General features: G+C 41.2%; 4 protein-coding genes and 1 long non-coding RNA gene across 11 annotated transcripts; 2 read left to right on the forward strand and 3 right to left on the reverse strand.

Annotated features, from left to right (window-relative positions):
* Positions 1–3,461: 3,461 nt before the first annotated feature.
* Positions 3,462–36,282, reverse strand: fasn (fatty acid synthase). The gene is made up of 42 exons (XM_066704625.1): positions 36,125–36,282; positions 30,392–30,531; positions 29,227–29,379; positions 27,775–27,948; positions 27,227–27,427; positions 26,577–26,699; positions 25,211–25,326; positions 24,592–24,726; positions 23,831–24,296; positions 23,236–23,423; positions 22,822–23,011; positions 22,358–22,452; positions 21,989–22,123; positions 21,528–21,731; positions 21,167–21,282; positions 20,892–21,067; positions 20,546–20,737; positions 20,281–20,361; positions 19,942–20,127; positions 19,488–19,667; positions 19,017–19,220; positions 18,327–18,643; positions 17,553–17,939; positions 16,982–17,146; positions 16,618–16,733; positions 16,262–16,416; positions 15,860–16,063; positions 15,591–15,741; positions 15,213–15,391; positions 14,813–14,932; positions 14,570–14,692; positions 13,854–14,077; positions 13,449–13,647; positions 13,012–13,163; positions 12,664–12,755; positions 12,098–12,495; positions 9,811–9,999; positions 8,975–9,202; positions 8,296–8,507; positions 6,622–6,720; positions 6,076–6,327; positions 3,462–5,775 (listed from the first exon to the last, which is right to left on the reverse strand). The coding sequence occupies exons 2-42, from the start codon at positions 30,516–30,518 to the stop codon at positions 5,638–5,640; spliced, it is 7,542 nt and encodes a 2,513-aa protein (XP_066560722.1). The 5' UTR covers positions 30,519–30,531; positions 36,125–36,282; the 3' UTR covers positions 3,462–5,637.
* Positions 36,283–36,406: 124 nt separating this feature from the next.
* Positions 36,407–49,981, forward strand: LOC136749960 (uncharacterized). Its single transcript, XR_010816815.1, has 2 exons — positions 36,407–36,652; positions 48,465–49,981. It is a non-coding gene; the product is annotated as an uncharacterized LOC136749960 (long non-coding RNA).
* On the reverse strand, positions 43,112–74,719 carry ccdc57 (coiled-coil domain containing 57). 2 transcript variants are annotated; one of them, XM_066704626.1, is made up of 21 exons: positions 74,391–74,719; positions 73,474–73,516; positions 72,956–73,391; positions 72,154–72,262; positions 70,029–70,130; positions 68,040–68,197; positions 64,682–64,756; positions 64,016–64,216; positions 62,386–62,544; positions 62,088–62,250; positions 61,448–61,582; positions 55,015–55,222; positions 53,077–53,259; positions 52,716–52,816; positions 52,066–52,266; positions 51,921–51,977; positions 51,402–51,630; positions 50,210–50,340; positions 49,056–49,196; positions 48,574–48,829; positions 43,112–44,356 (listed from the first exon to the last, which is right to left on the reverse strand). In XM_066704626.1, exons 3-21 carry the CDS (start codon positions 73,351–73,353, stop codon positions 44,163–44,165), a joined length of 3,201 nt encoding a protein of 1,066 aa, XP_066560723.1. In that variant the 5' UTR covers positions 73,354–73,391; positions 73,474–73,516; positions 74,391–74,719; the 3' UTR covers positions 43,112–44,162. The 2 variants fall into 2 exon arrangements, with proteins under 2 accessions (XP_066560723.1, XP_066560724.1); XM_066704627.1 differs by lacking the exon at positions 73,474–73,516.
* A 6,413-nt stretch (positions 74,720–81,132) lies between these two features.
* Positions 81,133–100,526, forward strand: LOC136749961 (monocarboxylate transporter 4). Of its 3 annotated transcripts, none has more exons than XM_066704629.1 (5): positions 81,133–81,307; positions 92,004–92,247; positions 92,728–92,871; positions 93,280–94,059; positions 94,553–100,526. In XM_066704629.1, the coding sequence occupies exons 2-5, from the start codon at positions 92,025–92,027 to the stop codon at positions 95,074–95,076; spliced, it is 1,671 nt and encodes a 556-aa protein (XP_066560726.1). In that variant the 5' UTR covers positions 81,133–81,307; positions 92,004–92,024; the 3' UTR covers positions 95,077–100,526. The 3 variants fall into 3 exon arrangements, with proteins under 3 accessions (XP_066560726.1, XP_066560728.1, XP_066560727.1); XM_066704631.1 differs by lacking the exon at positions 81,133–81,307 and adding an exon at positions 82,380–82,468; XM_066704630.1 differs by lacking the exon at positions 81,133–81,307 and adding an exon at positions 89,739–89,835.
* A 7,508-nt stretch (positions 100,527–108,034) lies between these two features.
* LOC136749962 (casein kinase I) lies at positions 108,035–138,486 on the reverse strand. 4 transcript variants are annotated; one of them, XM_066704633.1, is made up of 11 exons: positions 137,984–138,486; positions 123,670–123,711; positions 121,484–121,594; positions 118,423–118,571; positions 117,873–118,101; positions 117,021–117,191; positions 116,777–116,925; positions 116,389–116,557; positions 115,526–115,665; positions 113,829–113,896; positions 108,035–110,712 (listed from the first exon to the last, which is right to left on the reverse strand). In XM_066704633.1, exons 1-10 carry the CDS (start codon positions 138,057–138,059, stop codon positions 113,864–113,866), a joined length of 1,269 nt encoding a protein of 422 aa, XP_066560730.1. In that variant the 5' UTR covers positions 138,060–138,486; the 3' UTR covers positions 108,035–110,712; positions 113,829–113,863. The 4 variants fall into 4 exon arrangements, with proteins under 4 accessions (XP_066560730.1, XP_066560732.1, XP_066560729.1 ...); XM_066704635.1 differs by lacking the exon at positions 123,670–123,711; XM_066704632.1 differs by lacking the exon at positions 113,829–113,896.
* Positions 138,487–144,179: the final 5,693 nt, after the last annotated feature.

Consider the following 144,179-nt stretch of genomic DNA (forward strand, 5'->3'; position numbering starts at 1 on the left):
TAAAAAAACATAATTAAATGTGTAAACACAATGTTGCAAACACAGTCAGAGGAAAAAAGTAATGAAAGGGAGGAAAATGGATTTGAAATCCTTGGGAGAAGAATTCTGTGTTTGAACAGGCTTACTTAGGTTGGGGATTAAATGATAAGAATGTCTGAGCTCTCTACAAAGAGAGATCTGCCAAATACCAAAACCAGAGAAAAATTAAATTGACATTTTCCCCTCTTTGGGGCTTATTGACAGCAATAAATTAATCCCTGAAGACCTAAAGACTTATCCAGAAGCAAGGGACATTTTTTCAGTACCAATAGTTTTAGTTTGCAGTAAGTGCACTAAATCACCAAACTGTGTGATCACTAGTAGGTTATTGAACATTTGGTGTTTATTAGTATAAGTACATATAAGTGTTACTTGAAATACCTATTTGTATCTATTTAGTCGAAGACCTCCAATTAAAACAAACCATTAAACAGAGCCCATCTAATCTGGTGTACAATCTAATAACCACCGATCTCCATCATTGCCCAGCTGCTTCAAAGCCCCACCCCCCCCATAAGGACACTGAATACAGACTTTGTTCAGTAACAATTGTAGGAGGTCCTCTCACCTGCATCATGTTCTGTTGTGCTTTCTGCTGCTCCTGCCTCACCCCTGAGTCTTTGTGAGTGTTTAGAAGTGGGGCATTCATGAGGAGTCTTCTTCTGTTCCCTTTCTTCACCTTCTCATTCTCTTTGTCAGAGTGGCTTTCAGGCTTGCTATTCTCCAAGGCCCTTGTCTTCTCGCTCCTGAGCTGCTTCTGTTTTTCCTGATACTCCTGGGACTTCTTAAGCAAGCTCTGAGGTCTCGTGTGATGAGACTTCTCTTCAATCCAAGGGTCACTTGGTTTATGCACCTGGATGTCATTTGCCAAGGTGCTGCAGGTTTCTGGAGACTGCATCAAGTCACTCTGGAGATTTTGGCACACTGTTATTTTTCTTGTGCACCTGAGCTGCTTCTGTTTTTCCTGATACTCCTGGGACTTCCTAAGCATGCTCTGAAGTGCATTCTCCATCCTGAAAATAACAAATAAATAAATTCATAACATAATCATTATTTTTGTCTTGGCAAATGCCCTTATCCAGAGCAACTTACAGGATACAAGAGCAAAACAAAAGTGCACAAATACAGTACAAAATTACAAGTTAAGCAGAATACAAATTACAGTTTAAAAATTACAGAAGTGCATAGGTAAGATATTCAGTTAATACAGAATAAGGAGTCATACATCCTAGTTCAAATACCTAACAAGTGCAGCATAGGGTAAATCACAAATAAACAACAGGAGTACTAATAATGTAAGAGTAAGTAGTATATACCGTTTCATTATAGGAGTGCTGAATATTACAACTCAAAATAAGTCATAATGAGAGGTTTATCATGTGGACACTGATGGTCAGTGTTATAGCTAAATACAAAACCAAAGCAATACCAACACATTGTATTGCTTTGGTTTTGTATTTAGCTATAATCAACACTAATTTTGATTATGCACATATTTATAACTTCATGTAAATGACTGGAAACAAAAGCAAAATAAGGACAAAACTACATTTCAAGTTAAAATGCATCTGCTGTTTCAATGCAAACTGTAAAGCACATCCTGCAATCTGGTAAATGCGTACTATAAATCCCTCAATACATTTTACAACAGGGAATTATGTTATAATTAATACTTTAAGGTTTTTACCTGCTTCCTGCTGTTGGCTTGATAGCTTTGAATTTGAATTAATTCGGCTTAACCAAATAAAAACATACAAATAGCATTTGATTTATATTACAACATAATAATATCAGTTGACAATAAGGTACAAATATAATGCAGTTTGACGATGTTTAATTAATAATTGTACAACACGATGGGTTTTATGGAATGGAAACAACATTAAAAATAAAATAAACATATAACGACAATACTTTTGAATCAAAAAGTTCATTTCATGTCTTACCTTGATTTTGATCATTTAAAGACAAAACTATAAATAAACTCAGTAACTCTTAGAAAGTTACATTCCAGTCACCTCAAGGCTTGAAGGACTGAAATTATCTGTAAAGAAAAAAGAGAGAACTCCTTGTCTATATTGCTAGTCTACTGATCAAATCAAATGCATTGCATAGCACTTAATGTCCGAACAGCAGTGAATAAATCGTCTCTCCGAGCATTCTGTACATACATTTACAGCTATGGTCACAAGGGAAATTATGTCATCAATGCGTGATTCCACAGTGACGTTAAAATCAGTTCAGAATGACCCAGGGCACATAAATCGAATTTGACCATTCATACTGAAGTCGCATGGCCAGATTTGAATCGGACCTAAACCGCCTCTGAATGTGTTTTGAAATGTGGCTTGAAATATCTGACTTCATGAAGGTGTATGCCTGTTCAGATGCATTTCAACAAATCATTCAGTTTTGGAAATAAGAACTACACCTCCCAGGTGTTTGCTCAAGGCACCTGCTCAGTATATACTTGTAATTATTATTATTATTAGTAGTAGTAGTAATAATCATATTATTATTATGTCATAATGATAATAAATGTTTACTACCTGTGTATCACACACACACACACATATATATATATATATATATATATATATAAACAGAAGACAATTACTCACATACTGAACAAAATATGCTAATCAAGGCAATAGGACTGGACAGATCTGATTGTGTTGTTGGCTCAGTCTGAAAGTTCTGCAGCAGGTTAAAATGATAAATGATACTATGGAACGAGGCTTTTTCCAGATTGGCCACTAAATCACCTCAACACTAGTATTGGTCAGATTCATGTGCAATTCTGGGTCAAAGTCCAATCACTGGCCCCTGAACAGGAAATCAGGCCTTACAGAGGTTTCAGGTTATAGGGAACTTGTGTAGTTTTGTGAAGTCACTCTAAAATGTTCAGAAAATAAGAATAAATATGTATGTTTCATGCACACATAATGCAAGTGCTTTTTCATGTCTGGAGTGCTATTTTGATCAATGTTCAAATGGTCTGCATTATATACTGGATTATACTGTATACTCTGTAAAACAGATTGTTTAATGGTTTAAATTAGTACATACATGTACAATTTTATCCGGGCCAATAAAATCATTAGTGGCCAGTACTTAAAAACCTAGACATGGGACCCTGTTTTCTCACTAGGTCAATTCTGACATGTGCCATTAATTCAAAACGTAATCCTAGTAATTAATGTACTGTTACATGTTCGAACATATTGAGTGGCAGAAAAGTATTTAATATTGAAATGAGAAACATATTCTCTATGGAATTGATGAAACAGGCAAGATTTTGCATAGATTCAGTGTATTAAACCTTAACATAGATCACATCAGGGGTGTGTTTCTCTATGGTTACTTTGCATTTTCTGTTTTAATAGAGGGCATTTGCACAATAAAGAAACTGGACACAAAGATTTAGTGAGATCTATTTACTTCAACTAGTACAATAAATACTTGAGAAATTACAATACAGAATTAAAAAAAATAATAAAAGAAAGAAGGAAGAAAGAAAAATATACTAGAGAGGAATGGTTGTCCCTTGTTCCTCCTCCTTTACACTGCAGACAATCACAGCTTTAAATTACAAATTATCTGATTCTTCACTGACTTCGGTGAAAGTCTCCAAAATCAGATCTGTCTGGTTCTTGTTGGTTCTGTCTCCTTGTGTGTGTGTATTTTAATTCTAGGCTTTTCAATCTCTGCTGGTCACTTCCAGAGAGCGCAGGTAGATAAGGCCTACTCTGAACTTGCCTTCTCAACCTCAGTGCGGCTAAGAGAGCCATCAGTCTACAATGACAATAAAATCAAGGTTCTATTTAATCAGTCTTTTGGACTCAGTTGACCAGTCAGTAAACAAAGATAAGGGTAATAATGTGGTACATTGAGCTGTGTAATTTTATGTATTACTTTCCCATTCTACTTATTCTACATTATATTTCTACACAAAGCATACCAATTCAAGCTCTGAAAAAATAACTTAGTACTGAACCTTTATGATTCTTGCATTTCAACACATCATTTGTTTTCTGTAATATCATTACATGAATGATAAAATATTTCCCTTAATACTGATAATGAAATTAAACTGATAAAAACATTGGTAAATAGTTGGAAAAAAACAACATACCGATTGGATATAGTATAGAAGTTACACTGAACAGGAGAAGAGTCAATAGCAGTTGTCTTGCTTTTGTTAAACCAAATGGTCTCCAGACATTTTAAACACATCAGTCAACATTATACAGGTTTGAAAAGAACACTGAACCCCTGTTAGCCTTCCTACAGATATGTCCACAACAAGACAAAATACAGTATTCTACGGCACCACGGAGGAGAACACACTGCCTCATCAAAATATACAGCTGGGGTAGTTTGGATATCATCCACTATCTCCAATCCCTGGACTTTCCCAAATGAAATTAAATGAATGACATCTATTACCTTGGCTCTTGGAATAAATGTTTTCATCATCAGGAAGCAGACACAGATTTGCTAAATTAGCAAAATATTGTGTGGATAGATTCTGTAACTAATGTTAACAGATTTCTAGTGGTGCAATTGTTTCAGAAGTCCCCCTGATTTTCAGCAGTGCTAGAGTACTGTACATGTCCTTGTGTGGGCACACCTTAAATCAACAGCCCCAATGGAGTTCTGTCTTATCTAACACCGAGACAAGTGTCTCTTTGGGAGGCAAGAGCGATCAACGCACAGTTCAGAGGGCGCCTACAGAGACCCACTGAGGGGACAGAGAGAGTATTCAAAAAGGAGAACAAAAACAACAGCGTTATAATACTGGTATTGTCTTCACATCATTATACTAGTTACATTACACAAGAAGCGCTGTACTGGTGTCTCTAGCTATATACAGGTAACCTATGGGTGTGGATGTTTTTGGTGTGACATTGCAAAGTGTACTTTGCACATGAAGTCTGCATCATCAGGGCTGGGCTGCAGTTTGCACATGAATAGCTTACACATGCAAATATCAACGCATTTCTCTTACTAGCTCATTGTTTTATTTAATATTGTTACCCCAAAATAATGATCTCTGAGAACTGAAAAATACCCCTTAGCAGACCTTTTAGGTAAAGTTAAGAAACAAATACAAAACAACCTTTGAATAGCTATAGACATAGCTAGTCACTATGGCTTTACTAGATGGCACCGGGTCAAGATAATGTCCCTCAATACGTTTTAAGCACATGAAAGCAAAGAACATGTATAGCGCCAAGCTTTTGCTGCAGTGCAAATTGAAAAAAAGACAATCCACATATATATACCTGGAAAGTGTAATAGAAACAATTAAAAAAAGAGTGTAAATTCAAAGGGCTAGCAAGTTTAACATAAAAATCTTTATTTTGGGTACACCAAAACCTACCCTGCAATCAAAACCAGTGCCCCATAGTAATGAGTGGGAATGACCCTCCTGCGACATGGAGGCGGTGTCTCTCACACTGCAATGTGGGCCCCTGCCAGGAGGTTCCAGGTCAGGGAAGAGCCCGGTGGTTATGAAGGAATGAAGGTATTGCCTAGAAGAGTTCTGGGGAGAGCTGGGGGTTAAGGGGGGCAGTGGTGTGGCATGACTGGGGCCTAGCCCTCCCTGGCGCTGACGCGGGGCTCTGCCAGCGAGCTGTGGATGATGCCAGAGATGGAGTCCACTCCCTCCCCTTCCAGGAATGTGCGGTGATCGCCCTCGATGATGTGGACAGACACCTTCCCATCACACACCTGTAGGAACAAAGGGACACGCCGGCTGTTGATGGCTTCTCGCTTGACCTGTGCACCAGACCGATCCCCTTCATACAGACCTGCAGCTTAGACTTCACAAGCTAATGTGCCTTTATCTGGTGCATGAACACATAGTGCATACACTGCATATGCAACACAAGTGGATATAAATTATACCAAGAAAATAATCAAATAAACATTATTTATTTTCCCCCTATCCAATTGATAGTGCCTGCAGTGGGTTCCCAACCCAACCCTAGCCCAACTTTTCCCATGTCCTGGTGCAGGGGTTGTCCTCACCTCGTGCAGCCTGTAGTCAGCCCCCAGGCCGTCCCCGTACTCGCTGCTGGTCTTGGCTCTCAGCAGGGTGACATTGCCATGATACTTGGCTGCCGGGATGTACTGGTCGGCCGCCTTCAGCTTGTAGTAGAAGGCAGAGGCAGCGAAGCGCAGGGAGTCCCGGCTCATGTTCTTGTGGCTGGCCGTGATGAGGTCCACCGCTGCGTTCACACGGGCCTGCAGGTCTGACAGGGGCAGCAGCGTCTCCAGCAGCTGGGGAGACACAGAGAGAGAGACGTCTACATCAGAGACATTCAATCCAGCGCCGCTTTCCCATATGCTTGAAGGCCCATTTCACAAATTTTTCAATGTTTTTATTACTGTAAAATTAAAAATACAAGATAACATTTAAAAGGACTGCATAGAAAGCGGTCATATAGAACATACACATAATGAGGGCCAAGAATTTATCTATTTGTGGCCCGTTATTATTATTATAATTTTTTAATAATACATTCCTACATTAATTACCCAACCCATCCGGTTGGGTTAACGGACGTCTCTTACCTTGTTGTACTCGGCTCCAGTGAACTGCTGAATGAAGGCGCAGAGGGCCTCCGTCTCAGCCTCCGACTCGTTGCCAGGGGTCAGCTTGGCACGGTAACTCTGCACAGCACACAGGAGGGAAGTGTGAACTCTCAGACAGAGATGGCATGCCATGGCAGTAGCCCCAATACAATACCCACTACTGTGGGGTAGTGGGAGTTACTTTAGTTAAACAGCACTAAAAATATATATATATACACTCACCTAAAGGATTATTAGGAACACCATACTAATACTGTGTTTGACCCCCTTTCGCCTTCAGAACTGCCTTAATTCTACGTGGCATTGATTCAACAAGGTGCTGAAAGCATTCTTTAGAAATGTTGGCCCATATTGATAGGATAGCATCTTGCAGTTGATGCAGATTTGTGGGATGCACATCCAGGGCACGAAGCTCCCGTTCCACCACATCCCAAAGATGCTCTATTGGGTTGAGATCTGGTGACTGTGGGGGCCAGTTTAGTACAGTGAACTCATTGTCATGTTCAAGAAACCAATTTGAAATGATTGGACCTTTGTGACATGGTGCATTATCCTGCTGGAAGTAGCCATCAGAGGATGGGTACATGGTGGTCATAAAGGGATGGACATGGTCAGAAACAATGCTCAGGTAGGCCGTGGCATTTAAACGATGCCCAATTGGCACTATGGGGCCTAAAGTGTGCCAAGAAAACATCCCCCACACCATTACACCACCACCACCAGCCTGCACAGTGGTAACAAGGCATGATGGATCCATGTTCTCATTCTGTTTACGCCAAATTCTGACTCTACCATCTGAATGTCTCAACAGAAATTGAGACTCATCAGACCAGGCAACATTTTTCCAGTCTTCAACTGTCCAATTTTGGTGAGCTTGTGCAAATTGTAGCCTCTTTTTCCTATTTGTAGTGGAGATGAGTGGTACCCGGTGGGGTCTTCTGCTGTTGTAGCCCATCCGCCTCAAGGTTGTACGTGTTGTGGCTTCACAAATGCTTTGCTGCATACCTCGGTTGTAACGAGTGGTTATTTCAGTCAAAGTTGCTCTTCTATCAGCTTGAATCAGTCGGCCCATTCTCCTCTGACCTCCAGCATCAACAAGGCATTTTCGCCCACAGGACTGCCGCATACTGGATGTTTTTCCCTTTTCACACCATTCTTTGTAAACCCTAGAAATGGTTGTGCGTGAAAATCCCAGTAACTGATCAGATTGTGAAATACTCAGACCGGCCCGTCTGGCACCAACAACCATGCCACGCTCAAAATTGCTTAAATCACCTTTCTTTCCCATTCAGACATTCAGTTTGGAGTTCAGGAGATTGTCTTGGCCAAGTCCATACCCCTAAATGCATTGAAGCAACTGCCATGTGATTGGTTGGTTAGATAATTGCATTAATGAGAAATTGAACAGGTGTTCCTAATAATCCTTTAGGTGAGTGTATAATCCCACTGTGTCATTCCAGCAGTTTACCTTTATGTTTACTGTTTACGTGTTTGACTGTTTTATTAACAGTGACATACAGCATTGGTTTGGGGAAAACTAGATTCAGACACAGTGGTTGTTTAATTCTACAAGCAGACACTGAGTGCTGGGCAGGGGGTTGATAGTGTGGGTAGCCAGGGATAGTCAGGCATACAGCCTGCGGTCCCACTCACCTGGGTGTAAGCTGCTACGTAGGAGTGGGAGCCATCGAACAGGAAGAGGTACTCCACTGGCCGCTGGGCCATCTGCAGCTGAGAGCACATCTCGAATGCCACACAGGCCCCGAACGAGTAGCCAGCAATACGGTACGGCCCCTCCGGCTGCACCTGCCGCACACAGTCCACATAGTAGGAGGCCAGGCTCTGGATACTGTCCAAGGGGGCGGCTTTAAGAATAGAAAGAGCAGTGGAACATCAACCACCAATTCCTTGGAGATTGTGTACTCCCCAGCAGACAAAATATATGCTAGCCCTGTAACTTCTTTCCTTTCCATGGAATTGGACCAAAAAAAAGCTATTTAAAACAACGGCACAAAGGGAAATATAATGGTTAGGCATGATTGGATGGGGAAGGTGCCGATGCTATTGTAAGGACAATAGGAATCATTTTAATTTCATCTGAGTATTAGCTAATGTTGTAAAATGACAAATGGATACAATGAGACACCAAAAACAATTTTGTAAGTGAGTACGCTAGTGTGTCGTCTCTCTAGCCAGCTCACAATATCAAAGTACATAGGTCATGCAAGAAAGCACATGTACAGGAAGATAATATGACTACTGAGTTTTTGAGATCTGTATTGAGCCCTAATTGTGCCTGTGTGTTGGTGCTGGGTGCTGGAGGGATGCCTACCTTTGGTGCACTGCAGGCCGTAACAGGGCACGCTGAGCTTGCCAGTGAGGGTGCGGAAGGCAGCGATGGAGCCCTCGATGGGGTGAACCAGGAAGAGCGGGCGCTCGGCGCTCTGCACCTCGTTGAGCCGTGTGACGGTGGGGCCGTCAGGGTTCACCAGCAGCAGGCTGAGGTCACTCTCCGTCAGCACCCCCACGCCAGCCTTCTTCAGAGGAGACGGCCGGGACTCTGCGTGAGACAGAGACGACACTCACTCACTGAGAGCCAGACATGCACCGCCAGACATTATCCCACTGCCAGGGCTCCTTCAGTTAAAGGAGCATCTGTGTGGTGCTTTATTACAGCTTTCCCTTACCCCAATATTAACTGCAACCGTTCCTATTCCTAGTCATTGCAACTACTCAAGAGAAAACTGCAGCAATTTAACATCAGGACTTATTAGTACTCCAGCAAAAACACGTTTCAGCGTTTCTTTTTGCTCTTTTATTGTATTTTACGTCCTGATTCCATGCACAGACACTAGCTGTGTAACTGATCATAGCATCTGGTCAAAACCTTGGGTAGGTAGAATTTTCTGCTCTTATTCTGAAAACATGTAGCCACTGTACAGTCCTTTGTTTAAGCAGGGGTACTAAAACAGCAGCCTATCAGTCATTCCAGTGCAGATGTTTGATTCAACCACCTTAATTCTGGTAATTTATTAACTAGCTGAAGAAATTAATAAGGTGCTTGCGTCAAACCTTGCAGAGGAATACATGGTGAGCATTTAGCTACAGTGCTGTTCTCTCTTCCTGGCATGTCTTGGCTTTGTTTGCTCTCTAGTGCATCTCCCTCACCCTCGCTGCTGCCCTGCTGGCTGGACAGTTCCCGCAGCTTGTTGATGGTCAGCTGACGGATCTCCCTCATCGCCATAACGATGTCGTAATCCCGCTCCAGGGTCTGCCGCACCTCCACGCCCATGAGAGAGTCTAGGCCCAGGTCGGCCAGAGAGGCGTCTGCGTTCAGGCTGCTCACGTCCCGTACGCCTAAGGGGAGAAGGACGGCGTTAGGACAAGCAGATGCGGGGAAGGCAGATTAACACTTGGCCATTCAAACTTGTGGCTCTAATGTAAGGAACATGGAGTTACATTTTCTATGTAGATTGTAGGCGTTACATGATATAGGTGAGGTATAAGCATTATTTGGCAGTGTTATGCGCAGCTCCCGTGCATTGAAGTTACACTGTATTCCTACAATGCGCACATCATTTGAAAGCTTATTCTCTTGGCTAGCAGCACATTTCATTCTCAGAGAAGAGGAGTTCAGATCCAATTATGTAAAATCATTGTGTATTAGTACACTGTAAACAGTTTCCCATCTTGACATCTCTCTCTACGGGTGTGTGTTGCTTCTACCAAAATGTGGATGGTCTTCTTTTGATCAGTAGACGGTCTGGTTCCAGAATGTCATAATTGTCAATATTTTCTGAGATTCTGTATTCCTACTCAGACCAAGTATGCCCCCACCCCCCCATTTCAGAGGAGGGGTGCGTAAAAAACAATTTTTTCACATCAGAGAATGCTTCGTTAGAAAGTAGAGTCTCAGCTTTCATGGCACTTGGCAAACATAACAGTGAAGAGTACACATGGGATTAAAGAGAAGCACATGGATTTGGTGCCCTTTTAAGAGTACCAGAGGGGTTTGTCAGCTTAAGGGGTTAAAATTTGTTAAACAAAAATTGTTCTATGCTTTAATTTCAGAGTACATTGAGACATTAAACTGTGTTCTAAAACTTTTGACCAGTGGTTTATTATTCTATGATCTATCTATGATTGGTTTAAAATGTAACTTACAACCTACTTTCTTACAATGTCCCCTACTTTCTGTGCCTTTATGCTAAGTAAGGTTATTTGAGTGTTTGATTCCTCCAGAAAGACTGAGATATAGTTGCTACTCTTTAATGGATGCCTCTCTCTCAGACAGGCTTTTTATCAAGCTGCCATTTTCAACTGATGATGGTTTCGTTCATGGCCAAGCTGTTTCATGGATAAGAAACCTCACACAGTCAAAACAGAGAAGAAGTTTAAAAAGTTTTTCAATGACTAGTTCATTGCTCTCAGTATTCCACTGACAAAATTGGCCTCCTCCAAAACTAAAGCGTTTGCAAAAGGATACCCTATATTGAATTGCACCTCGGCAAATCGGCTCCTATTCACTCCCTTTCAATACTTCCAGGGGCTCTTGGTTTCAAGAGATGAATTATGCAAGGCAATGACTGCAGCAGCTGCCAATTTCATTAAGTATGACAGATCTGAGGGGCCCAAATAACCGAGGGCTATTAACTGTGTATCAGAGTGCGCCCGCAGGAAATAGCCTTGTTAAATGAGGTCAGAGAGCAGCAAAACTGTAGCATCTTGGCATTTGCATTTAAATTGGACGAAGGCCTGTGGTCCCTTTAGTTTGTGCTGAATCAAATTAAGAGACCAGGGAGTGGTGTCCAGGTGCTTGGCTATCCAGGGGATGTTGCACTTCAAAGCTAATGAACAGTGGCACAATAAAGCAGCTGAAGGATATGTCCAACGTACTTTGACAGACACAATGCTTTCAGTTGAACATTTCAGAGTTTGCAGCTGGAAGCAACAAGTAAGCAGTGTCTTTACAAGAGTGACAGTATAATGGGAGATATTCTTGCCACCGAAAGGAAATATTGACAGGCCATCATAGACAATAACTCACTGCCTAAAAATGTAAATAAAAAAAAGTCAAAATAATTACAGAAGAAACAGACTATTTCTAATTACAGAAGGGACAATTATTTATTCCTTTCAACTTAACCTGACTTTTGAAGAAACCTCCTTTTCTTTTCTTTTTTTAAAAAAAGGTCCCATCACACTAATGCAAAGAAACTACCCTGGGTTCTTGAGTTGATATACCTCTGAGGTTTATGATAGCCAAGGGGGGCAAACCCTGTTCTTAAGAACACAAATTTACAAATGATCTATTTCTAAATTGTGATTCTGACTGAATAAGCTCAATACCTTAATTGTTTTCATTTATAACTGTCTATGACAAAGCAAAAACCAGAAGATAAGGCATCATGTTAGGACAAGAGATGTCCCCCCTTGGAAAAGTCGAGCTGTTTACCCAGAATATGTGCCACGGCTTCCACCAGGTCCCTCTGACCAGTGCCGTCGGTCTTAGTGGTCACGGCCCTCTCGGCCAGCACAAAGCTGGACATCACTGGGTGCGGCTGGTTCAGGAAGCGGTCCAGCACCTCCATGCAGGAGCTAATCCTCTGCGGCAGCGTCCCACCAATCACAGCGTCGTTGCCGCCCATGGTCTCCAGGACCACGCCCACGTCGCCAATGGCACCCCACTGCACCGCCAGCCCAGGCAGCCCGTCATGCCGCCGCTGCTCACAGATCCGCTCCATAGTGGAGTTGGCGAACCCGTAGTTGCTCTGCCCAGCGTTCCCGCGCCCGCAGCTCACAGATGAGAAGACCACGAAGTAGCTCAGCTCCGGGCACTGCTCCCGGGTCACCCTGGTGACATCAATCACAGCGTCAACCCTCTGCCAGACCTTTTCAGGTTTCCAAATCTGTGCAACGATCATGTCTGACCTTATTTTCCTTCTTTTACACAGCATTATAAAACCTCACTGCAGGTTATACTGAGCACACCTACAATAATAAGATCTGTGACAATAGTACCTGTCCAGATGGATGGTGCCATTGTATTTGGGTCTGTTGACATCCTGGAAGTGATCAGGAGTCAGGTTCTCCAGCATACCATCTTTCAGAACCTTTGAGAGAGAGGAAACACAAAACACAACAACATAAAAAATGTGCAGAGCCGGGAGAAGATCAATGCAAGACACAAAAAGACACGGATCCAAAATAACATCCTAACCATCATCAGATTAATGTAGACACCTGCCCCCCAGGGATATTCACCTGCAGTATATCACTAATTATACTGAAAAAACAGCAACAGTGTCTGGATCTTCACCACTGCCCTCATGATATATTTACATGCACTGAAAAGGGCTTGTCACTTACCATGGCCAGATTAAAGATGCCCCCAACAGGTCCCAGCCTGCTGGCCTCTGTGATGAGGCATTGGGTTCCCTCCAGAGTGCTGATGTCACTAGTGGATACCAGCACCTGGACGCCCATCCCCTGCCATTCCCGCACCCGCTTGGCTTGGTAACCTGAGAAACACAAACCAAGCGTTCTTCTTAAGGTGTTTCAGTCTTAATTTAATACAACCAACTGATGGGTTCTTGGTGCGACCTAAAGGTATTTCCATCAACATAACTCGATAACATCAAGGAAAGACATACATGTCTTACAGCAAGCCAGGAACGGAACTACTGTGTCTATAATGTAATCAGATGTGAATGGGTTTCATGCTCTGTTGATTTCATTCCCCAGTTGGGTTTAACTATTTGTACATGCCGTACAATATCTATGAATGATTCTGGCTGTTCTCTTACCATTGCGTATTCCAGATCGTGATGTCAGCACCAGTTTGCGGGCCCCTCGCTCAGTCAACCAATGAGCCAGTTCCAGGCCAAAGCCACCCAGCCCACCAGTGATGATGTATGAATGGGAGGCGGGGCAGGAAGTGCGAGGGATGGCTGGAAGGGAGAGGGGGGTGGAGTCTAAGCCCGGGCCTTTCTCCTCAGCGCGCACCTGACAATGACAACAAGAGAGTGAAATAAAAATCCTGAGAAAAACAAGAGGAATTTCGATCTTCAATCGATCTGAAACATATTTTCAGCTGCCTAACACAGCTGTAGATTCTTAGTCTGAAAATCTGTCTTCATTCAGTTTCAGAAAAAGTCTAATACCAAGAGCTGGCGTTATTTCCAGTTGAATGGGAGGGTGGGTGTGCTCACCTGCAGCAGGACCTTGCCGATGTGCTTGCCCTGGGCCATGTAGCGGAAGGCATCCTCCACCTGGCTCCTCTTGAAAATGGTTGTGCGCAGGGGCTGGACCACACCGCTCGCAATGCCCTCCTGTAGCAGCTGGGACACCTCCTCCCACTCGCGGTTCCCCTCCTCAAACAGTGCGTCCAGAAGGATGCCGTGGAACGCCACGTTCTTCAGGAACAAAGCCATCCCTGCGCAGGACACAGCACCAACGCACTTTTAACACGTGTTGATATTATCGCATTCCTTGCCAAGACCCTCTGGATTCAATTCTGGTCACTTTTGAACTGATGATTTTTCAGCTCCACAAGAGGGCAGTAGAAAATGGAACAAACCAGTGCTATTATGTTTTCTTAAAAAAACAAAAATAAGTAATAGAAGGGAATTATGTAAAAAGACACTGCAATATTGGTTGTTGAGGAGTGATTGCCTGTTGATTCTGATTAGAAATTAAAGTAGGCATCTGACTGGACTCCTAAATCAATCCAGTTGGTTAGACTGTAAAGTAGTGAATTTCTTTCTCATGGTAGATAAGTGAAGTCTAATTTATTCAACATGGACAATAGGCCAGTGTAGTGTATACTTATGGGATGGTAGCCAAGCTTGACAGATGGCCAATTTGAATTTAATTGGAGGCTTAGCTCGCCCCCCTGCTGCCTGGTCTCTGTGCTGGCAGCACTCACCCAGCGGCGTGTTGTTGGACAGGTCGTATTTGCCGATCTCCAGGAAGCGTCCGTGCCGGGCCAGACATCGCAGACTGGCCTGCAGCTTCTCCTCAGCTAGGGAATTCAGCACCATGTCCACCCCTTAGAGAGCAACACGGGTTAAGTAGGAAGTCACTATATATCATCCTTACTATCTGTATAGGAATTAAGGATACTGGGGATTAGTCCAGGTGTGTTGGGAAGCACCTTGCCCACACTCACCCTTGCCCTGTGTGTGCCGCAGGACATGCTGCTCGAAGGAGGTGTCTCTGGAGTTGGCGAAGGAGTCCACGCCCAGCTGGGGGAAACGCTCCTGCAGGTAGGCCCGCTTCTCAGCTGACCCTGAGAACCACACAGTACATGTCATTACTATGTAAAGCTCAGGCAAAACTAAAACACAGCAAATACTACACACCTGTATACTACTGCATTTTACTATTACTATTATTATTGATCCTACTTGATGGTTAGCCTGGCTTTTCTGATGGGAAAATTCTCACTTTCTTCAGAAAATGTTGACGCATGCAAGAAACTGAGAAGCAGCCAGTTCTCTCATCCTCTCATTGTCCTATGGAAGTGGGTAAGGCGAGAGATGTGTGCAGCCAGCAGCCCAGCGACTCACCCACAGTGGTGAAGACCCTGCAGCGGTGGCTCAGAGCAATGGCGATGGCAGCCTGGCCCACCCCCCCTGAGCCAGAGTGGATCAGCACGCTCTCTCCCTCCCGCAGGCGTCCGCGCACTACCAGAGCGTAGTAGGCTGTGGCGTAGACAACCGGCACTGAGGCCGCCTCCTCCAGAGACCTGCAGCACAACAGCACAGCGGCTTAAAACCTGCCAACAGTTCAGTTTCTCTCCGGATTTTACACAAACACACATAGCTATCTATGGGGAATTGGGATGATGGTCCCAATTCACTTAGGGATTATATCAGTCTTTTTCCCCATGTTGCTATTTTCTGTGTATCTATAATCGGATCAAACTGCTCACTCCGCTTACTCACCAGCTGGAGGGGACTTCCCAAATGAAGCGTTTGTCGGAGTCCACAAAGGTGGCCAGGCCCTTGGCCGGGAGAAGCCCCAGCACCCGTTGTCCACTCGGATCACGGCCCGAGAACTCCATTCCCAGCATGCACTGCTGCAGAGTAAAGTCTCCTGCAAAGAAGTGGAGGAACAACCAGAAGAGGTTAAAATAAACATATTGTACAGGTATGCTGCAAGGATAAGTTGACGAGATATTCTCTCCGTCCCTCTCTTAGGAAGTAGGGTCTACCTGGGATGGCGTCAGGTGGCAGCTTGCCAGTGGCCAGCATGATGTCACGGAAGTTGAGCGAGGCATAGTAGACGCGGCAGAGCTGCACGTTGGGGTTGGTGGACTTGAAGTGGCGCAGCGGTGAGACAATCCAGCGCAGAGAGGACAGGTCACCGCGTGTCTGCACATTCACATAGGCCTGCTCAGTCCACTCCTCATTCAGCTCTGGAGGGACACACACATAGACATCAGGGACCCTTTTCATTGGGCAAGACTGGACACACTGTGTGCCTAAACTAACATTTATGTCACATTTGCAGCAGGGGTGTAACTATAAAGCAGATCTGTAACAGTTAATCTTTTAAAGTATGCCAATATATTAAAATGAGTGAGAGCGAGAGCGGGCTGCAGGCAAGGGCCCACCTTGCTGGATGAGATGGTGTCTGAAGACACCCCACTGGCCGTCACGGTAGACGTTCATGGTCAGATCTTGCTGCAGTACAGACTGCATGTCCTTGTGGCTAGGGCAGAGGGAGGGGGTGGACAACGAGGGGTCCAGGTTCGAAATAAACGCGCATCTGGAGAGCAGAGAGAGATAGAGACTCGGCATCAGAAACAGAAGGAACGTTTTATCAAAATACAAGTCACAGTGTTTGAGGTACAGCATCTGAGCCAGGATCTGCACTGTGGCATTAGTTCACCAGAGACAGACAGAGAGAGAGAGAGAGAGAGAGAGAAAGAGAGAGAGAGAGAGAGGGAGAGTGTGTGTGTGCTCTCACCGAATGCGATTGCCCCCAGGCTCCTGTCTCAGGCAGTTCACCATACCGACTACCCCAGAGTTGCCAATGGTTGCAGTGAGCCACACAGGGCTGTCTGAAGGCTCAGCCAGGATGGACTGAGGAGGAAACACACAGACACCAGAGAGAAAGGAGAGAAGGACAAAAACACATGAGTGCGCTGTTTATAACAGGAGAGAAATTCTGATAGCAGAGGACAACAAAAGAGAATAAAAAGAGCAAGACACCCTCAACCTGTACTTGCCCATTTATTCAATTTCACGGAAATATATAACAACGTTCTAAAGTAACGTCTAAATGATTTCAATGGCTATTGTTTGTCCCCCCAGCATCGCCGCCGACTGACCTTGAGGGACTCCACCCATTTGTAGTCAGTCCCATCAACAGACAGGAAGATAGGTGACTTCGTGGGGGCCTGGCGACGACACAGGAATAGGGCGGAGCCGTAGAAGGACCTTTTCATGGTGACAACGCGAAGAGAGGCCCGGCTGAACACCTTCTCCCAATCCGCCTATGGGCAAATGGCAAAGTTCTGTTATTACAGAACTCCCACTGACGTTTGTGTTTTCACGGTGGTCTCGCGTTGTCTGGACCCGTGATTTCTTGTTCTTGGCTTGGCTTCCTGTACAGTATATGTTCTACTGCTTCCAAGCTTCTCCATGACATATTTTACTTAATACATAAATACCGACAAACTAATCTTTTGCTATCCATGACTATGCTTCAACTGTGCACAACCTTCCAATTACACATGCATAAAAGTATATTAAAGCATCATCAGGAAAGCTTCACTGGGGTCAGTAAGATTGAGAAGGGCTTTGTAAGTGAGGATTTGAAAAGCTACAAGAGCTCAGATATCATCACTATATCTTTTTGTGTGCGGTCGGTGCAGTGAGAGGTGTAGTGGGGTGCAGTACCTGTGATAGTAGACCCTGCTGGTGGTTCTGGGTGGTGAGGAAGGCGACAGTCTCCCCCAGCGTGTCTCCCTTCAGGAGGGTGTGCAGCAGTACGAACCCCCCCTCCTTCGCGGCCGAGGCCAGGTTACCAACCACCTCGCCAGGGCTGGCCAGGGGGCCCGTCGAGCAGTTGTACATCACCAGGTCCATTCCACTCATGTTCCCAGGGGCTGGGCTCTTGTGAGGGTCCCACTGGCCCGGCGAGACCCCCAGCTCCTGCATCGCAGCAAGATGGGGGGCCAGCAGCTCGGAGGAGAGGTCGGTGGCCGTGTAGCTCAGCTGCAGCATGGGCTGGATGTTCAGGAGACGGACAGCTCGGGAAAACATGTGTCCGTTGCTGGACAGAGCCTGCGGAGGGGAACCACACAGGGTGGAAAACAGAATGATGTAAAAGGAGATCCAAACAAGAGGAAGCGATTCGGCTCACTGTGCTTGGTCTGTCCTTAGTGGGCTTATTGATCCAGGGAATGCATCCGGCTGCATTTCAAAGAATCTGACTTACTAGAAATACATTAGGAGGTTATGTTTAAACCTACTGAACTTTATAACTTTTTTCCCTCACACATTTTTACTTAAATTATGTTTTGTGTCATCTGGGCCTAGCTTTCTTACCAAGGTTAAGGTTGATGTTTAGGTCAGTGCCTTTGTGGATTTAATACACAGGATACTAATGGATTTAAAAGATGGCACAGGAAGCTGTATGATATCCAGGATTTTCTAGAACGGGCTTCTCACCTCCAGAACTCGGATTCTGCCGGGGGGTGAGTTCTCCAGGGTGGTGTCTAGACAGTGGCGCAGTGCGGAGGCATCCAGCAGCCCGTTGATCAGGGGATCCTGCAGCAGACAGTCCTTCTCGCTCTGCACTGTCTGCTCCAGCTCCGAGCGCAGGTTCCCGTTCAGCTCTAGGCCGCACAGCACCGACAGCAGCCGCAGGAGACCCTTCTCAGTCTCGCTGTTGATCCCCTGACCCTCTTCCATGTCCCCAGCTAGCCCTGGGATGGACAGCTTCACCCCCTGCTGCACCAGCTTTTTCTGTAGCCTCTGGACCAGACCTACACCACAGGAGAGAACAGCATTAATACCGAGCTGGGAGAAGTACAGATGAAACAATCTGTCCGCTTCCAATATGGGAACTCTGTGGAAGAGCAAGGATGTCTCGTGGACACATAGAGTAGAGGGCAAATGCATTTCAACCTGGCTAAATTACCCACAATTCTAATTTCCAACCCATTTCTCTTCGGACGTCTGATTTTAATAGAGTGGTACATAATAGCTACCCCATTTAACCACAGTGGTGGCTAATATACTGTCACATACGTCTCGAGCGAGTATTACTGTCAGATGCTTTGATGTTATTTGTGAAGGGCATTATATAGTGTTGTGGGTCATAAATTGCAGATGTGCCGTGTCTCAGGCTCGGCTCACCTTTGCAGCGCCTCAGCTGGTCGTTCAGCTTCTCGCTGCCCCTCAGACACTCCGTCTCGATGTATGGCACGAAGCCAAACTGCTCGAGAGTGGGTGGGCTCTGTTGCTGCTGGCGCCGAGGCGCTACTGTAGCGTGAAGACCGCAGATCTGAACTCCGCCAGCCACGATGTTGTCAAGGTAACGGTTAACAGTGACATCCACAGCTGTGAACACGTACAATAAGGGAGAAAAATAGGTATAATGATGTTGTGCTGATTGCCAAGTCAAAGAGTACTGAAAAGACATAGACCATAGACCACCCAAGAATGATCATAACACTCCTCTACTGTGCGTTTGCTGCAGATACTACACTATGATTCTGTCTATGCTAGAAGGCTATCTTTCTTAAAAGCTTTCTGCAGCTCAACATTCATAGGTTGCATTATCAAACGGTTACAATTCAAAGTCCTCATTCTTTCCTGCATGTGTACCTTTCTTGTCCTGTTGGTAGTCTCTCACGTGTTCCTCGTGCAAGGTGGGATCCACGCACACTGAGCGGATACGTGTGGGCAGGCGCAGGCTGCGTCCAGACAGTCCCACCACGATCATCTGCAGCATGGTGTCCAGGAATGTCACCCAATTCCCAGTCCATTGCAGCTGGCCTCTGTCCCCTGTAGCACACAGACAGGAGTTTAGCAGTGCACAGCTTGCATGTCACGTTACATGAGGTGTATACTGATTCAAACGTTGAGCTGGGTATACTCTCCGAGAACACAAGTGAAGACCGTGACTTGCTCTCCCATGGGAATTCACTTGCATTGTGACATGAGGAAAGAAGACCGAAGGCACGCAGAGGTGAAATGGCCCACACTACCAATGACCCAAAACTGATGTGACATCCCCAGGAGCAGCAGAGGGTGCTGGGTCAGCCATGTGATGACTCACCAGCATTGTTGGACTCAAGTATGCCCTGGAAGGTCTTGCCATAGTCATATCCCCGCAGGCGCAGCTCTTTGTAGATGTCGCTGGCTGCAAGCCGCAGCTTGGGGTCACAGTCCCCACCCTCAGAGGGCAGGGCCATTTGAGAGCGGAAGGTGTTGAGGGCGTTCTCCTCTAGCACGCTCACTTTGCCTGGAGAGAGAGAGAGAGAGAGAGAGAGAGAGAGAGAGAGGGGGAGAGAGAGTTTTGTATTTTACCCATCAGCCATTGCACACAACTTGAGCATAGTTTTTAACAGCAGAAGTCTGGCACATGAACGACTAAATATAAAGTCTGCTGTCTTACCACTGACGGCCAGGTTGCCGTTCTCGGACACCTCAAACTTGTTAGAGGCCGGCATGAGACGGACTTCCAGCTGCACGGAGCCTGAGGAATACAAAACCACCACACTGTGAACAGGGCACACACCACCCCTCACAGTCAAGCAACACACTCTGCCTGAACACGTGTCTGTTGTCCCTCAGGGTGAGGCCGGTTACAGCCAGCATCAAAGTATGGGGCCCTTCTTCTCTCTCACTATGTTCGGTCAGGATTCTGGAGGTCCTCTCACCTGTCTTGGGCAGGATGGTGGCCCGGTGAATGGTGACGTCCTCAAAGACGACTGGAGTCTGCTCCATCACTGCGCCCAGGCTCCTCAGCAGGGTCCGCCAGGCCAGCACCAGATACCCAGTGGCTGGGTACAGCACACGCCCATCAATGCAGTGCCCAGTCATGTAGTAGTCCGGGGATTCAGGGTTCATGTCTAAGAAAGAGGAGAGTGGCACAGGTGGCATGAATGGACAGCTGTAAAAAAATCTCTGAGGGGAAGTTAATATGACTGAAGGATTAAGGGAGAGGGAGAGGCCAGCGAGGGCAGCATTGGCCTCATTAGTCTTCTCTCTCTCTCTGGTACTCACCGATGTTGTAGACTGTGGCCGAGGTGGAACCGCCAGAGCCAGAGGGGAAGTCTTCCACACTTGGGACATCCCAGGTTTGGGAGTGATCCCAGACAATGTGGGGGGAAATGAGGGGGGTCCCGGCAGGAACGGGGTACTCCACAGTGGGGTACAGCTTGTTACTGTCCACGTTGACCCTGAAGCAAACAGATACACACTCAGAGATGACCCTCAGAGTGTCAAGAGCTGGACACTACCATAAAGGAATAAATGGTGCGTCCCAGTCACACACCTACCCGTTCATGTAGACCTTGCCCATGTGGGACAGGAAGAACTCCAGGTTGTTGGGGTGGCCTCTCTTCATCAGAGGCATAATGGAGCAGGTGGGCTTCAGGCTGCGTTTCAGGATAGCCTGCAGGTGGAGCCAGAGAGAGCTGACAAAGGCAGACAGCAAGCACACTTCCTCTGGGCACCAAGGACACGACACCCTGGCGCACTCTTTATAAGCATCCAGCATTAAAGCAAGTGCTTAGTTCTGATGTAAACTTGTAGCTAGTGTAGATGCAACCTGTAACATGCCTCCTTTGAAATAAAGCCCTACCCAAATTAAGACATCCTTCCACATGCTGCATCGAGGAGTCAGGAGGAGGGGCTCACCTGCAGCAGGGCGTGAGGGGCAATCTCCACCACCACGGCATTGTCAGGCACCAGGTTCAGGCCCTCTTGGAACAGCACCGGGCTCACCAGGTTGTTGACGTGGTACTCAGCAGAGGAGTACTGCGCCAGGTGGCTGTCCCAGTCTTCCTGAGGGATGGAGGTACTGATCCAGCGGGGGGAGCGAGGCTTGGGCTCACGGATCACCTGGGGGGGAGGGGCTGGTTTAGCACAGCACCTGAGTCTAGGATCAGGCTTAACGTTTTTATAAGGCTCTGACACTTTCCCCATAGGGTGACCTCTGATGGCTTCAAAGAGTCAATAAGGACCACCTTCTAAAGCCCCTGGCCAGTAGGTGGCCCTGTGGTGAAGGGAGAAAACTCAACCCTAGTCCATCATAGGCTATCCCTGTAACCAATTTCAAGCTTGTTGCTTCCTGCCCTCCAGCCAATCCCAGCTCTCACCTTCTTGAGTGCAGCAAGCAGGGCAGGGGCGATGGCTGCCATGTAGTAGGAGTGGAAGGCCACCCCCGCGCTGCGCACCTCCTTGGCAAACACCCCGGACTCCTTCAGATGGGCCACGAACTGGCTCACAGCCTCCTGCTCAGACAAAGAGGTTCCATTACGGATAGCTCTTGACCACACTGAGGACACTTCTACCATTTTGGATTTATAGATAAATGTATTCCTGATGAAGATACACTCTGATGTATACAAGCCAGAAATTAATGAATTCCTTTTTTCTGCGATAAAGCAGTCTAGATGTACTACATATTTTAAGGGCAGGTTAAGGGTCAGTGTGATATTAAGAGTGACATACAGATGGGCGCTTACCTGTGGTCCAGAGATGGTGACTGTGTCCTCAGCATTGTGGCAGGCTGGCACCACCCCATGTGGGCACTGAGCCTTACACTCCTCCCATGTGAGTCCTGCAACACAGACACACATCAGACACACAGCACTGTCTCTCTTTCTCACACAAATTCCTCCAAAAATTGAGTGATCTTGAATATTGCCTTTAGTGAGTTCATTTTCACATCACAGTCTTGATTTATCTAACTACAGAGGTATAGGGTAGAGGATTTGTAGTTTCTCAATAACTCTGTTATGCTTTCATGTTTATTTTGTATAGAGCTCTGAGTGGATTTTGCACACTGGTGAATTGTTCTGACGGGCTGACATATTGACTCCTAATCAGGTTGTCAACAAGTTTGCTACACCTATCTCATAATATCTCACCCTTCTTCCAGAGACAGGGACAGGGACAATCAATGACAATTTAAGGGACAGAGCCTCACCGACAGCAGCCATGCCACCAGGGGGCAGGTTGGCCTCTTTGATGCTCTTCCCTCTCCAGTAGGCAGCCAAGATGGCCTCGCTGCGGCTGAGGGAGCCATCCGCGTACCCACACGCCAGCTCCCCCACCGAGTGACCCACAATGCCTTCTGGCTGCAGCCCTAGCTTCTGGAGCATGTCGATCTGAGCAATCTGGGGAGGGGCGGACACACAAGTTAGACAGTTAGACACTCGTAATTAGGAAAGGTTCACACAGTTTCTCTAACTCCATTCCACTAGCACTACACATTTTATTTATAAAAGACAAAAAAATTAGTGATTCATGAGTTAAATACAATACTAAATACAATGAGTAAATTCAAATTTTCATAACCACAACAACATCTAAGTCTACTTTGCCAACCCATCCCCCTGACCTGGATGGCTGCCAGCCCAACGAAGGCATGCACGGTGTCCTCAAAGGTGGTCTCATCGGCCTCCATGAGCAGCCGGGAGACACACAGCCCCGTGTCCTGTAGAGACACGTCTGAGCGCAGGATGGACTCCCTGAACTCCGGCAGCTGCATCAGACTGCGGCCCATCCCAGCCCACTGTGTACCCATACCTGCTCGCAACACACACACACACACAAGGACACACACATTGAACCATCAGCCACCATGTAAAGGACTCAGCTGCTACATTCCAGAAATGATACAATTCTCACATTTTCAGCTTTCTTTATAATCTTGAAAATCCTTTTCTTTTTTTTACTATTTGGTCATGAATGCATCACATTTCTTTCTGATATATGCTCACATAAAATGAATGCTTATTTTGTGTTGCAACCATCATAAGTCAAACTGGACACAGATGTACATAATACATATTTTATGATACAAAAAATGACATGAATTGCAGTGTGTAGCACATGACAAATGTATATATACATTCTGTGTATATTTGATGACATATTATGACACTGTATTTCAGCTCTCTGACAGTGATCTTTAGCCCAATCCATTTCCTTACCTGAGCAGACATACCACAGGGGCCTGGGTGTGGCCTGGGCTTGCTGGATCTCCACGATGTCAGCCTGGCTGCCAATCAGAGCATAGCCCCTGTAGGGCATGCTGGCCGTGGGCACCCCCGACACCTCATTGACCATGCTCAGGAAAGCGGGGTTGCTGCCATTGTCCTTGGCTGTCTGCAGGAGCGTGCTCACTGCCTCCTCTGTCCGTCCACAGGCCTGCACCAGCCGTGGCACTGCTGAGCTCTGGGGGGATGGGGGGATGGGGGGGCTCGTAGGGGGCTGCAAGATCACGTGCACGTTAGAGCCCCCGAAGCCGAAGGAGTTGATGCCCACAATGCCGCCCTTCGTGGGCAGCGGCTCGGAGACCACACGGACACGGCCGTCGGTGAGTGCGGGGATGTCGGGGTTGGGGTTGTTATAGTGGATGTTAGGGGCCCACATGCCATGCTCTAGGGAGAGGACGACCTGAGTACACAGAGACAGGGCACACTCGGGTTAGGAATATGGTAGATAATTTGCCAAGCATGGTTGTATAACAATATTTAGTTTTCCAGGTACAAATCTGGTCTACCAAACCTGGGACTACAGATACAAAACAATTAAAATAATAATTAGTGTACATCATTTTACATAGATATGATAAGAGAGAGATGTGAAAGTGTTTTTCTGTTTGTTTTTTTATTTGCAGAAGTACTCATGCCACTAACAATATATACAAAAATAATTTTAGACAACTTCTGACAAGCAGGCACCCTCTCACCTTGGCGAGAGCTGCCAGGCCTGAGGCGGGCTCGGGGTGGCCCATGTTGGATTTGGTGGACCCAATCAGCAGAGGCTCACGCTCTGATTGGCAGAAGACGCTGACGATCCCATTGACTTCCTGAGGGTCGCCCACCTGGAAGAGAGAAGGCAATGATGAGCAGCGCCAACAGCTAGGCCAGATGGTTCCGAGTAGAAAGTTTCTGTTTATTGTGTGTGTGACCAGTTCTGTGGCTGTGTGTGTCTTATATGTGCATGTGTTCATTACATGAATGTTTCTGTGTCTGGAACAGTATGGGGTAGCTGCTTCGGCTGACTGGTTACACCAAACTGCCCTGTAGTCGAGTGAGTGTGGTGTGTGTGCGATGCCCTGCGGTGAACATCATTACACCCTGTGTCCACAATGTTCCAGCTCACTGGGACCCTGTACTGGATAAAGTGGTTTTGAAAATAGATGGAGGACTCTCCCTGTAGGCTGTTCTTGTTGCATATGTCATCAGAGTCCTTTCAGAATGTACACCAGCTCTGTGTGTGTGTGTGTGTATGTGTATGAGAGAGAGAGAGAGAGAGAGAGAGAGAGAGAGAGAGAGGGAGAAGAGCTCTTGACCACCGTATCTCACCTTGGTGCCAGTGCCGTGTGCCTCTACATATTCCACGAGGTCGGGGGCAATGTGTGCCTCCTGGTAGAGTGAGCGCACCAGCCGCTGCTGCATCTCTCCCGAGGGGAACGTCACTCCTGGCAGGAGAAACAAACAAGAGCCCCCTTTGTGAACCTCCAGTCGCCACTGCCATGCAGACTGTCTCTCAGAGATATACACAAAGGGTTTAACTCCCATGCAATGCAAATGAAGCTCGCCATTCCGGGACCAAATCTTTCCCGCAATTGGTGCCACTGTATGAACTCTGTCACTTCCGAGAGACTGGCACCAAAAGGTCCCACGAACATCAAAAAGCCCCTAAGTGTCTTCCCACAAATCTGACCCCAGGAAGTGTGTATACACTCTGCTGCTATGTAACGAGTTTCGATTTCTGCATGATAGGCAAAATATTCTGTACATACTGTAAAATTATGGCTTCCATACTTCCCCATTTTTTTTTTATAACTTTAAACTGGGTAAATATTTAACTTTCAGACATGTATATATGCAGAGCTCCAGGTGTGACAAATGTCTGGAGATAATTAAAAGCCTATTTGGAGATGAGAGGACAGTTTAGTGCGGTGACTGAAAGCACAGCCTGGGGGCTCAGAAAAGGTCAGCTAATGAGATGTCAGCCTGCTTTCTCTAAGCCTTGTGACAAACTGCAGGTAATTAAGATCAAGAACATGAAGTTTAACGATGCTTGGAACTGTGCCATTGTAGTGTTGTATGACAACCAGATAGAGCTCTATGATAAATGGTATTACAGTAAGGGCTACGGTGAAATATTAACCAGGAACATGGAGAGACAGTGTCATTGAAATAGAGATGGGGAAAAAACAACTGTAAGTGCTCTTCTAAATGATCATATATTATATCAAAATAGCTTTGCACTTTCATGGCTGCTACTGTGTCTCATTGCAGTGCATACAAGAATATAGTAAAGATATGTACGGGGCTGTACGTATTTGCAGATGTCAGTGCTAAACAAACCGCACTGTTGAGGAAATGGGTGCGTGATAGTGTGTCCTTACACTCTCTTCAGCTTCCTAATCCTTCAATGGTATCTCAGAGCACAGCCCTGGAGGACCTGTGGAACTTCAGTCACATTCCCATGAACACATGGCTCTCTGTAGGCCAACAGTGTTGATAAAAATAGCCAGGGACCAGGCGAAGTGTGACAAGGGTAACTGGAGGAAAGGTTCTTTGGAAACCTCCACTCTACCTAATCACACTCTGCTAATGCTTCCCCCCAGCCCGAGTGTAATTTCCACTATGGTTGTTTTTCCCCACCAGGGACAAGTCAGCTGATCTGGGCTTAGAGCGAGAGGGTTTTCCAGTACCGTACCTTGCTCTTTGTAGCCGTCTGTGTTGTTGCCGGCGTTGAGGACCGTGGCGTACACTCGCCTGGCCATGGATCTCTTGGTCAGCAGGATGGCCACAGCGGCCTCTGAGCGACAATAGCCATCGCCTGAGGAACACAGAGCACAACATCACTAACCTGTCACGGCAGCACTGGCCTCCTGCAACCGAGAAACTTGTCACACAGTGTATTTGAAGTATTGGGCCTCGTAAACCTCTCTTAAATCTGAAACGTTTCTTCACTGTGCAATATTCATAGTTTATTCCTCAATTCTTGACTTAGTCCCTCAATTTGGCAATGTTTAATCACTTAAGTACTTTAAAGGATTCTTAAGAAATAAGTCAAGTGTAAAGAGGTCTTCAGACTTGGGTCGGGACACAGATGTGATGAATCATTATCTTGTATGGATACTAATGTGTACAAGAGTGGCCCTGCTCATACAGTTATGATATTCACAGAAGCATTTCACACAGTGGGACAGAATGAAGGTCCATTTGCCTTAGACCAGTCATCAAATTAAGCCCACACTGAAGCCCTTAATTGTCTATCCCTCCACATTTCAAATAGATGAACAAGACTGAAATATATACAGGACCGAAGAGCAGTCCAAGCTGGTCAGTGCCACTGTGCTGTACCTGAGGCATCGAAGGACTTGCAGCTGCCCCCGGGACTGAGCATGCCCAGTTTCATGAACTGAACTGAAGTGTTTGGTTTGAGTAGCAGGTTGACTCCTCCCACCAGGGCGGAGTCGCAGTGGCCGTGGCGAATGGCATGGAAGGCGTTCTCCAGGGCGAGGAGGCTGGAGGAGCAGGCCGTGTCGATGGCAGTGCTGGGGCCTGCAGACACAGACACATACACAGACACTGAGCAATTCAGCACACACACGACACTGTCTACACTTTGCCCGGCTGCTTCCTGAGCTTGGGATCATTCTAATTAATGGTTCTAGAGACATTGCAACACTGTAGTTAAGTACAACATAGATATATATTTAAACCCGCAAATGGATGTATGGTGCTGTATCCTGCCTTTTGTGAGTTACATTGCTCTACATAAGGCGTCTTTAGTGCCCAATAATGTTTTCCATTTTCTGGCAGGTCTGTGATGCAGTTGTGCCTTTGAATGTATGGCATAGGAACTGAAGAACACCGGAAATGTGGTCTTGCCCCTCTCTCAGCTCTACCTTTGAAGTCGAAGAAGTAGGAGAGGCGGTTGGCAAACATGGCGCGCTGGCAGCCGGTCATGCTGTAGCCCAGCAGCTCCTCAGGGTCCCGGCTAAAGGCCTCTGCCGCCTCTGAACCACTGACGCCAATGTACACCCCTGTGTTAGAGCCACGTATGGACACCGGGTTTATACCTGAAAGCAAGAGGGGGAGAGAGAGACACACTACCATCAGGACACATCGTCACCCTGTGAATCGCTTACTATGCTTACAGTATCTGTGTGTAGTAAAACAAAACTACAGTTATCTCGCATCGAAGTAATGCACCCTTTTACTGACATCATTTATTTACATGTTTAACATATCTTCTTTAAACTCTGCAAATGAGATTTCGCCAGAAAAAAGCAATCTCAACAATTGACAGATCGGTTCAGACGGGATGGGTTTGTAAGGAAAATGGAGATATATTTTCTACACAGATTTTATGTATTACATGATGGTGAGGCATATAAGTGAGGAATAAGAAAATCTCTGAAAGCCTTGTTCATTTATGTTTTATGCTAGTACTAGCAGAAATGTCACAACAATAGAGTGTAAATGTCTGTGGCCTGATGACTGGACACTGGTTGGTCTAGTTTGGAAAGGTGATTTACAGGAAGAACTGAAATGGTGAATAGGGTGTACCCAAGATAATATTGTCATGTTAATCAGCCTCATAATGGACAGGGTATTAGAATGAAAGCACATGATCATTTGAGATGCAGACTCGCCCCAGTAAATCTGTTGTGTCCCCATATACAACTAGAGAAACATGTTAGTCTTGAAGACCTCCCTATCCTCTCTGACACTCCATTGTGGAGATGGTAAGCTCATCTGTTCTCACAGTAAGTTCAGGTTATTTAAAGATACTGTAATTGCTGTTGGCTCCTGTATATAATGCAATTGTCACTATACATGTCATATATGTATCCTGGAATCAAAAAATGTTAAGTACTGTTATGTTTATCTGTGATTATTTTGAAATGTAATGAGCTAACAGAAGACAAACACATTTTCCCTACAGGTTAAGGAGTTGTATTATAAATACACCAGGTGGGTCTTCTCATAAAAATAAATTGGGTTGACAAATACAGTGCCATCACAATAGTTTTGAAATAATGTCCCACATAAACAGTCCTGAAGCTCCCTCACAGCTCAGCTAACAGGCTGTTGTTATTTTTGCATATTGGGAGCACGTTCCCTGTTTTCCATGGTTTTGACCAGGCACTATACTGCAGGCTTATTGGTCAACTGCAGTATCGAATGACCAAAACCAATCAACAGGCTTTTTTAAAACAAGTTTTACAGCTTGGAAACCTAGAGATCAAAAGGTTCACATTTAGATTGAAAACAATATATGGAGCTGTGCATAGAGCAACTCCCACAGGGAGCGAGCAGGGCTGTGTGACACCCACAGTCAGATTCTCACTCACCTCCATCGACTATGGCTTCATATGAGATCTCAAGCATCAGGCGCAGCTGGGGGTCCATGGTGTGGGCCTGCTTGGGATGGACTCCGAAAAATGAGGCATCAAATTTATTGATCTCCTTCAGCTTCCCGTTCCTCCGCGGCAGACCGTACAGTCCTGGGGGAGATGAAAGGGACCCTTTGTTAGGGAGATGCTAACTATAGAGCTATAGAAGGAGGGTCCATTCTGTGGAGGGTTTCTTTAGAGCTGCAAGTTTATAGCTGCACTCTGAAGAACAGTAGGCCAGTCAAAAGTCAGGTGTTTTGGGGCAACTAGACAACCTGCCCTGTTTAGAAAGGAGTTTTTAACAACCAGATCCTTCATTAAAGACTCTCCTCGGTCTGTCTGGATAAGGATCAGATGAAAACAAATTCTGCAGTGGACAGATTGAAACTGCCGTACAGTGAATAGCACGACAGGCTGCTAAATGGGGAGGTCAAATGTACTTCTGAGGTACTAGAGATGCTTATCACAACAAAGACTGGTGTGGAATGACTCCAAAGCCCGCACTTCAACTTCTTTTTCAGACTGCTACTATGAACCATTGTGTGGAGTTTCTGGATCATTTAAATAGTTCATCCACGTTCCCTGCTGCAATTTAAGAGTCTACCAGGATATCCCTCAGCATAGAAATCCAGTCCAGTGAGCAGAAAGACATCACTGTCTTCCAGGGTTTTAGCACCTCGAACGTGAGAGTAATACTTAAAAGCTGCTTTGTGTGGAAACAAATTAAGTTTCTATTCAGATAGGAGAGCCGAGCATGGACTCGCTGCACAGAATATATCTCAGAGGCAGGGGACAGAACCCCCTAATAACAGCTACAATAAAGCAACCTTTCTGGACTCACAGAGATGCCATGTACACTGGTTGTTGTTTTAGTTACAGTATACAAAGACATAACCAAAGGAAATCTTCCAATTATTACATTGTCTGTGTATTCTTCACAAAGTGTTCAAAGAAGATAGTGGGGGAAAAAAACATGCACATAATGTAAATAAATAATTAAACTTAATATAATCAATAATCTTTTCAAACATCCTACTTATACAGCAGATCTCCAAACAGTAAAGCCCTTTCGACATTATGGGGAAGGGATTGACGAATCAGTCTGAAGCCCAGTAAATTTCACCTGGTTTCCACCTCCTGTCATCTTCTGTCACCATATCCACCCCATTGAAGAGGTTGTCCCAGAACTCCTGCAGGTTGTTTGACTCAGGCAGTCTCCCCGAGATCCCCGCTATCACAATGTCCTCCATCGTTCGAGCGTCTCTGTCAAGAGGAGGAAGGGAAGCAGGGTTAGACAGGGATGCAGGAATGCATCAGACACTTGAAGGACTGTCCATTGACTATTATACAACAGCAGAGGGGATATAATATAGGCTAGTTCTACCTACATTGTATCAAATTGTACATCGCATTTCAGTATTCTAAGTGAGAGACAGGGGTTTATACATGAGGTTTACTGGAAAAAGCAACACAACATGGGTCATCTAGCTCTAAAAGTGCTGTTTATGTTAGAGCATTTCTCAATTTTTATTCTCTCAGGTTAAAGCTCAAATTCAGTAGCAGGACTCTGCATTTTGATCTGACCAGTCAATGTGCCATCAGGCCAATGATAGCAGAACAAAGGCACTTTATTTATGTCAAACTGTTATTAATCATGAAGACAAAGGCATATCAATATTTTCAATAGTTCCACATAAACCAAAACCAAAAACAGCACCAAGTCATTTATGTACTAGGCCTATATGGTTTATTGTAATCAACAGTATTTAGATTGAAAGACTTCAAATCTACAGAATATATTGCATATGTCACAAGTCTTTTTGTTAGTCAAAATCACTTCAGGCACAATGTTGGTTTGAGATTTCACTTATTCAATTGGGGGGGGGGTTATACTTTATTAATCCGATTTGTGTGGTTCCTTCAAAACTCTGGATTAGGCTGAGCAGAGGCTGCGTGAGGGGCTGGGAGAACCATGGACAGGGACTGCGTTTTCACCTATCATAGATTTGCGTTTCAGCCTGCCAGACAGCTTGAGTGAACAATAAGAGCTCAGAGACTCTGGGATTCAACTGCCAACCGCCCTGAGCACAAGACTCCTCCTGTTCTGTCCTTCTTCCGGTCTGCAGCGCAGAAAGGACCCCCAAATAACTGAGGCTGTATTTCTAAAGTGCTGAGCTTCAACAGAGCAACTCAGGAGTGAACAACACTTCATTTCCCACACCAAGGCCATTAGCAACGCCGGTCTTTTAGGAACGCATGGCTAACTTTCTGGATGGCCCTGTTTGCAGCACAGCCTAGATGATTGCGTCATTCTTTGACCTCCCTGTCTGTCTGCCAGTCCGTTAGGTCAGTGTTTGTCAAGTGATTAACATGGGTTCCCTGCATGCTCGCTGCTTGATCTGCACTCTAATCAGCATTAGTGTACAGCCATAGTAGGTTCATCATGCTCACAAACTACGTGTCCCATCGGGCAGACCGTGCATGAGCGAACTGAAAGGGAGCCGGCTCAAAATTCACAATCACTTTCTATTTTTCTCTCCCCACAGAGAACAACGTGTGACAAAGTCAGTTTCACTATCTAGTTAGTTAGTTAGCTAGCTAGTTAATCCAAGCAATATATAGATATATCATTTTACAATCCCACAGAGTAAACTGGTGACCAAAAAGGGCTTCTTACACAACTCTGAGAGTGCAATCACCACCTGGCTGTTATTAAAAAAATGCAAACATGCCCAACCAGCGTGGCCGCCTTGAACAGTTTCTATGCTTTGGCTCACGTGTCCACACCTGCAGCAACCAGAGCAGAGTCTCATTTCGTGGGAGGGTTAGCAGTGCCACTGACAACCCTCAGAGATGAGTCACTATCCTGCCTTATGTTTCTGTAGCAACCAGGCAGTGAGCGGGAGGGCAGGGTAGCACCAGGCAGGTAGTCACATGCACAGGCCCACGTGCAGGACCAGATGGCGTGGGGGCAGACTGGAAGCCAATGCAACCAAACCGCATGGGCTTGGTTCAATACTAAAATGACATCAGCTCCAATGCCCCATACCAACTGTACTACCAGTGTCGTCACACCTTGGCCACCTACTATTGGTGAAAGAAAAGGCTAAACATTTGGCACATAAAGTTTATAAAGATATCTATCCATCGCTACATGCCTTTCAAACTAGTTGCCACACAGAATCCTTTTAAGTCCCTTCATCCACTTCATTGTTTGGGAAGAATTTGAACAGGGAAGTGTAAAAATATCAACCATATCGTTGATATATAGTGCCACAGGAACACAAAAGCAGACCATGGGAAGGAGGGGAAATGAATGCAGAATCAACTGTATTACATTTGTTTGCATGTGCCTGCCTCACTTTTACACACTTCAAACATGGTTGCCCTGAATTGTTGATATGTTTGGACTAAAAACTGCAACAAGTGCAGGGCGAGATTTACAAAGCATCTGAACAGATTTCAAGACAGTGGATTTAATCTACCTGACTGCCAGTCCTCCAGCCTCCTTCATCTACAAAAAAACATCTTTAAGCGATTTCAGAAAGCACAAAGCAGACAACACTAACACGCTTCGGCCTGGAATATTATCTTTAAAGATGACAGAGCACTTACAATGCCAGGAATCCTATATGGCAAACTAGCAACCTGTTCTGAAGATCCTGTTGCATTTGTCTGACATTTAACCCTACTCCCGGATTTCCAGTAGGCTGGGCACTCCATTAAGGACACACGACATGTCTCTGCAATACTGCTTGACTGAGGAGTCAGATCTATAGTGTATTGTGCCCTGCAAAACTGATTAAATTATATATATATATATATATATTTTAAAGAACGTGTTTAATTTGTCGACAGAGGTCATATGGACACTAGACCCAGGGCAGGGCAAATTCCACACAGCTCCTCCAAAACAACTCCCTCTAACATGCTCCCCACTGAGTTCTCATTTGTTTGCCTCTCTCTCTGTTTGCAACCCCCCCCCAAATACATAAAATAAAAAGCAACTGAAGGAAAAGCAAATGACAGAATAATTTTATTTTTACAACAGGGGAGGTGTCCCATTTCCTACAGTGAGGTGTACGGGACTGTCATCTGCCTGTATATGTACTTAAAATTGGGAGTAGAAGTGTGTGAGACCACAATTCCTTTAGAAACTTATAAATAAAAGTGCAGTTCTGCCTTATGATAATAGGCTGATAACTAAATGCACCAAGAAGTATTAATACACAGATACAGAGAAACACGAGAGGACAAAAGTGTTAAGCGTCTTGTTTTATTCCCAGTGGTGAAATAAGACTTTCATGTCCACGTCTTTAGGGATCTGACACGTGAGCTTAAATGAAAGTGAAGAAGAGGTATCTAATCCACATCGAAGCTGATGACAGCACATGGGCTGGGTGAAATAGACTGGTTCAAGTTGTTATACAGGGAGGACATAATGAATATCTTCAGCAATGTCTACCATAACTATAAGGAAAAGGCTCAGAAACAGGTCAGACCACCTTTAACGGACATGAAAAACCTTACTGCAGCACAGACCATGTCAGACAACAAAAATTGTTCTCTGATCTTAGTAACCATTATGGACAGAAACAAAATAAATATCAAATTAATCCACTGCAAAAGCTTTTTTACTTGTATTTAAAATGAAAAATATAATATATTTGCATGTATTTATTTTTGGTTAGTTGGCTAAAGGGTAATGGCTTTATTAATGTATTCATATGTTAGCATTCTCTTAAGTTACAAGGATGGCACTGTGGAAGTGATTAATTTGAGACTGTGGGGAATGACGCAGATTGTCATAAACTGTGAAACTCAGGTAAACAGAATTATCAGTGCCCAAACTGCACACATTGGCAAGTATATAACACAAAAACGGTTTGTCCTGTCAGGGACTGTACCCCATATTGTCATAGTATAACAGCGTGGACATTTTATTTTTAATTCAAATTCTTATGTTCATTGCTGTCTTACCACCTCTGTTAATGAACTGGGAAAGACACCAATAAATAGCAATTTCTCTATGACCTATTACACATACAGATGTTAAGCAGAACTTGCTTAGCAGCCACATGAAGACGAGTCCACTTTTACTATGGAAACAGCCTCTCTTACATATCAACCAGCATCTTTCCACATAACATAGTCATAGTCTTACATAGAATGATTACTAACAAACTAACTAAAATTCATTTCTTGTAATGAATGAGTAGTAAAACAAGTCTCAAACAGACAATATTTATGGTCAGTAGCACAGGTTAATGCCCTGTAATCTGGTTCTGTGTGTAAGTGAGGGCCTTGAATTATTCAAAATTAACATTTACTTTTCAAATCCAGGAAGAAACATGCCCTGAAATAATATTTGGCCATAACAGACTCAATCTATCGTATCTGGAGTAAACTGCATTGGGTTCGGGTCTGAAAAATGCTATACTGTAGGGTCCTTGTAAAGCTAGTATTAACTGCAGTATGGGCAACACCACTTAATGACGTACTGCGTTTACAGTATGTATCTATTTCTTTTCAGTTGCATACAAAATCGGTTCATTTGGGAATACAGATAGTAAATCTTTCACAAACAGATAAGTGCTGTACAGTAGAGCTGCGCACAGAAACCACACCTGCTGCTGATGCTGGGAGAGTCACACTGACTCCATTTTGTCAGCTCCATTCATCCGATAGCCGGTGCCTGTTTTGTTTTGTAGGTCCCAAAAAAAAGACAAATCAAAACAAAACAAACAAACAAACAAAAAATGATATGTCTCCTAAAAAATGGACGTCCTTGAGGAATGGAAAATAATACACGCGAGGGGCACTAGCGCAACGCATCGCTGCTGACTGCGTCCGCAGGACTGCACAAAAGCAGCACTTTATCGTGCCTCTGCTGAATGGTGGCTTCATCAGCCATTTTATCAATTATGGGACAAAACAAACTTATTTCTTAAAGATTTGATTTATTTGGCCGTTGATGTTATTTATTCAAATGTGATCATAATTCATTGTTGTGTGGTCTCTAAATGGCGTTTGTTAGTTTTCGTTGTTTTTTTATTTATTATTATTGTTCTAGCTCAAACAGCTCGTATCCTCTGGTAATATTAGATGCAAGGTTTCAAATACAGATATGTTTGAGCACTAACAGTAAAAGCCTGCATGTGGCGTTTCTGTGTCGCCTGGTGTCCGAGGCTCACACACGGATGCTACAGGGATGCTGCACCGACTCGGCCTCCTCCTGCGCCGCACTGACTGCGCACATTTCTGCCCCTCGACATTTTCATATAAAACGCTCTTCACCAAAGCACCATCCCAGCATCGTGTTCATTTTTATATGCGCTTCACTTGCTGACTAAAAGTGACGTTTCCTTCCTGACCGGATACTGAAGGACTGTGAATTGTATTCGAAGATGTTCGCAGCTCTCTAGTGACGCGCTGCTCGGTCTAAATGTGTTAAAAACGTCGTGTTCATTACCTACTCTCGACCCCCACTATTATTCACATCATAATGATTAGATGCATTTCTACCGGTGACAGCTACCCGCAGAGCAATGCATTGCATTTCTGTACATTGTATCGTGACAGAAGTACGCATGCATCCATTTTAAATTCTGTCTTACGCCCCTTTGCGATACCATTATCAGTCCCTTCCTAGATCTAATCACTTTCATTACACGTCATACACCATGTTTCCCCTTCTTCTTCTTCTTCTTCTTCTTCTTCTGGTGGCTTCTAACCTATCCATACAAAAAGAATAAAATACACCTACTAATTAAGAAGTAGTTAATGATCTGCTTCAGTGGCACCGTGCTAGTCTTTCCTGATATGAATGAATGGAGAATAAAAATAAAGCCCATACCTGGAATTAGGAAGCGGCCCGGTGTGTTCAGCACTCACACGATGCTCTGACTGGGTTAGCGCTGCGTCCGCTGTGTATTCCGCGCTGCTGGTCCCGTGTTGCTGCCGGCGCCGGCTCGTACAGTCCTCTCTCTCTCTCTTTCTCTCTCTCTCCCTCCCTCTCTCCTCTGTGAGTCTCTTCTCTACTTCATTTAAATGTCTGACAGGCTCCGTGGCCACGCCACATGGGCTGACGGCTTGCCTTTGCAATGCAGTCCAATGAGAGAGAAGGCAGGGCTCCCAGACACGGGCAGTGATGGGGTGATTTCTAAACACTCTTGCACATGAAAAAAAAAAAGAGGAAAAAAAACCCTCACAACTCAAGCGCAGGTTACTAGAGTTCAAAAGTAAAATGCAGCTTCCATTTTCCAAAGGTACCCGCAGGACCCGACGCCAAATTGGTTAATAAGGGACTGAGCAAGACGAGGTCAGCATGAGGAAGCTGAGGGTTTCGAAATGGACCCGGGATTAGGAGCCAGAGATTATCCGGGTTAGGATTTTGATTTGATTTGATTTGATTATAATTGCATCAAAAGTATGTCTTAATATTGCGTTATTATTCCAATTTCATTCTGAGGAAATGAAAGCCAAAAACGGATGTATTCATGTTTGTTCTCTTGAATGCCGGTGGAGGTAAATGTTATGGTTCACAGTTTCTTCTATAAGACTTACAAAATTATCTATATGTATTTTAATTCTTATCCTGAAGTTTAGGTTAGCTAAATAGGATAGGATCACGTGTGATATATTGAAATAGTGTGTGATAGGAGAGACTAGAGAAGTGTAAAATGGAAATACATGTGTGGGTTTCTTGGGCATTTGTTCTAGATTGTTGAGGCAAGGTAACTGGCAGAAATGATGTGACTGTTGCACCTGCTGTGACCCAGGGATACTTTTGTGTGTATTGGTAAATAAAGTAAATTGCTGCATTTTAAATATGCAAAAGCAAATGAGTGAATCTAGAATAAACGGTGTAATCATTTATATATTAGCAGGAACAACTGTTTGTTTATTAACTTAAAGGGGGGGGGGGGGATACTACTTTTCCCACTGATGCACATGCAGACATTTAGAGCAGGTTGTGAAAGCTGGAAGGTTCAATAATGTTAATGCTTTGACTCCTGGCATTGAGGAGGTCTTGTTAGGAGCACTGATGTTGCACCTGCTAAAGGGGACTAAGCTTTGGTTTTGCATAAAGCCGTAGAAGAAAGATGTTTGCTGGTCACCTTGTATAATGAGATCAGGGAAATTCTGTGCCTCCATTTCCTTGGCAGCACGTCAGGATGTTTGGCATGTTTGGTGCAGTCAACTAATGTGTTCAATGCACATCACACTTCTTACTTCCATGAGCACAGTTAGTAAAATATGTTACTTCTCACAGCCTGGAATGGCAAAGGCGGTTCCAAACACCTAAGCAACCTTGAACTAATGAACTGAAGGCTGTAAGAAGTAATGCAACGTAATTTACTGTGTGAGTAAAACAATAGTACATCTGACAGGTGCCCTGGTGCTGCTGTTCCTAGAAGCTCAGTGTGGGCTTCACTGATGGCTAGATAAACAGGCAGGCAAACAGAAAACCATGCTGGGGAATGACATTGTACTGCTGCTGTAAAATCAATAGCAAACTGCAGTATGTTTTTGGGTGGCTCTCAGAGGTTTTAAAACTGTTGCAGGAAACTCCAGCAGAGCCGAGAGGAGGAGTTTAGTGTGCAATGAAAAAAGCTGTCAGTATTGATCTGACTTTCGATAGGAGCAGCACTAGCCCTATTGAGGAGTGCGATGTGGAGTCTTACACCAATAGGTCACTTACATCAATGCAGAGTTGATAGTGAAGGTGCCCGGTAAGTTTTCAGTACAGTCTGTGTTTTTCACAGGCCATCGGTATGCTGTTGTGCAGCTTTAATTTAAATAGGCAGTTGCTAAAAGTGTTGTTTTTTCCCCATACTGAAGCACAGCCAACACTTATAATGGTGAAACCAGAAATAGAGCTGTTTCTGTGAAGTATGAATGATCTGTACAAGCAAGTGTAGAAGACGAAATAGACCAACAGTCCAGTGATGTGTAGACAAATGCATGCAAACAGGCCTGAAATGAAAAATAAAATAAAAATGCAAAAATAGAATGAATGCAGCACTGTGATTGAGAGTTCACATAACCAAACACAATTCATGCATTCTTCACTGAAGGGTTAATTTAGTTACATTCTTAACCAAATCCAAATACTACCTTAAATTATAAATGTGAGTGTAAGCAGGAAACAAAGCTTTAACTTCATCCCCACTGCCTCTCTGTATGCACTGCCTCCAACAGTAAAATATATTCTAATAAACCCTAGATTAGCCAATCAGAGGCCGGGGGTGTGTAGATTTATCCAATCACTGTGAACGCGAGGGTGCTGCTGTGAGATAGGGTGATGTGATGACAGTATAGTAGGAGGAGTGTGTTACCAGGGCAATGATGCTGGTGATGTAATCAGGAAGGGCAGAGAATGGAGATTCATTTCAGGCCATTTACCTCCAGAGAGAATGTTAAAACTGGGGTTACTAAAGTTCAAGTTCAAGCTGAAAAGGGACAGACACCAAGTAAAAGAAAAAGGGGATAGTTCTTATACATTGATATGGTGGATATTAGCAAGAGACTGTATAAACAAACATATTCCACTTACCATTTTATCTTTGTCCAAAATATCTTTCCTGCTTGTCTGAAAAACAATATGATTGGATAATCTAAAAAACAAAAACAAATACAAATATACAAAAATACCTCATTGGCACAGTAAGTTTCAGGACAATGCAAAATGAATGCAGACTAACTTCAAATGAACAGGAGCTGAGAACACTTCAGAATAAAAATGCATTGTATTTTGTAATAAGTAACCGAGATGACAATTTAAAATGGCATAATAATGCGCACTACACACTGTATATAACTAGGTATTACAATACAAGTTTTTATCAGTCTTGCAGTGTACCGATCGCAGGAGTCTCCTGTTTGAACCAAAGTAATAGCTCAGGGCACCAAAACTCCCCCAAATTGAAAAACTGCGTGATTCTCCACTGGATCGCAGAGTCGATAGTGCAACTGGGTTATTTGAGGCTGAATGTCATTAACTTTGCCATAGTGCTACAGGGGTCAGTGATCCTCTCTATTCACCAAACAGTAATTGCCAAGAGTCATTCAAGCCTCTCGCAGCTACACGAGCTATATTTCTCGCAAAGAAATGCTTAATACAGATGATTGTGTTTGGAGAAAGGCAACAGCTCTGAGCCACGATATTTACCTGTGAAAGTGAAAACAATAGATTTTAAGTTACTAAATGTACTTATTCCACAGGGTGTGGAAGACAAAAAATTAAATTAAATGCGCAATACATTTGTTTCATGACGTGTTTCTATTAATTCACCTATTTTTCCCTTCCTTCCCAAGTCACACATTCACATTTTGTGGGGTTATTTTTGTCCCCTTGCTTTCAATACTGGAATTCTGTTCATAAGCCTCTGTCACTTAATTTATCAATTTTAACAGAAGGCACTATTGTGTGCAATAACCCAATCTTACTCACCTACCCACTGGAATACTGTGGATCAGGGGTCCCCAATGTCTGGTGATGGAGGGCCAATTTCCAGAGGTTGCATGGGATGGTGGGCCGCAGTAGGAAATAAACCACCCGATGAAAATGAAATATGTCCCACATCATACCTTTTTATTTCCTATACATTTCTGTTAGGGAACATTTATTAACTTTAATTGTTGTTTTATTATTTTCCCCCAAATTACATGTCTGATTTGTAACAGAATTTTTTCAGAAAGTGTAAAAATAAAGTAAAGGTTCAGAAAAGGTGTGGTTGAAGGCTGGATTTGGGGGGCCGCACCAAACTTTGGGAACCCCTGCTGTAGATGGTAGTCTGGTTTTGAGAAGCCCTTATCTAGAGTGATACCTGGCAGCTGGAAACTAACCACAGAATTAATAAATGATCATCACTTAGACTTGGATCGTTGGTAAATAATTCAGTATGCCACCTAATTGAAAGCAATGTGGGCAAAAACTGCCTGCATGTTCTGCTGAAAACATCTCTAATATTTTAGCATCGTGTTACTCATTTGAATTTTTGTCCAACTGCTATGTGACGTAAACCCAGAATGTTGATTCAATCATTATAGGCATCAAAATCTAACTATACCCAGATGCAAGTCAGCGCAATCCTCTGCATCAGCATCACATAGTTTATTTTTAAGGCCTTTTTCAAGATTTTGAAGACCTCACCCTGGTAGGAAAAGCAGGGTGAACGTTAGTGTAAAACTCTGGCACATAGTCAGCAGTTATTTGCTTTGGTATCAAGCCAAGTCTATAACACTGAGCCTGTGAGGACTTCTCCGTGCTGCTACAGTCACTTGATTCTCTCTGCTCCAGCTTTTCAGAAACACATATGTCTATAAGAGAGATTTAATCTCAAACAAGTAGTACTGAATGATGTAATTCCAACCTGTGTATTTCAGCGTTGTAGTTCGTGGGAAGAGGGATGAAAAGGGCGGTATGAAGGGAAAGGGCAGGTGGTTTTATATGGTACTGTAGATACAAACAGTCCTCTTTAGCAAATGATTGATACAGGAGATTAACCTGTGTATTACTATACAGTATATTGCAGGTGAAAACAGAAGATCCATCTGCCATTTTCTATTCGAGATTTTTTTTTTCACAATCAAAATGTGTATTTTAGTTTTAACTCAGTAGTGTAACTTAACTGTACTTTATTGTACAGAGTTTCCTTGTTTGATCATTAAAACAATTAAATATATTTGTTTATATATATAAGAAATTGACAAAAACGTTTCTTTATACATGTGGTAGTGTATATATTTTTCCCAGAGCTCTCTCTCTATATATATATATATATATATATAGCTCTGGGAAAAATTAAGACCACTCCTAGTTCAGAAATCAATGTTAAGTGGTCTCTTAATTTTTTCCAGAGCTGTACATATATACACCGATCAGCCATAACATTATGACCACCTGCCTAATATTGTGTAGGTCCCATCGAGGCATGGAATCCACTGAAGGTGTGCTGTGGTATCTGGCACCAAGACGTTAGCATCAGATCCTTTAAATCCTGTAAGTTGCGAGGTGGGGCCTCCATGGTTCGGACTTGTTTGTCCAGCACATCCCACAGATGCTCGATTGGATTGAGATCTGGGGAATTTGGAGGCCAAGTCAACACCTTGAACTTGTGATTCATCAGACCAGGCCACCTTCTTCCATTGCTCCGTGGTCCAGTTCATGCTCACGTGCCCATTGTAGGCGCTTTCGGCAGTGGACGGGTCAGCATGGGCACCCTGACTGGTCTGCGGCTACGCAGCCCCATACGCAACAAACTGCCTTGGACCACTTTACCTTCCTTGGACCACTTTTGATAGGTACTGACCACTGCAGACTGGGAACACCCCACAAGAGCTGCAGTTTTGGAGATGCTCTGACCCAGTCGTGTAGCCATCACAATTTGGCCCTTGTCAAAGTCGCTCAGATCCTTACGCTTGCCCATTTTTCCTGCGTCTAACACATCAACTTTGAGGACAATAATGTTATGACTGATCGGTGTATGAGAGAGAGACAGAGAGAAAATATATACACACCCACACACACATATACACTCACCTAAAGGATTATTAGGAACACCAGTTCAATTTCTCATTAATGCAATTTTCTAATCAACCAATCACATGGCAGTTGCTTCAATGCATTTAGGGGTGTGGTCCTGGTCAAGACAATCTCCTGAACTCCAAACTGAATGTCTGAATGGGAAAGAAAGGTGATTTAAGCAATTTTGAGCGTGGCATGGTTGTTGGTGCCAGACGGGCCGGTCTGAGTATTTCACAATCTGCTCAGTTACTGGGATTTTCACGCACAACCATTTCTAGGGTTTACAAAGAATGGTGTGAAAAGGGAAAAACATCCAGCATGCGGCAGTCCTGTGGGCGAAAATGCCTTGTTGATGTTAGAGGTCAGAGGAGAATGGGCCGACTGATTCAAGCTGATAGAAGAGCAACTTTGACTGAAATAACCACTCGTTACAACCGAGGTATGCAGCAAAGCATTTGTGAAGCCACAACACGTACAACCTTGAGGCGGATGGGCTACAACAGCAGAAGACCCCACCGGGTACCACTCATCTCCACTACAAATAGGAAAAAGAGGCTACAATTTGGACAAGCTCACCAAAATTGGACAGTTGAAGACTGGAAAAATGTTGCCTGGTCTGATGAGTCTCGATTTCTGTTGAGACATTCAGATGGTAGAGTCAGAATTTGGCGTAAACAGAATGAGAACATGGATCCATCATGCCTTGTTACCACTGTGCAGGCTGGTGGTGGTGGTGTAATGGTGTGGGGGATGTTTTCTTGGCACACTTTAGGCCCCTTAGTGCCAATTGGGCATCGTTTAAATGCCACGGCCTACCTGAGCATTGTTTCTGACCATGTCCATCCCTTTATGACCACCATGTACCCATCCTCTGATGGCTACTTCCAGCAGGATAATGCACCATGTCACAAAGGTCGTATAATTTCAAATTGGTTTCTTGAACATGACAATGAGTTCACTGTACTAAACTGGCCCCCACAGTCACCAGATCTCAACCCAATAGAGCATCTTTGGGATGTGGTGGAACGGGAGCTTCGTGCCCTGGATGTGCATCCCACAAATCTGCATCAACTGCAAGATGCTATCCTATCAATATGGGCCAACATTTCTAAAGAATGCTTTCAGCACCTTGTTGAATCAATGCCACGTAGAATTAAGGCAGTTCTGAAGGCGAAAGGGGGTCAAACACAGTATTAGTATGGTGTTCCTAATAATCCTTTAGGTGAGTGTATATACACTGTATATATTTATCTGCAGCTTAAATTTCAAGAACTCTCAGATACCATCAAGAAAACTTGACTTAAAAAAAAGTTGTGTTTAACAGCTTTATTAAATCTAAGTAAACTGAAGCAGATCAACGGATACTCGAAGAAGTCAAAAGTTATGTCTACCTTGGACATCAAATCAGCACAGAAGGAGGAAAAATGGAAAAAATCACAAGAAGACTGAAAATGGGAAGGAGTGTATTTGGAAGAAACAGCACACTGTGAAAAGGAAATCTACACAATTGCATCAAGAGAAAAGTATTTGAGCAATGCATATTACCAGTGCACTCTTATGGTTGCGAAACCTGTTCATTAAATGCAAAAATTACAGAAACTGTAGACGACACAATGAAGCACTGAAAGATGTCTGCTTGGAATAACAAGAAGCGGTATAAAAATAAATGAATGGATCCAAGAACAAACCAAAAAAAATGACATAATTGAAAGAGTGAAAATGTTAAAATGGCAATAGGCCAGGCACATTGCAAGAAGAACAGATCAAAGATGAACAAAGGAAGCTATTGAATGGATACAAAGAGATGAATGAAGAGAGAAGATGACCACATAAAAGATGGGAAGAAGAAATCTTAAACTTTGCAGGCGTGACATGGAAAAATGAAACTATGGATAGAAACAAGAGGAAACATCTTTGTGATGCCTTCATCCAGCAATGAATCAATACAGGCTCACGATGATGGTGAGGATATACTTTTATTTTATTTTTAAAATATCTAATGGAAAATTGTAATGAATGATTAAGAAGTACAAAATTTAATGATACAATCACTGACTTATTTAAATTACTTTCCATTTCAAAATGGGAATGTGCTTTGAAGGCTTTTCCAAAATCTAATTCCTTATTAGGAAAACAAGACACTTGATTATATTTCTGAGACATGTAGATCAACATTTGATTGTGCAATGGTGGTTATTGAAAATTACTATAGTAACTTATTATCTGCCTTAATTGTTCCACAGCTTCTCAGATTCCTGTTTGATTAATGAAGTCTGTAAAAGTAATTTACAAATATATATACAAGAACAAAAGGAGTATAAATAAAGCGGTGTCAACTAGAACCCTAGAGTGTATTCTCTTATCAGTCTTTTATATTGTAGTTTCTTAGGGATAGTTTGGGATTCCTTCCTGAATATTTTTGCTTCTTGATGGGTTCAGCTGAGGGTTTCCCTGTCTTTTTCCTACCCTGCATGTCCACTCTGCCCCCCTGGACACTTAGTGAATGTCCCACACCAGGATAACTGGGACCTCGCTCCAGTATGACCCCCCCAGGACCTGTAAGACACAGAAACAAGGGCCAAAGGAATCAGTATTTTCCTCTAACTAGCTTATTTGGGAAAACAGAATAAGAAGGAATAAAAAATCTCAAAATGTTAATTAAAATTACAGGCAGTACACATACATTTAGATATTAACTGTACAATGCAGTGTTTTCAGTGTTCATATCATAAGATTGCACTGAAATCCCTGAGGATTTTAATCCCTGATTTTACATCAGCCCATGTTCTTTACTATTGAAAGAGACAGGCAGGGACACAGCGACCCTGGGTAACACAGTGTCCTGCTGTCTAATGCGTGACTCTCATTGGGCAACAACTAAACCACGCTGCTAGGACAGAGAAGCGAGATGTGCCAACACAATGCAAACATTGTTGGAATCATCCATGATAACCTCTAACCAGTTATTGACTACAGTGCGCTGCTTCTACCAGCCTCAGTCTGGATTCATCTCCACATTGCCACAGAACACAGAGTACTGAACTGTGTAAACAACACAGGTACATATTAAACACAAGCTTTTCCCATTTGTTACTTTCCAAAATAATTTGTAAACATTACCAATAAAGCTCAACACTTTTCCTAAATACAGAATGGTACATACAATTACAAACAAATTAGCTTTACTGGCATTCTATTTGCAATATCTTTAATATGCAGTGTACAAAGTCACACCTTTAAATCAAATGTAAATAAAAATAAAGCAATTGAAAAAATAATTATGAATACTCTTTACAATAAATATATATTGACAAAACCTTCTATCATGCAAGGACAAAAGTACTCACACAATGATGTGGTATATCCTAAAAACCAGGATACGGTTATACTATAGCAAGAAAATCTTGTCAAATTGCCAAATATTTCAAGATTCTGTGAATAAACCAGATTATATATTAAAAAATAGATATATTTCACCCATACCATATACAGCCTACGCTCCCTCAGGTACTTAAGCAATGTCAAAGATGAACAGGCTCCATGCCTCCCTGGGACGTGACCTCACAGGCCCAGGGCCTGTTGCAGTAAGGCCTGCTGACAATCCCAGAGACAGTGCCAACGCTCCAGTCAGCAATTAGCAATCAGGCCACTGTGTTTACCGGGCTGGCCTGTGTAAATAACGTGACATGGACCAGCCCAGGTGCAGGGCCCACTAACAGCACAGCAGCAGTGAGTCAGGACACAGGCTTTGTGATTGCTTACAATGTCCTGATAACGGCCTGCCACTGCAAAACTCCCTTGGATACAAACTGAATCAAATAGAAAAGGCCTTACTAAAAAAAAACTGTTCTGTGTGTTCTAGGGCCCAATATTATCGGCCAATAGTGGCCTTTTACAGAAATATCTATTGGCACATATTCCACTGACAATAAATAAATGCATGTTTATTTGGTTTTAAAGTCGTTATTATAATTATTTACCATTATTTTTGAATATAGTTATGGTGCTTTAGTTTTTGCTAGAAGCTGCCGACTTCCGGCGGAGCACACACACTACTGAGCGCCGTGGTGAAACACACACACCCCCACTGAGAAACACAGGGCTCATAAACCGATAAAGACGTGTTTTACTAAAACCCCTAATAACCAATAGAAAGTATTTTTGCATTTGCATTTTTGCATTTTAGTATCCATGGTTTAGATTATTGTTTACTTTCGTCATGACTGAAGATTGCCGTATATTATGGAATATATTACTGAAAAGTTAATTAAATTGCTTTTCATGATTCTAATAGCAAATAAAATATAAAAAAACAATAGATGTTCACTGAAGATGTTGACTGGATATCAGCAAACAAAAACTGTCTCCAAATGACAGGAAAGCTCAGATCACAGTAAAACATATTTAAAAAAAAAGTTCATATCATATCCTACATCGTGTTTTGGCAATGATTCGTATTGCAATACGTTTAACATACGTATTACATAACTTACACTTTATATTGCATTTTTAAATACATTTTTTAAAACAAATGCAGCTGTCCTGTGCTGTCTGCACTATAACCGCCCCTGTTGTATCGGCAGTATTGATACAACCTGATTGTGAACCTGGCGAATGTAAATGCAAATATAAGCTAGACCAGCACTTAACTTTTATTCTTTGCTCTAATGTATAGAACATGCACATTTTCCTATTTGTGTGTAAAATTGCTCATATACCTTGGTCTTTGTTCTAATGTATGCATATTTTCCCTTTATTCTAATTAATGTTTACAATGTTTGATTTGTGGTTGTTATTTATGATGAAAAGTAATGTTAAGTTTATTACATAAAATGTAAAAATCCTGCATTCAGTGCATATTTGACAATTTCTCTGGCAGGGAGAGATTTGAAGGGTACATGCTAGAAAATGACAGTTTTGCATGTTAAAAAATGAAATATCGGCAGATATATCGGTATTGGACCCAAAAAAACCTGTATCAGTCGACCTCTAGTGTGTTCATTGACTTTTACTAAAAGAAGAAAAAAAACAGAAAACAGAATTGCTAAGATTCCCAGAAAGAATATGTATAGGCTCTAGGGTACAGAATGAACACCGAACTTTCAGAAGAATGTTTCTTATTCATTGCACTTGTTCTCTTAAGAAACAAGAAAATAATCTAACAAAGCAGAATTGTTTGATATTAAAAGGAATCTAAATAGCTTAGAGCTTAATAGCATTTAGGAAGCATAGATGAAGCCCATTGCACACAGAATGTAATGCTGGAGAACACTTTTGAAAGGATTATGGACTCCCCATTGTTCGTGGTTGGTTCTCATGAACTGCGATGTGTCAGCATCTGACCTGCTGCTGTACTGTAATGTGCTGGTTCCCAGGTTGGCGGCATTTCATGTTTAATGTTAATTAATCCTCAGAGAACGACTGCACGATGCAACAAACATGTTAACAATCTCTCAAGGTTCAATTTCATAACAGGAAATCGATCACCATCTGACAATGGTGTTTTTAAACTCACAAATGGTTTAGGGAACAGGTTAAAATATATATATATATATATATGTACAAAGCAATGAGCCTTGTTCGTTTCAAACATTTTCAGGGGCAAGTTAGTGAAGAACAAGACAATAGTGCCAAAAGTGACAAACTTAGTGACAAAAACATGCCAGGCAGCACAAAAGGGGGCTTTAGATAGGAATTAAAAAAACTTTACAGATAGACAAAACTGAAGAACAGGTTGGTAAGGCAGTGTGCTTCAGAGAGATGAGGGAGGAATATTATCCCCAATGGGAAAATTACACATGAAATGTAAATGCTGACAGAGAAAGTATTGCAGAGCAAGGGGACAACCACTGAACACACAGTTGGGGGGGGGGAGGTGTGTCCAGGTGGTGAATTCTGAGAAAAAGAGAACAGTTTAATCACTCTGTATACATTTACCAGCATTGTCAATTGTGATAATCTGAAATAACCAATTCATAACAAATGTTAGAAAAGAGTGTTAGCCCTTATCCAGATTGGTCAGGTGTCAGCTAGTTGTGAAATTTCAGTGCTAGTCTGTCATCCAAGGAGAGAGCAGGACTGGCTGTGTGCCCTGGGCTCCAGCCAGTTCCCCAGATTAGGAAACCTCTGTCCTTGAGAACAGGCCAGGAGGTAGAGTGCAAGGTTGTTGTTTTTTTTTTTTTTTTTTTTTGGGGGGGGGGTTCCCTCTCATAGTACATTTTACAGTTATATATAATATGTCCTGATGGTATGATATTATCCACAATTCCAGTGGACCAGGACTTCCAGTAGGACACAATGTAAAGCATTTCTACAAAGAATAGCCCCCTTGTTACTTAAGTCTTGTGAATGGCACATGTGATGTTGCAATATTACTTTATGATCCTTTCACTTACATTCTGCAAATATGGTTTCATAAGAAGCATATTGACTTAGGCCTTTGATTTCAAAATATTTTGTATTCCTTTCAGACTTTATGCATTGGGGGTGGGGGGGGGGTATCTGTGAATCCAGGTGATTTTCTCCAGTTGACACCATAGTGGACATGGTTTCAATAAAAACAGAATACATGTATATCTATGTTCTGGCCCCACCTATGGCACTACAAATCTCCCCATTACTATAGCTCTCTGTTCAATCTGACTGTTTGCCATTTGTCTTCCAGCATTTCTGCAGACAGACATTTCAACACCCCTGCAGTCGTTGAATGTTGACTTTGGGACACAGAGAACACACAGGGTAATGTTTCAAGGTAGACAACCCCAGACACCCACCTTTCACATGGTCATCCTGAGGTGTGCAGACAGTTGAACTTGACCCTCCCTCCGACATCTGCAAGATGTCCTGCAGAGAGCTGTCTGTACCCTGAGAGGACATCAAGGGCTGTGACTGGCCAGAGCGTGGTCTTCCTTCAGGGCCCAATTGGCTGGGCTCAGCCTGAAGATGCCTCTGTGATTGGCTGAAATCTGGAGGTGTGTTCTCTTTCCTGTTTCGGGTATGAGGCTTAGGCGGTGAAGAAACATCTCTTTTCTATGGAGAGAGGACATATAAAGGAAAGTCACATTAGTCTGTAATCTTTATACACAGAAATCAGATTAATTATCTATGAAAAACATGCATACAGTCACTTGGAAACTTTTTCTTTTGAATGGTGTGAAATGGACACAGAAGTCATTTTCTCTGTAGATGAAGCAGCCTCAGTTTAGAAGCTGTCATCTTTACCGATTATTTACAGTCTACCCCAAAGCTCTCTCACCTCAATACGGTGACCAGTCTTTGCATGCAGGGCCCACGGATTGTCAGTCTGTCCTTTGTCCCCAGTCTCACTCTCTGAGAAATTTGGGCGTACAATTATAGGGGCCTTCTTATACTGCTCGCGCTGTGCATACTGCAGCTCCTGTTCAATAAGAGAGCCAGTAAGGATCAGTTTTGCAGTGAAATGGGTGATAATCAACAATTACATACAAAAGATCCACTCAGTGTCATTGTGCTGAGAAGTGTTAGGTACAGAATGGCAATAAAGCCCAACATGTTAAGAGATTTCTTGGTCAAACCTACAGAGAGCTAAAACTGTTCAAGTTTAGAGCAAGCATGTTTTTTCATTCCTAAATGATTGCTAGTATTGTAAGTGGCTCTCATGTACTTAATTAAGGGACACTTTAATTTTGATAGAAAGGTTATTCATACATGGTGCAGTTTCTGTAGCATGCTTTTATAGATCACTATAATGAGCTTAAATACCCATGAAAGCAATGGGTACATTTTACTTAAAAGAAGCATAAAAGTTCTTTATGAAAATGTGAGCAAAGGCAAATTTTCATGGACTACCCCTGGTGCCTGCAGAGAACCAATCCCATCTCTTTGGCTTTGGTGCCCACTAGTGGAAGAAACATGAATACATATCTCTTTCTATCTCACCTCTTAAATGCAACTGCAACTGTACAGGTATAGAACAATTTAGTTTTGCTTTGCTAATATTTAATTTCTATAACATTTGACATGAGTGTTAACAACATTTGCATGTGTGGTAACAAAATTATTAGGGGTGTGAATATTTGGGACACTTTTTAGGGGAATAAAATTATAATTCGAGAAAGTGTTATTTTGGCTGATTCCATTTAATCATTATTTATGTAGAATATATTCAATGTTTCAGAATTAAAATATAGCTCATTACTTGTATTATTTGTTTCATCCTGTCTTTTTTTGTTCATCTTTATCAGGGGTGTGAATAATTTTGGAGGGAACCGTATATATATATATAAAGGAAAATAAAATAAAATAAAAAGTCTTGATGACAATACATTCTACTAAGAATATATTATAAAATACTAACTGTTATCCAGGCCAGATCTGTTGAAGTGACCCTGTTACAATGAGAGAGCTCAATGTTCTCGCTGGTTGTATTACCTGTGTGGTGAGCTGGTACTGTAGCCGTTCTAGAGCCGAGAGGCGGTTCTGTGGGTCCTGGGTCTGAGACTCAGAGTCCAAAGAGCTGAGACCTTTGGGGGGCTCGTATACACTACCAGGGCGGTGCGGGTCTGCCAGGAAAGATGACAACATGAGGAAATGTACAAAATGTATAGCTGTAGCAGTTCATTAGCACTATATACAAGAACATGGTGATGGTAACATTGGGATATTCATTCAAGGCGTAGAACACTAAAATAAATCAGATGGACAAGTTTAAGACAAGGTTAAGCAATCTCTTACCAATTAGGTCCTCTCAGTTTCCTACAGGCTTCATAACTGAACATTTCAATTTGTGGATGTAATGTAACGAGGCTTCATTTTTAATCAAAGATGATGTAAGAGTTGGCGTACGGCTATGATTCACTTATCATTTCACTAAAACATGAGGTACCTGGCACACTTCAATAAAAATAAACAGATTTATTTTTCCACTTCAGTGAGAACACAACTCAAAACCGAGGATGACATTATCATCAGCTAAGTATTCGATTAGGATTTCTTTTCTATGCATCGTAATAGTTTCCTAATTATCATCCACTGGAAACCAGCAGGTGGTCGTTTCCAGGCAGGAGGACATTTCCAAATTAAAATAAATAAAACAAAATAGTTTCAGCTTCATCAGTAATGAGAACATAAGCAGATCCAGGATGTTGTTGCGGGGTGTCAGTGTGTGAAGCAGTGTGGGAATCTGGGAGTTAATCGGTTTATCTTGTTTCCGAGAGAGGGTGGTGGTTTTGTACTCCTTCACAAAAACCTCCTTGCAAATAAAACAGCGCCGCTGCTCCACTAATCCCACTGTACATCACAGATCAAGTCACTGGTGTGAAAGACCAACACACGGGAGTCAGGCAGGACTACCCCTGCTGCACCCACTTCCCGTTATCTCCTCAAAGGCCTTTTGATGAGGTTGTACATTTACAATATGTCTTTGGATGAGCACTGAGAAGCGTTAAAAAAAATCCTCACTGAGAAATGGTTCTTCAAAAATATTCACTTTTTCATTAAATTGATCACAAGCAATCAGCCTCTTTAAAACATCCATATTGAATGCATTAAGCACATTTCTCATCCACACCTATAGCAAGAACATTATTATATAAAACATAAGGAAGGGGGAGCGGGGATATACCTTTCAGACCAGTTTCAGCCAGCTGGGCCCGGAGCCGGTTGCCCATCTCAATCAGCTGCTGCTTGTCGCGGGTCAGCTGGGAGATGTAGCGGACAGCCTGCTTCAGTTTGGACCGCAAAGTGGGCACACTGACACTGTCTAACCTGGACAAGCCTCCCCCGGAAAGCTGTCCCAAAAGCTGCTGCTGTAATCGAAGATTCTCATCCTGTAGCTGCTTGACCATTAAGCTCTGTAGAGGCAAGCAGGAAACAAACTTTTAATGCAGTGGCCTAGACGTCAACATCAGCATACTCATAACCGACATTGACTATCACAGTACTCTTGGACAGGAGATGAGCACAGCACTTCGGGGAAAGTAGTCTTACTCCAGTCCCAGTTAGTTTTTAAGAACTATGAATTGATATTTTTTTATAAGACTAAGTCAAGGAATCGACGTATCTTTAAAAAATTGAAAGTTTTCTCTTTGTTTTTGACTGAACCGTTCATTAGACGAGCTGCTGAGAAACCGACAGTCTGTACCTGTTCAATGACGATAGGCTCCCTCTGGCTTGCTATGTCCAGCTTCAAAGCAGAGACCTAGATGGAAGACCACGTGTTTGTCGAGTGTGAAATCGCCCATTTTAAATCATAAAAAACAATCAACTGTCTGAAATGTGCCGCTCACCTGGTTGCCCAGGGCAACCGCCTCCAGGTTCTGAAGCAGGCTGCCCCTCTGGTACTCCTCCGCCTCCCGCCTCACGCCTGCCAACTCCATCTCCACAGCAGCCAATCTCTGCCGCAGCCCCGCCTCCTCTGCCCCACTGCGCTTCCTCTGATTGGCCAGCTCAAACCGTAGCTCATCGCTCTCCATCTGCTTCGAGTGGAGCTTAACAAATAAACCCCAGCATTAGCCACAGTCTCTGGGCGGCAATTTCAACTGTTAGCGTGTTCACCACAAAAACCCAACACTGTTATCATGGATGTTCTCTGTGCTACCGGGCTGTTTTATCTGCCATTTTTAATATTACCAGATTCATGTACAAAAACATCCATCATAAACTGGAGTTCAACATGTAATCTCAGCTCTGCCACTGGAGACAGGAATGCCAAACTTATCAAATGTACAGTTTTTAAAATCTACTAACGAAGATGCAACACATTTTGTGAAGATGCAAAATATTTTATAAAACAGTTTAATCTACATAAAGAAGCAAAAAAATATATATTAACATCTTTATTGTGCACAGTATTTATTTTAGATTAAAAAAAAAAAAAAAAAAGATGTTCCTTATAGGCACTATGGTCAGACAGAGCTAGGCGGCACTGGGGAGATACCTGCTGTGTGAGCTGAACCAGGGCAGACTCCAGATGGGCCACCCTCACCTCGTACTTCTTCAACGCTGCTGAACTGGACACCTTCTCAGCTCTGAGCCCACCTGCACACAGAGGGCAACCGTGACACAGCAACTCGGTTCAGATGGCACATTCCCCATGTTATACATTAGCGAAAGGATAATGCAACTATTCCACTGGCACAACATAATCTTCAAAAATATATACAGTGCAGTCACGAAATCTCAATGTTATCTGTGATCCTGCATTATTTACAGCATCCATATCTCTCTCCATTGTCTCTGTGTAGAAGATTGACAGCCCTAAGGCAAGGAGACAGGCAGGCAACTCCTGAATCCCTTACCTATGGTCTCATTGAGAGTGCGGATGTGGTTTTGTAGGTAGGTGTTGTCTGAAGACACTGGGAGTGCTGGGAGAGGGGCTGGGAGAGGGCTGGGAGCTCTCCGAGCCTCCTCCAGCTGCTCCTCCACACTCCTGCATTTCTTCTTCAGCTCCTTCACCTCCTCCTCCAGAGACCTGGTGTATTCTGAGGGATATAGAGCAGATCTGTATCACAGAAAGTGGGGGTAAATTAGGCCATACAAGGAATCAGAGCAATCTGAACAATAGCTGCATTAAATCACAGCAGCCTAATGAAAGTGTCTATAAGCATTAATTAATTGGGTTTCCAAGTTATTGTTGTACAGGATGATGGATAACGACCTGCAGCATCTCTTACAGAATGTCAACATTAAGTCTCAGTGCTATTTCTGTCATGTATAGGATGGAGACATCAAGGAGGCATGCGTTTTAACAGTTTAATATATATCATATACAATGATTTATATACACTCACCTAAAGGATTATTAGGAACACCTGTTCAATTTCTCATTAATGCAATTATCTAACCAACCAATCACATGGCAGTTGCTTCAATGCATTTAGGGGTGTGGTCCTGGTCAAGACAATCTCCTGAACTCCAAACTGAATGTCTGAATGGGAAAGAAAGGTGATTTAAGCAATTTTGAGCGTGGCATGGTTGTTGGTGCCAGACGGGCCGGTCTGAGTATTTCACAATCTGCTCAGTTACTGGGATTTTCACGCACAACCATTTCTAGGGTTTACAAAGAATGGTGTGAAAAGGGAAAAACATCCAGTATGCGGCAGTCCTGTGGGCGAAAATGCCTTGTTGATGCTAGAGGTCAGAGGAGAATGGGCCGACTGATTCAAGCTGATAGAAGAGCAACTTTGACTGAAATAACCACTCGTTACAACCGAGGTATGCAGCAAAGCATTTGTGAAGCCACAACACGTACAACCTTGAGGCGGATGGGCTACAACAGCAGAAGACCCCACCGGGTACCACTCATCTCCACTACAAATAGGAAAAAGAGGCTACAATTTGCACAAGCTCACCAAAATTAGACAGTTGAAGACTGGAAAAATGTTGCCTGGTCTGATGAGTCTCGATTTCTGTTGAGACATTCAGATGGTAGAGTCAGAATTTGGCATAAACAGAATGAGAACATGGATCCATCATGCCTTGTTACCACTGTGCAGGCTAGTGGTGGTGGTGTAATGGTGTGGGGGATGTTTTCTTGGCACACTTTAGGCCCCTTAGTGCCAATTGGGCATCGTTTAAATGCCACGGCCTACCTGAGCATTGTTTCTGACCATGTCCATCCCTTTATGACCACCGTGTACCCATCCTCTGATGGCTACTTCCAGCAGGATAATGCACTATGTCACAAAGGTCCAATCATTTCAAATTGGTTTCTTGAACATGACAATGAGTTCACTGTACTAAACTGGCCCCCACAGTCACCAGATCTCAACCCAATAGAGCATCTTTGGGATGTGGTGGAACGGGAGCTTCATGCCCTGGATGTGCATCCCACAAATCTCCATCAACTGCAAGATGCTATCCTATCAATATGGGCCAACATTTCTAAAGAATGCTTTCAGCACCTTGTTGAATCAATGCCACGTAGAATTAAGGCAGTTCTGAAGGCGAAAGGGGGTCAAACACAGTATTAGTATGGTGTTCCTAATAATCCTTTAGATGAGTGTATAAGTATTGCATCCATCTCTAAAAAGCAGATTACCTTTACTCTGAAAAGCAGAGAGTGAGCGCGAGAGCAACTGATTCAATCAATTTGAATGATAGCTCCAGATATGTATGACTGGAAATTGATTCAAAGCTCAGTACACATATGTTTGGCTACCGAGAAGATGGGTTTAAAATGTAAGCAAACAAATTCAAACCTCAGCACTGTTTGCAGAAACACTGAATCTCTGTACCTGGTGTGAAGTCAAGGCCACTGCCAGTCGTACTCCTGGTCTCAGCGCATGGCTCGGCAGTGCGGGGTGGCCTGGGGGCGGTGGCTTTCTGCTCAATGAGGGTATCCATGTCCTTCCTCATCTCGGCCATCACGGCACGCAGGCTGGTGTTCTGTTGCTGTAACCGGCGGATCTCGTCTGAAGGAAAGCTGCCACCCTCCCCTGTACCCTGCGCCAGATGAGAGAGAGACCACATCCCATGGGTCACACACAGGGGGCTGGCACCCACATTGTGTAGACAATTTTTGCAGGATCGGACCAGATCGTTTTAACACATTGCACAATGCCCCTGAGGATGGAATCACTCCCAACCAGAAACTATTTTACAGTTTTATTTTGATTCTACAGTATATGGTTAGAGAAGCCATACTATATTTAATCATTACTTACAGGAAAAAGTTGTTTTGTCAATCAAACATCTAGCTAACACTAGATGGCACTAACATCCCTCTAATATGACTAAAAACAGAAATGTTCCAAATAATCTTGATCCAAAATAATGGGAAAATGTAATATGTGAGCTACAAAAAATTAGGTGTGAATTAATAAGGAATATACAAATTACACTGAAATGTGCAATGATATTAAATAAAGAATATTGTTGTGCCTATGAAGTACTGTTGTTATAGCATTCCTTGTAGTTTGGAAGCATAGACTCAGATTGGAAGCATAGACTCTGGGAAAAGACAATTTTACATAATATTACACATGAGGAGGAGAAAATTCAGAAGCACAAAGGTTTTGTCCAACATAAAGTAACCTTCAATTGCTCTAAAAACCCTTGTTACCTTATCCTTACTTAATTACATTTTGTTCTGTATCTGACCTCCTTTTGAAATGACCTTTCATGCATTTGTCCTTCAGATGTCTTTTTTTTTTTTTTTTTTTTTTTTTTAAGAGGACCCCTGCAATTACAACAGACAACCACAAGATGGGGCTCACAAAGGGGCTGCAAACACTGTTTCAGTTAAGGTTAGAAATCATGATGTATTTGTTTCAAGCAGTAGGGGGAGTTTTAATGAATGTGTTATGTGAATTAATTTTAAAAAGCATGAACCAAAATGTAAACCTAATTTGTTCACTTAACTTCATTTGAATTCACAATTCTGCTCAATAACTGAAAATAATGCTCTCTAAACTACCTAAATTCCACCATAAGGGTATTCCTTGCTTCATCTGTATCTCTAAATAAGACTACTTAGCCTGGTCAAATTTGTATATTGCAGATTTCCCAACTGTTCTTAAATATCCAAATCTTCCATTAATACAGCAAAGGCATTATATTAGCCTATCACTTCAATGACATTCAGAATCATTATTCTGAATTGTGATACAGCATTGAAGTGTCAAAAGGAGAGACCTTATGCTCTCCAAACAACCTAACACAACTGTATTACATCACCATTGTTTAACTGTCTAATTGTGGGTGTGCCACGGAACTTTGGAAGGACACAAACAAGACAAAAATAAAATAAAGAATAATTCCTACAAGAATTTCACAAATATATACATCAAGACATACAGTAATTGTATTGTAAGTTTATAATGGTGTGGACAGGCAGAAACACTCCCTTAAATATGTGGGTTGAGAAGTACTGTGCTATGGCACATCAGTCACTAGGGAATTCTGTCAATTTATCAAATTTTATTGACCTTTTTAATGTTTTTTTTTTTCCATTAAAAATTCTACACTTGATAGGAAGATAATATATTTGTAGCAGTATTAATTACAAACATGTAATTGTGTCATTTTAAGCTACAGAAAAACATTTAAAAAATAATTAATGAAGTTAGGGGGAAAAAACTGCTCAGTTGCTTTCAAGAAGGAATGGGTTAACTTCCTCTGAATGAATCTCAGGTGCTGCAATATGTTCTAAGAAACACAAACACCTCACTAGTATTGAACTAGCTTGCCCATCTGGCTCAAATCCATGGTTTCTATTTCAAGTCTGTTTCTAAGCAATCATCCTAAGATGGTGGCAAGTCACCAAGGGCCCAGTCTTACTAAAAGAGCACCATGCAAGGTCAAAAGTGTTAGGATTTCAAAATGTCTGTTGGTTTTCCTGTGATGGAGCAAATAGATTTTACTACGGGTTAGAGCATTCTGTTGCACATGTCTCAATGTACTCTTACACACCCAGGCAAAAGAACATTTCACCATCACACAACGCAGACTCACAGTACCAGACACAAAACTGTACTCAGAAAACCTTAAGCTACACAGTCGGCAGATGTATTCTCTATTGAACTGAAAAAACAAACAAATGGTCTGATAATCCATTTGCAGTTTTAATGGCCTAATAATTACAATATTTACAGGGAAATCAGAGATGTACTTCTACAGCCTTGAGCAGGCTAAAACAGAGACAAAGAGCAGCGGATAACCTGTCCAAATAAGGTCACTGACATGATTAAGCTTTGAATTGACTGGAATTGAGGACCTTTCTTAAACAAAATCTTCGTTAATGTATAACTTAAATGAAGACCCCTCTCCATGGGTATATGGACACAGATGCATTTAAAAGCATTAGCTTTAACATCACACTGTTGACAACCCATTGGCACATGATACTGCTCTGAGCTTTAGCCTTTATTTGTTTAACTACTTAACCAACATCAGCCATCAAATGTACTGTAAGTGAACGCCATTACATGCAGTTACAAACTTTGGAATAATAAACATCACCATTTATATAGCTATTTACATTGTTTATATAAATTTTGTCTATGCAAAAATTGAAGGAATAAGTGACCTCTCTTGCTCTGTGCATTTGTTCTTGGCTCACAGACTCAACAGTCCTTCAAAGACAAAACACAGACAAAAGGTTGGACCAAATCAGGTGAACGCAAACATGAATGAGCAGAGTTTCCCTGGAGACCCATGCAGGCAACACATCTGTGTGTGAACATAGCTTTGGGAGAGGAAGAGAGGGAGAGAGATAGATGTGGAAGACTCCATCCAAAGCTTCTAAAGAGAATGGGTTTCTACCAGCTCAGCACTGTTCTTTACTCAAACTCTCTAAAGGAGAGTTTTAATAGTGAGAACAAATAGAAACCCCCACAGAAACAGTAACCATGAAATTGACTCATTAGTACACCTCTTCCTACCCCTGCCTGCTGCCTTCCACTTTAGCTGTCTGCCTATTCTTCCCACAGAAAGTCCTTCCTCTCCCCTTCTGTGCTGAGGGGATAGAGCAAACCCGACTGTCTTTATTGGGATGTAATCCAACTGAGAGGGCACAGGACCAAACCGCCTGCCGTTTAAAGGACATGTTCCAAAACAGTCTTTAATTAAACCTCTCGGAACGAAAAGGAAGGCTATTAACCAGACTAAAAGAAACAAACAGAAAGGACAACTGTGGGAAGCTCTATTCTTAACATATTTGATTTATTACACAAAATCTGACTTCCCACCAAGTAAAACCTGTTAAAAGGTTGAATTTACATATCAGAATGCTTACATAATAAGAAACGTTTTTGATGTGACTTTAAACTCTAAACTGCAGATAAACTTTTCTTTATCTTTAATGATTTACTTTCTAAAGCCAATTAATTCCTTCCAGTCTTACCAAATAACTAAGTGTCAGATTGATCATATGTCCTTCATAGTGGCTACTATCCACTTACTATCATTCAGGTTTTCAAATAATTCAAACACATACTTCTACTTATCCTTAGTTAAAGGTTCATACAGCAGCGATTAAAAAAGAATAAAAAAGACACTTATACAACTGTCCCATATACAATGAGTGAACCGACAAGGTTTTAGAGTGATGCCATTGTAAGGTTAACTGTAACTTGGCAACAGGTGCAAGAAGTGTAGAAATAGTAATATTGCCCAAACATGTGGAAAAATTGCAACATCAGCCCCATCATTCACAGGAAAAACTGAAATCACTTCATGTGCCTTGGAAAATATACCACTTCAAACTAAACTGGGGCTTGACTCAGACTGGCCCGATGTGTCCAGTTTATGCAAATACAAGCCATCATTGTCACAGGCTCCTTGGTTTAGACAAACTCTAAATTATGCTGCATTTCCAGTTACAGCTCCTCGAACAGGACACTATTATGGTCTGACTAAATGATTGCCAATGACTGCTGCTGCTTCAGAGGGTCAGCTCAAAGTTACATACAGTATACAGTGGGGGGAAAAAGTATTTGATCCCCTGCTGATTTTGTACGTTTGCCCATTGACAAAGAAATGATCAGTCTATAATTTTAATGGTAGGTGTATTTTAACAGTGAGAGACAGAATAACAGCAAAAAAATCCAGAAAAACAAAACCCTTGTTGGCAATCACAGAGGTCAGACGTTTCTTGTAGTTGGCCACCAGGTTTGCACACATCTCACGAGGGATTTTGTCCCACTCCTCTTTGCAGATCCTCTCCAAGTCATTAAGGTTTCGAGGCTGACGTTTGGCAACTCGAACCTTCAGCTTCCTCCACAGATTTTCTATGGGATTAAGGTCTGGAGACTGGCTAGGCCACTCCAGGACTTTAATGTGCTTCTTCTTGAGTCACTCCTTTGTTGCCTTGGCTGTGTGTTTTGGGTCATTGTCATGCTGGAATACCCATCCACGACCCATTTTCAATGCCTTGGCTGAGGGAAGGAGGTTCTCACCCAAGATTTGACGCTACATGGCCCCGTCCATCGTCCCTTTAATGCGGTGCAGTTGTCCTGTCCCCTTAGCAGAAAAACACCCCCAAAGCATAATGTTTCCACCTCCATGTTTGACGGTGGGGATGGTGTTCTTGGGGTCATTCCTCCTCCTCCAAACACGGCGAGTTGAGTTGATGCCAAAGAGCTCGATTTTGGTCTCATCTGACCACAACACTTTCACCCAGTTCTCCTCTGAATCATTCATATGTTCATTGGCAAACTTCAGACAGGCCTGTACATGTGCTTTCTTGAGCAGGGGGACCTTGCGGGCGCTGCAGGATTTCAGTCCTTCACGGCGTAGTGTGTTACCAATTGTTTTCTTGGCGACTATGGTCCCAGCTGCCTTGAGATCATTAACAAGATCCTCCCGTGTAGTTCTGGGCTGATTCCTCACCCTTCTCATGATCATTGAAACTCCACGAGGTGAGATCTTGCATGGAGCCCCAGACCGAGGGAGACTGACAGTTATTTTGTGTTTCTTCCATTTGCGAATAATCGCACCAACTGTTGTCACCTTCTCACCAAGCTGCTTGGCGATGGTCTTGTAGCCCATTCCAGCCTTGTGTAGGTCTACAATCTTGTCCCTGACATCCTTGGACAGCTCTTTGGTCTTGGCCATGGTGGAGAGTTTGGAATCTGATTGATTGATTGCTTCAGTGGACAGGTGTCTTTTATACAGGTAACGAGCTGAGATTAGGAGCAGTCCCTTTAAGAGAGTGCTCCTAATCTCAGCTCGTTACCTGTATAAAAGACACCTGGGAGCCAGAAATCTTGCTGATTGATAGGGGATCAAATACTTATTTCCCTCATTAACATGCAAATCAATTTATAACTTTTTTGAAATGCGTTTTTCTGGATTTTGTTTTTGTTATTCTGTCTCTCACTGTTAAAATACACCTACCATTAAAATTATAGACTGATCATTTCTTTGTCAGTGGGCAAACGTACAAAATCAGCAGGGGATCAAATACTTTTTTTCCCTCACTGTACATACCAAGCTGTCATTGATCACTGGTGTGGTATTTAAGAGCTTTAAATATCCAAGACAAATGGTTCTTTTAACATGCAGTGGAAGCTATGCACTGTAACACTTGCAAATAAGATAATGTATTGCACTTAACTATGCTGCTGTAACAGATTTCTTCTTACAAATCAGAATTCTCCTTAAAAAAGGGAAATGTTACATTTTTTTCAAATCTATTTTTTCCTGAGTCATGCTCTAAACCTAGCCCATTTTCAGAGAGGTGAGATCATTTCAGAATGAGGAAGAGCCCATGCGCTCAAATATGGTCTGTTTTTCAATCTATTTACAGAGAAAAGACTACCTATGTAGAATATCAGAGTTTAAATCATCATGTCAATGCTTTGCCTAAATAAATATATAAATGGTGGTATTCTTCACATATAATGCCCTGCCACAGTCAAATGTCCATCTTTAAACAGCAGAATTGTTCAGACTTCACACTTTTGCATCTATGGTTTATAAATCAGTCTCCTGCACAAATGTCTGTATCAGATGTAAAAAAATAAGCTGCTAGGTTTATGTCTACTACTTATTGTGTAGGATAGTGTGTCTCATATGCATTTCCTCAGTGTCGAAGCCTTTCCTTTCAAACAAAAATTTAAATCAAAACATGTCCTCTGTTGAACCTGATACAAGTGCATTTGTACTGTTATAGACAGTGTTCTGGATGTTACGGACTCTAGGTCAGCAGTTTAGTGAGTCACCCACCTGCATCTCTCTGACAGGAAAATCCCCTTTGTTGTGCAGCCCGGCCACCGCCTGGTCTCTCTCCGCTGTCACACTGCGCAGTAAAGCACTCATATCCTGCAGCTCGCGCTCCTTCTCTCGCAGTTCGGCTGCCACCTGGGATGGAAAAAACAGCCTTCGGGTATTCATCACCTATTGTTAGACAGTGCACCGCATGCGAGTCTGAATGCCTGTTCACCGTCCTCACTTGAAAAATAAGATGGCCGATCCAATGGAGATGTTCTAGTTTAACAGTGTGATAGAAACCTGTTCACATGTATGCGGGTAAAGACAAGATTATTTTGCTAGAAAACCGATCACTCCATGCTGTTTTATATATTGCTTTTCTGCAGAGCATAATCTGAGGTGGTAGGCCACAGCCTTTATGCACTACTGTCCCACCACACATCATCTATTATAGCTAGTATTTAAAAAAACCTGCGTCTGAATCAGGCTGAGCTGAATTTAGACAGGCCAGACTTGCTGAAGATAAAGCATTAGATTTAGCCATGACACCAGGACAAACACCTCCAGCTCTTTTGGGTGGGTGCCTGGTGGTCTACAGAACGCTTCAGGATTAAGTCTCGTTAGAGTGACAGAGTGTCATTTCTCAGGTGCTCACTTGGTCCCTGGCTCGTGTCAAGCCCTGAATGAGCTCCTCATGTTTCAGGTACTGCCCTCTCTCTGCGTCCTCACAGCGCCTCTGCCAGTCCAGCTCAGCCTGGACCCGTGCCTGCTCCAGGCCCTGTTCCCGCTGGACGGCACTCACCAGCTGCTGCTTGTACCTGGCAGGGAGAGACGGCCACAGCTCTTCACAGCTCTCACACATCGTTAACAGACAAATAGGAAGACGTCGGGATTTTTCGATGGCAGATGAGCTTGAAAACCTGCTGGGCGTGAAGAAAACCTGCATTCCTCACCTCTCCACATCCACCTTGTATCTCTGCAGCTCTGCCTTCAGCTTAGACTGCCTCTCCCCCAATGCCTGGAGCTCCATGTCCTTGGAAACGGTTTCCTTCGAGACCTGAGCAATGTAAGAGTCCCAGCCAGCTCGCGTTGTCTCCAGCTCGCTACGAAGCCTGACGAAACAAAAATGTTGTCAAATGTGGCTACAGAAGACTGAAGATTATATATTTCCTTCATTAGATGCAAACAAGACTTCCTGCTCACTTCCCCTGCTTCAGCAGAGGATTTAATGTGCACCTCCACCAGGTCCACTCATATCTCCACATTTAAAGAGCTACAGGGTGGCAGGGATTTCCATGGCTGTCAAGCAGGACAGAGTCCACACTTGATGTATTCTTTGCCAGGAATGGGTTGAAATCCCACAAACCACACATTACTCACATCGACACAAACAGACAGGGCATTGGAGGAGCAACTTCTTCAATGCTATTCACAGCTTTTCTCAATAATAATACAAAAATCAAATCAAATGAAAGTTATTGATCCCACTATGATGAAAGGATTTTATTTTCAGGAAACACCTCCCCAGTTTACAAGGCAGGTCAACAATGAATCAATGTTCTTTTATCAGGAATTCCAGAACTACAAAATGGCATGAGAGATCACAGACACCATATACACTACTACCTCCTTGGTCTGACTTCCCAAAACTAACAACCTCATTTGCCCTTGACTCCAGATGGAACTCAGTGCAAGCCACAAACAGTTCTCATTTGCAAGAATTAAGCCCTAACATTGACGGAAAGAAAAACATGAATTACTGAAATTGAATACAGCAGTCCAACATTCAGTAAAGTCCATTAGATAGATGGGTTGAGTCCAGCATTGTACATTTTAGATGAGTGGTATGGATTTGTTTTCAAAAATACATCTAGGTCAGCAGATTTTTTGCTACTCCTTAGCTCGGTGAGAGCCATGCCCTATTTTACTATAGATGGGCCTCTCTAAGGCACATGCAATTGATTTATTTGCTGTAATAAAGAAGTTCTTAAACATGTAAGCAAGGGATCGTCATTTTACAACATCCATTTCTCTCCAAGAGCTCTGAAGGCCTTATGCTAAATTGCTGAATATAAAGAACCAAAATTATTTCAATTGAGTTGACTTCTTCCGTGTTTGTTACCATGTTTATGGAATTCCTCAGTAAGGCATGATGTGGCCTTTTTTTGAAGCTACATACATACTGTTTCTGGTCAATACATTTCAACCTGCTCTTGTTTCAAAGCTGTTTGTACACCTACATTTACAAGAATCTCAACGCCACAAAAGACAGAAGAGATTATTAGTCCTAATAATCTGTTGAATGGCTATAAGTGTTTAATTGTTTTTTTTAAATACGTCTTTAACAAAAAAAAAAGATGAGATGTTAGATGAGAATGTCAAGCGATTGTTTTTTGTTTCTTCATGACAGATTTAGGCAATACTTCCTCTTTTGAATGGGCAACCCAAAAGGAAATGCATAACAGAGGGAAGTCAATGAGGGAAGAGTCCAGGGCCTGGAACAGTACACTTTAGATCGAAAATTTTCTAAGGCAGGAGCTCTGAGGAGCAAACCCACACAGGAAAGCAGGAAAACTCTCTTACTTCTCGAGCTGGTCTTCCTTCTCCCTCAGTGCGTCCACATGGTTCCACTCCAGCCTGCGTTTCTCCATGGTCAGCGTGTCCAGGCTGGTCTGCAGCTCCCTATTCTTGTTCTCTGCCTGACGGAGTTGCTCACCGTGGGCATCCCGTACTGCTGCCAGGGCAGCCTCCCTCTCTCGGGCACAGCGGTCCAGCTCCTCGTGCCTGCAGCACAGCCCGTACAGAGCTTACACCTCATCATAACCTGCTACTATCTATAACACTGCCAGTCTTTACAGTCTCTGGCTGATCCAAAAATGTCTGACCTCGCAGTGGTGGAACTACGAGTCATTGTACTCGTCAACTGAATTACATACGTACATCAAATTGTTATGTGTTACTACAAAATGTTAAATGTTTTACATTTAAAATGAAAACATTACACTGTTCTATTGCCCACCACAAATAAAACAATATTTCTTATCCAAACACAAACTACAAGCAAATGCCCATTAACACTAACCTTACAATGAAGTACTTTTTTGCAATTTGTTTATATTGAACTTTGCTTTGGAAATCTTTAAGACTAAATGCTCCTGACTGTTTTTGTACTTTTTTTATTTTTTCGGATTGTGTTAATCAGTAAAACAATCAAACCTTGGTGAGGCTGCTTAAAACTATGTAGCTTACTTTCTGTTGACTATTTCTTCTTCTTTTTTTCGGTTCATTTCCATTACACTTAGCTTATCTTCCAGGTCTTTAATTCTTTAAAAAAAAAAGGACAACATCAACATCAAACTAGAATGTTAAAGTTCCTGGAGAAACTTTGTCTGCATGTGAAAGTATGTTTGAGTATAATAATAAGCAGTATGTTGCACTGTACATGTAGTAGTGTAGTACATACAAGATACTACTGTATACTATAGTATAAAAGTGTAATATGATTTAAAACAGTGTATTATAGTATTTTTTGTACTGTAGTAATATTGATAATACATCACAAAGTAATTCAGTATACTATAGAATACAACACTGTACCATAGTATGTGTTGTAGAACTGTAGTATATTACAAGGTACTACAGTATTCAATAGTGTACTATAGTATGCCACAGTATACTACAGTATAACAGTGTACTATAGTATACTGTAGTATAATAGTGTTTTATGGTATAAAGTATAATACAGTATGAGTTATACTGCTTTAGTAATTACTATAATACATCACAAGGTAATACAGTATACTATAGTATAAGACACTACCATAGTATTTGTTGTAGAACTGTAGTACTGTACTTTTTGTTATACTATACTATAGTACATGACAAGGTACTATAGTTTACTATCAGTCATATGTTTAGGTTTAGATTTATTAATATTCACAATGAAAATATGATATTGTGAAATGTTATAGGGCGCTATATGAAGTTGTGTGATAATTATTATTATTATTGTTATTATTAATAATAATAACAACAATAATAATAATAATAATATGTTGGCCTTTGTCAGTATGACAAAAACATATTTAAAAATATGTAATACTATGCAGGTTAATATGATTGTAACCACACAGCTGAAGTATAATTTGGAATAGGAGCATCATTCATATTTTTGTAAAAGTATGCAGCTTAGTAATTGTATATGGCAGGTACGTTCATATTTTTAGTAATAGTATGTAAGTTAGTATAAGTAAATGTAAGTTGTTATTAGTATGAATAGTAGTAGTAGTAGTAGTATGAATGGAAGTAGTAGCAATAGTTGTTGTAAATAATATGAATCGCAAAGTGAGAAAAAGAGATTGAATGGAGGCCAGTTTAAATGTATTAACACGTAGTGTCAGTACTTATAGAGTGAAGACTGTCAGAAGAGACGTGCTTTATGTAGAACACGTTTAATGTGCTTTGAAATACCAAGACTATTACTGGCACTTCAAGGCAGTGCAGACTGGGAAGGGGGCGTGGTTTAATGAGGAAGTGAAAATGAGTTTGTTTGCGGCACATGTAGGGTAGGGTGTTTTCATTCATTATATATATATTGTTTTTTCGACTATCCTCTGCTGGATTGTGAAGGAAGGGCTCTCTAATATTATATTTGGCACTATTTTGTGGGGACTTTCTTTTAAACTATTATTGTTATATCGTTGTATTCATGACGTGCTTTAAACTTTAATAGTATAAATAAAGGATGGATATGCTCTGACAAACTGTATTATTACGATCTGCTTATATTGACTTATCATGAATTTAAAAGACCGGTATATACCAGTATACATTCAGAAGATTAAGCATTTAAAGTTATATTAAACACATACATGCAATGTTGAACTCTATTAAAACAAAGCGCAATGGGATAATAGGGATTAATAGCATGTTGACAAAGGCTGGTAGACTCGGCTGCACTTTTAAACAGCACCGCGCTCACATGTGCGCTAATAATCGGTACTGAAGTCCCGTATATACGAGTTTAATGTGCTGTTATTATTATTACTAACCTTAGTGGAATACGTATTAGTATATATAGCAGTTAACGAATGTAATTTAGTTTATAAGTAGTAGCAGTGGATAAATATTAGTATATACAACAGTATTTAACTGATATAATGTAGTTTATATGATATGATACAGTATTGTATGGGGATCGTATGGTAAAAGCTTCTTTAAAGCAGGTAAAATCATAGAGAACATGCTGTATTATAGGGAATGAACTGAGACGTCGTTTTTCTAACTGTCTTGTAGCGCAGTGTTGTGACAAGACTGAACAATAACATTACAAATAATTCGTATTAAAGCCCCGTATGCACACACTGAATGTAGTATAATTATTGTTAGTAGTAGCAGTGGTATAAGTATTATAATGATACAGTATTTAATATATAAATCAATAATACAGCTGTGACCGCAGTGCAAATCACAGCGCGCAAGCGCAGAGTACAGCAGAGACAGAGAGGAGGAACAGAACGATGGAAATCGTGACCGGTGATTGGCTACTGACTGGGCCGTAATTTGCATAAACAACGCTGATTGGCTGCCGACTGTTCAGGTGGTCTGTCTGTGCGCGAGAATCCGTTCCATCATTCAAGTCAATGGGATTTTTGTTTTTTAATCGATCAGATCTCAATAAATATCGATCCCAGCCGCACAAACATCATAATGAACCTCTGTGTGAAGTCTGGTGTCTGTACGTTAAGAATTGTAGGAGTTAGAACAGTCCGGACGAACGGAATAATAATAATAATAATAATAATAATAATAATAATATATTTTGTAAGAGAACAAGACTCTGCATGTTTTCACATGCAGACTAATTATAAACTTCCACTAATGTTCGATTACATCAGTATCAGATACAACATTCTTCACATGAATGATTCTGAACAATAAAACAAACCAGTCCAGACTGACATCATAGCTTAGTACAGATAAATGTAAAAATAGAAAATATGAGATCAAAATAATCTCCTTTTGTTAATTTATTTGTGGGTAACCTTTCACTAGGCCCATGTTATTTAAATAAGGCAAGATATGACATCTAAGCAGTGCCAAAAATGCCAAACTGGAATTACTATTCTGATCATCTAAACAGCTGTAGATGCAAATCTCTCTCTCTCTCTCTCTCTCTCTCTCTCTCTCTCTCTCTCTCTCTCTCTCTCAGCTCATAAGCCCAATGAGGCACAACATTCTTCCCACCATGATTTTGTTCCATGCAGCAACTCAAGGTAAAAGCAATTTCCTATGAACTGATCAGCACTAAATCTAATGTGCTGCTGCTTATACGTGCTGCATCCCCCCGCCGTTTGGCTTCTCCAAACACAAACCCTTTTGCGCACAGCGATGAGTCACTGACTTCATTTTAATGGCAGGCTAAGAATAAATATGATTGTCATCATGAGTAAACAGTACATGATGTCCATGTTGATCTGATTGTAATATAAAAATTACATCACAGCCAAAAGTCCTATTTCACAGCTGTTTGTGAGAAGCACAAAAGACTGCAAAACACAGCGAAATCATTTGTCCACAACTGTAGGAGTGGGGATTGAGAGCTTACCGAGCATCTTTGACAGCGGTGACATCTTTGATCTCCCACACTCTGCGCTTGATCTCCTTTTGGGCCTCCCGGGAGAGATCCTCCGAAGCCCTGAGTGCTTCCAGGGTCTCACTGTAGGCTTTATTGTGCACCTCCAGCTCCTTGGTCAGCAATTTGACCTTAGAGCATCAGAGGTGAATTGAAGAAAGAAAAGGGGTTCAGTGTGATGAGCAACATGTAGTTAGACACTCAGATGTAGTTAGAACACATAGCTAAAATCAGTTAGACTATGACAAAATGGTTCTGTCTTGGAAATGTCAAAATGGGTCTCTCTAAAAAAATATCTTAAAATATGTCCTTATCAACTGCCTGCAGAAAGAGAACTAGAAAGCCACTGTGTGAACTGACAGGAAACACACTATTTCCATGATCCATGCTAAAAGTGTATTCCTCAGTGGTACAGCAATACATATGTTAGATATATAAACAGTACTGTGCAAAAGTTTTAGGAAGGTGTGAAAAAATGCTATAAAGTAAGAATGCTTTTAGAAATAGACAAGTTAATAGATGATATTTATCAATTAACTAATGCAAAGTAAGTGAACAGAAGAAAAATCTACATCAAATCAAAACTTCTAGGTACACTTGCACAAAGTCTGGGATTTTGTAGGCATATAGTCAGGTGTATGATTAAACAATTATACCAAACAGGTGCTAATGATCATCAATTCAATTTGTAGGTTGAAACACAGTCATTAACTGAACCAGAAACAGCTGTGTAGGAGGAATTAAACTGGGTGAGGAACAGCCAAACTCAGCTAACAAGGTGAGGTTGCTGAAGACAGTTTACTGTCAAAAGTCATACACCATGGCAAGACTGAGCACAGCAACAAGACACAAGGTAGTTATACTGCATCAGCACTCTCTCTCCCAGGCAGAAATTTCAAGGCAGGCAGGGGTTTCCAGATGTGCTGTCCAAGCTCTTTTGAAGAAGCACAAAGAAACGGGCAACGTTGAGAACTGTAAAAGCAGTGGTCGGCCAAGGAAACTTAGTGCAGCGGATGAAAGACACATCATGCTTACTTCCCTTCGCAATCGGAAGATGTCCAGCAGTGCCATCAGCTCAGAATTGGCAGAAAACAGTGGGACCCTGGTACACCCATCTACTGTCCGGAGAAGTCTGGTCAGAAGTGGCCTTCATGGAAGACTTGCTGCCAAAAAGCCATACCCCAGACGTGGCAACAAGGCCAAGCGACTCAACTATGCATGAAAATGCAGGAACTGGGGTGCAGAAAAATGGCAGCAGGTGCTTCGGACTGACAAGTTAAAATTTGAAATATCTGGCTGTAGCAGAAGGCAGATTGTTTGCCGAAGGGCTGGAGAGCGGTACATGAATGAGTGTCTGCAGGTAAGTGAAGCATGGTGGAGGTTCCTTGCAAGTTTGGGGCTGCATTTCTGCAAATGGAGTTGGGGATTTGGTAAGAAGTAATGGTCTCCTCAATGCAGAGAAGTACAGGCAGATACTTATCCATCATGCAATGCCATCAGGGAGGCATCTGATTGGCCCCACATTTATTCTGTAGCATGACAACGACCCCAGACATACAGCGACAGTCATTAATAAATATCTTCAGCATAAAGAAGAACACAGAGTCCTGGAAGTGATGGTATGGCTCCCACAGAGCCCTGATCTCAACATCATCGAGTCTGTCTGGGATTACATGAAGAGAGAGAAGCAACTGAGGCTGCCTAAACCCACAGAAGAACTGTGGTTAGTTCTCCAAGATGTTTGGGCCAACCTACCTGCCGAGTTCCTTCAAAAACTGTTTGCAAGTGTACCTAGAAGAATTGATGCTGTTTTGAAGGCAAAGGGTGGTCACACCAAATATGGATTTTTGAAAACATTCTTACTTTACTCATTATATATATTTTTTTTTATTATTATTATTATTATTATTATTATTATTATTACATTTTTTTAAAGAGCCCTGATATATTTCAGGCACTCACCTTAAGTTCATGAGATAGCACAACGTTACTCATCTCATCCATCCGCAAATTGAATTCATGCTCCCGGCGCTTCATTTCACCATCAAACTCCACCATCAGCTCCTGACACCGAACAAAGACATCAGACACTCACAGCAACCTACCTCGGATTCATAAAGGCTGAATCCATTCTAACTCTGTTTTAAAACGGGAGAACACCAAATCACAGCACTTAGATGGCTAATGGTATCTGACCTGCATATGACCTGCAGTGAACACCAAACACCCGGCTTGCCTAGGCTGCCCTATATGCAAACAAGGCCTCAGCCAAGGAAAGCAGACTTGGAGAGTGAAATCTACCATGATTATTTTACACAGGTCATAAACAGCTTGTGTATGTGGCACGAGATTAAGTGAAGCACTGTTTGCCAGAAGATCATCAATATACTTTAACTCTCAAAAGCTGTAGCTCTGATACATGCATGATAATCTGTTTGAGGGAAGCATGCTGACATGCTCAATTTCAAAGATAATTTAAGGTGAAAAAAGCAATCGGCTATGATTTACTTAACGTGCCTGGTTGAGTGTATCCTGGAAACCAGTGTGTGATTAAATGTACCGTAAAGGATGGCATTCAAAGCAGGAAACTACCCTTACAAAGTAAATACAAAAAAACAACATCTTAAGTGATTCTGTAAATCACCTGTGTTCCCACACCCCCCCAGCTACATTTTTTCAATATTGTCATATTCTGTGAGAAAAACAAACATTATGACAGACATCTTTTCTATGGTGTATATCTGACAAAATCCCAGTGATTAAAGGGTTAAAGCGTAAAGTTCCCAATGCTGAGTGCTAAAGCAAAAGATCAGAGACCTCTATTCTGTGCAAATGCGATCATACACGAAATGGACAGAGCAAGGTTCCTATAGCATCTGGTGATCTCCATTGATGAGAGAGAACCCTTTATTATTCCAGAAGAGTAGTGATGTGTCACTACAAATCAACTGCAATGGAGAAAGGCTGCGGCCGCCTCCAGCTAGCGAATAGGTCTGCGGTAAGGATGCTATCGGTGGCAAATAATAGCACTATGAGAGGGACACAGAGCAAGCAAGAGAGAACTGCAAACATCTACCATTTAGGGAAAGTAGTTTTTCAAAAAAGGAGCTGTGTGTTGACTGAAATCTAACATAGTCCGAGTATGGTATACTGTATGTACAACAGACAAATAACGTCTTGCATTTGTCACAGCAGTGCAGTAATACTTCAACAAGACATTTGATGACAGGCAAGGACACAGGGTTAAGGTTCTTTATTATGCAGAACTAACAATAAATGTACTGTTAATGATGTTGAGAGCCACAACATTGTATGAAGTCTATGAAGTCATAGCCCCAGAATACTGCTACAGGACCACTCCTAGATAAATGACCCTTCTGCTTAAAATGCCATCCCCATGAAAACTACTTTAGGAATATCGATTTTGCTGGAAAGCACAGATCATATTCTGAATTGTTACTTTATTGTTAAAATAGTGCTTTCCATCTCTGTCATTCCCCCTGTGCCTTTCAGACAACATATACATTATTTAAAAAACATTTTCAAATATTACACAAGCTGACCTTTACACACCTCCCCAGATTAAATTTAGTAATGATATCGGATTTCTTAGTTCAGAGGGTGTTAGCACTTTCCTTTTTTTACTAAACAAACCTTTACAGAGGAGAGGGAATACAGGGGTGAAGCTTTCCCAGGATAGCACAGGTGACAGCACCGGGTTACAGGGCTGCAGCCAGCTGGACAGGAGTCAGGGACTGACAGGTTCTTAAATTATCACCACATCTTCTTTACAGGCAGTGAAGTGCTTTCATCCTGGGTATTCAGAAGCCAGAACCAGAATTCATGTTTTCAAGTAAAATTACCTTGTTGTGAAACCAAAATTAATATGTAAGTGGTCCTGGTGAATTACACCACAACCAATTTGACATTTTGAAAGCTCCGTAGATCCTAAATACGAATTAAAATCCCTCGAAGCAGAAACCAAGCCTAGTTAAATGATCTATGGACTGTCACTGTCATCAGTAGGTTACAGGACACTGCATTCGTTTAGTGAATGGGATTCCTAACTCTGATTCTTGGCAGGTACCTGTTTCTGCAGAGCCAGCTCGCCTTCCACCTCCTGAATCTTGCGCTCCAGCTCATGTTTCAGGCTCTCGTACTCATCCCGGTGCTTCTGAATGTCACGGTCCTTCAGACTGAAGCACAGATGGAAAGACATGAGAACAGTAGGGTCACTTCTCCCTTTGGCTTCTGCAGAACTATTTGAATCTAGAGTCCCAAAATGTATAGAATAACTAGCTATTCTGTGAGCCAGAAACTAAATGTTCTGCCTATTGTGTTTTTGTAATGGACTTAATTTAAAGGACTTCGCTAACATGTGGAAGCATATTAAAGTCTCCAATGTATTTTAAAGTGGGCATATCAGTCCTATTAATGTCCTCTCAAATGACAAATGAGGATAGAGGCTGAAGATTCATGAGGTCACTGAAATCACTGGCCCATCATAAGGACATCAGACAACACTACTAAACGATTCAATCTGAGGACAGAATTCAACTCAGATAAGCACTCCATCTGTGGCTTGGCTGAGATTATGTGTGTATGTGCCAGATCCACTCTGCTGACGTTTGCCTTCCCTAACCTGTGGATTACTGTATGGAAGGTATACAGGCTGTAACCTAGACCAGCCATTTCCAGGTGTTACACATACCATGACAGAAAAGTAGCAAAGGAAGTACCAAAACAGGGAAAATGCCCTGAATACTGACTGGTATTTGAAAACATCCAGAATACGTCAGCAGGGTGGAAACAATAAATCCATCTCTATGCAACATTAGTCCTCACAGAGTTGTAATTTTGTTTAATTGTGACATTGCAAGTCCATTCACCTCTGTACTTGCTCCAGCTGAAGCCGATGCTCCCTGATCCTCTGCTGGTACTGTCTCTGCAGCTCCTCTCGTTTGCGCGCTTCTGCAGACAGGGCTTCCTGCAGCTTGTTGATGCGGATGCGCAGCTCGCTGCTCTCTGCCTGCCTGGTGCTCTCCGCGGCCTGCAGACGGGCAGCCATGGCGTCACAGTGCTCCAGGTCACGGTCCCTCTCCTCCAGCACCCGCAGGTTAAACTTAAAGTCCTCCTTCAGCTGCTGGAATCTGTCCTTCTCGGCGGCCAGCTGGGTATTGGCATCCCGCAGCGCCCCCTCCAGCTGCTGAATACGCCTGGCCTGCAGCTCCTTCCACTCCCTCTCCTTGCAGGCCAACAGGGCATCCAGGTCCCCCTCCTCCAGCATGGCTGCAGTACACACAGGTCACACACTGGCTGCTCTACCTGGAATACACGGGGAGTTAGGGTTGAGCTCGTTTATGGTAATTCCACATTTTGATTTATTCATGTATTTTTCTAGACTTACTTTAATTTTCTGGGGCACAATCCTGCTGGGACTTTGCATCCCCCTACACAAGGATATTTAAAAATGAATGTTAAGGTGGATTAGCTAACAGAAAATACCTGGACATATTAGATTCTTTGCCGTATTTTGTGCTCAGGTGGCACTGTGCACACTGTACAGGGATGTGAGTCACTGGTCAAACAAATGTCCCGATCTGTGATTTCCCAAAAGATTAAGATGAGAGAGCTGTGAGTCTGCACACAAAGACCACCCCTTCCCCTCACTCTCTAGTCTGTGTTTTTACTGATAATCCTGTCTGTTACATATGAAAGCTTGCATCGCTAGATCTAACCCATACAGTATAAGCACCGTGCTCAATGTTATTGTAATCCTGCTGCTGTATTCACTAGAAGTTTTCAGCCTTACTGCAGTGAAAGGATTCTGCAAAGCATGCATGCCACGGTAACCTGTCACATGTCCTGTTCAGTATGGACTGCAGTTATCTTCACATTTTCTGTGTAATGTAAGCACTGAATAGTTTCTGTCCATACAAAAGACGGGTAATTGAAACAATGTGACAATTCAGATTGTTCTTGCAAACTTATGTATGTGTACAGTCTTATCGAAGTAGCAAATTAAGATGTGTCGTAATCTCTCTTTGACCCTCAGTTTGTCAAAGATGCACATTTACTTTTTAAAAGCAAAGGATAAAATATGTTTCAGCATACAGATTTTAAATTATATATATATTGATATTGAGAGTATGTGAAATAAAGGTGGGGTTACTGTTGGAGCAGTTTATAACACAATTAAATGCAGCGTACGTTTTTGTATTACTACGTCAATAACCTTTTACTGGCTACATATCCTGCCATGCTGCTGTACTGTAGACGTGGGCTTTATACAAAAGTAACATGCATATACAAATAAAAAAGTACCTTAATTAATAACTCGAAAAAGCTCAAATGGCAATAATTTCTTCTCCGGCACTTCCTGCTTTGCGCTGTTCAAACGGGCCGCCTCGGTGCGCGTCTGCGCGGTACCTATGGAGACTCGGCCGGGAGTCACAGTGAAAGCGGTCCGTGTGGACGTGTCTGTTCCGTAAAACCGCTTTATTCACGGATCTGAAGCATCCCGTTTTCTTCATCAGTATGAATATATTCAGCCTGATTGCCTAAACGTTACGTAATTGAAGGTGCGGAAAGTGTCGTAACACGATGATGTTGTAATATATGTGTGAACGCAATTTCCCTGAATGTTAACACTTTAAAATCAAAACGTACTAATGATATGTTGCTTGAGATTATGTGGAATAGCAATTGATACATGCATCTTAACATCATACATATTAAAAGTATATCTAAAATAACTAAGGCTTCTATTAATCAATGTAATAAAAACGTATGCGTCAGACAAGTGTGTGTGTTATAGTTTTTACGCCAGCAGCAGTATGCTAGCTATGCAGTCTGTTTCTGCTCTGGGTTTCTACACAGGTTTATAGATTTGCATTATTTATTACTGATCACTTGATAAACTAAAACCAAGGCCACAAGTATCAAACTGACCAAGGAGTTCATCGTGAGAAACAAGCTGTTGCTGATGAAATTCACTGCGTCTCCACAGGTAAATGACAATCCCAAACCCTGTTTGCACTTTGGTGACCTCTGCCACGTCAGCGTTGCTTTTTCTGAGATTTAATTTTAAAAATGTCCCTAAGGGGAATAAAAACCTAAACACACAGTTGTGTGTTTTTGAGCAATGAAAATCTCCAGCTTTGGTTTATAAGAGTGCACAGACACATATTGTAGGCTATGTATATTTATAATCCTTCAGGCTTTAAATAATGCATCTCTAACTGGATGTTAAATAATGCAGACGGGAAGCCATATTTGGGTATTGATAATCATGGAAAAATCAAACCGGGGAGACAAACTACCAGTGAAATGGATGAACGTCAAAATGAACCTTAAAATAATGTAGTATAGACAAGATTATATCAGACTTACACTCCTGCCTAAATGTGCATATTACAGTCTTGAAGGAATCGGCTGGAACTGGCTTTAAATATGATGTTATTCTAAACAGCTTTAGCATATTTATTTTTCAGGTCTCCGGTTCTGTTATTGGCCGAACAGCCATCTAGGATGTTTCTAAAAGGTAATACAAAACACACACAACACAATGTGCATAGCCTCTGTGCATGTGACAGAAGTCTCATTTACTCCCTATCCACTAGGGACAAAGACTGGGAATCTGCCAGCCTGCACGTAGCAGAGAGCACCTACCAGACAGTACAGGTATCAAATTACAAACTGACACCCAAACAATACAAGCTTGCACCCCAAAAGGGTTTCCAAATACATTGAGTTTTTTGTAAAAATATATAATTCATTTTCTGTTGATGAATGACATCACATTTGTATTTCTGTTGCAGAATGCTCGTGCTCAGCATTAGTGCTTTAGAAACACCTTAGTATAATCCAATAGTGCTAATGAAAGTACAGCAGGTGCAAGAGTTGAGTCGAGAAACACAGCCCTAACATTGAGGGTTAACTGGGCAATCTAACCCTATCTTTACCCACTGAATTCAGGTGAACTGATTCTGATTTTTCTTCCTATAGGATTTGAAGCTAGCAAGAGACCAAATAAGGCTGAGTATAAGCAAATGGAAAATGCCAGCCAAAATCAACCACCTAGAACAAGAGAAGAGAAACATCACTACTATGAGAATCCGATAAGGTTAGGTTTCAACAGTTGGCTAACCCAGGACCATTCAGTAAATGCCAACTGCCTTCTCTGGAATCTTGCGAACTCTGATTTTTTGGTTAGGGTTAGTAAAGAGTAGGCTAGCTTGGCTTGCTGTTGGTGTATATTAATGTTGCAAAACAGTTATTAGTAAAAACTTTACAGTTTATGGTAAAAACATACATAACAGATGCCTATAACCAAAAGCTAATTTGAGTGCCAAGTGTTTTAGATACTGTATTTATATAACATTATGTTGGGACATACACAAACAGTCTAGTCCTCTAAATAGGGAACTTGCTCTACTTCATAAATTGTGGCTGAAATTCCTATAGCGATACTGTTCAAGTATAACCTACAGTATAACCCCTCTGCAGTGCAGGGGTCAGGCATATCGTTGCTGAGATAGCAGTTCTGTACAGCTAGTAACATTTGTCAGTACCGCACTTGACATAGGGAATTTGTAGGGGCTGAGGGAATGACAGAGAAAAAAAAATGAAAAGGTCCTAATAATATGCTAAGCCCAAACTTTAAGGCCAGGCAAGAAAAGGTCAGGAAAGTAAAATTAGAAATGATTCCCCTGTGGGCGAAAATAACACACCCTGTTTGTGTGTGTGGAGATGGTCAGTACCTCCCCCACAAAAGGGCAACTGGTTCAATTGCTAAAACGTTTTCCACAACATCGTCTATGATATATGGCAAGACTTTTGCTTGCACCATTCAAACCTGATTCGCCATCTCCACGTAGGACCATAACTCAGCTCCCACTGTTGTAAAAATGTAATCTGAACTGAAAACATCTTGGTAAAAATGAAAAGTCTAGTTACAATACTATTTTTGATAAATGGTTGCCACTTAGTGATTGTTAGGTAGGGTTTACATCTGAACAGAGACGATACTCTGGTATTTATTTTCAGTGATTCTGGCACTTGAATTGTATGTAAAATAAAGAGACAAGTGAGCATGCACTCGTTGTGACCTTTAAAATAATCAGACATATGTTTTACATGAACAAAACAAAACTAAATCAAAATGAATAAATGAATGTTTTTTTTTAGTAAAGCACCAAGAACCATAAGAAGAGTTAAAATGCTCATGCAATTGGGAGATAGAGACAGATAGAGATAGAGACTTGTCATGGCATTTGAAAAGCAGCAGCCAAGACTTCTCTCATACTTTTCTCCTTAGAATTGTGAGGAATTTGACACGCCATTAAAGAAAAACAGCTCAATTTTATACACAGAATGTTTTGCAGCTTAAAATCCTTTAAAGCTCTTTGAATGACCAAACTCTAACAAACAACAACATCTTACAGCTGTATTCATATGAATTTAATATGTGTGATAATAAGCCTGGCTCAAAGAAAATTGGCTGTGAACCCTGATGAACATTCATATGACCGTTAGGAAGCAGATAAAGACAGCCTTAATCCACAAACTATGGAAGATAATGCCTAAAACAGTATTCAGGATTCACAGAGAACATTAAATATCTCTTAATTTTATACCATGCTTAACCGTAACAGTGAGTATACATTTTATAAAACACAATATATAATGATCATTCATACATAATATTTGAAAACATAATATAGTACAGTTTATTTCATTGACAATGCTGTTCAATGAGAACTGCAAGGGTGAATTGAGATTTGTAACAATTTGTAATATTACAAATAAGGGATAAACAATGCTGGGGTGTAGCAGTAATGAAAGTGTTTTGATAACAGTCCCCTCGACTACGTGACTCATGGACGCTGGTGTAACGTGACACATGTGAAACAGCAACAGGCCCTGTACCTGCTCAATGACACAGAGCCACAGCCCTGAGTGTCATGGCAACTGATACAAATCACCTGACACCCTCCAGTGCTGTGACTGATGAAAGACTGGTCCCAACATGGAAATTCTGCCACAGTCTTCCCAGTGTCACTGTTAGATAAGCCACAGACACTACAATGATGCAAACGTACATGTGTTTCTGCAATGGTTTCACTGCACTTTCACTAGGGTTGACCTCACTCAATGTGCTAAAACGGAAGGTGTCTTGTTCGTTCATAAGGAACTGGAAGGTGTAGTTCTAGCATGAATAATGTTTAGAAGTACCTTATAGGCACTCAATTCTGGTGATGAGAGTGGTGTCCTGCAACAGAGGAACATAGCAAACAGACAGCATGGTCACTACAGTGGTGTGATGCAGCAGGGTCAAATCTCAAGGTGACCTTCAAGGACCACAGCCTCTGTCCTTTTTCTGGTAAACATTTTCAAGGTTCTGCCAGCTTCTGAAGTCACAGATTGTACTATTCCTCCTTCACCTATTCATTTCTAATACACATGCACTGCCATTCCTGTTGATTGCTGAAAAGGCAATCTGCAGTTCAGCACCTATTCACATGCACAATGCATCTGTTGCATGATGGCTTTTCAGATCAGGAGACTGTGTTGTTTTTCAGCAGCATGAAGTGTGCTTTGTTTTAGGGGAAGTGCTTCAAATACAACTACAGATATGTAAACGATCACATTGGTGGTGTGAACTGGCTGCTATGGTGATTTCCTGTGTGTGTGTGTGTGTGTGTGAGAGAGAGAGAGGGGGGGGGGGGGGATGGGGGCCGTAGCTGAAGGGACCATAAGATAAGATGGATGATTAGCTTCCTCTCTCCTTGTGAAATATGGAAGTGAGCTGTTAATTCTCAGTAATCTTTTTGGGGTTTCCGTATGTCTTGATCAATAATGCAGTACTCCCTGGAGCACTATTTCTTTTGACCCTTTGCTAGGTCACAGCACAGCAAACAATACTGGGGTCTGGCTCTTAACTGGCCAGCCACAGACTTATGTGCTTATAATGGCTTACATAAATATATAAAGCTGTACTGTACTAGCTGTACTGACAATGGCAGCCAATGTGTTGTATTTATGTATGCAACATTCACTGTGGATAATTGAAATGATTAACAAAATCTCTGATTAAGGGTACTGTATTTTGTTCCCTTTTTTCTTTCTTTTAAGAACTTTTTTTTAAGAACCTCCAGTGCTTAGCCTTTAAGCATGGTTGCATCATTCCTAGGGTAGCGAACCGTTCAACAGTCTCAAGTTAATTTTAATTCCAGCTGGCCTTTAAACTGAACTGGGCTCAACCCATGCAGTCCCACAGCAGGAAGTCTCAGCTGGGAATTCATCACAGCACCCTTCTGGCTTACAGCCCTTCAGCAGGGTGTTTCTCCTGTCTATCTGCCAATACTTTCTCCCACCAAGTCCTTGCCAGGGAATCTTTTTTTCAAAATATATGGTAACTCATATACACATTGTCTTAAAACGTCTCATGAGTGCAGTTTAGTTCTTTTGGTTTCTAGATTTTTTAAATATCTTTTGTGCTCCCCATAATTAAAATATTAGGCTTTAGAGGAAGATGGGAGAGACAGAAATAATGATGAATCAATTATATCTCTGTGCCAGATTACAAATGCATGCTCTGATTTTTGTTCTCATACAATCTGAGACACAGAGCCAGATCAAATGTATTTACCTAGTTTTTCTTATCCAGTTTCCATGGGACCAGGGACAATACATATGTACTAAAGCTGTTATAAACAAAGTGTGGGACCCCATCCTCTGCCTTTCCACAAATAAACCAATGATTGAGTTTGAAATATCCCTACAGATAAGAGAGGAAGCCGAAAAGCACCTTCACTGTGAGTTACACACACCTCTTTAAAATATATATTTTAATTGAGCATATGAGTGTTTTAAAAAATATATATTATGTTAGATTGTGTTATAGGCCTCATTGTTTGGTATTACATTTTTTGTGTTACAGTGTAAGTTGCTCAGAATTGTCATGATGTTTTCATTCTACCTTGAAACAACCTGGCTATTCCTTTAAGCTACAAATATAAATAAGTGTAATTTACATTATTATTGTTTGTATGTCTTGATGTTGCATTTTTATATTCAGTGCTGTTGGAAACCAAACAAATATTGTATGCTGTATCTTTTGTAAGAATCAGAATAGAATCAAAGTCGGTTCCATTCATTAATAAATCGATGTTTGTAAGAATCAGAAATTCTAGTACCGCACTTTCTCTGCCATTTCTCACAGAACAAGCCCTGCTATTTATTACGGGAGGGGTGTGGCGAGGAAGCAGCTACCTCTACGTCACAGTGCTGACGAAAGATTGCAAGCGCAAATAGTAGCCAGTCAATTCTCATGCTTCGCCTGTGCTTTATATCAGCATTTAGACCAGAAACAAGAACATCAGAAGAGGTTAACAACATTGCGGGATACATGTACATATTATACATACTATCAGCTATGAACCCATGCTACATTTAAACAGCGCTTCTTAGAAATAGAAATACAAATAAAAATGAATAATATGTATAAAAGATCATTTCCCCAGATCTTTGAAGACAACATCATATGACCCTACTCCCATAACGCGTCCCGTTAAATCCATCTGTGAGTCATGTACAGCTCTTCTTAATATTATAGTAATATGTGATTATTAAGATATATTTAGATATATTAAACGTATATTTTACATTTCTGCTCGGCAACATTTAAACAATAGTAAACATCGATTAATAATACATCGACACAAAATATATAAAAATAGATATGTGTAGAATATATATGTGGTATAAAAACACCTTTTCCTTATTTTGCACAGCTGCGTTGTATTTGCTTTAAACTACCGTATCTCACAGCTGCCATGCAAGTGTGGAAACAAAAACGCCTTTTAAACTGTCGGTAATTGTGTCAAAATGAACAAGAGCTAACTGTGCTCGTCAAGTAAGTAAGTAAGTAAGTAAGCACTGAGCAACCTTGTATGGTAAAAAACAAAGCCACTGTGGCTAAAGAGATAAGAGCATCCAGAACCGGAGGCGCGGCGTGTCTGGACCCGAGTGCGCAGCCTGCTCCCAGCCCGCAGAAGAATCCCTTGCCGGGAAGCCCCAGGTGATTCCCAGGAAGCGGAAGGGCACTAGGGCCCAGATGTCTTTTTTGCGAGACGGAGGTCCTCTCATACGTGCCGGAATAAACGTGATTGTATGGTATAAAATCGTGCGCTAGCGGAGGGATCTGGAAAGATCGGCCGCAGTCGAGCATCTCTAAGGTAAGCGCCGGTGCTCTGCCTTCCGCAAATAACTTCAGTAGCGCTAATGGAGAATTGAGCTGTTATGCCGGTCTGTTATAATGTATTATGACAATTCATTTCCTTGCTAAATATCTGCTTTTGCACACGCTGAACACACCGGCTACTGAAAGCTGCATTTCTGTGAAATTCTGTGTAATGTCCTCTATCAAATAACGCACGTCTTTAGGTTGTCGGGCTGCTTCGAAAGCAGGATTATCATAACTCCACATCACTGTGTGCATATATGTCATTTGCATCTTATCTAATTGGTTTTGTGTGGGGAAATGCAGAGTTTTATTAAGCTGCTTTTTAATGAATGGCGTTTCATTTACGCATTTTGTTGAACTGACTGCATTACCGATCGTAAATGAAAGTAATTGAAGTAATTCAATATTGGTGGCATCTCCTCTCTCTTCAGATCTAACAGGTTAGCAGCCATGGGTGATTGTACGTGTTGCACTGATGCATTAAAGCAAGAGAGAGTAGTGTCAGAGTAGAGACAGAGTAGGTCTTGGACTTGGTTATTTTTATTTTTCACCTTTATCTAACTAGTGGGTTATGTACTTTTCTTGATAAACACTGCTAAACAGCCGCCGTGAATACTATCTAATTAACTAAGAAGTGAATTGGCGATGGTAGGATATTTCAAATGGAGTTTTATTAATGGCCTTATCTCATCATAACCTACTTTCGTGTCGCTGCTCGGACCTATTGGCATCGGATAAAGAATACGAATTATATAGCATTAAGGGTTAATATATGATATCATTTAATTGCCTTACGACATTTAAAATTATCATGATCATGTTAGCTAATAATAATAATAATAATAATAATAATAATGTATACGGAAGGATTACACAGTATTTAAAATCGTGATCATACAAATACTGTATCGCTGAATTTGTGTCCGAGCAATAGGTAGATGATGCGTCAAAGGATGCTTTTTTACAACCATTTCCACCTCCGACGTGGTGGCTGCAGGCGACGGCGCAGGATAGCGTGGCTGCGCAGGCGGACTTTGCGTTATTAAGAGTCGCGCCGCCGCATCAGACGCTACAGGGTGCGCAACACGGACGCGGCCGGACATCTAACTCCAGCAAAATGCTATTTATTTCCTGGAATATGGTGGTCAGTAACGTGAGTTAAATAATATGTAGATAAAGGCGTTACGTTTATTAAACACAATATTAAATAACAATTACATCATATTTTATAAAGCATATATGAATAAATGATATGTTCATCTATCTGTTGTGTAAAGGGTTTAATAACATGCAGGACAATCAAAAAGTCCGACTTTAGTTATGATTGAACACCTTTGACAAATGTCCCAAAAGAATAGTTTTTCCAGATTAGACCCACTATACTAGTCTTACCTTGAATGGCACACACTGTAGGAGTGTGTATTTATTTATAGTCAAAAAGTCAGAAATCAGAACATTATTTGTGGTTATCTTCCTCTCTGTTTATTGGCATCTAATGTTTTTCCTGCTTTGTAAAATATTTGTGGCAGTGTGCTGAACTATAATGAGAGTAAAAAGCATGGTATGTTAGATATGATCTGAAAGACAGTTTAATATCTTGAATTCATGAAAGGGATGGCAAAATAACGAAATAATTCAAACACTACCTGAGGGATGCAGTATATCCCCACATGCCAATGAAGGGGTCATTATCGATCGATTGATTGAAACACCTCTCAGTAAAACTAGTTCTCCATCTTAAATTCGGTGTGTTGCTCTACCCAGAGCATTCACAATCCAATGAGTCAGCAAAACAGACAATTAAGGAAGTGGGGTTGAAGTAGGTGGAGACATGCACTGATAATGGTGTTTTATTTTATCAGTCAGGGCAGAATGAAAAATCTCACCAGTGCTGCTCGGTGAGTCCTGGCTGGTGCCAGAACTCTTTTGTTCCATCTCCCTGGTGATCTGGCGCGGCTGTTTGCATTGGGAGCAGGAAGGAACAGGGTGACTTGTTTTTGGAAAAGGGGGGGGGTGTAATCTGGGTCAATGGACAAATGAATCCCTAATATCTAAAATCCTCCAACAGATGTCAATCTAGGAGTTTGATTTCCCAGTGGATAAGACACTGGGTTCAAAGGAGGCTGGCTGACCTGTGTGTGCACTTCCACACCTTACAGAAACGAAGTAACCAGTTATGTCAGAATTTCAGAGTTTCAAAGAATTCATGTTTCTCAGCATACAGGACTGCATATGCTTACACTGAAGGAAATGACTGCAGGCTAATTCATGGTCAGAACCCAGCTATTGTTAGCTATACCGGAACTGCGATAGTAATGCCTTTACCTTAAATAACCTAGTTATATATTTACACTGATAAAAACGTTTTTAATGCATTTTGATACGTACATTAAGATGTGAACTGTGTGAAAATGTAATTAGTTATATTAGTTAATAGTGGGGGGAAATTATCAGATTGATTAAATATGGGCCAATGTATTAATGATGGTTTCCTAAACCTTTCAGAAAAAGACTATGCAAGGTGAAAGTGTATTACAGAAATACAGCTCTGCAAAAAATTAAGAGACCACTCCAAGTTCAGAAAACAATGTTAAGTGGTCTCTTAATTTTTTCCAGAGCTGTATATTTAACTCGATTCTTATAGATGCTGGACCTACAAACTTTTAACTAGTAATTTGGTATAGCCAATGGGATTTCTTCCCCCAAACCTGCAAATTGTCTTTGTAAACAAGCCATTCATAATCTACCCACACTTTCACATACCTTCCCGGTATTCGGAGAGCGTGGGATTCCAGTTGTGTGGAATAAATCTGGAAACATCTGCACTTCACAGCTTGTGACATGTCCAGTTTCCCCAAACGTTCTTGGGTGCAGGAATGCAGGAAGCAGCACAGAAGAGTAACAGCCCCTAAGATCCTCTAAGAAAACAAAACAATACAGACGGTATGTTTCACTGCAGGTCAAAACACTAGGGCTTGGCAATAGCCATTTGAAATCTTCAAAGAAAGCTAGGACAATAGCTCCCATTCTTCCACTAAGCATTGCTCTTAAATGGAGAGATAAAGAGAGAACGTGTCTACAGAAAACAGCAGGAGATAGGGCAGGTTTTCATAGCTTGATTCCCTCTTCCTCTGTCCATTCACATGTTAACTGTATTTCGCATTCCCTCTTGGCACAGTGCACCTTTATGCAGTGTTTAAAATCCCCCTTTCAGTCATACTGTTGTATAGCCCAGAGTTTTTTTTTCATTACCCCTCTTCTCCCATGGATACGTGTGTGATTTCCCAGTTGCCTACCTGGGCTGACACTATTTTGGCCTGCTGCAATTGGGTTTGTATATTTCGGTTGGGTATTCCAGTTTCTTGAGAAATTCATACTTTGGAGAGAGGCGTGTAATATTAGGTATTCAAAATATTTTGCAGGAATATACTATAAACAAGGAGAAGAAAATGTTGATGCATTATCCCGCCTGCACACCCCTTTTCTCTGAATTGAAATGTCTGACTGAAATATGTTTTAATATAAATATGGAAAAGAGCATAGACTGTATCACATTGTAATAATGGACTTCACAGTATTTTATTTACCAATCCAGGCTGTTAAGATCCCATCTGAATTTTTCTCACTGACATAGATTTCAGTACAGAGGAAAGTACTTTTCTTCCAGATAAATAAAAAGTGTATGTAAGATTTGAGAGCACTAGGGCGAATGCTTAGTTGTTCAAAATCATGAATGTGGATGCTCGAGCCTTAATGCAACAGTGACGTTAAATCCACTAGACAGGTGGAGATATACTGTACAGTCAAGTGTAGGTAAATGTGGAAATACTATTTTGCTGCTCTGTAAAGGCCGCTATATATGTGGCTGTTCATCAAAGACAATTCCCAGTGTTTCGAAAGCATCATGAACACAGACCCCAGTGCAGGATTGATGGGGTACATTTGTCGTACTTAAAGGACATCTTGGTGATCGTGCAGCTGACAGTTCCCCCATTACCACTTGAGATTTGCACTTGTTTGTCTCCACTGTGGAATTGGTTATTCAGCTTTCTAAACATCTTTGTGGAAAAAAATCACCGCAATGTTTCCACTTCTATAGGCCCGTCGATTGATGCTTTAAGTGTGTGGTGTGTTATTACTCAGATTACTGTCTTTGAGGTGGTTTCAAATGTGGATCTGGCTCTTTCCTGGAAGTCTCTCACTCATGTAATCTTAATGTGATTCGACCGCAGTGAGATTATATTATAATTACTATGAAAAGTGCTAATGAAAGTGTCAGTGGTGGCTGTAATCATTAGGAGGCAATGTGTTGGGTGTAGGGGGTTTTAAAACTGCAGTTTGCCTCCGGAGGTGAATATCGAAATGATGGCTCTGTTTCTGGGCAAATCAGGCCATCTGTCCTTTGCTGAATAAATCTCAAGGGGAAGGAGTCTGAAATGATCACCTGTCATCGGGCAAGGAAGAGGAGCGCTAAGACATAAATAACTGCAGTGCTGAGATGATGTCATGTGATGCACACTGTAAATCCTTGTCTTGTGGTGACACATCAAGGAAAAGGGGCTCCAGATTGTTGGATTGTGGTGTACTATGCTTCATACATGCTGTCCTCCAGTGTATTTCTGGGACTGTCTCATGGATGTTAAGTGGATGATGGCTGTCAAAGGACCGGGATGCAACAGTCTTATCTGTCACAGAATGGGCGGGCACTATTTTTAGACATTTCCTTTGAGGCCTGAGAGAAACTAAGAATTGGCTCTTTTTATTTATTTATTTATGTATGTATGTATTTTTTAATTAATGAAGATGGATAAATAAATATTGACCTGCCCCTTGTGATGTGGAAATGGAGGGGATGGGGGGATGGGGGACACATATATATGTTTTTTTTTTACACATAGCTTGTGTGCTGCATGGTGAACAAGTTAGCCTTTTCTAATCCCAAGGGGAGGTCCAATAATCTCCTGTAATTCAAGCCTGTGTCACAACAGGAAGTGGATTATTGCTTCACTTGTTTTGTTAATTGTAGCTTGGCAGGAACGCCCAAACATTGTATATGGGCTGAAATAATTAAATACATAAATGTTCAAACAAAAGATGCAAGCTGGAGACTGATAAAAAGTGATTGGTTAACATAATACATAATACACTATAAATGTATTCGATAGGAAGTGGCAATTGTATAATTCCTGAACAAAGTAGTTTTTTCTGAAATAAAAATAAAAATGTAGATCAGGTTAAGATAAAGAGTGAAAAGACTACTGCGTTTAATGGAAACTGCAGATGAAGAATGTTCACATTGCAGAATTATGAAGAAAATGTAAATAATAATAACAGGGGTGTTCATTGCTTGGAAACAGTTAAGGGGTTACATTTATAAAGATCAGCTGAAAGACCAACAGGCATATGGACACCAGGGGCTTGTGGTAATCCCTGCGAACCCTGAAGGTTTTCTGTGTTTGCGCTTCAAACAGGATGGTTTGAAAGCTTTCTCTGACACTGACAACTACTCACTCTGACCACCCCCCACCCGCCATGTCTCACTGGCAGATAAGTATGGCACTGTAAAGAGATTGGAGAGGATGGAGGAAGCCTAATCCATGCAGAAGACTTAACAGCGACGAATGTTTACCAGTGAGACTGACTGCTGTAGTTGCTTCAGGCCTCCCACAAACATAGACTCTAGCCTAGCTTAATCTGGGGCACGTGTGGAGCCGCTAGCTGCTCCAGTGTTACTGCACCGGGCGGCCGACTCCCCAACCACACAGAATGACTGGCAGCCCTTGTGTCTAATTAAATCAATACCCCCAGCTCGGTGGCATGCCAATTTTCCATCTTGCTCCGAAGCTACGTGTCCGTTTGTGCATTTGATTGAAGCTAGGACAGTTTTTATTTTATTTTACTTTTATCAAGTTTTATTAATTTATTCAGTAAAATGTACTATATTTTTTAAAAGGAAGGAAATAAGCTGCTCAAAGGAAGTGTGAATTTTGAGGTGACAGGCAAAGATTTGAACTGGGAATGGAGCTAAAAAAATAGGACCATGTTTTGTTTTGTGATCTAATGCTGACGTGACACATTTCTGCTATAACATGTTTTAATATATCTCTGCACAGCTAAAAACAAATAAATAAATGTCTAAATTGTACTAATTTGTAATAATCATCATCAGTTAAATTTGCTTAGATACAGACAGTAGATATTGCTATGAGGAGACAAAGTGATCCTGTCCCCAGCTATTAGACTAGTTTGCACTGCCACGGACAAGGAAATGTCAGGGTCTTATTTTAGGAGGGGGATTGCGGTGTTGGCAGTCTCTCTGAGGGGAGCTTCTGCAGGGGCCATGTAAAGGAGGGGGTGATTTTAAATGGAGTTTGTAGGGAGAGAGCCAGAGAACTCTTAACATAATGACAGATGAGAAGTTCAAACACATGAAACCACATTGACAGCTAAAGGAAAAACATCAGTGTCAAGGGTAGGTCATGCTCTTAGACTGGATCTTTTTTTTTTCCCTACAAGGTTGCAAATCTATAGTTTACGTGTAATCTGTAATCTGCAGATTACATTTGAAACTGACCTTCACTACTAATTCATGAACACTTGATGAGTACCCTTGTTGAGCAACTCCTAGCAGGTTCCTGTGTTTTGGTGTTCTGGACAGAATACTCTGTGAATTCAGATGCTATATTAATTTTTATAACATACTTATTAAATGAGAAGTAAGACACCGACATTCTGGATGACCAGAAACACTTTTTTCTGTGTTTGCTGTTCATGGTTTGAAAGACCATGTTATTCATTACCTGATTGTGTGAAATATTGCCCTTTTTCCCCCTGCAAGTTCAATGTACACAATCAGCATAATAAAACGTGACTGTTACTGTTAATTATAAAACCTGGTGCATTTATATGGTTAATGATCTATTATGGAAATACAGCATTTTGCAACATTTGCTTATTCTTATCAATTTGTGCAACGAATATACATTTGGCTTCGACGAATGGGGACGAATGCTGCCTGTTGGCCACAGATATTATTCAATTTCTTAGCAGACATCCTTATCCAGGGTGACTTACAATTGTTACATCACATTATTTTTTACATTTTACCCATTTACCCATGTATACACCTGGGCATTTAATGGAGCAATCTAGGTAAAGTACCTTGCTCAAAGGTACAAAAGCAGTGGGATTGAGCCCACGACCCTGTGCTCCAGGGTCCGGAGCCCTAGCCACTACTCCACATTACTGCCCCACAGTCACTTCAGTTATGGTGCTCTGGATACTTCAAAAAGGTATCATTCCATTTCTCATACAGTCTCTAGGCTCCTGGTTCTCTCTGGCAAGGAGTTACGGACAGGCTTCTATCTCCTAGAATGTTGTTGTCCATAAACATTGCAATGTAATTTTAGAAAAGGACACTCAGCCCACTGCTCAGTGTTGACAGCCTGGACTCCTTGGCCTGGTGATAAGGGCCCTGGGAATGACTGGCACGACTTGGGTTGACAAGTACCAGAGCAAAGCCAGAGCTGGGGCACAGGGTCTGTCAGGAGAGCTGGCACGCAGCCTAGAGTGAGGGGAAGCCGTATGTATGCATGTGTTGCACGTGGGGAGGGGCTGGCTGTGGATGAGGCGATAATTAGCAGACATGATGTCCCCTGCCTTCCAACAGTCACATCAGCAGACACTCTTTGGGTGGAAAGGACAGGGCATAACCGTCGTTCAACTGTTTGTCATGTATTTCTAACTTGCAATACTTCTGTGTTTTGATGATCAGACAAAAAGAAACGAAAGAAATTAAAAAAAAGTTCTGTAGCTAATCTGTCCTTTGCTTTTTGACCTTAGGCTAAACTGATGCAGTGCTCAGGCCCAATATCTATGCATTTCTTTTGAATAACTTATATCTTTACCTCTAGTTTCTAATGCACTGCCCTTCACCTAAAAAATGAGTTACAAATGAAAGTGTAACTCCCTCTGCCTTTTACTGTGCAGCTCACACAGCCAGCCAACCAGCTAACCAACCAGCTAGCAAGCATACAAGAGGATACATTTAAATTACCTAGCAACTAGTGTCTAATTAGGATTCACACTGTACCACCATCAAAGAACAAGACACCAAAAATAGTTAAGTGTCAGATTGTGGGCAGCTGTCTCTGGATTGATATTTGTATCATATTTACTCATGGAGCACAATGGTTACAGCCAGAGCAACATCAGCACTAGACCTGAACTGACCTCCGTACGTGTTTCTAAATTCTCTTTGGACACTAAACTCTTTCGGAAAGCCCTGCTGGCATTGAGCAATGTGTGTTGAAGTCCCAGGAAACATTTTTTTTTTAATAATCAGGGAACAACCTCTATGCTTGAGCAAACAAAGAACATTATTGGAGATATTGCCTCTTTGTCTCTACACAGATTAAGTATAAATCTGTGAAACAAGAATGTCTCAAGATAATACAGGAAGAGGAGATGTGATTCTCCCCTTTGGAGCTCTGTGAGGCGTGTTGGAGTTAACTGTCTGAGGTACTGAACTTATGTGTAAATCAGCCGTGGAGGCTATTAAACCTCTCTGGGCCCAAGACATTCTTTAAACCACAGCTGTGATAGGCTGGTGGAGACAATGGTACAGTTGCAATCCATATTCATTATTTTTTCCATTAATGTCTCCACATTATATAATTCACTAAAAAGCCCATAAAGGTTTGTACTAACTGAAGCGGAAACAGTTTTGCTGACTTGCATGTATAGGTGTATATACAGTTAGGTCCATATATATTTGGACAGTGACACAATTGTCATCATTTTGGCTCAGTATGCCACCACAATGGATTTGAAAGGAAACAATCAACAATCAGCTCAGGTGATTGACTTGGCCATTGTAGAACATTCCACTTCTTTGCCTTAAAAAAGTATTTGGTTGCTTTCGCACAAGATGTAAACCATTGATAAGCCCCAAAAACAGGAAGACCAGATTAGAGTTGGCCAAAAAACATCTAAAGAACCCTGTACAGTTCTGGAACAACATCCTATGGACAAATGAGACAAAGAACAACTTGTACCAGAATGATGGGAAGAGAAGAGTATGGAGAAGGGAAGGAACTGCTGATGATTCGAAGCATACCACCTCATATGTGAAGTTAGTTATGGCATGGGCATGTATGGCTGCCAAGGGAACTTGTTCCCTTTTATTTATTGATGTGACTGCTGACAAAAGCAGCAGGATGAATTCTGAAGTGTTTATGGTTATATTATCTGCTCAGATTCAGCCAAATGCTTCAAAATTGGACGGAACTTCACAGTGCAGATGGACAATGACCCAAGGCACACTGTGAAAGCAACCCAAGAATTTTTTAAGGTGAAGAAGTGGAATGTTCTGCAATGGCCAAGTCAATCACCTGACCCGAATCCAACTGAGCAGCATTTCACTTGCTGAAGGCAAAACTGAAGGCAAAGAACAAGCAGGAACTAAAGACAGCTGCAGTCCAGGCCTGGCAGAGCATCACCGGGGAAGAAACCCAGCATCTGGTGATGTCTATGGGTTCCAGATTTCAGGCAGTCATTGACTGCAAAGGATTTGCAACCAAGTATTGATATTGTCCAATTACTTTTGAGCCCCTAAAATTGTGGGGTCCACATATAAAAATGGGTGTAATTCCTACACCGTTCACCCAATTTGGATGTAACTACCCTCAAATTAAAGATGAAAGTCTACACTTAAAGCACACCGTTGTTTCCTTTCAAATCCATTGTGGTGGCGCGCAGAGCCAAAATGAAGACAATTGTGTCACTGTCCAAATATTTATGGACCTAACTGTATCTAAGCACTGTACCTGTACACCTCCTTTCCCCAACAGTGTCTGGAAATCCTCTGTCATGGCAATTTGGTTAATACAAAGCTGTTCCTTTCCGATTAACAAGCAACTTCCATTATCAAGTGTTTTCTATGCTGACCTGTAAAGTATGTTTATTGTTGCAAATTAAGGTCTGGCTGCTGGGTGGGCTGCAGTGAAATGAATGCATGATGGCAAAGAACAGTTGCTCTGAATAAACAGCTGCCTATTGTAGCAGCACTGCTTGTGTCTGTGTCCCTGCAACTACAGGGGTAAGGGGATAATTGTGCATGTAGGAAAACATGGTTCCTGCTGCCCACAGCCTCGGACCTGCCATGCATGTTAATATCTTATACCGTGCAGCAGGCCTAATGGCAAGTCTCATGAACACAGAGCATGTACAGACACAGACATCCGTTGAATTTCACTGGGTTCGGTTGCCAGTAATACTTCACTGTCCTTTAAAACAGTCAAGGACATTACATTACAGCCCGCATTGTTGTTTAGTGATGTGTTCTGTATCCTTGCATCAAAAGTCATATCATAGTCATATTGCTTTAGATATGTTGATTTCCACACAGAACATCGTGTGAATATGAAGGAGAGCACATAAAACCGAAAACACAAAATAATAAGCTCAGTCCTCCTGGTTCCCACATGCATTAAAAGCAGGAATGAGGGATTTGACTGCTTTTCAAAACGAGGCAGGAGAATAAGGATTTGGGGAGGCGGATCTAGTGGGATTCTCTGTAGCAGCAAACGTATGAATGAAAGCATGACACGCCCTGCCTGTGTGAGGGTGGAGAGAGGAACCCAGCGGTGCATTTGTGGTGTGACTCTCAGGGCCATGTCTCCCCGCAGGACTGAAAGACAAGAGGAATCATGGGTGGTGTGGCTCTGGACGATGGCCCCAGTGGGGTGAAGGCACCAGATGGGGGGTGGGGGTGGCCAGTCCTGTTTGGCTGCTTCGTCATCACAGGCTTCTCCTACGCCTTCCCAAAGGCCGTCAGTGTCTTCTTCAAGGAACTGATCCGTGAGTTCAATGTGGGCTACAGTGACACGGCCTGGATCTCCTCCATCCTGTTGGCCATGCTGTATGGGACAGGTAAGGGCTCTCCCCGCCCCTCTCAGTGGAGCAGTCTTTGCCTGCCAATCCAGCAACAAAGAAAAGGCCTTGTGCCAGACCTACCAAGCTGTGTTGGGCAAGCAAAGACTTCTCTCCAAGTTTCTCATCAGTAGGTATGCATGTATATTTGTTTATTTTATGTATCTGGGTTATACCTTGGCTAGGTCACACCTTACCTAGAAAAGGTATGCATTGTTGGGCCGATTTGGAACTGACCCAATCAAAAGGTTAAAACAGCTTGATTAGCAAATGGTTTGCTCAACACTAGATTTATTCAAGGCAAGGAACTTGGTGTTACCTTCATTGATAAACATGAATGATAACAATTATGCTGAGGGAGGGAAGAAAACCAAGAGTTGCCCAAAGAGGACAGCTACTTTAGAGATGTGTTGTGTACTCTGCAGGCCTGGGTAAAGAGTTGAGGTTTAAGCATGTGTCTGTATGTCTGTCTATCGGCAGGTCCAATTTGTAGCGTGCTGGTGAATCGCTTTGGGTGTCGCCCTGTGATGATGGTGGGCGGCCTCTTTGCCTCGTTGGGGATGGTCATGGCTTCCTTCTCCACCAACATCTTTCACCTCTACTTCTCCACTGGGGTCATCACAGGTGAGCCCCACACCCCCTCCACTCGCCTCAATCCCCACCGCATTAGCCAATTGGATTTTGTGCCGAAAAGGGACATTTTACACAATCGTATTAGATCAGTAGGTTACCTTCCCCATTTTATGCTCTACTTACAGCCTGAATCCCTGCCTTTTGCAGCCAATTCTGTCAAGTGAAACACTTAATATTCCATTATTCTACTCCGAAGGGAGTCAGATTAGGGGAATTTATATTCACACTAATTAATAGAATCTGTTACTTCTTTATGAAACATCCTCCACCACAACTTTCAATAGCACACAATGATGGTTGGCAATGATCACTTTCCAAATAAGGCTAAGTGTACAGACAAGTGGTTCCTGTGTAGATGGGTTATTCTAAAATAATGTCACTGTTGTGTTTCTCTTGCAGGCTTGGGTTTGTCTCTCAACTTCCAGCCATCTCTGATCATGCTGAACAGATACTTTGATAAGAAGCGCCCCCTGGCCAATGGCCTGGCTGCGGCTGGCAGCCCAGTTTTCCTGTGCTGCCTCTCCCCCCTGGGGCAGATCCTGCAGCAAAAGTATGGCTGGCGAGGTGGTTTCCTCATCCTGGGGGGGATGCTGCTCAACTGCTGTGTGTGTGGGGCCCTCATGAGGCCCCTGGTCCCCCCCAAAAAAACTGTGGATCAGGAGAACCTGCAGCCCACAACACTGGAGAAGAAGCAGAAGAAGAAGCTGTTGGACTTCAGTGTATTCAGGGACAGAGGCTTCCTCATCTACACCATCGCCGCCTCCATCATGGTGTTGGGTCTGTTTGTGCCGCCTGTGTTCGTAGTTAGCTACGCCAAGACCCTGAAGTATGAGGACACAGAGTCCGCTGCCCTGCTCTCTGTCCTGGGCTTCATCGACATCTTCGCCCGGCCCACCTGTGGGATCATCGCGGGGATGAAGTGGGTGCGTCCGCGCTGTGTATACCTCTTCAGTTTTGCCATGTTGTTTAATGGCTGCACCGACCTCGTCGGCTCCTTCTCGAAGGACTACAATGCCCTGGTGGCATTTTGCATCTTCTTTGGCATCTCCTACGGCATGGTGGGAGCACTGCAGTTTGAGGTGTTAATGGCCATCGTGGGCACAGAGAAGTTCTCCAGCGCCATCGGCTTGGTACTGCTCATGGAGGCCATCGCTGTTCTGGTGGGGCCGCCCTCCGCAGGTCAGTCAAAAACCAGCAATCTTTCCTTAGTTTAGCCTTTCGATTCCTTCCCTCAATTTAGCAGGTTCACATTACCTAACTACACTTCTTCCATCCTACTTGTAAGTGAAGCAGACGTTAAGTAGGAGCTGCTTCACATAATTATCTGATTCACATAATTCACATTGATTAGGTAATAGGGGGTTGAGTTATTGTTCATTATTTTTCCCTTGCTGATGAATGTGAAATGGGTTAGTATTGTTCTGCTTGTTTGGAGAAGTAGTGCCTTGGAGTTGGTGGGCATTAAATGCTAAATAAAGACCTAGTAAAAACTGGAAAGTAATCCTACACTACACAACTTTATTCTGTGCTGAATCTACTCTGTAGAACTATGCTTTTACAACTCACTGGTGGGGCTGGATTTGTGACAGTGACTGTGAAGGTAGTGGGAAGATGTGGTTCTGTGGATGGTACATTTACAGGGGGTCTTGTGTTTCTCTTTCTTCTCATGCAGGCCGGATACTTGACGCCACAGGACACTTCATGTATGTGTTCTTGATAGCAGGGTGTGAGGTGGTGATCTCTGCCCTGGTGCTGGCCTTTGGAAACTACTTCTGCATCAAGAAAAAACCAGCAGAGCCAGAAGCCAAACTGGAGATGGCAGTGACAGCTGCAGAGATGGAGCAACTCAACAAGCCTCCTGGTGAGGTGGAGGAAGAGGAGGAAGGGGTGAAGGAGCTGAAAGAGGAGAACGTGAAGGAGCACAAAGAGAAGAAGGAGAAAGATGAGGACAAAGAGAAGGAGAAGGAGAAAGATGAGGACCATGAGAAGGAGAAGGAGAAGAAGAAAGATTTGGACAAAGAGAAGGAGAAGGAGAAAGATGTGGACAAAGAGAAGGAGAAAGATGAGGACAAAGAGAAGGAAGAGGACAAGAGGCCTGACAGCGTGAAGGTGGACTCCATTGAGGTGGAGCAGTTCCTCAAGGACAATACGGACAAGAATGGAGAATTGGTCACCAACCCAGAGACCTGTGTTTGAGTGAGGGCCTTGACACAACCAGGCTGACTGAATGGGAGGGAGCGAACCGCACCCCAACCCGCCACCCCCCCCCCAGAATTGTCCCAGATTTGACGTGGGACAAATCTGGAATTTCAGAATCTTGTATATTTATTTAGGTGTAATATTTATGTACTCTCTGGGGCTGTGCCATATGAGAATATGCATCCAACACAAAAACATGAGAATTCAATAATAACAACAGAAAACACATACAGAAGAAAAAATAAAACGATGCACTGGAACAACACTCCACAAAATAAATGAATAAATTGATCTGTAAAAATGGATTTCACCCTTCTTTATCATCACTGATGGACTGGCCTTGCACAGTACGAAGAGGAGGGTCCTGTTATTGTCCCTTATGTGGAAAGTTCTCCTGGCAGTTTGGTATGTGTTTTTCTACTTTAAAACAAGGATTCTATCTAGAGGGTCAATATAGTGGTAAAACAAGAAGAGTGGAATAGGAGGGTGGCACTTGTATGGCACGAGGAACACTGCTGTCGTTTCAGGAGGGTATGCCTATATATCTGCTTTTGCAGGTAGGTGAGCAAGGAAGCCTTTCCAGGGAAACTGGTTGTGGCACAGACTTCTTCAAAAATGCTTTTGAATTCTTTTTTTGTTTTTTCTTTACTCCAAACATGAACTCCCAAAGATATTGGGAAATCAATTTACCGTTTTGTTTTGTGTGGTTTTGTTTGTTTGTTTGTTTTGTCAGTGTTACGACTCCACATCAAGACTAGCACTATTGGCGGCCATTTTGCATTTCTCTTCATTTCCATCTAGGGCCCAAGTTGTGTGATGAATTGAAATTACTGTGTACTTGATTACTATTAATCCAAAATTACGGGGGATTTGGGTGGTTTGTTAGAGTGACTGTACAGTCCTCAAAGGGAACATTTTGTTACTGAACTGCGATTCAAAATTAAACCAGTTAATCCTAAAAGAAACTCTGCATTAACAAGAAGACTGTTTGAGCAGCGATTTGGCAAAGTCCAAACCAACATTAAAAATAAATGTAATCAATTTCTTTGTTGTTTCACTATACGAGGAGAAAGTTCTTGTCTGCTTGTGGGGGTGTGACCAATCTGGCAATCCTGAGGTTTATTTGTGTGCATAAGAGGAACTTATGTAATTTTGTGGGTGAAGGAAGTTACACTGAAGATAAAGGTCACATTGGTAGAGTAACGAGAATGGTTCTGAATCTTGTGTAAGTCCAGACACGTTATAGAATTATTAGGATTACATAAAAAGCAAAATAATAACATAGAAGAAGTATGCAAGCAACTGCCCTCAGGACATCCTTCCTTGTCTACATCAGTCTTTCTCATGTTTATTGAAGCATTGAGGCCTACAGAACCCCCTTATAGATTGATTGGGGAAAATAAAAAAAATCAATGAAATATTAAAAGCATTGAAGTGTCAAACATCCTATTTCACCTTTTGTCTTTTCTTCAATTTTCATCTCACTATGTCAGTATTAGATAAACCAGCTGATGGGTCTCAGATATCTAGTGAATAAGCAGAATTGGACATTGTCTGATGTCAACGTTTATTTTATTTATTTTGTATTAAACAATAACGTTGCATTGACTGTGGAGTTTGCAGCTGCTATGTGTTTGAATTTGTTGTGTATGTGTGTCACACTGTTTTAAAAGCTTTGTTGTGTGCTATGGATATTATTGTGTATGGTACATTTTAAAAGCAGGAATTAATTCCTCAATAACCTTACAATCCTGAACTAAAAGGAGAAAAATAGATGGTACTTAATCTTGTGTTGTTGTTTTGGGGGGGCAGGGTTTACATGTCATATGTAAACAGACAATGCAAATGAAGAAATGGACAGTCGGCAGCCAACATTTTTCTTTGCTTAAATTTGTAATACATTTTAAAAAGTGAAGATATGCTGATGATCATTAGCTATGGAAATGTCGTAGTCTGTCAAGAGTATGTATGCTGCTCAGAGGAAGCTCAGACAGAAGGAATCACAGATTGCAGGGTTCAAGCAGGAAGCTGCAGTCACACAGCGATACCAAGATCTCATCAGCCCAAGTCATAGCCATTAATAAACACTTAATAGCACGCCTTACAATCACATTCAGATAAAACAGTGGATGTCAGGGGAGAATCCACCCCTGAGCAAGGTCCTCAGCCCTTACACTAACTCTTTGAACATTTATAACAACTCACACATTCATGATGGGTGGGCTCTTGCCTTCACTCCCATGTTCAAGGGCAGATAGCCCCCCCTGCCTTCCATCCCATTCATTACAGCTGTGTACCCCCTCATCAAATGCCAAGCAGCAGCAAAAGAGGGAAATGGGATGGTGCCATTCACGTAAGATTCTCTCTCTTTATTTTTCTTTTTTTAGTGCCTTACCATTCAGACATTTCTGCCTGGGAGCTACCTTATAATACTTAAAAGACTCCAAAAAGTAATTGGTAAATAGTTTCCAATACAGTAAGACACAATATTATGCCAACTATACATTTTCCTTACCTGCTTACTAATACAGCAATGAGTATTTTGGCAAGATATCTGAGTCCACTGTCAAATGGCAGGCTAGTCCATAATTTCTATTATGATCTAACCAAAGTCATTTAATATGGAAGGCGGGGAATACATGAGTATGCAACTGTGGGGTTAGGATGCAGAGACTCTTAACAAACTGATGCTATCTTTCAAATACCCAGAATTCCCATCAACCCTCTCTCGCTCCAAAACCCATTATACAGCTGCAGATGGTGTAACCAATCAGAACCCTAGGAAGTTTAATTGAGCACCCAATCAGGGTCCTCGACTCTGACTGGCCCTGTGTGCAACAGTGAAAAGTGAGAGCAGGCTGATTTGGCACTATGCATGGTCAAAGGGAGATTCTTTTATTTTTTATTATATAAAAACATCATAACTGCCTATCTATCAGTCTGCATAGGTTCGCATCTTGCACAATGGTGTGTACCATGCACAGAAACAGAAGTGTTCTCCCACATTTCCCCTCTCAGGAAATCAGCTGGGGTGGGGAGGTTGTGGTTAATTTTTACTACATTTCCTCACATTGCAGCTTAATTCATTTTTTTTGGTAACATTAAATGTGTGCATATGCATCCTGTTGTTTTTGTATTTTTCTATTTTCACATTAAATGTTTTTATTTTAACTCCATTGCTGATTTCATATTATTACAACCTGTCAATTACAAAGGTCATTATTTCTATTAAACAAATAATAGAATCTATTCTGCTTGTCTGGGTAATACAGAAAGGACTGTACCCGACTGAAAATTACACTTCTACAAATAGAAAGCTCATTTACAAATATCGTTACCAAATGTCCTTTAGGTGAAATGGTTTCATATGGGACTTCATATGTCAATTTTTAACAATTTAACTAACTTGTGGTATGATAGATGTATTTAAACAAACACTAAAGTGCATTCTGAAAGGTTCAATAGTAAATATGATGCAAATGAAAAAAAACATTGTAGCCTAACATTCTTCAAATATATCCTCTAGTCAGTTACTTTGAAAAATTAACATTACAAAAGTTTCAAATTTGAATGTGAGCCAAAAAATATAAATAAATAAATAAATAAATAAATAAATAAGATGCTGAAGAATATTTCAGGGCTAGCATAATGAAATGTGTTTAGGTTATTTGTGTCTGTGTGCTGTGGCAGTTTGATTGCTGCTTCAATCTCGTTGGTTGCAATGCTTTAACGGAGATAATTGCTCTTTGAGAAAACTATAAATAGAGCAGACGATTTATTTCAATAAATCTAATACATCTGTCCTGATATTTTGTATATTATTATTTTTGCATCCCCTATTGGGGGCTGAATATCAAAATATTCTCTGTAACAGTATTTGTGTATGCGTGTGTATGTGTTTTTCAGAGTTCAGTGGGTCTATATTACGTGTATCAATGTATTACACACCTTGGAGTATGATGACTGTAAAATGTTTCTTTTGAATTTGAAATGGGGAGGGGTGTCCCAAAATGGTGAGGCAATCTTTGTTTCTAAAGTTGGAATTTTTCTTCTGTCCTGCAAGAACAGCAAGTTTGTTTAACATTTCTGTTGGGTGGCAAAACACCAGAGTGCAAAGGCTCACTTGTCATACTGCCATCTTAGATCTTTCTGGGACCAGCCTTTGTATTGTGAAGACAGCAATACCACACCTACACCCAATCCAGAAACAATGCTGTTCGATTTAAATGCCCTTTTACTTAAGAAACTACCGTATTGTACACCTAGAGAGAACTTAGACTTAGAACTAGGGCTGGCACTGGATAGATGACACCGAGTAAAGAAGAAGGATCATCAAAAGTAAAGCACACTTTATGTCCACATTCTCAGCAGAAGACAACAAAAGCAGTAAGATTTATATGATACAAGATCTGAGGGCATCTCAGGCTGTCCCAGGTCCTCTGCTTACACTTTGGCTGTCTATATTGAGCCTATAGTGTTTTAACCTGGCATTCCCCTGAAAGACAGGAAAATTACAGTAAGAAAGAAGAAACCCACTGTGAGATTTGGCAATTGAATGGTAAAAAAACTAAATCTAAATAACAATAACAGCAGCAGAGCAGGGAGACAGGACCTTAATTTCAAAATCTTCAAACTATTAGCATATGTAGCATCCAGCACAAATAACATTAAAACACATTCTTTTTGTGATGCGGAGAGGTGCTTCATAAACCCAAACGTGAAAACGCATCTCTGTGAGCTTCCTTCCTTCTCTTTGGACCGTAATCCTGTTTACAGCAGAAAAAGCTGCTTGAAACAATATGCCATATTCCCCTCTAGCACCAATAAAGAGGGAGAACCTTTTTTTTAAGTAGGCAGCAAGGGCTACCTTCTCTCTCACAACAGAGACCATTGAAAAGTAAAAGCTCTACGTTCTCTGTCGTCTGCAGTATTTTGAGCTGAAGACTTACGTTGGGGCATTTCACACCAGCTATTGTCTTCATTACAACTTTTCATGGAGCACAGTTGTCTGTAGTGAGTGCTCAGGCTGTGGGTAATTTCAGCTGTGTTTGGCCAGTATGAAGTCAGTCATTCCGGGTCACCCCTCTCCCTTAATGTCACCCCTCTACTTGTGTGTGGGGGAGAGGTAATATTGAGTTGTGAAAATGTACTAAAATGTTATTTTTTATTTACAAAAAAAACTATATATATATATATAAATTTCATTTCAAGAAAGGAAAATATATAAATATACATATATACACACATACTGTGTGTGTGTGTATGTGTATGTGTATATATATATATATATATAAGCTGATTTCACAGTCAGGTTTACCCTGTCTGTCTACACTGTTCTGTGAATGCACTTTAAATTCACCTCACCTGTAGAAGAAACTGTATATTTTTTACATGCTTTTATAGTGACCTGTTGCAAAACCTAACCAATAAATATTTATTCTGTTGAATTACTGTCTGAGATTTTCTTTTTAGACTGGGGTGGGTTATTCAAATGGTGTGTTTATCAGCCTGGAACAAAGACTAGGGATCGGCTAAATCAGCAAGAACACTTTAGTCAGACACAGACACCTGCAACAAAGGTCTAGTGTGGAATTGAAGAGCAGCTAAATTCAGGTCTGAGAACAGGGAGCATGTCCTTACACTAAGAGTTGTAGGTGTGTGGGGGGAAAAAAGTGTACATGGGTGGAGTCCTCAGCTTCTAACAACTGAATGTGCAACATATACTTAAGTTTACAGTCTGTAGCTTTTTGTAGAGGAGAGTGAAAGGCACAGGCTAACCTTGTGTCTTCACCACGTTGACAGTTCACAGCTAATGTTGTGCTGAAAGTCACTTGCTCAGGAATGCCCTCTTGCTTTTTTAGAGGTAAACGCCAGTGTGAAATGCTACCACAGGGGAAGCGGCAGCACCCCTTCTAATCCTCTTAGTGTAGGATTTGTACAGTATGTCCAGTGTGCGCCACCTGCCATCTCAGGCAAATCCTTTAACTGAACCATGTTTTATTGAATATTGAAAATAGGGAATTAATCAAAGAAGTCCGATTGTGTTGTAATTGTTTTAGATCCTGGCTGTCCTGCTTGGGATCTTATTTCAATCTGAATGTAAAGTGGGGACAGCATCAGTTGAGTCTCTGCTAGAAACCCCACCCTGACCTACACCTCTGCTCGAAACCCACCCTGCAGTTTGGTGAAAAGCTTAGCCATCTAGATTGATTTTGGCCAGCTGCAATCTCTCTATGGATAATGTAATCCTATTCCTTTCAGTTCTCGCTCTGCCTCCATGCAAATGAACCTTTGTTAATTGACTTTCTTCTTGATAATATTTGTATTGTTTTGAATATAATTACAATGTATTGCACCTTAAAATATATATATATATTTTAAAGTATATTATTATTATTATTATTATTATTATTTTTTTTTTTATTTCTTGGCAGACGCCCTTATCCAGGGCGACTTACAACATAAGTGCAAAAATACAGAGAAGTACAAGGCATCAATTATTACAAGTTCAACTTAGCTAAAACATAACAATTCAAAATACATTTTACAGATTCCAATTTACAATTGACACAAGTACAGTAAGAGACTTCCTACATCCTGGACGGTAAAAGCTAAGTGCTGTCAAGATGTAGGGTTACAGACGAGGGCTACGGGAAAGGGAGCAAGGAGGAAAACAATCAAGAATGCGAGGAGCATAATAAAAACTGTGAAGTGCTATCTAGCAGAGATAGAGGACTAATATTACAAGTGCTGTTGGAAGAGAGGCGTCTTGAGTAAGCGCCGGAAGGAGGTCAAGGACTCTGCTATTTTGACTTCGGTGGGCAGGTCGTTCCACCATTTAGGGGTCAGGGATGAGAAGGAGCGGCTCTGGAGGAAGGAGAGTGGAGAGGAGGCAGAGTTAGTCTTCTGGCACTGGAGGAACGCAGTGGTCTGGAGGGGATGTATGGAGAGACGAGTGACTGAAGGTAGCTTGGTGCAGTGTGGTCGAGACAGTGGTAGGTGAGGGTCAATGTCTTGAACTGAATGCGTGCCGGTATCGGGAGCCAGTGGAGGGAGCGGAGAAGTGGAGTAGCGTGTGTGAATCGGGGCAGAGAGACACCAGACGAGCCGCAGAGTTCTGGATGAGCTGGAGCAGCGGGTAGTGGATGCAGGCAGGCCGGCCACGAGGGAGTTGCAGTAGTCCAGGCGGGAGAGGACCAGGGACTGGACAAGCAGCTGAGTCGAGTAGTCGGTGAGGAAGGGACGGATCCGGCGTATGTTGCTCAGGAAGAATCTGCAGGTGCGCGTCAGCGTGGTGATGTGCTGGGAGAAGGAGAGTGCAGGATCGAGGGTGACTCCTAGATTTTTAGCGGAAGAAGAAGGAGAGAGTGTGGTGGATTCAAAGGGGATCGAGATGGGGAGGTCAGCAGAAGGTGAGGAAGAGTGGGGGAAAAAGAGGAGATCTGATTTGGAGAGGTTGAGCTTGAGGTGGTGCGAGTGCATCCAGGCGGAAATGGCAGACAAGCAGGAAGAGATGCGTGAGGGGATGAGAGGGTCAGAAGAGGGAAAAGACAGGAAGATCTGGGCATCATCAGCATAGAAGTGGTAGGAGAAGCCATGGGAAGCGATGAGGGGGCCCAGGGAGCAAGTGTAGAGTGAGAACAGGAGTGGGCCCAGGACGGAGCTTTGGGGAACACCTGTGAGGAGAGGTTGGGGGGTGGATGAGGAGCCTCGCCATGTCACTTGGTAGGACCGGTCGCTGAGGTAGGAGGAGAACCAGGTGAGAGCAGTCCCAGAGATCCCAAGGTCAGCGAGGCAGGAGAGGAGGGTGGAGTGATCAACGGTGTCAAATGCTGCGGAGAGGTCAAGGAGGATGAGGACTGAGGAGAGGGAGGCTGCTCGAACGCGGCTGAGGGAGTCAGTGACAGCCAGGAGAGCCGTTTCAGTGGAGTGAGCTGTGCGGAAGCCGGATTGCAGAGGATCAAGGAGTGAGTGTTGGGACAGAAAGTCCGAGAGCTGATGGTGGACCGCCTGCTCGAGAGTCTTGGAGAGGAAGGGAAGTAGGGAGACAGTGCGGTAGTTCTGAGGAGAGGTGGCATCAAGGGTTGGTTTCTTGAGGAGTGGGTTGACAGCAGCTTGTTTAAATGCAGAGGGGAAACAGCCAGAGAGAAGTGAGGAGTTGAGGAGGCAGGAGATGAACGGGAGAAGATCAGGAGCGGTTGCTTGGAAGAGACGAGAAGGGAGAGGTTCCAGGTCGCATGTTGTGGGCTTGTGACGTAGGAGGAGAGCAGAAACTTCAGCATCTGAGAGAGGTGAGAATGAAGAAAGGGAAGCTAGGTCGGTGGGAGGTTTCGGTGTGATGGGAGATGAGGGTGGAGTATTGAAGAGCCTGCGGATATTACAGCACAGGTAAGGAAATCTAGAGAAAGAGAATGATATATATATATTTCTTGTTTTTCCATATAATTGGAGAAAAAGCCCCTTCTGTAGCCTGGTTGCCCTTGTCTGCTGCCCTTGGCAGATTGATTATAGTCGCGGCGCCAGCGGCTCTGTGAGGTAATCAATACTAAGCATCATCCCCCCCACCCCCCTCATCGCCATGGAGATGGAGCATCGATGAGAGCAGGAGAGTGATGGCCTATGCCTGAGAGCATTGCTGCCAGGGTTGAGAGATAACCTTCTCTATTCCACTGACACACAAAACAACCAACACTGCAACAGAAGGATGCTTTGGTTTCGCATAGCTGCAACAGGCTGCCGCAAAACTTGGTAAATACACCCACGCAACTCATACGTTGATTTGAAACGATAACAATTCAGACACAGTCCCATGGGTGGGCTTGCTTTAGTACATCTGAATAATTTTCATTCTTTATATATATATAAAAAATGAATAAACAATTGGTAATACATCTTCTAACTCTTAAACGTGAATCAGCAGAAAAGTAAATATTGGCTGCAAACTGCTGTTTACCCTACGCCCGGTGATGGGAGGTACTGTCTTCTCCCCATTACAGATGTGATAACCAGTTACTATGCCCTTGATTGGCTATGATCACACATTCGTCTGTGTGAAAACATTCCCGACCCTACAAGATGAACACATTGGGAGCAACACCATTCATTAGTCTGCGGGTGAAGCAGATGACACTGGCGATTTAAATGCACAGATGCTTAAGGTTGAGAGCTTCACTGTGGTTGGATTACAAATAGTTGGTTAATGTTATATACAGTATACTGTGATGTCGTGTTTTACAGAAAGTTTGTTAACAGGAAGGAAGCGGACTTGTAAAGCTGGCCTAGTGGACAGCAGCCTCATTGTATTGTGATTTTATATCAAAATCAAGTGAAATCTGCAGACCCAACAGCTCATCTCTTGGCTTTGCAACCCTTCCCCGGTATAATCAGCACAGTCATATTTCACACCTGTCACTACAGAAGATCAGCTAATTTCAGTAAACCTAAGTTCGAATGCACGCTCACTATCAAGGCATATTGTATTGTAATCTGTCAATCTTGTGCTACTCTATTTTGCCTCACATTAGAAATCCACTATGCTTTAATGTGAAACCACTGAACATTACATTGCTCTTGAAGTATACAATGTTTCAGAGGTCCCTGTAAGTTAATTATTCAATTGTGTTGCTGAATGTGAGCTGCCTTATATAAAGGGACAAAATGATTATTAATAATAATAGCAACTCAAAAAACACTATAAAATCCTGTCCGAAAACTTGACCAATGAAGGACTATGGGTAAACAGATTTGTATTTGCTTTATTTTTAAGAAAAATAAAAAAGCTTTTACTATATGCTAGTGTACACTGACATGTCCTAAACCACTCAGGTCTTGCATGAAGCACAGAAGGGGGAAAAACACACATATAACTGAATGGAAAACATTAAACCGGCATAACGAGAATGTACAATACTAGTCTTCAAATTTGAGCCATCCTAAAACAAAAAAGGCTTTTATTTAAAAAAACAAAACCAAAACATGAATGCAACAGAAAAGAAGAAAAAAACATAACGCTCATGACTTCTTGATAATATGACCAGTGAAGAAATAGTTAACTTCCAGTTTAAAAAAAAACAACAACAAAAAAAAACTGAGTCGTGATACTGGTTCCTCGCAGAATAACATTACTCCAGTCTGTGAAGACCTGTCAGCAGCAATTGATCTAAATCAAGTGTTACATTGCAGTTGCAGAGATGTACACAAGAATAAGGCTGCTGTCCTCTGCAGATGCACAGGAGATCTCCCTCTTGAATTCGACGCCATGGCTTCTGGAGAATTGTAGTAGTAGTGCTATTTTACCTTCATCTCACTAGTTACATTGCTTGCCATTAGATTCGGTCATCTGGTGCAGTGTACATTTAGAAGGACACTTTCAATTGCATTACAGTGTGTGCAATGAGGAATAAACCAGTTAAAAATTATTTAAAGTAGGGCCACTTTCAGCCCTGCCCCCAGTGATGCCTCTGTTTCACTAAGCACTGAACAAAGTGGGATTCAGACTGGCAAGCTACAAATGGGGGAAATGTTAGTGAATGAAAGGGAAGGCTTAATGTTCATCTTTTCCATCTTAGATGCAGATTTTCCCCAATGTAAGTCCATCACATTCTATTAGCATGCTATTTATTAATTAAACCAATTAAGTGATATTAGATAGCCCTATGTTTTCCACAAGCACTGTGTAGATATAATCATAATAATAATTAAAAAAAGCAGTGACCTATATTAGTTCAAGAATTAAATATATAAATGGCAGCTTTGTGTCTTTGCAAGGGCAAACAAAACCATAGACATTAATAAACATTTCTGCAAAAGTAAAAATAATTCAATAATACATAAAAACCCTGCTAAACTCACCAGCATACAAGAGAAACGTTAGAGAGCTACGCAAGATCATATTCAATTAAACAAAACTCAAATGTACCAACGAGACTACAGATATTTCATATTGATAATAAGACGCATGTGCTTTAAAATGACTGCCTGCCATAAATGAATAAGTGCTTGCAATCAAAAGAAAAGGCAAACCTACTAAATGCATGAATTGATAACTCCCCTCCCCTTTCATATGGGTCACATGAGCAGCGTAACTTTGAATTGAAGAGAGGCAGAGGCCAAACGTCCTGTCCAATGGAGCCCCCTGCTGGTAGAGCAGGGGAACTGCACCACCAATCTACTCAAGTCAAATAAATGATACTCCTAGAGCCCTTTTCTACTGCACTGGTATATCCGACAGGAACCAGGCTGGTGCGGCAGGTTACGCACTGGTAATTTTGTCGAGCCGAAATCTGAACCAGGCGGTGCTTTTTCGGTGGTACTCCTTACCTAGTACTGGTTCGGCGCTGAAAAGCCGGGGAGGAGTCATCACGTAGAGTAGATTTCTCACAAGATGTCAATTAGTACTCTCTCCGAGAAGCTTGTGACGCCTCTTTTCACCTCAATTTGGCAAAAAAAAATTAAATAAAACAAATTACAAGAACAACCACACTCTCAAGATGCTCCATTGCGGTCATCGGACAACCCCGCCTCTTTCAGCGTCATGCACGTCATTACGTCAGCGCGGGTAGAGCAGTGGAAAAACCCGACTCGCAACTAGGCCACCCCCCAACAATGATCAACTATTATATATATGATTATACCTGTGGTTTTCAAACCGGTCCTGGAGTAACCCCTGCCCTGCTGGTTTTTGTTGCAGCTGAGGTCTTAATTGCCTAATTGAATCCTTAATTGACCTAACAAAGCAATATACCATTCAATTAAGTAATTAAAACCTAGGTTGGAACAAAAACCAGCAGGGAAGGGGGTACTCCAGGACCGGTTTGAAAACCCCTGGATTATACAAATCATGACATTCAGTAATTCGTGAACAGAAAATTGAACATTGTTTCTTTTGCGTTACTGGAAATATAAAATTACAAATATCAATACAATATTTTGTCCTAGAGCCTCACAACACACACTGTACAGCTTCAAAGATAGCTAATTAGCCCATAGAAACCTTAAATCCTGCCCTCAAAACCACTGGGCATTTGGAGGTGGATGTGAATTACTAAGAATGGATTGGTAGTGCTATTTAATGGTTGTAGTTTCTCCACGGTTTGAGACATACTCGAGTCTAATTAACCCACACTTCATTCTCCCCCTAAAGCCTCCTCATATTCAACCTTATAACTTTGCTAGAGGTCAAATAATTTCTTAAACATGCATGTGGGCAGATCATACATGGAAATCAATGAACTTGACAGCATTGGGAGTTGCAATGCACTGCCAAATGACCTGACACTATTAGCCCCAATAGTGTTCATGAAGCTAAACAATAAGTGGAAGTGTAACAAAACCCTGAGTAAGTTTAGTGCTACTCCAAACTGTTGCCCCTAATAAAAGGCAACAAATCATAAGGCCAACAGACATGTACCTCTATCCTTTATGAAACATTATGCAGTTGTGATCTTCCAGTAATCATGTAACCCTTCTCCATGAGAAGCAGTGCTGCACAGATGCCAGCTGAGAACCTCTGTGCCCGTTTCCAATGTGCATTCAGTCATGTCACGAAGGCAAATGAGAGCATTACAGGTGTACGTTGAGGGTGGCATCCTTGTTCCCTAAACATTAAATTACCCCCCCTCACACAATGTATGACCACCTACATAGGTATATGGGGACGGCCATAAATTATTGGTGCCACCTGGCCCCCGCTTTGCTCCACAATGCCCCCTCCGCTCTAGAACAACGCACCCCTACACCTTGAATTGCATGTGCACCCCAGTTCTGAAACTAACCCTACACCCCTGGAGAGCATACACTATCCTTTAAATTCCAATACATTTCACCAGGCCAATATTTCAAATAGTCATTTAATTTTATACCCTTTAAAAAAAAAAAATATATATATATATATATATAAACGCTAAAAGCAGGGATTGATGTAATGGGATTACAAATAAATCAAGGAAAGAAAATGTACAAGTAATTAATTTATTTACACAATTTTAAAGTACACAAATACAGTGGCAATACAAATGAGAAAAAAAAAGTTTACAGGGCTAGTATATTACCATTATTACACAGGGTACAGCAGAGTGATGTATGAGGAACTGAGGGTCAGGATACATCAGGCCAAAAAGCCTTCTGAAGAGGGACTGGAAACAGGCAGCTCAGAGACAGAAGCTTAAGACATGGACACCACGACCCTAAGCCTCCAAACTGGGAAACAGTTTCATGTCAAAGGCAGGGAAATTTGAAAGTGACAGAGCAGCACTTGGCTCTACAAGCCAAATGCAAGCTCCTGTATCGATTACATACTGTACAGACACCAGTTTTAAAGTATAATGTCCAAACCCATTTTTTCCCATCCCTTGTAGCAATTTTAATGCTGCAATTTGTCTCTTTTTTTCATAAAAACAAAAAACATATTACAGAACCTAAGACTTAGTGCACGTGCCTCAATGTTTTACCTTACCAGTGCTGAAAAACACCTTCGTCCTATGGTAAGAAACCACCTTTCAATGTTTAAAAACAAAATTGTTTACCCAAATTGCTACAGTTTTGAAATTGCAACAAATTGCATAACAGGTCACTAGTTCATGGTTTTTGCTAAACCTCCACAAACATATTGGTGCCAGCATTCTGAAAATAGGAGAAAAAAAAATAAACTAGTTGCAATATGATTACTAGTACAGACCTAGCTCTGAGTGAAGACTAGAGTTCATGTGCTAAGCCCCAACCCCTGCTGCCTTGTCTCCATTAACACATGAGCAAGCAACATTTTCAAAACTTGCACTACACACAGACAAAAGTATGGGCTACGCCTTTTGTAAAAATGGTGCTTTATTGTTACTACTCAGCACATCTTAAGTCTACATTCCTAAGCTACAGTATTAACAGTCAAACTGGAGATGCTGCCAACCCTTTTGTTACACTCCCCTGCCAACCCATGAAGACAAACTGTATATTCAATAATGCTGAACTCTGATATGGAGATTGGCTGCTTGTATAAAAGTAATTCCCCCAAAAAAGCTTCACCTATTCCACAGGACATGCAAGCCCCCAACTGTAGCACCGTTGCTTCTGCAATACACAACTCTTTGCAGGAAAAAGTACGAATTGAAAGTATTGAATTTTGGATAACACTAACCAATCAGATTACACAAATTAAAAGGCAAGTATTATTTTAAAAGCAAGATCAGTAAATACATGTAAACCTACTCTTTAAAATTGTGATCACCTGGGCTTATGGTAACTGTTCACCGGCCTTCACTCCGTCTCACTATTCAGAAGCTGGACTTGAAAAGTAGGGGTCCCTTGCTTTAATATATTAAAGCAAAAGAGGGGAGGGAAAACAAAAACAGCCCTTTAAATTGAAGAAACTGAAGCAAAGTACATAAGGACTGCATGAGGCATGAGCACTGAAGCCGATTGGCCATCACTGGGTCCCCTGGCTGGAAATTCCCAAGTGAGGCCTGTTCTACACTGCAGGTTTGAACCAAGCAAGATTCACCTGACTGCAAATGGATCACATTTACATTTCTACTGTACAGGTATTTCACAGTTTTGGAAAAAAAAAAAAAAAAAAAACCTAGGGAATGCAATATTGTACAGCAAACAGTCAATAGAACAAGATGGTTTTGAAGTGGAAGCTTTTCAATTAAACAGGAAAAGTAACCCTCAAAAGATTTCTATTAAAATACATGGAGAAAAAAAAAATACACCAAAAAAAAAAAAACCTTTACATTTTGGTTTCTACCACATTTTCATACAGACCTTTCACTTTGTTAGTATTTATGATTACGCATCAGTCTGTCTTTGCATGCTGTCAAAGTGAGCACTGGTCTTGCACAGTAGTGGTCAACCGTGCTAAAATGTGGGGATTTATCTGTAATGGCTATAAGGAGGCAGAAAAGAGGTTTCCAAAATAAAAAAAAAAGTAAAAAATATAATAAAAATAGGCAATAAAATCATTTATAAATTCACATGAAACCCTGGGATTGGGTTTTATGAGGAATTTCAAGTCTTTTCTTGAAGTATGAATGCTTATGTTTACTCCTTTTTCCATTTATTTTGTTTCCTTGTGAAAATCACAGACAATAAAAGCAAAACACAGACACTACTCCTCTAAACAGATAGGAGCCTGTTCAATTTAGCTTATTAAAAAAAAAAAAAAAAAAAAAAGTTAATTATACAGTAGGATAACATTTGCCAACAGTGGAGAGAAAACAAATGGCGACTGTAGTTTATTCCGTGTGGTCGGTCTGCTCGGTAAAGCGTCTCTCAGAGGCCGCGGCAACAGTGTTGGCTGCAGGTCGCGGTGACTTCCTGGTGTGCCGGTGTGGCAAAGGCAGCAACGGCTGAGAAGGTCCGTTCCTGTAGGTGATCTTCAGAGAGAGCGTGTCTTTTTTTTTTTTTTTTTTTTTAAAGGCATTTAAATGCTTGGTTTCCTTTTCTTTCCCCGTTTTTAATTGATTAAAACAAAAACAAAACAAAATCTGCTGTCTGGGATTGATTTCTGTATTTGCGGAAGTGAGGTTGTTGGAATAGTACTAGTAAAGATCAGCCATGCATTATCTGCCCTCCATGGCATGGTGTTGTCTTTCATCGAGGTACAGCAGACTGGAGACCGCTGGGGGTCACACGAGACAGGATCTGTGCGAGAGGAGGGGGGAGAGATTGGTAGACAAGTTTACTACAATTTCCTCACAGCATTTTTTTTATTTTATATATACATACACACATTATATACACACACACTAATTATATATATATATATATATATATATATATATATATATATATATATATATACACACACACACACACACATATACATATACATATATACACACACACACACACACACACACACACTGGCTAATACAAGTCACTCTTAAAGAATATCAACTCAAAACAGAGAGAACATTTCCCTTTACCAAAACAAGTACATTTAACTCAGCTCTTTAAGTCTTCCCAGCTTTTACCATGACCCCTGCATCACTCTCACAATGAAACCAGGCAAGTGCCAAGCATTTGGCACAAATTAAAACAAATAATCCAGGAGTTGCATAATCTCAGTAAACTGTCTCAGTGGCTCAGGAAAGCCAGGGACAAGGCAAGTAAACGAGCCCAAGGTCATTATCTCAAGGATACTGAAGACGTTGTATGCCTTTTCACTAGATTTAATGCTTCTGATTGAAATGAAAGTACTAGCATCATCCTAGCAGCAGGCGAGAACACCTACAAATTGCAATGCCTTCAAGTGTTACCTCACTATAAATTTAAAATCTGTGCTATGCCTTGCTGGACATGAGCTTGTAGAGAGATTGCTTCAGTATTAAATCCTGCAACACATCTGTACAATTTATATAAAAAAATAAGAAGCAAATGACCTTTCACCTTCCTGCTCTTGACCCAAACCAGGCTGAGTACTCCTCAGTGCTGGCATTGTTAAAATGGCAAAGTGCTCTGTGTGGAAACTTCACTTTATAATATAAAAGCAAAACTGCCTTGAACGTGTCAAGTTGACTTGGACAGAAAATATATCTGGAAATGCTTTTGATGTTTGTTTTGTGTGTTTAAGCTTAGTCAAATTGTGACAACTCCCCCACCAGTTTTTTTTGTATTCCAGTAAAACCATCTCTTAGCTAATGCGGTGAAGCTACCAGTGCATGAGGTCAGATGAAAGCAGTAAGCCTACTCAGTCTCTGGTGAATAGGAAGCATGCAGGAGCAGGGAGGAAAAGGTAAGATGGGACAGCAGAGCAAAGTCCAGGGGGACTTCCACACTTCAGGAGTAAAAAGAAAATCACAAACTGGAAAACATTGATTCATTTAAAAATTCATTGTGAAGGTTAAACGTATAAACTGTAAATAAAAAAAAACATTTCATGCACAAGTAATTTGTTGATCATGTGATTCAATACTTCAACATTCCTAAACGCTCAGGAAACATTAAAAGTAAGCTTTAACACTGTCAAAAAGCAGTTGAGTGCCCCCAACTGCCCAAAATATTAAATTATACCAACAAGATGCAAAGCTGATCCTATCACAGCAATGTATCTTCATGTTGAAGGAATGCAGACCTTGAAGATTACTACCTCACTGGAGGGGGATAGAATAAAAACCATGTCAGGGTTTACGGAAGCACCCAGCCAAGAGGAGGGGAAGACAGCAGGGGTGTGACAAACAGATCTGTCCTTCAGTACAAGATGCCCTCATTTAAAATTCATACATGTAGTTATTTTCGATTCATGCAGACCTGTCCACCTCTTAAATCTGCCGATTCTAAAAATAGAAACTGCCAACCGGATGCCAAACGCCTATTTTACAAAGATGGATTTCTCGTTGCAGACTGTGAAGAGGTAAGTGTATGGGAAAAAAAAAAAATAAAATATATATATATATATATATATATATATATATATATATATATATATATATATATATATATATATATATATATATATATATATATATATATATTCAAACTTAGACTGACTAATTCAAATTGGTAGTAGAACAATATTAAACTTGAGTTACATTTGAATGAATCATTCTGTACAAAGGAAAACAGTTTAAAAAAACTAAAGTAAATGGTTTTGAAGCTGGGTGCAGCCGTGGTAAAAAGCATGCTGGGCACCAATCAGGCATCAGGCAAAATCCAAGCACAGCAAACACACAAGTTAAGAAGCAAAGCATCAAGGCCAGGCACTATCATCTACTGGAAGATCAAACATCAGGAACAGGACAAACTTCAGGGAACTCTCCACAACTGAAAGCAGAATGTTTGTACAGAATGACAAGAATTTGCAGAACGAGTGTACGGTTTGGAATGCCAAGAAGAAACCTAAACTTTCGCAAATTATCTATTTGGATGAATTAACCCAGTGAATGGGTTTGTTCTAAGCAATATACAACATGCAATGCGCGTACGCACATTTTAAAACGTTGCCTCCTCATATAACAATCTTACCGTAATGAAATCGCACTGATGTGAGAATCTGTCAATAAGGATATGGAGGGGGCAGAAGAAGCTCAATAGACTGAGCATACCTCCAGTAGGCATTCTTCACAGTTTTCCTAATACACCTACTAAATGCTCATACGAGATGGGTCAAGGGGATCTTGAGGTGTGTATGATGTATGTATGTCAGTGATGGAGGGGCTTATGGATAAATTGCAATAGCAATATACTGAGAGATTAGTCAGTCAAATTAGTTCTTAACATTCACTTATGAGGTCTGGTATACTGTGAATTACCCAATTACCTGTAGGAGTATCACCAAATGAATACATTCAGCTGTTCAGTGCATGTATTGAGAGCTCTTACTAGCATTCCAGGTACTGCTGTATTGACACTGAATATTTGAATGTGAAGTCTGCTAAAATGCTTTAAAGGACTAAAATCTAGGGAACTTAAAATCAGTGTCATTTTCAACTTGTGTCAAGTCAATAGACCTGTGCAGTCAGTAAACAAGGTGACCCGAAAAATGATAAAAACAAGCTGCTGGTGCACTGCTGGATTCTTAAGGGTTGAAAAAGTCAACCCTTTAAATTCAACCAGAATGGGCAGTTGGGCTCAATAAGGGAAGAGTTCAAGAGTGTTTGAGATGAGGTGTCTCCTGTATGATGGCACATATTTCATCTCTTCAAACCTGATCATTAATTAATCTAATGAAACCCAACTCATGTAATGCTTGTTTGGTGGGCCACCCTGTGTGTGTCTAGGTGTGGTCTACAGTGATATGGGACCCAGCTTAAACTCACCCGGTGCTGCCTTCAAACAAGAACGTGGCGAGCAGCTACTTGCCGTGGTGATCGAAGGGAATGCTATTCTGAGGTGGGGGGAAAAGACAGCCATTTGTGAAGAAAGAATACATTACAATGGGGCAAGTCAATCAGATGCACTGCTCCAAAAAAAAAAAATTTTTTTTTTTTTTTTTAGAGCACTACAGGAGCACCATGACTTCATAATCCAACCAGTAGAATACAATACCAGATCAAACAAGGGACTGCAAACCATGAGATTTCAAACTCAATTACTCCAGGACCAGTGTGAACTTAAAACGGCAACTGCACAACTTGCAGACAGACTTTCATAAGACAAGAAATCCGTTTCCAGTTTAGGAAAAGCAAATGGTTCTGGTAGGGAATCCAAAACAAATGCTTCAAGGCAGTGCACAAAACTGCACATTTTAAATCAGATCTACGACATGTATGGAAAAAGCCAGGCATTTTTCAAAATTACACTCCACTCTTTGTACACTACTTCATGCACACAGTTCAGGACAATCAAGTCACAGGGTTGGATTACCAAATCATGTCAGCAGACAAGTTGGTTTTATTTATTCATTTACCACACAAAGTGGTCCCCAGCTTTGCCTAATGAGGATGGGGCCATAAACACCCACCAGTTAAAGAACAGCAGGTATGCAGAGATCATAGGCATTTAACCCTTTTCAACTCTTAATTGTGAACTGGTTTCCATTTGAACACTCCATGCCAACAGCCAGCTTAGCCACAAGACAATGCCCACCCTACAATTATAGCCAATGCTGTAAGCAAAAGCAAAAAATAAATAAATACAGAAGCTGTAACTAAAGCGTGATGTGTATCCATGTATTTTGTTGAGGCTGTGCACTGAAAATTCAGATACTTCAGTGCAAAAAAAAAAAAAAAGATTGCTATGCAGAACTCATGAAGATAAAAAGATCAAGGTACAGGTCTCCATCTCAAAAATAAAACCTTAACTCACTCAAAGTTTCAACAAGGATTAAGAGATGCAAGATGCTCAAAAAGCAGTCAGTTCTTGATAGTTAAACATGCTATTTGAAAACTGCTGTGCATATGGAATCAATCCTGCATATAAGGTAGTCCATTGAAGAGGTCAAAAGCAATTTAGTTATAACTTCAGCTAGACCTAAAACAATTTCTTCCCCTAGTTACATGTGACGCATGACTTTAAATCATTTGTTTTTTTGAAAACCACTCAAGAACAAAATGCGTAAAGTATTTATTCAACAGGAATATAAATACGTACACCGATTTCTTTTAGATAATTGAATGTTGGAATTGACCCATTCCTATAAAATTACAATTTCATGAATTAGCCTGAAGACTCCTTAGGGGTGGAAGCAAAGTGTTAAAAGATTTGATGTTACCCCTGTGGACTTAAGAAGCTGGTGCCAACTCTGAGGTCTGGCAGGCATTTTGCTGTCACAGAATTCCCACAGATAACCACAAAAAATTTCCTGATTTTCAGAAAACTGAAGTTCAAAGGTTTTATTTTTTTGTTGTCAGAGAGGAAGAGGAAAAAAAACTGAAAAGAAAAAACCAAACATCCCCAAAAAAAGAACAGGAGAGATTGTCGAGACCAGTCCCCGGGGCTAATGACACATAGCCGACGCTGTCCTGAGGGTCAGTGAGGGTCAGCCGGTGAGCTCTGCTGTGGGACTAGCTCGTACCTGTGACGTGGACATGCGTGAGGTGTCCTGCCGCCCAGTGAGGTCAGAGGAGGAGATGTTGACGGGGGCTCCGCGGTGCAATCTCATACTGACTTTCCGTTCCCTGTCCATCCCTGACACTGGGCGCGGCGACGTGTTTGCTGCAGGCACAAGATGCATAAGTATCATTGTTAGGGGTGCCAAGTTTATCCAAAAGCCGGAAATTCTCAACAAATGTGCATCAACAACCTAAACTGCAGTGAAGTTTAATCCGTTAGAGGACTAAAATTAAGATATTTTCCTGTACCAGTTATGGAATCTGAAAATCAGCTTTGAGACTTTCAAACTGAATCACGGCACAGCTTTTAAAAATTGAAACTTGAAGGATCTAGTAAATGATTCTCATGTCAAATTCAAAATCAGTGTCAATAAAGTAAAATGTTTAACTGGGTTATTGCAGTATTGAAAATGTAAACTGCATGCTTTTGTTTAATGTCCAAACAGTTTTGAAAGGTTAGGAAATTGCAAAATTTGGAAACAAAACACCAAGCTTTAAGTCACACCATGAGCCATCTTCCTGCTCAGCTATTCTGATCATCCTGTACACTACTGTTACTGTTACTACTGTACATAAATACAGATTTCACTCAAATGTTAGAAATTGAAAACTACAAATGGAAAAGTTTAAAAACATACTTTAGAGCTTATTAGGTATGGCCTTTACCCTTTCAAGTGAAAACTAACAAACAAAACGGTAACAAACTAGGTAATGATACCAAGAGTGCAGTCTCCCGGACAGCTCGAAAGAAGGTGCAGCCAAGTAACCCACCAAAAAACCTTGAAAGGTATATGATTTTAGCAAGATTAGTGTGGGAGTTACATACCGGTGTGAGAGGTGGGGGTTAGTGGGGTAGGGGGGGCGACATCCTGCGTTCCTCTTGGTCTCCCAGAGGCAGAGGGAATGCCCCTGGTGCCCGGGTTCCTGGTGTGTCTCAGTCGCTCCTCTCTGTCCCTCCTCTCGCGCTCTGCATCTTCTGCAGCTCTGTTGGCACCCTGAGATCAGAAGAGAAGATGGTTAACATGTACTAGGGATTACAAGTTATTCAAGATGCATAATATATCATCCTTCGGCATGCAATGGATGTCAACCATTTAATACTGGGCAAACTAGTTGAAATTACATGAATTCTGACTATGGCATACAAGGCCCAGGAAAACTTGTCGATAAAAGCTACACATCACCATCATACAAACTGATGAAGAAACACGTACAAACTTGAGCATATTCCAGTCGAACACGTAGTCATAGGAAAAGCCTTGTCTGTGGAACAAGTTCCTGAACAGCTGTCTCAGGTAGGAGTAGTCCGGCTTGTCGTCGAAGCGCAGGGAACGGCAGAAGTTGAGGTATGTGGCAAATTCAGCTGTGGAAAGAGAAATTCTGCATTGAGTTCTATGGCCTAAACATGAAGAGCCGATATCCACTTTTCTGAAAATACCTGTTCAGGACAATACATACAGGGGTATCCCTTGCAGAGGACTTCGATGGGGGTAGACATTTTCTTCTCACTGATGCGCTCATATTTCTGCCTTTTGGTGGCTGCTTTCAGGCCTTGCCAGGGCAGAGAGCCCAGGTTGAAGTACATCAGCACATAGCCCAGGGACTCTAGGTCATCTCGACGGGACTGCTCTGTTGGGGCAAAATAAGGGGCATTTAAAAAAAAAAAAACTAGAATGCTTTCGCTTTACAAATAGGGTTTCAACCAAAGAACATGGCTTCAAAATACAGGTGTGGCAGAAAGTGAAAACAGGAGAAGTATACCTACTAAGAGACAGATTCTAACGAGCAGATTCTTAAATTTTAATTATGAAAAGCACTGAAACTGGATGAGCAGTGCACTTTTTAGACTTATAACAACTACAGACTGAATTCACAACTACAAGCTTAAACACTAAATCGGACAAAGTCAATGGAACGTGACCAGGATAGTGTTGTAACATTTCAGCGACAGTTTAAAGCAATGAGAAGGTAAAATCAAAAGAAACATTGGAAATATTGGTTTTACAGGTTTTAATCTAGACAATTTCAAGCTACATGCAAAACAGGTACTGCAGGAATTGCCCTATAACTAATGAAGGACAAACAAATGGAAACAAATCACAACCTTCTTGACATTTCCTGTTTTATCAGTCAACCAATAATTAATTACAATGTGACTAAGCATACTGCATGCAGGAAGACCAATACAAAAAATAAAAAATAAACGATGACAAGTCTGTGGGGGAGAATAAAAGAATCAACAATGAAAGTTATAATTAGTCAGTATTTTGCGATTGGTTTGATCCTAGTGCAGGAAGCTGCCTGGCATACCTATTCCCAGATGTGTGTTGATGGAGGCGTAGCGCGCCGTGCCGGTAAGGTTCTTGTTCTCACGGTAGGGGATGTGCTGGTGTGTGCGAGCATCCCGGTATTTCTTGGCCAAACCAAAGTCAATGATGTAAACAAGGTTGCCTTTTTTCCCCAGCCCCATCAAGAAGTTGTCTGGTTTCACATCTCTGTGGATGAAGTTCTTGGAGTGGATATACTCAATACGGCTGATCTGAAACAGGAAGGATCCAGCATGGTATTAAACACAGGGGAGACAGGCAGCTGCAGAAGGACCAAAGGAATCGAGAGACGGCATGAGATGCAAACGACACTGATTAAACTTTTAAACATTCAGGTTATTAAAACTAATGCAATCATTATTAAGAATCTCGGTCAACCAATAATTAAGTGACCAAACCAATCAGACTAACCCAGTCATAAAGGAAAGCAAAAACAGATGTTGCTTTGCCTCCTGGCATCCTCTTCCTGTGCAATAGTAATTGTATTTTGGCAATTTAAGACTAACAGTGCACATACTGGATAAGTGCCTTACCATCTGGTCTGCTAGAAGCAACACTGTCTTCAAGCTGAATTTCCGCGAGCAAAAGTTGAACAGGTCCTCGAGACTAGGTCCCAGTAACTCCATGACCATCACGTTATAATCTCCCTCAGCGCCACACCATTTGATCGTGGGAATGCCAACTACAGGACAGAAAAAAATATATAATCTTAAATCTTAAAATGCATAAGAACTAGAGATTTTTTGAACACATTATACACATTGTGAGGTTGTTTAAACCCTAATCCATGCAGAATAATAATAATGGAAATGCCTCCCTCTTGTGGTCTACAAGCAGACCACAGTGCAGAGGCTGAAGGTGACCTATCCCATATATAGCAGAGCTTCCAACTCTGCACAAACAAGAGGATAAAGGCTATTTTTATTGAGTTATATGGATGCGATTAAAACAAAAAAAACAATTCATATTAACCATAAATTACTTCAGCGGGGACAGATACCCTCACACTTAAGCATGCTATAAAGCACGTCTGAAGTATGATCCTTGACTGTAGTACAGTGTGATCAATACAGGATCTCAACTTAAAAGCTCTCCAATTAACTAATTGCAGGATAATCTTGTGCTTCTTGACGTAAACATTAATATATTTACCCATAATCTAATTTAAAACCCCTTGCCTCAATAAAGACCTCTACTACACATCATGCTGAATGACAATTTGTATGAAGTTACACTATCTTAATACACAATACACAACATGCTTTTGAAAAACATGCATATTTTTTTTTTTTTTTTTTTTTTTTTTAAGCAAAGTATCGTACAAGTGAAACACGGTTCAAAGAGATTCGAACAGCAGAGGTTATTATTTAATCAGGGCTCTTTCAGCACAGTCTTTGCCAGAGCTACGCTACAGCAGCTGGCGACACTTCTGCCATACCCAGCAGAATGAAAGCCTGGGTTGTACATTCAACGGCATTCTTGTGCCGATCAGCACTTTGCACTACACACATCTTCCAGGTCAGCTATTTCTGCAGCGAGCAGAAATAGTTTGTTAATTTTATCCCAATGATGTTCACCCAACTCCTATTCCAGGTGAACTTCCTAGACAGAGCATGACCGGAGCACACTTTGCTTATAAAGAAATGGCTTCTGTCAAAGGTTGTATTAAGTGTTAAACATTTCGTGGAACAAATTTTAGGATCTCAAAACTTTCTATTCTCTTGGCATTTTTGACCTAATCCTGGGTTAATCACATTTCCACATTATTGGGCAACAATTTAATGTAATTTAATTTTCAAAACAAATCTTATGGGAAGGTTTCTCAACCTGCTGTACATACAGCAAACCGTGAGCTTCAGTGTGTGTGGAACTAGAGACAGTAGGCACAGTCATTCAATGACAGGTACAAGATGTGAAATGCCAGCTCAAGGCTTAGTAAAAGGCGGCTTAGCAAAAGGACAAAGAACCATGCAAACACAGAGGCTAAAAAAGCCCAAAATACTGGGCAGACTGAAGAAGGAAGATTAACTGGCTAGTCCAGTTACTTCTGAACACAGTTTAGCCTGAAGCTGCTCCAAGCCCTGGTTATTAGATACATTTATTTTATTTATTTTTTATTTACATTTTTGAAACTAAGAATCACTGCTCAATAACCTGTTTCAACATAAATTGGGGGATGGAACTAGGATTAATATTAAATGTGCCCAAACACACATTGGATAAACCCGGAGAAACAGTACAGGTCTTAATTGGTGTTCAAGAGAATAAGTGACTGGCAGAAATCGTTCAGTGCAGCCCCCCCCCACCACCCAACAAGGTGCCAATGAAACACGGCTGCCAGTGTGACAAAATGTGGGGCTGGCGGCAGATGGGGGAGGCCATCGGCAGCTGCTTGGTGCTAGAAGGTAATGTCTCCGGTGAGCAGTTAGGTACGCGGGGAGTGAACCCCTTCACGGGCTTCATGGCTCATGCTGCCTCTCTCTCCACGGGTATTTACATAAACACAACAGGGACACACAAATCCTGCCAAGCAGCAAGCAGAAATATTTAAGGTAATTTTGTATTATTTCTTAGCAGACACCCTTGTCCAGGGCAACTTACAAAATAGAGCAATACAAAGTGCAATAATACAGTTAATACAATACATTTTACAATTTTTTTTATTTACACAAGTGTATAGGCGATACAGTAAGCGTATAATAATCCTGTAATGACACTGCTTCATGGCTATTGTTCATTCTTCAAACTAATATTAGAAGATGCTAAATTACCTTTTTAATTTCCAAACTGCTAGACTGGAAGGAAGTGCTTTGTAATAATGAGTTTGGGATTTTAAGCAGTGGGGCCTAATCCTGTACGACACTGAAAACATGGTCTGCCTCAGTGATTTGAGGACCCGGTTGTCATGTCCCTAGAACTACAATAAACTGCTATTCTACATGACTCCAGCTCATACTCTACACAAACCCCCCAATGAGACTGACATTGTTTGTTTAGTGAAAAATTAAAACATAACCAAGGTGTAAGTAGAGCCGCAACAGTTGAAGTCACAACAGAGGGCAGGAAACGAGGTAACCTGTAGATGACCTCAATATGAAAGACCAGGTCGGAATGTAATTATGCTAAAATATATAAATAAATCCCAAAATGTATAAATTTGGACATTCCAAAACTGCCCCCACAATTATCAGGGAAGCAACTCGGAGGTAACGTTCTGTAAATAGCAGACTGCCTATAAAGGGCATGTCAATCTTGAGTTTCGGAATAGCTCTACCACAGCTAAAGCTCAGTTTGTGGTACATTCATATATACATGTACAGTAAGGCTCTATTACATGTGCAATTGTCTGAATACAATTGCTGCAGCATTACAAAATATATAAAACATTTTGCAGTAAAAGTGCAAGTCAGTGCCTGTCATTTCATGGTTAAAACATCCATTAGAGATTTTGATTGTGTCCATCTCAAAGTAGAATACTTTCAGTGACAAAAATTGGGGTAAAACACAGGGAGTAAAGATTCCCTTTTCCAAAGGGATGAAAAAGTGGAATGCAAGGACACAAGCATCTTTAGGTGCAGGAATTTCACAGCTCACCTCCCCCCTGCATCATTTTGTAGATCTTGCTCTCGATGTGCAGCTGAGGGTGTTTTGTTTTCACACATTCTAGCTTTATGGCAACTTCTTCTCCAACAGAAATATCAGTGCCTGGAGAGAGAGAGAGAGAGAGAGATTAAGGAAGGGTATACAATAACGTGGAAAAAAACACCCAACGCCAAAACAAAACACCCAACAATGGATCTCAAGGGAGATCGTCAAGACTCGGCACAGCACAGACAGACAAGTACGGGGAAAGGGTGTGGCTTTTCGAGGGCTTATGGAAATAGGGACGAGCTTTAAAGAATCTGGTTTCATACTAGGGCATTTAGCACAAACTTACAACGTAATACTCTTACGCATTCTAGCATCAATACATTTAATCCACTCAATGACAGAGCTTTGCAATGCCTAAACAAGCTTTTACAATGAAGTATGAGTCACCGCAGTGAACGTAAAATGTCTGTTGCATTTGCAAAGCTTCAATTTGATTAAGCCATCAGTTGTTGAAGAGGAATATAAATAAACCGTGAATGGGTACACAGGCTACAGTAAAGATTAATGATATCTGGGGGCTTTAGGATATTTGGACAACTATATAGACACCCACAGATGTTATACATTCTCCTAAAACTACTGGTTATTTAAACTATCTGTAGGAAGGCTGTGATACTAAATTCATAAAACTGGAGATATTACAAAAAAATAGCAAGGACGAGAAGCAGTTGTGAAAAGGCATGAACTCCACACTCATTGTGGCAGACCATTTTTAGAGCAGAAATCCAGGTCTATTTCCATCTACGCCTCCACATGGCAGTCTACTGCTTGGCCATAATAAACCTCTCTTGGCAGTGCGTTCATGAAGCTCGCCTCACTTCACACATTAGTAGACTGATGCTCAGCTGTCTGGGCTTAATAGTCAGTGACGGACAACTGTTCCTACTGCCTTGTATATGGCAAACATTTTCCAATGAGAGCTGAAAGCACTTTTTAATATGAGGGTAAATTAACAAGATCGCTTACAGGACTGTACGTGTTTGTGGGTGTGTATGGGTGGGGGAGGAGGGCTGGGGAGAAAAAATAAACTTCAGTTAGGCATTTCAAGCACTTAAATCCATAAATTAAGTAATTTATGTACAGAATCTAGGTGCTATTAAATGATTGCTCCAGTTAGTCAATCTCATTCTAAAACAGCAAGAAAAACCACGGCTAGGTATGGTTATCCACCTCTTTAGCTAGATGCGTAAAAAGCAAGCAACGTAAATTAACAGTTTTTCTCCTCTGGTTGACAATTTAACACCTTTTTATCATGCTTTAACGGATTAAGTGTGACGCTTCCTTTTGCTGTTTAGACAGGTACCCAGACAAACCCTTTATATACAGGAAAGGGCCAATCAGCAGAGCCTTCTACAGTCAAATTTAAAGTGTACAGAGTCTCCACAATATTTGGGTTCTGATGCAGTAAGACCCATCACATTATCACTGTCAAATTGTGTCAGTGAATTTATAGTCACTATGAATATCACATGCATGCAGGTAAAGTAAGGTTGTTTGTGATGGGGTAAGAGTAGAAAGGGGACAAGAACGGACACATAGGATAAGAATTTGAACCCCAGGGTTCAAAATCAGTGTGGAGAATTTAGTAAAACCGTGTTGAGAAACATAGGCTGAATAATACGAACAGAACGGGCACATTCTAAAACTGTAGACCATATTAATAATTAACACTGAGAATCAAATCTTGCCTCTTGAAATACTGGGGATTGATTAATGCAATATCAAAATTTCCACATGGCGCAAAGTATGGATTTCTGCAACAAAAAAGTAAACTGATGTCTTAAGCAACTGGTACTGAAGATCACTATTAAAAACTCCTTACCAGAAAATCACAAGCCAATAGGGTCTTCTGTAAAATGCTTAATGTGCAATAAAGCTAAACATTGAATCCTATAAATAAAAAGATGGCTGATTTAGACCACCATTGTAAAAGAAATGTAGATCCAGGGAATGGTGATTAAAAACAGCCAAGATTTGAACAGTGAAAGATTGTGTACATTTTGTATGTAACATGCACAAGGCTGTAAGAGCCAGTGTTATGGGGGCAGCAGGGTCAGGTGACTTCTCCTGAAGGAGGAGCTACCTGGATTAGTAAATACTCCACACAGTACAAAGGATCATACACAAACCTTTTGTGCTGCCACTGCTAGTAGCTTCTGTAGCTTGTTTTCCTGCAACAAACAGAACAATCAGCTTATGGATATTTCTGCACACCACCTGCCTTACTATTACAAATGCATCTGCAGTGGAATCAAACATATCTTTCAACATTGGCGGCGCATCGTGCGGGCAGCAGAACGTGATCAGTACGGCACAAGTTAAAACGGGAAGCAGGTCATCTCAGGGTAAAATGATTAATTCTGTAGCGATGTGTAGTAAGATCAATCACATTAACCATAATTAAACACTTTGTGGCTATACTGGCTACCCAGTTAACAGGCTCATATAACAAACATCTTTTCTAGCAAGGAAAACAAAAAATATTGCAGGGAAAAAGGCACTGGTAAAAAAAAAAAAAAAAGATTAAAAAGAGCCAAATGACTTTTTATACATCTCTTCACAGTTACTTACACTTTCACTGTGAACCCTTCACTCCTACTGCTATCACTAGAAATGTGCCCGCATCTGCAACCACATGCCTTAGAGAGGCAGTTAGGACATTTTGCTGACTTTGGCTCTTACAGCAGTATCCTGAAGCCTTCACTTCAGGTTAGTCATTACCAACAGGTCTTTGCATCTCCTGAATATACAAATCCACAGAAGACCTGTTTAAACACGATTATCCTCCACCCACTGGTGCTGGATCCTAAGCAGCTAGTTTGGGTTATGAAACCTCCATCCCTCTGTTTTGCCACATAGCTCATTGATTTATGCACCTTAACCACCTCCCCCCACCCCAGCCCCAAGTCCCCTGAGACAAAGAATGAAATGCTGCAGCGGTCTTTGCTTTGTCATTAATGACTAAATACTCCACCCACCCCAGTGTTACTCTGGAAGTACATTAGAAGATTTAATTGCTTTCAAAGCTTATCAGCACATCCAGCACATTGCATTCCCACACAGGTTTCCGACTGAATGGAACAAACATACGCAACATGTGTAGTGAAATTTAAAACTCATGGATCTGAATTTGGGGGAAAATGGCAAATTGAATGGAAACTAAAATACAGACAAAGGAAATGCTTTCAAGTCTTTTCAGGTGTGAGGTCAAGTACTAGGTCACTGCACAGCCAGAATGTCAGAACTTCTATGCACCGTCATTCATGCACAAATAGCTTTGAGAAAAAGCTCCATTACAAAGGATTTATTTTAGTTTAGTATAACTACCCTATGATGAATTCTACAGGGGATCAGGATCATCTCAAATCTGAATTTCTTGCTTCCTGAAATACTACATTTTTGTGGGCAGATCTTGAATGAAATCTCAGAAGTTTTTTAAATGTTACGGCACCACACTATGACATCGGGACATGACTGGAATAGCCTGATCTGCCACCTGTCACTGCCCGACGTCAACAGTATCCACAGTGCTCAGACAGGACAGAGCTGGCACAAGCATGTAGGGTTTATACATCGGTGCCGCTACGCGGGACCTCCACTGTGCAAATTATCCCATTTACATTTTGATCGAGACTACCGTTTAAAGGAGGGCAGAAGACGGGGGCAAGAACCTTCACAAAAGGACTGAATAGTCAGTCTTGGCTGTTCGGGCTTCTGAGGCTTTTCACTACTCGACAAGTGACAGCGTGTTTTATCAAAAACGTTTAAGTTCACTGCACATAAACATAATAGATGCGACAGTACAGAGCTTAACTGTACTAATCAAGGGAGTTCAAGCAGGTTTCCAGATTTCACAGTGCATTATTCAGATCCCAAACCCAGCTTCGCTATGAATGGAAAAGTTAAGTTGAGTTTTAAAGAGTGAGCAGTCCTTAAAACTAGGACATCTGTGATGTTGGGTTATATTTTACGTAACACAAAACTGAAAAGAATAGGTATTATAAAACATCTATCCCCTGTATGTTACCTTGGGAGAGGAGTGTCTTCTAAGCAAATTAAGAGCTTTAACTTGAAAATGTACTTTTTGGACCATTATGCCAGGGAATATAGACAAAATGTTGGACCAGGCCTTCATAGAAATAAAACATGTAGGCTTACATCTTTGGAAAATGAAGTTTATTATAGATTACTCAAAGTCACAGGGTATTTTGCTTCACTAGAAATCCCTTTAAAGGCAGCAGTTGTCTTTTTCCTGCAGCTATACTCAGATACGGTCTCAATCTCACCACAGTGCAGAAGGCAGATTCAGACCTGTCCCAGCCCTGTCAGCAGTGTAAACAGCACAGGAATCAAGCTCAATGTACACATCTACCACCGAGAGGCGAAACCAAAAGGATTTGTGCCAATCAGGCCACAGTGCAAACACAATGGAAAGAAAACCTTTATATCTGACCTAAGGGGTCTTCTAAGCTGCTTGAGGAGGCCTGAACTGTTGCTGCACACTAATAGCAAGCAAGCATTATGTACAGCGGCATGCGAATACAAAGCCATGGAAGACAACACACAGTGATACCAGCGAATCAATTACCAGTGAAATAAAAGCAAATATCACTACTGGCTATGAGTGACCCCACCCTCCTCAACAGACACATAAAGCAACCCTAATCTCAAACAACGTGCCGCTCTGGGATGCTTTTACATTGCTCATATTAAAACGATTTACATATGATTAAGAACACTGAGGTTAATACAACTGAATTCCTATGAAGTACTCAACATATCCTGTCCCGATACACATCACACTATTAGCATCAACAGTGCACAACGCTGAATGCCAAAATTACTATAGGAAACTGTCCAATTCAACACTTAAATGTTCCATAATAAAAAAATAACAAGGTGCAGAACATTACAAATTGCATATGCATGCGTATGTGTACTTCAGTCAAAGCACAGGGCCAAGTCACACATCATTCTCTCTTATTAACAGGTCTGCACAGGCTCTCAGGTTTCTCAAATATACTTCAGCTGTACATGATCAAGTACTATGCTGCCCACTACAGAGTGCAAAAGAGAATTAATTGCTGGTCCAGTGCAGACCGAATCAGCTTTACCATCCAAGTAAACTTACTATATTTATATAAATGCATGAAGAAAATTATACACGCATGCATATAAATACACACAAATATGTAATAATGCTAATGGAAACTGAACAGCTTAAACTCAAGAACGATTACCTAAGAATCACACTGGAGTAGCAAATTACTACATTAATCCTGGAATATCCCATTTTACTGTACACGAGATTTCATTAACAACTCAAACTGCAGTATGATTTAACGGGGGGGGAGGGGGCTTTCTAACAGGAGCTATACATTCTTCATTGCATGGTGGATTAGCCAACTACAATTCAGTCAGTGACTTTGCTATTAATGCTGAGGGATAGATACAGCTGAAACTAACAAGATTCTTTTCAGGAAAAGTCCTGTAAAATCAAGGATAAAGCAGTCACAGAACCTTATTGATAAGCTGCAAAAGTCACATCAAATACAAAGAAATGTAGCCATATCCTATACTGTTTTGTGCATTGAAACATTTCCATGGTAAAGGAAAAAATGTCAGTTACACCTTCATCCAAGATAATTTCCTAAAAAATAAAAACTTTACATTGCTCTTATTCCTTATAAGTTCATACTCTTTATGTATTGATAATTTGGAAGATTCACATTAGGAAATTAGTTGGGTTAATTTGAAGTCCACTTAAATCAAAACCAATTTCTTACAACTCCTACTGAAGGAAAAATGTACCAGATTTGGTAAATTGTAAAATCACCTTTTCTACAACCCAGTCAGATTCGAAGCTGAATTTAAAATTCAGCCTTTGTTTTTGTTTTGACCACACTTTCACATGCTTCACACCGAAAGGAGCCTGCATAGGAAGTGGTAGGCTGCTAGTATGTGTCTATGTGCACGGAGGGAACTGGGGGAGGGGTGTGATTAACATGGATCAGACTACAGCACATCCTAGCATGCACCCACGAACAACCATATGTTTTTACACAGCACCACTTATTAAAAAGCAAACAAAACAAAATGCACTTTCAATTTCATTTTAGACGGAGACGTCTCTTCAGGACTGTCATACTACAAGCAATGTTTGTGTCAGCATTAATGAGTTAAAAACAAAATGTAAATATTCAGAATGATAAAAATAAAAACCCAGAAACACTTTGGCATTCTCTGAAGTTGGCACCCTATTTCATTTACTAAATGCTACAAAAACACTTAAGTTTTTTCAAATTAACCTCAGGAATGTAATATGGTTTAATCTAAATTACTCACTGTTCTGAAGGAAAACTGATCAGTCTTCACATGCATTAATTATCTATGTACTGTAAGAAAGTCCAAATTAGCAATTAGCGCAAAAAATAAACTTTCCAATTATGCAAAGCAATGCAGGCAAACAGGGTGACCAATAAGGAGACAATCACTACTCTTTATTGTCCTGAAGTGAGAATGAATCATCTCACACCTGCAATGACCCGAGAACAAACATGATCAAAAGAAGTGGATTAACCAAGGGTGAACCCCACTTCAGCGAGGCAGATTTCCTCGTGATCTAAGGGACAGCAATCAAGCCTCCACCACCTCCATGAGCACACTTCAGCAGCCTACAACATGTACTTCTTGACAATTACATGCATCCTGCCAGCCCATCCACAGAACCTACCTGCAATTCTTACCTGTCACACACTTCTCTATTCTGAGAACTAAAGAACTGTGCTTAAAAAAAAAAAAAAAAAAAAAAAAACACTTCATGGCAACAGTATAGTAACACTGAGTTATAAGTGATTAAATACTGTTACGCAACCTGGGTGATTCAGCTAGCATACTGAAAACAAACGTGTCCAACTACTTAGAGATTACGTAAAACCTTCAATCTCTTTGCACCTGGGGAACCAGTACACATCGAGCGAAGGGGCAGGGTCTGGCCTAATCAAAGCCACATGTTCCTCTTAGACCCTACTAAGCCACTGTAAAAGCAAAATGACAGCTTCATTTGGACAGAGCAGAAAAGGGAAGATACTTCTGAAACGGGCAGTGAAAGAAGTGTTAATGCAGAAGTTTGCATCTTGAATGAATGCTGTTATAACATGCCCATACAATTTATATCACGTCTAATGGTGTGATCATTTTTTTTTAAATCTGTCTTTTATGCCACATTACTACTTTTTGGAAACTTTGGCAACAGGGGAGACAAACACTTCAAAATTTGAGGCATACACTACAAGAAACATTAAAACAGATTAAATTAAAGCCGGTTAAATTAAATACAATAATAATAATAAAAAAAAAAGTACTGCAGTCTAGGGGCTCACACTGTAGTTTTTATCAGCTGGATGTACAATTCAGTTCTGAATAACCTTAATCATCTAAACAACAGTCAACCATCAAAGCTACATTTTCCAGCCTGAGCTTATGACTTCCTTATGAAGGCCTATTTAAAGTAAATGGAGATATTGTGCAACATGGCAACAGCTGAAGGTAATGTGAACAGGGAACACAATGGCAAAGTGTGTGTACTTTAAACCTGGCTTAATCCTTATCACAGGATACACAGATTGTTATAAGAAAAGCTATTGTATCTAATACGGTTATGTATTCTAATACCGTTTAAATAACACACAAAACATAAGTGAAGGATAATTAATGTTTGATGGAAACAACCCCAATTTGCTTTCATGAAAGGTTCAGATTACAAAAAATATCTAGTGATGTAAAAAGGTTGAATTATGTAAAGGTCGTGTGCAATTTCATGTTATGGTTTGCAGTCCTGAATTTACCAAATACCTTATATCATTGCCTGTCAATGCAGAACAGCTACAGAAACGCATTTTCCAGCCAGATGAGAGATCTCGCACGGACCATCAAAACACAGGAAATTACACAATCTGTACACCTGAATGTTGTAGGACTGAAAAATAGTCACTCAGAATTATGCTCAGATTAATTGTAAGTTTGAGACTGGCTCAGTTGACTTTTGAATTTTTATTATTGACAGTTGTATGTACTAAAACAAAATCTACCTCCTAGTGACAAATTTCTTGTTTCACACAGCAGGCTGAGTAAGTAAATGAATTAATGCTGCGCAGAACAGGAAAAAACATACAAACATTTGCTATTCACATGATCGGATTTAGATCGCTCATGAAAGAAAGGTCTTTGCTAGTGAACTTCTAATAAAGACAAAATGCTGTATATACGTGTGTTTTTTTTTTTTTTTTTTTTTTTTAAAGACACCTGCTTTAAATAAAATGTGTTAAGCATATGGTTTAAGCTAAATTGAAAATTAAACCTTACATTAAAGATCAAGAGTAATCAAACAAGACCCAACACTTGATTGAGCCTTTTAAAAATTAAAAACTGTATGGTGGGGGTGTAGTTAAGACAAATGGTCCGGACAAAATCAACAAATGAAACTGTTAAAACACTCCTGATGAACATCATGCATGAACAGCCAGTGTGCATTGGATCTCTGTACACTGCACCAAGACAGTCAACGGTGTCTTGTCTCGTCTCCAAAGCACTTAAATCTTGTAAATACTTTCAACCACAACGGAAACCTCGATGACGTCCCCAAACAAAAACAGACGTGACAGCATGCGTCTATACATGTATTTATAGGATAATACAAAAAGAGAGATCTTGATACTAAACTGGATGATTTTCACCTTACAATCCTAGATGAAAGGAAGATCAATCTATAACATCATGTGGGAGTACAATAAGGACTATTCCCTTCTAGACCTGCTGTCAAGTCACACAGATCGGCAAGATTAATTTACAAAAAACATCTTAAATGTACACAACAGTTCACATAATGCCCTAAAAGTTAAGTTTAAATGAAACAAGTGGTTATTGGTAGTAATAAAATACCAAACCTGATTAAAGAGAATTAAAACACACCCATCTCAAAGATAAGTAAAGCAATAATACAGAATGTCCCAGTATTAAAATGTTTGCAGAAGCATTAATACAGCAGCATACAAGTCCAAAGTGTAAAGTGAATACATTTTTTTTACCATCATGGTTTCTGAGGAACTGGACTATTCAAAACTCCTAAGCAGCCCAAACTGAGAAATGGGAGCAGGTAACTGAACTGCCCTCAAATCTGTGCTTGGCGTTTTAGAAATGTAAGCAGGCATTTTAATACTTTCTCCCAATAACTGCCCACATCTTCACTCCACCCTGCTAGCCCTTGGGAGGGGTGGGGGGTGCTGGATAGGAATCCCACAAAGGCACATTGTTACCAAAAAGAGAAAGACCCCTGTAACTGACAGGCAATTTGCATAAGCCAGTCAAATCCCATCCTAACCCCAGACAAAGCCAACTGAGCAGGAGGGGAAGACCACAAACAGCCTACAACCCAACTGATAAAGCTGCAGTGCCTCCCAGTATAGCAACCATTGCGATTTCTATTCCCCACACAATTAAAACACACAGGCAGAAGAGTTCTGCCTGTTCTATTGGAAACAATGCAATATTTACATGAAAGGCCTTCCACTCATTTAGAACTATTTGGAGGCAGTAAAGGAAAAAAAAAAAAAAAGACTTGCGAGCCAGAGGTCAAGTCTATCAAGCTGAGTGAATGGGTTTCACTGGTTTTCAGTTACCATTAAGCCCTTGAATGCCCTATCCAGACCAAAACCTTAATATGTTCAAAGAGTGCAGCAACAACTACTTGCAACTATTAAAAGGGTTATTTCCAAAATAATTGAAACCGGACAAGCTTGCCTGACATCCAGGAGGTAGCCTAAAAATAAATTATGTAAATAAGCAACTTAATTACAAATCTACACAGAGGCACTTCTTAACCATCCACATAACACAAAAGTAAATGCCAAGCAGATGGCTCCACAATAAATTTGTGCACCCAAAGGCAATTTGCGTTTTGTCTTCGCTAGCGTGTGGCAACCTTGAACGTTGAACGTAGGATGATTTCACACCACCTTGACATCAGCACTGCAGATAATTAATTGGCCTTTCACACTCCAAGAGATGTTCTAACTAAATCCCAGAGCTGCATGCCACTGCTGCAGAAATCCATCTTTCAGCAGTGCACGCCAAGGGGTTCCCCCCCAAATTAAATCAAGGGTCTTTAGATACCCCATAAAAACACCACAGATGCTTTGGCGGGGTGGACAAATCACTCCTGTGTGTGATAGGACAATGGGCTACCAAAAGGTAAATTATGGTGAACTACCATAGCTTTTGGTAGCCCTGTTTTTTCATATAATAATTTCCATTAGGGATGTTCATAGTTTAAATATTAACAAAGTGATACAATTAGGGCTTGAGATGGTGATAGTCTCATTTTTCTTCATTGTATTCTTCCATCACATGGATATTTCCCAAAATCCCACATGCTTTTATTCACTATTTAGCATGTCAAGAAATAAGCTAGGCTAAGTGCTGTCTGGGTGTGTTTTGACAAAAATGGAAAACAATGCGTAATATAGTGATAGTGACAATGGAGCACAGTAATGATGCTGGATCTCATGAAACTAAAGCATCATTTGAATGCAATGCCTGTCATTGAAACAACTGTAAAATGGTAAAAAGTCAAGTAGTAAACATGCCAAGTACATTAGTTGTCTAATTGTTTCAACATTCAACATTTCAAATTTGTAAATTGAACCTGACAAGTCAAGTGAATCTTTAGCTAGAAGTTAATGGTATAAAACCATTTATACATTGAAATCGAAATAGTAATTTCTGTAAAACAAAATAATCTTCAGCTTTTTATTTTGTAAAGGGGTAAAGATACATTTCTAAAGTTTAATCATAAAATAAACCAAACGTAAATTACACACAGGGCTGGACTTAAATGTCAGAACCTAAAAACAGCAGTTTAATGTTTAAATGTGCCCTACCTTTAGTTTTACAATGTTATTCTGTTTTCAGCCGACTAAAATTTGCAAAATCAGACACCCCCAATCGAAACCCATGGAACAACCGATCACAGTTTGCTGTTCCGCTTAGAGGAGACTACTAGTAAACTGCATATAGATGGCACCTACACATTTCAACAATGTATGCAATGTGTGCACCATAGACAAACACACTGTTTATGTTTTTTGCACTAGAAAATAATGAGGAAAGTCAGAATCGCTGGTTGTGCCCCAGGCTTTGGAACATTATGCTTCTGTAGTCCGGATCACATTTTTGGTATTCCCGGCATCTGGAACACTGATTTGTCTGCCCGTTTGCTATATAAGTACCAAGAGACGCAAACAGCTGAAAGCAGACTTAGTACTGTAAAAGATGGAGTGGTCAGCTTATATTGAAAGAACTATGACTTCTGACTCAAGTCAAGGTTTTTGCTTTCTTTCCCCTCTCTTAACAGCATGGGTTCAGTGCAGCTGCCTGTAACATCATTCTTTGCCCTGAGGCCACTTTGGAAGCTAATGGTACGAGCTGCATTACATCATAGTAATCTTTCAGTAGGGAAAGGAATTAGTTGGAGGGGTGGTCTTTGAATGATCTTAAGCACAAAAACTCATGTCACAATCATGTGAGTTACCAGTTTGGATAAGGAAGAACAGCTTGAGCGCAGGGTCCCCTACTCCTCATCTTGCACCGTTGGAAACCTGAATTAAGAGCTCCTGTGTATGGTAGTATGATCCCATTTAATGCCCAGCTACAAAGTGTTTCCACAGTGGAATAGCAATGGTTGAGGGAGGCAACAATGGCTCACAGGGCAGTAGTAAGGTACCTTCTGTACCAGTGTGATGGTCCATTGCAGCAAAGGTAGCATGTTAGAACTGTAGCTTGATCTGAACAAAAAAAAATTTACAATAGGGCATTTCTGGGAGCATACAGGGTGACTGCTGCAGAATGCCAAGTGTGGCCCGCAGTGACAGTAGTAGGGTAGGGTGGGCCCTAAACAGAGCCCCAAGTGTTTTCGCCTATTCATACTCAATACACTAGGGAAACAGAGGAAACGTTTCTGTTCCCTATTTAGCTGATTCAGAAGAACCAACAAGATCAGAGGAGGAAACTATGCATTATGATATATAAATAGAGCTTCTGTTTAGGCTACATTTTGCAGTTTAATTTAGCTAATATTTAAACAAAGTAGTACGGTTTGATTTGATGTACATGCACAATCCAAGTGGTGCTTAGCCTTTGACAGAACAAGCCTTAATACAGAGAAAAATTATGCCACTTAAACCAGTAAAACCATTTACTTCCAGCCTTTTTTGTAATTCAGTTACTAATAAATGCTACTTGCATCTTCTAAAGGACGACTGTGTCACCACACAAAATGTAACTAGCTAAAAAAAAGTCAAAACTCTAAAATGGTCAAAGAATTGTAAAATGTTTACAAGCTGTACCACATCTACAAATAAATGTAAAAATGCACTGGAAATTATGAAAGACTTGCACCAAACAGGCACAAAAGCCCCTTTCTAAAAAACAGTACAAGGCTAATATGATTCAACATCAGCTGAAAACACCGCTTCTTAAAATACATTAACCTTGTTATTTGAGATTTTTTTTTATTAATTAAAAACTCATAATGACAGTAATGGGACAAATCAAAGGGTTTATCCAGGGAGTCAACAGCAGTCCATAGTTGTGGGTGATGTGGGGTTAGTGATTAGGAGTTTATAAAACTGCTTTGCAGGGGGTTTACATGTTACGAGCGACATTTCCCTGGTATTAAAAAGTGTTACAGTCTGCCTTCCTGATAACCTCAGCTGCAAAAGACTACCTCTCTTCCACTTCTATTGACCCCAGAATCTATTCTAAAACTGAAATATTCAACCTTTTTCATAACTGAACAGAGTAAATTTCAGAAGCTGGCAGTTTTCACTTTTCTGTGGATGGCACTAATCGGTGTAACTTCCTTGAAAATATTACTTAACTCGTGGCCCTGTTTGTTTACAAATCTTTAAGAACGATAACATCTTCAAACAGGGCTCATTCAAATTTCATCTCAGGACAAACTACAGCACATTTTCCGTTCTTTCGCTGCAAATACATCTGGTTGCTTTCAAGGATGATGACATGCAGTACATTGGGCTCTGGGGGACCAAGGAAAATCTGGCAAAGATAGTGCAGCATATGCCTCTAAGCCTTTAAATTTCTCTCTAATTATCTGCACCATAAATGTTACATAAAAGCCAAATAAATGAAACCTAGAACTATCCCTGATTCCCCAGTTCCATTACAGAAACTACCCCTCCATCAGAGACCAAGGGACATGGCAAGACCACCTGGTTCTCTGACCTGATAAGGAAATCTGTCACAAAGGAATCTCTCTCCTGTACCTGCTTGATCTCCCTCAATAACTACAGGGCTGTGGGACCAGCCTGTCAGCCATCAGTGCATTAAGAGTGACTGGTGACACAGTGATTAAGTTAATGTAGAGCTCAGGCAGGAAATACTCCAGCACCAAGAAACTTCAGCTTTTACATTTATTTTCAGATGAGCATGCATTCACTTAACTTCAGAGTATTAATGACAAGGGCTACAGCACAAAGCTGACTTGCCATGCTGACATTAAAAGACAAGAACAAACATTTGATACTGCATCCCATATGGGGGAAGACAATTTTAAATGCAAACCGTGGAGTTGTATATCGTTTTAATACAATAGAAAACTGGCAGTTATCAATCAAGTGAAAAAAGACATTCACTGACAGCAGGCAGAGCATGCTAATTTGATCTCAATGTAAAGTTGATGCTATCACGGTGGTAATGAAGATTGAGAGAAACAAGTGTTCCAGTCACTCCCTAGCATGAGAAGTGGCATATCCAGTCTGGAGAGAAAGGACAGGGAGTTTCTGGGGGGAGGGGGGCAGAGTAGATAATGACTGGGAAGTCAGTTGATAATTTTCCTGAAAAATAACTGATAGTTACTGTGACCCTGTTAACTGTACACATACTAAGGTAGGTGTTGCACTAATGTCACCAAAGGCAAGTTGAAAAGAAAAATAAGCAACTAACTTACTTGGCAAAATAATCTAACAGAAACCATTGGCAAAATGTAAATGTACAGCTCAGGTTGATGTGGTAGGTACATCTTTATGTGCAACATTGACATCTGAGCAAAAACAAGGACAGGTTCCATGATCAAGAGAAATAACAGAGCTTAAGCCAAGGAAAAATAAAATTACATTTCCAGGATTTGTCCATATAGCCTGCCTTCACTTAAAGAGTACATCAATGGATTTTACAGGACTCCAAATTTAGTTCAAAATTGAAATAAATGCAGTTTCCTTGAGTCAATGGAATACAACCTGAATTAGTTTCTAAGGCGGCCTATAAATACCACTAACAAAGAAGAGTTAAGGATTTTATGCTGAGGCTCACTATAAGCATTTCAGCATCTGTCATAACACACTGACATAACAGGTTTTGGGTTTCATTCCCATACTATAATTAAATCTGTATTGAATGGCTCGATTAATGTAGTTCCTATTTTTCTAGCTGTGAAAAGCTTGTAATAAAAAGTTTTAAAACATCTTACTCAAGAAAGGCCATTACATAACTGTTGGAACAACTCCTTACAAGACTTTCTATATGGATGCAAGAAACTGCTTGGGTATAAAAGATGCTACAACCTCATTACTCCGTTTAACAGAACAAATGCATTCACACCTATATTCCCCAAGAATGAAGATAGCTGCCATCTCTGCAGAGAGAATCGAAATTTTAACTTATGGAAGATGATGCCAAAGGCAAATATGGAAAACTACACACTGCAGAGACAGAGGTGAGAATATAAATTAGCTTCTGCTCATGTCAAATATAGACTGATCCATGGGAATAATTTGCATGCATATGATGTGTGAAGCCGGACCAAACTGAACACTGCAACACTATGAAAAAGAAAAGCAAAAAAACTACCACAAAAGTAGCCACATCATCCCTATGAAGAAATGTCACAAATCAATGAGTCTAGGATATTTTCCTAAATGTATTTTGTTAACTACTAATCACAGGCCTTTTGGCAGTTGATGCCTTCAATTGTAATGGATTGTTGTTGCTGTTGTCCCTCAGATCCCCCTCCCCCTAACTGTACACCATACAATAAAAGCTAGTAGTCTCTGCATTATTGGACATCCAGACCATGAATAACAAGTGCCAAGTGCATACAAGCTTGTAAAAGCAAGACTGCACACTGAAGGAGGTGAAAACTATTGAACTCACTTATAGTTATTCTCAAGACAGACAGGGTGCGATCCCAGAACTGAGTGTAGCAAAGGACACATTGTTAAATTAAGCACATTAGATACACTACTACACATTACATAACTCGGAGCTGAGCATGTTGAATTGATCGTCGGTTTGGAGAGGGAGAAAGGGGGATACACATTTAGAGAGATTCAAATTAAAACGCATGGTTGCCGTGCATCATATGGCGAATGCAATAAAGCTACATTTCATTTCCAGGGACGTTGTGCGACTGCTACACAAGACACTTGAGGTTACGTCGTTACTGCCCGACTGGGAGCATCGCTTTGAAGAACAATGACATCTTGGGAGACACGATCCTGGTTTACATTGATAATTTCAAAACCTGGCGTGTGAATTTCGATGCACAAGCCCAAACTGGACAATGGCCATCCTGGATTCTGGCTGCCCTTTTTTTACTGGGCTGTGCAGCAGAGCTGGTCTTCAGGATGCAGCGCAGTTACATTGTAACCTCTGGATTAGACGCTAATGGTTACATGGCAGGAAAAGTAACAAAACCAGAATTACGAGGTTATACAGTTCAACTATCAATAGGAAAAATGCTAGGTCCCCTCACTCCCTTCTCAGTATGCGAGATCAAAATGCCAAAATGAAGACTGAAGTGTCAATTTTCTGTTTAACATAACAAAGGGATCTTCTGATACTAGAGCCCAACACGGTATTGTGGACGACAGCCTTTCCCAACTATATAGGGAGCAGTGAAGAGGGGGAACAGCTGACAAGATTGACTTGCGTAGCTAGAAAAGGAGAACTTAATCCATTAATGTGTGTCTCAGGTTTATGTACTGAATATTGGCATTGCTGGTACCGAGGGAGCTGAGATACAAAGAGCTCGATTATGAACACATCGCTTCACTTGGTTTAATAAGAAGGTATACTACATTACACTTGCCAGCAAATAAGACTTCCCCACCGTTCAAGATCTCTATATATAGGCTGAAATGCATATTGTAAATAGTAAGGACTGGTCACCACGGTAGGAATCATGTAACACACATATTGCACGACAATCAACTCCAATTTTGTTTTTTTCAACCTGTCATTCGATGGCAAAGTGCTGTTCATAAAAATAAAATAAAAAACGCATCCATTCAACTTGTCTTCGTCTGCTCCACCTCACATTGCTAATCAAATACAATCTCACGATGTTGTGGTTCAATAAAGCCTACTTACCCAAATAAATATCTCCAAAAGATCCACTTCCAATCTTCCTGCCCAGTCTGTATCTGTTTCCCACTCTCAGTTCCATGGCTTTATTTTATTTTAGATTTGATGTTTATATATATATATATATATATATATATATATAATAAAAAAAAAATGTAAACAGGAGTATTTGTTAAATCAGCCCCCAGGTACTTTCGACTGAAACCTCAATATTTCCTCAATATCTGCCCTTTTCTCCACTCTCCCCCCCCCCGGTCTGCCAATAGTCAGTGATATTGTTCCTTCTGTCACAATCCAATTTTCACCATCCCTTTTCTACCTGCCCGCTTTTACAAACACCACAATATGGAGCTTATCTGAAAGCTTGAAATGTGTAGATTATGTTCGTGGTGTTTCGGATGGCATCCCCCTTGGTTTCCGAGAGGATGGAGACGGATTTTAATGGCTCACTCCTCCTTTAGCTAAAAAACAGACTATCTTCCCTTTCCCCCTCCTTCTATGTGAGCCAGTCTGCCATACTCTTGTGACATCACTTCCCCTAGCAACAGCAGGTCACAGGCGAGGGGGGAGGGGATTGGGCAGGGCCTTCAACAAAAACAACCAGGGCCATAGATGGCTTCCATCTGCTTCATTTCTTTTGTTCAGCCCCAAATTCCTTTTTTTATCTTTTAATATAAATATGGTGGATTTGTTTGTTTTTTCAGCATCACCTATAGATAGCTATAGATCATATTTATTCATCAAAATTGACAGTCTGTCCCAGAACTAACTGTGTGCAGAGCTGCTGGAGAGCTTACAAAAGACACGTAGATGTATATTAAATAATTTCAACACCTCACTCTTTTACTTCTGCAAGTGAGTTGCTCTGATAACAGACTAATACTTTTGCTGCATTCAGCTTGTTATTTTTTCTGCCAATGCATTTTTAAATTGCAAATGTTTATTTACGCTTCTTAGACATGCACGTAAGACTAATATTAAGCAGAAAACGCATGTGTAAGTGGATATGCATGTCCTGCCATTTCACTACACAAAACATTACTCTACTTTTCCCCTTCCTGGGATTAGTGTGAACATTTTTACAGCTCAAAAGCAGGATTTTTAGTTAGCACGTTCCTGTTTCATGAAGACAATCATCTTCTGTTAATAAACAAAAGAGCAATTAGTCTATTATAAGAGAATATGAACAGTTCATACATAACAATTCACATCTTAAATTAAAGCTGCTTCTCAGTGACACAATGCACTTTGAAAATCCTCTTTTATATATTGAAACTATAACATATTAAGCCAGTTGGAACAGACATGCAGATTTGTTTTAGTTTCATGTGTGTTCTTTGTCATGCTTCATAAAATCAAACTGTGTTTTCAGACTGTTGGCTTGCTTTTATCTCTTCAAGAAGATGTATTCTCAGAGTTCTCTTCAGCACACAGACTCTGCTGGGACAGCACAGAGATCGGTGTTTACACAGCTTTCAACAAGTGTTGTTACAACTGGTCACCAACCCTGTTTCTGTGGCAACAAGTTTCCCTTCAGGTCTTCCTGTTTACAGTTTAGAAAGTGTAAGACATGCCTCTCATCTGTCCTGTATCTATGCAAATATATGTTTGTATGTAATATTTTTTAAATGTAATGTGTGTATTAATAATGAAATGCAGTAATGAGCAACTGCATGCAGACTTTCATCTTCAGACTTCAGACATAGAAATGATTGGAACAAGAAAAATACGATGCATCAAAATGGGGAACTTCACGGATCAGTAACCGTACGTGTTATATTTTTCTTGCAGTGTACAATGCTAACATTTATCAGGCAAACAGCAGCCTTTAATTCCAGATTATGTATTATTGTTTTTCCCAAAATATTCATAAGACGTTTGTTTATTCATACCAATCAGTAAACTGATGAGAATGATACTGTTTTTAGTCCTCTGAAGAATATTAATATAATACTATAAACCTTCATTATTTATGTCTTGAATTTAAGTTATATATAAAATGGAAATTTAATTTAATACCTAGTACAGTCTATACAAATAATACAATGTATTTACATTTTATATATATATATAAATAGACAACATTAAGAGCAGCATTGGTAATTCAATTCTGAATCCATAACCATCATCCATAATCGATAACCAATATTTACCTTTTCCTTATATCATTATCAATATTATTTTTATCTGAATGGCTGCTAGGTCAAGTAAAAACATTTCAGTTAGGTATTTTCTACACTGTCAGACTCTGTGTAGAAAGCATTGAAAAAAGCTTTCTGTGTTTACTCCTTTTACTTTCAATATGATTATTCATATTTTTTTTTTTACAATCCTGTGTTTGAAGTAATGGATTCATTCATCAAATATTTCTTAGCTTCTAAACTCATCTGTTATGACTGGAGATATGTGAAGCCACTGATCTTTAAGTAATCTTGAAGTAAGCAGCTATGTGTATTGATGTTTGACATAGACACAAACAGCAGTAAGTAGACATTTACATTTGATGTATTCTTATAAACAATAAAACACAAGACATAAACAAGAAATCACAATTTCAAGTCTTTTTTGAGGTCCACAATTTCCAAAATGTATGCTGACTTAGGGGTATGTCCCTCCAAAGAACAGACACTTCAGCTGATTAGAGATGGTGTTGAATTCACAAGGATCTAATAAGACTTATCAGGGTTAAAAATACACCAAGAGAAACCTACAACTGTATCAGGGCTAAGAGTCAGGTAGAAATTGCATGCTCTGAAAACACAAATAGTTAACTAGACAGGACTCTCATAGCCCTACATGTGTTAAACAAATTCATAACCCATCCATCTTAAGTACTGGAAACTAATATTTGGGATTATGTTAAGAATAATGTTGGATGTCACCCTGAGGTACAATCCATGGGTCCCTTGGCTGCTGTCTAAAGCCATTTAGCACCGAGAGCATCTCTTTAAAACAAGAACCCGGGAACATGTCATCATTAACAAGTCACATGCTAAAAGAATGTGTCATGAATGATTTTGCTTGTGACACTGCCCAGCATGTCTCATTAATGCAGCTGAACGATAAAATTAATATTGTGTCAATAGCTTGGAGGTCAATAAACATTTTCCTCTAAAAATAAAATAATAATACTATTATTATAATGCATTGATTTCATCTGACATTCATGCTAGAAAAAAGAGTAGTGTGGTTTGTGTGGATTTGTGTGTTTTATCGTACAACACAAGGGAAAGGCATTATTTAATAGTATTCAGTCAATAATAAAAATAAATAGAATGAAGTGCCTTACACAAGTTAAATAAGTACACATTTAAGATAAAAACCAGCACAATCACTTTTGCTAGATAGTGCTAACATAAGAGCATTGTAATTCATACAGACCACAAAAGGACTTAAGATTTCTGTATTTTTATACGATTAGGAAGGATTTGCTGTATGGATCTCCTAGACATAGGCTGTAAGTCTTTGCATTTATTACACATTTCTTCTTAATGGTTATGATAATGTATTTTACAAGGGATCATATATTGTTAAGATAGTGTGCCATTAGCCTATGAAATACATTGTTACCTGCTGTCTTTTTTATAATGAATACATGCAGGCTTATTTCCTCTTGCAGAATTATTTGATCTTTTTGAACATGTTCCTTTGTCTTACCAAATTACAAAATGGAAATCAATTATGTTTGCAAACATCTGACTAGTGCTGTAGTATGACCATGCATTCCTACTGTTAAACAACATTCATGTAATACCAACATGGGTTAAACTGCTTACATACATATTACTGTTCTCATCATAAAACGTGAATTCGACACAAACCACAATTCCATGTTTCATATCTTATTTCTCTCTCCAAACAGCTGCTGTTGAGATAAAAAAACAAACAAGGAAAAAACAACAACATGCGTATTTAAAAGGTGATCTCACTTAAAGGTGTGTCTGTGTTTACTCAGAGATTATACAAGATAGTCATACCTGCGAGACTAGTTTGAAACCACGAGTTCACCAATAACCCTTTTAAGAGCAATGGCAGTGTAGCTGATAGTGAAAAGGGGGTGTTTTGGTTACACTAAATAGTTGTATCTTATATTTGCCCTCCCATTTTTTATTTTTTTTATTATTTATTTATTAGCTGATGCCCTTAACCTGGATGACTCACAGCTGTCCCTTTAACCTTATTCAGTCTAAATCAAACAATTAGTAACCTTCTAAAACCTAAATTCAAACAAGTTCCTCACATTAATTTTAAACAGTTTTGGTAAATTACAAAGATAGTATCTTGTAGAAGCAAACTATGTCAAGGTAGGCAGACATCCTTCAGGACATCCTTGGAATGGGGCACTATCCTGGTGATTGAACAGCATGTAGTTGAAATACAGAAACAGCTGAAAGCTCTTTATTGTACGTGCAACAAGGAAGCTGTTGTATCGGTCTTCACATTGTGGCTGAATGAACTCTTACCAGCGTTATCTGGGTGAAATGCATAAGATTATACATTGTCTTCTGCCTTTTTTTTTAAATAACCTATTTCAAATCATGCAAATATTTACAGCATGTGAAGGCCTACTTGTCAATGGCAAAGCGTGTCTGCATATTACTCATACCAGGAGCCTTTGTGTTTCGTTGCATGTAGCAACCGCACTGTAAATGTATTCAGCAACTTTAATGCATTCTACTTGATCTCTCAATAGAAAATACCCATGTTTGCTCTGGACTGTTTCCATCACGTAGAAAACCATTGAAAACGCTCTCTCCCGTGCAATAACCGTTTTCACCTGTCTTGTGATTTTTTTTCTCTCCAGTTTATAATTAGAATATATATATTATTGGGATGAACAATTTATTTAATCCTCATCTCACATCTAAAGCCACATACAGGAACAGTGGTAGGAAGCCAGAGTGTCCTTTGATCTCCAAGGATATCCAGATCATCATTTCAAATGTCAAATGTATGAATATTACCTAACAATAGAGCCCTTGAGAACTAAACTCAAGTGATTCCTATCAGCCTCATTTAAGCCTGAATGTAACTCTGCCCTGCAAGTGGCTTCCATTATAGTCTGAAGCACCACTTTAGATCCCCCCCTCCCACCACTACCAGACATTTTTCTCATAACCTTAAAAAATGCCTCGCAAGCCTACCAGTCCTTTTCAAATTTGGACCGCTCTGATTTTCCACATTCACGTGCACCCTGGCACGAGGGGCGTTTACAAACTCACAGCTTCACTATAAGAGCGTGCTTATTTCAGAGAGATTCCAGACTCTGGGGACAGAGCGAGACAAAGCACATCAACCCACAGAAAACGGACGTGGGGATATTGTGGTGGGAGGAAAAAAACAAAAAAGAAGCACGTTTTCACTGGAATCTTGGGAGAATGATGTCAAACTGCACAATTACTCCATTAAAATGATTCTGAATGAAACAGCTGCCTTTCCTCACAGATGAAGCACAGTGCTTACCTTAACCAGGCAATGCCTCAGGGTCAGTATTTTTGGCTTACCCTTTACCTCTTCTTGTTCCACATTATCATAGAATAAGGTGTAAAACAGACATGCCCAGACTTGTCTTTGACCTATAAAAGAGCAGCTGAGCCTTTTTCCAGGCAGTGGAGACTAAGACAGACAGTTGGGTGCTGGCCCGGAGCAGGTTGAGTTTGCCGTAGGCCCGTGTGTCGAGGCATGACTCATCTCTCCAACACAGGCCTGACTCGTCAGGGCTGAAGAGCATGTCACACGTTCACCTATCTGGAAATCATGAATGATGTGGCAAAACTGACGTCAGGGACCCCCTCCTTCATACCGGCGGCTACAGTGTGATTCATGCCCATAATTGTTATGGCAAATTGAGAATGCGGCTTCGAAAATTACTGTTTGGTATCTACGCTCTAAGCTGTAGCTGTTTGTGCCTCAGATCAAATTTATTTGCCAAACTATTTCTTTGTAACCTTCGTGGAATGTTGTAACTGAAACTAACTGTGGCAAGTCACTTTTTAATTTTTTTATTTACATATCTCCATTACCATTGATTCAGAGAATTGATGAAGCACACATACAAACTTTCATGCATAAAAAAAACAACATTTAAACACAGAGAGGAAAGCTGTACTATGCAAGTTTGTGGTCTGGTTCATTCTGTCACTCCCAGGTTTCGCTCACCACTTCCTGTCCAATCTGTCATCTACTCTTCCAGCCCTGTGAT

This window comes from Amia ocellicauda, chromosome 5 (assembly GCF_036373705.1).
Source record: "Amia ocellicauda isolate fAmiCal2 chromosome 5, fAmiCal2.hap1, whole genome shotgun sequence".
NCBI lineage: Eukaryota > Metazoa > Chordata > Actinopteri > Amiiformes > Amiidae > Amia > Amia ocellicauda.

Bases quoted from the DNA above. Each gene is read 5' to 3' on its own strand.
- fasn (XM_066704625.1), bottom strand. From the start codon at position 30,518: ATGGAGGACATTGTGATAGCGGGGATCTCGGGGAGACTGCCTGAGTCA. The intron at 14,933-15,212 runs GTGAGTCGCTGG...TGTGGTTCTCAG, and splicing joins CAGGGTCTTCACCACTGTGG to GGTCAGCTGAGAAGCGGGCC. The intron at 12,496-12,663 runs GTACTATTGTCA...TGATGTCACCAG, and splicing joins GGCACCATCCATCTGGACAG to GGTGACCCGGGAGCAGTGCC.
- ccdc57 (XM_066704627.1), bottom strand. From the start codon at position 73,353: ATGCTGGAGGAGGGGGACCTGGATGCCCTGTTGGCCTGCAAGGAGAGG. The intron at 61,583-62,087 runs GTGAGCACCTGA...TTTCCATCCCAG, and splicing joins TGACACGAGCCAGGGACCAA to GTGGCAGCCGAACTGCGAGA. The intron at 51,978-52,065 runs GTGAGCGGCACA...TCTTCCATCTAG, and splicing joins CGGTTGCCCTGGGCAACCAG to GTCTCTGCTTTGAAGCTGGA.
- LOC136749961 (XM_066704629.1), top strand. From the start codon at position 92,025: ATGGGTGGTGTGGCTCTGGACGATGGCCCCAGTGGGGTGAAGGCACCA. The intron at 92,248-92,727 runs GTAAGGGCTCTC...GTCTATCGGCAG, and splicing joins GGCCATGCTGTATGGGACAG to GTCCAATTTGTAGCGTGCTG. The intron at 92,872-93,279 runs GTGAGCCCCACA...TTTCTCTTGCAG, and splicing joins CTCCACTGGGGTCATCACAG to GCTTGGGTTTGTCTCTCAAC.
- LOC136749962 (XM_066704632.1), bottom strand. From the start codon at position 138,059: ATGGAACTGAGAGTGGGAAACAGATACAGACTGGGCAGGAAGATTGGA. The intron at 123,712-137,983 runs GTAAGTAGGCTT...TGTTTGTTGCAG, and splicing joins TTTTGGAGATATTTATTTGG to GAAAACAAGCTACAGAAGCT. The intron at 115,666-116,388 runs GTATGTAACTCC...TTGTGCCTGCAG, and splicing joins AACCCCCACCTCTCACACCG to CAAACACGTCGCCGCGCCCA.